The sequence below is a fragment of the Agelaius tricolor genome, unplaced genomic scaffold, assembly GCF_023055355.1.
Source record: "Agelaius tricolor isolate 1412-34295 unplaced genomic scaffold, bAgeTri1.0.p SCAF_35, whole genome shotgun sequence".
NCBI classification, from domain to species: domain Eukaryota; kingdom Metazoa; phylum Chordata; class Aves; order Passeriformes; family Icteridae; genus Agelaius; species Agelaius tricolor.
In genome coordinates, this window is record NW_027269295.1 from 4,548,799 (window position 1) to 4,662,011 (window position 113,213).

The 113,213-nt window shown below is 49.4% G+C and overlaps 3 protein-coding genes across 11 annotated transcripts; 2 read left to right on the plus strand and 1 right to left on the minus strand.

The window, feature by feature from the left end:
• Nucleotides 1–4,983: 4,983 nt before the first annotated feature.
• On the plus strand, nucleotides 4,984–67,341 carry UBE2O (ubiquitin conjugating enzyme E2 O). The gene is made up of 18 exons (XM_071452650.1): nucleotides 4,984–5,407; nucleotides 38,425–38,484; nucleotides 43,535–43,645; nucleotides 44,316–44,413; nucleotides 45,865–45,928; nucleotides 47,622–47,765; nucleotides 48,396–48,505; nucleotides 49,307–49,457; nucleotides 50,190–50,698; nucleotides 53,427–53,581; nucleotides 54,472–54,584; nucleotides 55,649–55,774; nucleotides 56,772–56,861; nucleotides 59,144–59,801; nucleotides 60,655–60,791; nucleotides 61,292–61,495; nucleotides 62,157–62,214; nucleotides 63,614–67,341. The coding sequence occupies exons 1-18, from the start codon at nucleotides 5,033–5,035 to the stop codon at nucleotides 64,333–64,335; spliced, it is 3,885 nt and encodes a 1,294-aa protein (XP_071308751.1). The 5' UTR covers nucleotides 4,984–5,032; the 3' UTR covers nucleotides 64,336–67,341.
• A 1,790-nt stretch (nucleotides 67,342–69,131) lies between these two features.
• SPHK1 (sphingosine kinase 1) lies at nucleotides 69,132–83,456 on the minus strand. 2 transcript variants are annotated; one of them, XM_071452653.1, is made up of 5 exons: nucleotides 83,288–83,456; nucleotides 71,679–71,828; nucleotides 71,150–71,244; nucleotides 70,810–70,925; nucleotides 69,132–70,337 (listed from the first exon to the last, which is right to left on the minus strand). In XM_071452653.1, exons 1-5 carry the CDS (start codon nucleotides 83,454–83,456, stop codon nucleotides 69,563–69,565), a joined length of 1,305 nt encoding a protein of 434 aa, XP_071308754.1. In that variant the 3' UTR covers nucleotides 69,132–69,562. The 2 variants fall into 2 exon arrangements, with proteins under 2 accessions (XP_071308754.1, XP_071308753.1); XM_071452652.1 differs by lacking the exon at nucleotides 83,288–83,456 and adding an exon at nucleotides 75,904–76,393.
• An 8-nt stretch (nucleotides 83,457–83,464) lies between these two features.
• Nucleotides 83,465–112,263, plus strand: PRPSAP1 (phosphoribosyl pyrophosphate synthetase associated protein 1). 8 transcript variants are annotated; one of them, XM_071452658.1, is made up of 13 exons: nucleotides 84,272–84,383; nucleotides 85,760–85,901; nucleotides 86,211–86,319; nucleotides 88,253–88,417; nucleotides 92,121–92,173; nucleotides 93,845–93,911; nucleotides 98,619–98,791; nucleotides 99,202–99,317; nucleotides 100,006–100,061; nucleotides 100,541–100,686; nucleotides 106,607–106,677; nucleotides 107,342–107,488; nucleotides 108,071–112,263. In XM_071452658.1, the coding sequence occupies exons 4-13, from the start codon at nucleotides 88,404–88,406 to the stop codon at nucleotides 108,227–108,229; spliced, it is 1,002 nt and encodes a 333-aa protein (XP_071308759.1). In that variant the 5' UTR covers nucleotides 84,272–84,383; nucleotides 85,760–85,901; nucleotides 86,211–86,319; nucleotides 88,253–88,403; the 3' UTR covers nucleotides 108,230–112,263. The 8 variants fall into 8 exon arrangements, with proteins under 8 accessions (XP_071308758.1, XP_071308757.1, XP_071308756.1 ...); XM_071452660.1 differs by having other exon boundaries at nucleotides 88,342–88,417; XM_071452659.1 differs by lacking the exon at nucleotides 85,760–85,901 and having other exon boundaries at nucleotides 84,253–84,383.
• The last annotated feature ends 950 nt before the right edge of the window (nucleotides 112,264–113,213 follow it).

The window sequence follows — 113,213 nt, forward strand, 5'->3', positions numbered from 1 at the left end:
TTCTGTAGCAGAGCCAGCAGTGTTTGGTCAGGGCAGCACAGCCAGTGGGGGAAGGGCTGGGTAATTACAATTCCTGCAGGATCACGGAATGGCTTGAGGTGGAAGGGATTCCACAGAGCATCTCCTTCCCTGCCCACCCAGCCTCCGGAGGCTCTCTGGGACCACAGAGACAGGATGAAGGATTGCCATATGCTGCATCGCTTGCTCACATTTCTGTTCCCTGATGTTAATGGGGACACAGGGACTCCTGCTGAGCTGTTTGTCTGTGTGATGATGAAGATAAACCCCCAGCTCTCCCTGGGGGAGGGTCTGCATGCATTCCCTGTGACACCAGCTGCTCTGAAAGACCTTTCCTGAAGGCACCAGCTCTTCCCAGCAGGGAAAGGACAGGAACTCTGTGCCTCTACGAAGCAAAAGAGGGAAACACGGGGAGGATTGGCCAAGGAGGGGCTGCAGAGAGGAGCAGAGGGGATGGAGCGTTCACCTGTACCTGAGGGCTGAGCAGGGGGGATGGAGAGCTCACCTGTACCTGAGGGCTGAGCAGGGGGTGTTCTGTGCTCACCTGCACCTGAGCACAGAGCAGGGGGGGTTCAGAGCTCACCTGTACCTGAGGGCTGAGCAGGGGGGTTTCAGAGCTCACCTGCAGCTGAGCACGGAGCAGGGGGGGTTCAGAGCTCACCTGCAGCTGAGCACGGAGCAGGGGGGGTTCAGCGCTCACCTCTACCTGAGGGCTGAGCAGGGGGGGTTCAGAGCTCACCTCTACCTGAGGGCTGAGCAGGGGGGGTTCAGAGCTCACCTCTACCTGAGGGCTGAGCAGGGGGGGTTCAGAGCTCACCTGTACCTGAGCGCGGAGCCCTCAGCCCGGCCGCAGCCGCGGGGCTCCGAGCGGAGCTGCTGCCCCTGGGGAGCCACGGGCCGGTGTCACCGCTCCCCGCGCCGGAGCGGAGCCGCCGGGAGGCGACAGCCCACGAGGTGGCACCAGAGCCCCGCCGGCCGCAGCCCGGCACCGGCACCGAGCGGGCACCGCGGGACCCTGCGGGCGCCTACCGGGCACCTGGCACCCTCCGGGATCCCCAGGGCCCATCCCGGCACCCAGCGGGCATTCCAGGCCCTGGGGACATCCCCGACACCCAGCAGACATCCTGGAACCCTGCTGGCATCCTTGGCGCTGCCACGCCTCCCTGTATCCTGTGGGTACCTCCAGTACCTGGCAGCCCCCCCAGCACCCTGTGGGCACCCCAGCACCTGGCCCTCAAACCCTGAGCAAAGAGACCCTGGGAGAGACCCAAGGAGGAAGGGCAGGGCTTGCTTTTCAGCAGCATCTCTACAGGGAGATAAGGGCTACCCTGGGTACCCCAGCACCTGCTGGGCACCTTGGCACCCTCTGGGCATTCTGGCACCCTCCGGGCATTGTGACACACCCTCTGGGCAGCAGTAGCTCAGCAGGGAGATGCTGGTGATCTAACCTAAGTGCCATAAGGTGGTTAGATCACAGGGACAGCTTGGTTCCAGGGAGGATGTTCTCCTGCAGAGTAAAGGCCATCCCTTCCCAAAACAGCCTTACCAGCAAGAATTGTCCCTAAACTGGGCAGGGAGGCTGCTTGCCATGTGTCACTTTGCACAAGTCCTGTGTGTCTTGCTGGGTGGTGTGGGCTTGCAGAGGTGCCTTGTGAGGACCCAGGACATCCCTCTGGCTGTCCTGAGCAGCCAAGACCCCTGCCAGGGGTCTCAGAGACCCTGGCACAGAACCCAAAAATGCCTGTGGTTTTGATTATGACCCATGGAGCAAATTACCAACCTTAGATGAAGATCTGCAAGCCATGACAAATTAAGTAGAATAATAGTGAATTTATCACAAGGTGAAAAGGTAGATTTGGGGTTTTTAGAATGGGGGATTCAAGGGGATTCCCTCCCTCAAGATGGAGGGAACTGGGTGTGTCCAGCCTTTCTCCTTCTTCTTCTTCTTGGCCTCCATCTTCTGCTGTGATGTTGGCACTTACAGATTGGTTTAGAGTAGAAGCTCACTGTCTAACATAGGTGATAGGTATTGGAAAGTAGTTGTAAATATTGTATATGTAGTTTTTAGTATAAAAAACACCGCCCCAGGGGCAGGCAGAGTGCCTGGACTGTCTTGCTGAATGGACCTCAGCTGGACAGGAGAAAGAATTTTATAGATAAGGTACAATAAACAACCTTGAGACCAAGAAATGAAGAGCCCTGACTCCTTCTTCAAGCACCGGGCTGGGAAAAGAGACTTTCTAACGTATCTTGGGGTCACTGTGACCAGCGAGAGAGAGCCCAACAGTGCCTCAGTGGACATCAGGATAGTGATGTTAAACAGGAGAGGCTCATTTTGACACCCAGGCACTGTAAAATCTGCAGGCCGTCAGTGCTGTGACAGCCAAGGCCCTGGGCTCTTGTGTCCTAAAAAAAGCAATCAGTCCTCCTTCAGTGGCACTTCCTGATGGAAGCATATCAGAGCTCCAGCAGGGATCAGAGTGCAAAAACACACCCAGCTAACGAGCAAACAGCCCTGACTTGTCCCCATTACAGTCCCCCTGCCGTGAGCCCGGTCAGGGGTATAATGTGATTGTTTTCCTGGCTATTTGTGGCTACCTGAAACCCCACCACTGCTCTTCAGCACATAATAGCCCTGAAGAGGGACGGTTTCCATCTCCACACATGATTGTGCCCATTACTGTATCTATATTTTATTAGTGGCTGTTGCAATGTACATTAAGGAGATGATGAGGAGCATTGCTGTGCTGGATAAAGCTCTGCTTTGAAACCTCGAGGAGACATGGCATCGGATTAAATGAAGCCAAAGGGCACCTTCTGCCTTTCCCAAAGGCCTGATTCTGCTTTCACAAAGGCACAATTCTCCCTGGCTACAGAGGGAGAGGGGTTGGAACCTTGTCCACAGCTCCAGGTGGGCTGGATGAATGCCCTGGGGAGATGTGCCATGCTCCCCCCTCCAGCACAGTGATGCTCAGAGGGTGAAATCCTCATGCCAGAGGCACTCCTGCTCTAGAAGTTCTGAATGCTGCCTATCAACCCTACAGCTTGTCCACAGAAGTCAGGGCATGTGGATGCAGGTCTGTATTCCCAGGAGCACATCCCTGGAAACAGCTGCAATTCCACAGTGGCACTGAGTGGATATTTAAACTGCCTTTCCCTGTGGGCCATGCTGCTATTTAGCCACCAATGGTCCCTTTTAGCTCTATTCTGTTTCTTATCCCTGGGGTTGAAGCCAAAACTGCTCCAGCAGGGAATCAGGTTAGCAGAGTGCCTTTCTGATTAACAGGATGCTGTGGGGAGTGATTAAATGCTGGGGTGGAGGCTGGCTTGGCCTGGGAGCAGACAGGGGCTGGAGGGCTTCACTCCCTAATTTGGAGGCAGGACAGTTTGTACCTCTCCATCCCTCTGAGCATCCTGCTGCCCTGCCACCCTCACCCAGGGTAGTGAGGAGCTGGACAGAGCTCCCAGTGCAGCCATCACCCACACTCTGCCTGCCCAGCCTCTTCTCATCTGCTTCCCAGGGCTTTAGGGCCATTTGCAAGATTGGAAATTCCCAATCTTGAGGAGAGGCTTCCAGAATTTAGGAGGTGAGCACAGGCAGACCTTTATCCTGGTTGCTTTTCCTGAAAGGAGAAACCTTGTGGGGTGGACTGAAAGCCAGCTGGCTGATCCAGCCAAGGCAGAGCAGTCTGGGAGGGAGAGGACAAGAGAGAAAACGCTGCTCTGCTGCTCCTGGGGTTTTTTTCTGCAAGAGAACAAATTAGGCTGAGGATTTCAGGCATTTTCTTGATATTCAAGCCAGTGCTGCACAGGCAGGAAGGTCTAGGGAGGGAAGAGGCAGGATGTGCTGTGGTAAAAGATAGCCAGTGAAGGCTATTTTGGATTCCTTTAGTCCTTTGCCTATCAGAGCAGCAGGACCTGCCCAAAAAAACCTTTTCTGTTTACAAAATCTCTGCAGACAGAGGGGAAAAATCCTTAGAGTCAACAAAGCCAAATATTCTGCTCATTTGCACACCCTAATGAGGGCTTCTAGGAGCCATGAAAAGCAAGACCAGGCTTTGATGTCAGCTGGAGAGCAGCTCCCAGCTTCGAGCAGTGCCCAGCGCCAGGATGGACCCTCAGCTGTGCCCAGGCAGAGGGGTCTGTGAACAGGACAGCCCCATCACTGGGAGCAGGGGGTGATGCAGGGCAGCCCCCAGCCACTGAGAACTGGGGGATGGTGCAGTGCAGGGTCCCCCCATTCATGGGGCTCAGGGACAATGCAGTGCAGGGTGCCCCCATCCCTGGGACTCAGGGACAATGCAGTGCAGGGTCCCCCCATCCATGGGGCTCAGGGACAATGCAGTGCAGGTTCCCCCCATCCATGGGGCTCAGGGACAGTGCAGTGCAGGGTCCCCCCATCCATGGGGCTCAGGGACAATGCAGTGCAGGGTGCCTCCCATCCCTGGGGGTCATAGAACGATGCAGTGCAGCCCCCACATCCCTGGGGATCAGAGCCCCCCATCCCCGGGGATCAGAGGGTGATGCAGTGCAGCCCCCCCCCCCCCCCCCCCCCCCCCCCCCCATCCCCGGGGATGATGATGCAGTGCCCCCTAATCCTCGGGGATGATGCAGAGCAGCCCCACACCCCTGGGGGTCAGAGGAGGATGCAGCCCCCCCCCATCCCTGGGGGCGATGATGCAATCCCCATTCCCGGGAACCAGCAGACGATGCAGCCCCCCCGCCCCGGGGCCGGTAACGCAGCGCAGCCCCCCCGGCCCCGCCCTGGCCCTGCCCCTGCCCTGGCCCCGCCCCTGCCCTGGTCCCGCCCCGCCCCTGCCCTGGTCCCGCCCCGCCCCCGCCCCTGCCCTGCCCCGGTCCCGCCCCGCCCCCGGTCCCGCCCTCCCGCCCCTGTGGGCGTGGCCTGTGGTCGCTGTGGGCGTGTTCTCTCGTGACCCCGCCCCTGGGCCGTTACTTGCCGCCCCTCCTCTGCCCTCCCCCTCCTGCCGGCCGCGCGCTCCCGCTCACCGGCGCCATGGCGGAACAGCCCGAGGAGGGGGCACCGGCACCGCCGGCACCGGCACCCCCGGCTCCCCCCGCCGCGCTGCCCCTCTCCGCCCCGCCGGGCGGCTCCCAGCGCCTCCTGTTCTCCCACGACCTGGTGTCGGGCCGCTATCGCGGCTCCGTGCGCTTCGGCCTGGTGCGCCTCATCCACGGCGAGGACTCGGAGGAGGACTCTGAGGAGGGCGGGCGCGGGGCCGCGGCCGGCGGCGCCGCCAGCTCGGGCGGCTCCGAGTCGGGAGGCCCCGGGGCCGGCGGGGAGGAGGGCCGCGCCAGCCCGCTGCGGCGGGGCTACGTGCGGGTGCAGTGGTACCCGGAGGGCATCAAGCAGCACGTCAAGGAGACCAAGGTAACCGGGGCGGGGGGCGGCCCGCGGCCTGCACGGGCACGAGTCCCTTCCGGGGGGCTGGCGCCGGTTGCACGACCGGGGCGCCGCCTTGGAGGCCTCCTGGGGCAGGGCCTGCACGGCCTGCGGGGCTGCGGGGTCGGTGCGTTGGAGGCTCCCGAGGCGGAGGTTGCTGCCCCGGTTCCGCCGTGACGCCCGCCCGTGCGGCGAGCAGCCGGGGCGGGGAGGGGGACGGTGTTCTCCAGAGTGTGAAATCCCCTTCCCTCCCTTCATCACGCTCCCTCTGGCAGCCCAGCATGGATGCTGCCGCTGCCTTGCGCTGATGGCAGAGCACGGCTGCTCTGCTCAGGCACTGGGGCTTGCTGGCATAAGGAGAAGCGGGCCTGTGAAGGTGATTTGAGCGAACTTCCAGTCAGCTCTTACTTCTGGAGTTGTAGGCCAGTGTCTCAGCCTTTATTGAACAGTGTCGTCACCGCCTGTTCTAAGGGAGTCAGCAGTTGAGCAGGGAAACCACCCCTGGATAAAGATTCCAGCAGGAAGCAAACACGGTTTGGATCTGCCCTTGTTTACGTGAGCATTTACCCCTTGCTAATGAGTTGCACGTAAATCTGTGGCATCTTAATTATATCTGACGAGCCACAAGGTGTAGGTCTGCCTTGGAATATTCCCACTTCCCAAAGTTGTTGTGGCCTGGGGTTTTAGCCCAGGCTGACTGACAGTTCAGAGACAAAAGCGGGCGAGGGGGGCACTGTGATAGAGCACAAAGGGGCTGCCAGGGATGGGCGTTGCACTGAGCAGAGCGGGTGCCTGCACTGTCCCCGCAGGCTCCCCCTGCTCCTCTGGGCTGGCAGTGGAAAGCAGGAGGCTTCTGGAGAACCGTCTGCTTTGCTGGCCCAGAAACAGCCCCACACCTGCAGGAGAGAGGGGAGACTGAGAGGAAGAAAGGTGTGTTGCAGTCTTAAAGGCATCGCTAGGATTGCCAGTGCTACAGAATGAGCTAAATTTAGGTGGTAGTGTCATTAGACACGTGACTGCTTGGAGATAAGGAAAACGAAAACAGGTATTCTGAAAAGATACTGCCATGTTATGCATTTCTACCTTAAAAAGAAACCCACCTCTTTTCTCTAGAAAAACTCCATAATTCAGTCACTGCAACCTTCCAGTAAAATCTTCATGTGTTGTTGCAGCAAAAATTTGTCCCAAGTTGAGTTTGGTTTTCAGCATCTAAACAAAGCCACCTTAATTTGGGTGAGTAAACACGGATTTAGTTGGTGCTGTTGGGTTCCTAAATCCAGAAGTGTTAGCTCTGACTTCAGTCACTTGCTAACTGCACCCATTGCAGTGTTAGAAAAAGCTGGACTGAGGAGGATCAGAAATCAAAGACACTTATGTAAATAAACAGTCTGTCTGTTTTCCCTTTTAGTGCTGCTGCCCTGGTGTAGGTGCCTTTACCACTCGGGTAATGGACCCTGGGGAGAAGTTTCCTGAGTGCTAGAGAAATTTAGGTGTACTTCTATTGATTTTTTTTTTTTTCTGGAAAGCTGCCCACTAACCAAATTGAGAGGCATTGTGTACAGTCTGCACTGCAGTTTGGGGTTGCTGAAAACAAACCTGACGCCACTGGAAACATGCAGTGGGACTGATCATGGTTTTGTGGTTATAATTGGGTTTTTTAGCTGTCTGCTGACCCAGCCTCTTTTGGGTTCCACTAATGTGTGAGAACCAGCCAGGTAAGCCTGACAAGCTTGTCATTGTCCCTGCTGGTACAAACCATAGGTGTTATATGGTTATCCTGGGTCTAAAGTTGGCTTTTTGGTGCTGTTGCCTACAGGTACATCTTTTGGCTGTTCCTGACTCTCTAGCATTTTTGGCTGTGAGGGTCTTGTTTGATGTCCCTAAAACATTAACCTGTCCAGGTGACAGCTCTACCCTGGGCTCCAGAGGATGCTTGTTGCACTCTTTTATTTCCCTTAAATCTGAAAAGGGCAGAGGGTAAAGGTGCTCTTGGGGCCAGGGTTTCTGTGCCTATTTAGTGTATCAGATCCTGATTCCACACAGAAGGCTGGCTGCCTGTCTGCCTCCTGTTTGTCCGGTGCTTCAGATCTGGGAATCCTGGTGTGTGTGTTGGATACAGTGAGTGTTGTAACCAAGGGAGAAATAAAGCTGTTGGAAATTTTGACCCAAGTGAAACAGCACCTTTGGCTTCCAGTGCAAAGGTCAAAAAGCAGTGTAAAGGTCAAAAGTACCTAATTAATAATCCTCAAGCTTTCCTGTCTTTTCTTGGACAGTAATTTTCACTGTTGCTTCTGGAAGTTCAACACTTGCTGTTGCTCTTTCAGGTGGCAGAAGATCTTTTAAGTGGCAGAATGCCACTTAAACCCAGGCACACAATTACTGATATTAATCCATAATAGAAACTTTCTCTTGAGATTGAGCTTAGCAGTTGGTGCAAAGCTCCACCAGCTCCTCCAAGAATTGTGCATGTGAGCACATTCCTGCCTTTGGTTCCCCTGTTGATAGTCATTAGCAGCATAAAAATGATGAGAATAAAAAGAGCCAAGATTTCTTTCTCTCTGGCTTCAAGTGCTCCTTTCCTGCTCTCTATGGCCATATCACCCATTTAAGACACTGGGAAATCACTGTTGCTGAGTATTGTAAAACCTAAGCAGACCTGGAAGGAGAAAGCTTCCCTTTCCAAATGTATTTGCCATCCATGTGTTGTCTGACCCAACAAATTTGCAGAGCAGTTCCTCTGGCTGGCTAAAGCCATATCTAGAGGTAATTTGGAAGGCAGGTTTGGAAGTACTATGAACTGCTGTGAACACCTGATGCTTTTATTAATAAATTATCAGGAATTCTTGGGACCCAGGTGAATTTTAATTTCAGGATCTCTCCGCTGTAGTTCAGCATTCCTACTGCACACTTGAGCTGCCTTTGGGAACCTTATGGGAATGCTTGAACATACTAGGTGTTAGTCAGGCTCTGGGGACTTTAAAATGCTGCTGCCCTTCCTCCTGCCTCTCCCCTGAAAGCCTCAGAGCTCTCTGTGACCTTTCATTTCCATAAAGCCTGGGCAAGGCAGATTGGCCTCTTGTGCAGCTGGGGGAAAGTGCAGGTGTTGTGTTTCAGCACCTTATCTGAAGGCCTTCAACCAGCCAGGCCTCCCGAGTTCCCTGTGCCTGCCTCTGGGAGTTAGGGCTTGGTGTGATGCTGTGATACCCTGGCAGTGCTGGGTGATGTGCAGGGACCACTGCAGGACCCCAGGTTTGCTCTAAGAGTCCAGGTGCAATTTATAAAAGTTTTTCACAGCATTTTTTGTAAGGTCCAGAATATGATTTAGTTTGGATGACTCTCTTACCTCAGTCAACTTTGCTTTGGAAACAGATTCAAACTCCTCAGACATAAGCTGGTGGCTGATAAACTCATTATCTGGAAATCATCTGATGTTATCTCCAAAAGGCTCTCCATGAATTCAGCTCTGCTTCATCCCACACAGACCTTCTGTTCTTTTCTACCTTTTGCTCCTGTAATTTCCTGACCTCAGATATTGGGTCATGGATCTAATACAGGGTTACAGGAGGAGTTTCTGAAGATCCTCAAGGCTCTGTTTTCCCTCTGTCCATTCACAGCCACTCTGAGCCCTCACTGCTGGGATCCCATGTGCCCTTCAGATGCTAATCCTGGCTAGTGACTCTGCAACTTATTTACAGCTGAGGCATGAAAACAGCCTTAAAAATCTTCCATCTTCAAACCTGGTGAGGTGTTGGCCATCTGGAAGTGCAGTGATGCAGTGTGGGTACATTGAAGGGGGAGAGCAGGGTCCTTTTTGGGGCTGTGAGGAAATGCTGGCCATAAAGCCAAACTCTGGTTTTGTTGCAGCACACAAATCCCATGCCCAGAAACTATTAACAGTGGGTTTTACTGCGTGAGGAAGCTGTATCTAACCCTCTTCTTGCATCTGACATTTCAGTTAGTCTCCCAGGGGGGTTCTTTGAAACCACCTGATGTTTGTAGCTGTTAGAGACAGAAGAGGAAAGGCTTACTGGAATTTTTGCAGTTCTGCATAATATAGAACCAATTAATGTGTGACCTTTCCATCCTGTGGGTATCCATTGCAAGGTTAGGTACCCTTGGGTCAATTCTCCGTTTTACTTTGATTTGTTTGGCTCTTGTGATATAGACTTGGGGATCATCATTAATATTTTACTGCAAAAGTGGAATCCGGCACAATTCACAGTGTGGAAGTCTCAGGAGTACTAAATATTGTACATTGTTACTGCTTTGTGTACTGTGTGCAGAGTGAATTGGTAATTCAGGAGTTGAAAGTGGCCATCTGGGCTAAGCCATTTATTATAATTATTCCAAATGTAGACAGGAGTGTTATTTTTAAAATGAGCGAAGCCTGTCCTCAAGCAAGCAGTGTTGGTGATGTGCTCTCTTCCAAGGTGTGCTCCCTTTCAGTGTGCTGCTGTAGCTTAAAAAAACCCCAAACTAAATTAGTAATGCTTTTAGGACTAGTAAACAAACTAATGTGCACTAAAAGCTTTAGAAGGAATCAATCGATGCCCGTGACAGGCTCTGAAATACCTGTGTGGGTGAGACATTTTGCTGCAGCTTTCTCATACAAATTTATTTGCTGATGCTATGCAGCTCCAGTGCAGACTTTGGCAAAAAAAAGGGACTTTAGGCAATTTTATCAAGTTTCTTTTTTGGCTGAAGATTCTTTATTGAAGTTAAATAGCAGCAGCTTTGACAAATGGTTTTTGGGACAAGGTCTTGCTTGCCTATGGCAGCTGTTCTTAGCTCCTCTCCTCTCTTCAGAAGAAAGACATTATTTTTAATGTTCAACATCTGTGTTGGTGTGGGAAATAATTGGTGTTTGGAAAGCTAAAAGCCTCTTCTCCTTTGACTGTTTAATTGCTTGGGGGATTTCAAAGGCTCAGAAGGTGATGACACCTTCCTAAATGCTACTTAGGAAAACCCTGCCTCATTTTTTCCATTCTGCTGTTACCTCCCACCCTGTGCAGGGCCTTTGCCCAAAGGGACCTTTGTGTTTAGGTCATCCTGAGTACAGGAGCTGATCATTTGAGCTGAAATCCTTGTGCTTCCTTTTGAGGTTGGCAGTCCTGACTTTCCTGGAACTGAGATGTGAGATGATGGCTCAGCTTCTGTGTTTTACATGGTTCTCCAGAGTACCTGACCTGTAACTCAGCTCAGGCTCTACCTTACGTAGCTGGTGTGTCCCATTCCTGAGACCTTTAGACCTGTGGCAAGGTATGAGAATGCTGACTCCTAGGGGAAAAAAAACAAACCCGGAGGGAAGCTCCATGGTAATGTTTGAGCTTTCTTCCATTTGCTTTTAAGCTGCTAAATAGAAATGTGCATGCTTATGTCTGAATCAAAAATATTCTGCTAACTTGAATTTGTGAAGTTAAGCAAAAGTGAGTTTCTCTTAATGACAATATCCTGGAACTGGGAATAGGGTTTTTTCTTTCTGACTGTTAAATGTTTCTGTGAAAGGAGCAGGAAACTTTGAGGGGTAATGATTGTTAGGGGTGATTAAAAACATAAAATACTATGAACAGCATGTGGTTTTGACAGTAAAGATGCTGGGGATTGCTGGTTACTGTAATAGCTGCAGCACTTTCAGATGTGCTTGAGTTTCAAGTTGACAGGTGTCTTTTTAGCTTTAATGCTGTTTCTGGTCTGTGCTGACTGAATTTCAGAAGATCCTGTGGTGGTACAGAGTACACACAGCCCAGCTTGGTGCAGTTGGAGATGCATTTCTGGACAGCAGGCATCTCTTCCTCTGCATTTCAGGATTGTTGTTACCTCCCATGTGTGTCTGACTGCACATCTGGCCAAAAGAAAGGGCTGGAGTCGTGTCTGCTGTGCTTTCTGCCCCATGCTTGGGAGCACTTGAACCAGGCCATGGAAGAGACACAGGAGGAAATTGTGAGCATTTATTGGGCTCAAATCTTCATGTGTGGTGGTGTAGATGGAAACTAATATGGTGGTGCTGGATGTTGATTTGGTAACTGTTGGATATATGTGTGTGCAGGAGAGGTAAGGGGAATCTTATCTTTGTTTTCTGCCCTTAATTGTATTAGGATTTAGAGCAACTTAAAGGAGAGATCCAATAAGGACCTGCAGATGGAGTTTCTTCCTCTCACAGAATGACCTGTAGGTCGAGGCCAAAACCATGGGTTGAGAGTGGACAGATTTGGAGCTAAGAAACCTGTAGCTCTGTACATGTTTTGGATTGCTTTTTAAAGAAGTGGCATCACTTTTAGGCTTTGTTCAGCCCTCTCCATCAGTCAGGTGCAGGTTGTACCAGAGAAGCTCTGACTGCAGGGAGCTGCAGTTCAGTTCAGGTTACTGGGAAGACTTTAGCTAAATAGCATTGATGCTTCTGTGCTGTGAGATAGGAGTGTGGACCTGCTGACCTGCTGGTCTAAAATTTAACAAATGAATAGTTAATGTGTGGAAGGGGTGTGTTAGACCAGTATCTTGAAGAGCCTCTGTAGTTTTGGTGGATTTTGGGGTTTGCTTGCTGTGTTAGCTGCTGCCATACAGGTTGCTTGGATATACAAGGTGGAAGCCAAGATACAAAATGCTTTTTGTGCACATATGCTGAGATCTTGAAAGTGGGACACATCAAGCTACACCATAAATAATCTGTCCAGTTTTTCAGAGAGTTTGAACAACCAGCTCCCTGATGATGTATGTTGGATGCTCTAGGTAGGTAGGCTTCTTTGAGATTGCAGAGCTGGGTTTTTTCCATGCTTTTGCCATTGTGTTTAAAATCATGAGTTCTGTTTCTTTCCTCAGCAGCTGGTGCTGGTGCTCTCTGTGTGAAAGAATGGGCAGTGTGGAGGCTGTGGGCAGGAGGTGAGACCAAGGACTGGCAGCAGAGCAGGCCAGGAGAGGACAGGAGCCCTTGCTGTCTTACTGTAGCTTCCAGGCCAGGAAAAATTAAATTCACAGGAGTACATTAGGAACAAGGAAAGCATGCTCAGCTTGCATTTGCAGTGGTATCACTTCACAGCCTCTGGTTACAGCCTCTTGAGTTGAAGAGAAGCTGCACAGCCATAGCCTTGGTCCATTAAGCAGGATTGGTTTTGTACAATGAAACTGCAGCAGTGGTACCGTGTGGTTCTGTATTCAGCACACATCAGACACAGTCTCAGTGGTTTGCTCTTATGCTGCCTGTAAAACCTTTAGCTTTTCTGCTTGTGAGGGGTTTGGAGACAGACAACTGAAGAGGGCTATTTAATCACCAGCTGAAAAGATGAGGAGCTTAAGGCTTTTAACTTTTTCTTAGCCTGGAGCTGGGAGTTCTGGTACCTTATTCCTGTGGAAGTGACTGGGTACAGTTGTCATTTGTCAGTGGATGATGACTCTTCTGCTCAGTAAAATACACTAATAGGGTGAGCTGGAATTAGTTCCATCATGACTGATTTATTTTTTACCTACTTTTGAAAGGATAAAACTTCTTTGATAATAAAAGAACTTTGCTATGAATCATTTGGGTGTAAGAAACGGTGCTGCTTTTCTGCTGATAAAGGATACTTAGCAAATAAGTAGCACTTTTCATCTTCAAAGCATTTCCTGGGCTCTGATGTGGCAGTGGGTGTTGGAAAGGTGACAGAATCTCTCCCCTCAGGTGACTCTGGGTAAGACAGGCAGCATTAGTGCTGCCAGGTGGTGTTTTCCTGGTGTGTGCTCAGTGCTTTCTCTATTTGACCATTTCCAGGGCTCAAGAGCATGACCTGGCTGCTCAGTGGAAAAACTTTTTGACATTCCTGAGAGCAGTTACAGCTAGAGATTTGTCTGGGAAAGTTTCTCTCAGGCAGAGCCACAATACATTGGATATTTGGTGTATGGGTGAAATTGGATGCTTGGGAACTCCCCACTTGGCATTGAGTAACTCAAGTTTGATTTGGTTTCACTTATGTGAGGAGCTAAATTGAGTAACCCAGTATTTTAAAAGTTAGTTTAGGTGGAAATCTAGTGAGCTGGGGGTTTTGCAAGGCTGGATGAAAAGTGTAGTCAGTAAGGAACAGCCAAGATTAACTCTTAAGTTAGTTCATAGTGGTGTTTCTAGAATCAAGTGGGTGTTTCAGACCTCTTGGCTCAAGATGTGTTGTTAGAGGACTGGTCCTAGGTCTCAGTCCTTGGTGAAATTGTTGGCAGCAGCTGTACAGAAACAGTTGGAGCTTGAGTAGTACTGATCACCCAGGAGCCTTTGTATTTTCATTTACCCTCATGGCACTAAAATGGCTATTTTGCTTTACCTGCTGCTGGACAGGGGTGTCAGAGTGTGAGGGGCTCTGCCCATCCCAAGTGCCCAGTGCTGCCTCTGCTCTCTGCCCTCACATCTTTGCTTTTCAGTATTTGGAGTGAGTGTGCACAGAGCACTGCTTAATATTTTTGTTGAGAGTTGATGGCATTTCCAGCAAGGCCCTGCTTGTCCTTTGGCTTTGCCCTTCTGTCTGCTTTTGAAGATGAAATTTGGGTTTTTTCCCCTCTTGGAAGGTGGGTTAAGTATCAAATCCAAGTGAATAAATCTCATGACTATTGCAAGTAATATTTATGCTTCCGTTCAGCCTCTGAGTCCAAGTTCCTTGAAACAACATTAGTCTTGAGACAAAATAGCCACATTTTCTAAATTTAGAGTTACTACACAGTTGGATAACTGGCTGGAAATGATAAATCATGAACCTCCTCTTCAGATTTGTTTTGTCCTTAGCACATGTAACTTCTGTCAGAAGTCTTTTCTCTGTCCTCGTGCTGCAGGTTGTTGAAGTTTTTCTGATTTCCCATGCTGTGGTACAGTCTTGTCTTAGTGAACTGTCCATGGGTTCAGTTTAAAGCAGAAAGTGGGAGCAGGGAAGAGGGAGCAATCTCCATCCTTTGTTTAAAACTTGCTTTTGTGTTTTTTCTTAAAGTCTGCAGATGTGGATGATTCATTTGCTTCCTGTAAGGGGTGGTCTGGCCAACATTTCAAGTGCATTTTAAAGAGCTTGGGAAGCTCTTCCTCGTTGTAGTAGCACATAATCAGAGAACTTCCTCAACTGTGCATCTCTGTACATTCCTGAAATACAAGAAAGAAGAGAGCACCCTGTGGAATGCCCCAGCAGGGGAGGTGGCACTGCACAGGAAACACCAGCATTCCTGGCTGCTGAGTTTAGGAAGAAACTTCATGATGGCTTTCTTAATTCATTAACTGATATTTTTATCATCCTGATGTCAATGTTGTGGGATCTCACTTTGTGTTGAATTGGACAAGCAGATCCAGAGTGTGCCATTGACTCAGTAACTACATTTTCAGCCACAACATCTGACTTGCAGAGCTGATTCGGCTTTTTGGTGCTTTTGACTCTGGGGCCAGAAACTTCCTCTGTTTTGTTTTGTGTGGTGATGGGGATTGTGCTGGTACATGATGGAGAAAAATGTCATTTGGTTCACAAATGAAATCTGCCTTGTAATGATAAAGCAAAGTGCAGGGTGACTTTATTGTAACAAAATGTGTGCTGGCCAGGAACTCCCTGTGAGCAGTCTGGGCTGGTGCTGCTGAGGGCATCACTACAGGAGCTGCTTGCTCTGTCTCTCAGAAGAGTTCTATAAAGAGTTAGCTCTTTGCTTTGATTCCTTGCATTAGGAACCTGTGTCAGTCTGGATGAGAAAAGCTGTAATTTCTAGCATAAACATGCAAACAGCTTACACCCATCTCCTCTAGTAAAAAGCAAATGTAACTCCTAAATAGCTGCCTGTCTTTAGAAATGTGCTATTATGTGCTGAAGCACAGTTATTTTCTCCCTTTTTCTCCCTTTTCACCCTCAGACTGTACATCACTAACTCCTTCCCAGAGAGGCTCTTTCCCCACTATTTGTGCAATCCTTGTCCACACTTACTCATGTTCACCGTGCTTTCTTCATCAGAGTTCACTCTGGCTGCCCTGATCAGCCTCAAGTACTTTGTTGAATGCTGTTAATCTTTCTTTCCTGAGCCCAAGTGTTAGATGAAAACAATTCCCGCACCAGGCACTCTTTGCATTTCACAGGAATATAGTGTGATCTGCTCTCCTGTTTCTTGTTCTGTTGTAGAGCCTAGAGAAAATTTAATTTATGGAAAATAAATATTACCATTATGGTGATTGCTCTGGTCACTTCAATGAATGTGTAAACTCTTTAGTTAGAAGAGTCTTCCTGGTTTTTTTCAGTGTTGACACTCTGAACTTTGGAAGAAATCCAGGCTAAATTCCTGGCTTCCTCTTAATTGTGCTGTGTTCTTTTTTCCATTCTCAGTAACATAACTTAGTACCAAATTGCCATCCATAGGTATTGGTTACCATTTGAAATCTATCTGCTTGTGCACAATGGTTAAAATAATTGTGATTCGAATTTGCTCTTGTTTTAGTGTAGTGAATGCAGCCTGAGTGTTTGTGTTGCACTAATTCCTGTACTCTGCTGCTTAATTGGCACTGGGTGCAAACCCAACACGAGAATTCACACCTCATGTCTCCCTCTCAGGGATGCTTTGGTTTCTTTTGTTAGTGCTCCACTGTTGCTTTCTCTTGAGCTCCAGCAGTCTCTGATTAGCATATGTACAGCCAGGCAGGGCAGCTCTGGAGGAAATGCTCTTATCTGAGAGCTCCCAAAGTGAAGCTGCAAAAGCGATTTTTTTCCCTTTTAGTGGTTGTGCCAGATTGGAAACTGGTAGTGCTGGAAACCCAGTCTGTTGGATTTAACAAGCAGTGTTTGTTAATTTGATTTAACAAGCACCATTTGGCCATGGTCAGTTGGTTAGAGAGGTCTCATCACCCTGCCTACCTCTGATAGTAACCATTGAGTGCACTTGACTGTCCTGCTGTCTGAAAGAACCTTAACTTTCTCTTGTGATAATCTCTTCTAATCTGGCAGTGATAAGTGCTTGCTGTCAGGAGAGCTGTGATGAGAAATGAAGGTACTGAAAAATCAGCTTTCAAGGTGGTGTTTCTAGGGCAGAACCCATCTCTGTGCTCCTGTACCTGTGTCTCTGAGTGAGTGTTGTGCTCTGGTGCTGCTGAGAGCAGCAAACTCAGGGTGGAGAGTTCTTTTCCAGAACTGGGATCTTTGTGGCTGCTTGGTACTGTCTGGGTGTTTGGGCTAGCAAGGCATTCTATAAAAGTATTTATGAGCAATCTTAGAACTCTGCTGTGCGTCTCCTTTCTGCTTCTTCTTGGTGCTGGAAGAATTTGTGATAGTGGCAGTAAACTGAACTCCCCAGGAGCTGAGGAGTCCATTATACTTGTTTTGGAAAGCAGCCCAAGGAATTTTTATGAAATGCCAGTTGTTCTTGTTAGTGCTGCTAACTTAGCCCAGCTTTAGCACAGTTCAGTTGCCTGCCTGTGATCTGCAGGGCTGGCAATGATTGAATAAAACCTTAAAACAAAAGATCAAGGATTAGAGACAAAATGATATTCAGAGCATCATTGTCCAACCTGTGTATTCAACTGAGCATGGTGGAAAAAACATCAAATTGTGAACTGTAGCGAGGGATAATGGCAGGACAAAGCTCCCAATCTAAAACACTATTAAATAATTGGTAAGTTGGTTCCAATATTTCATCTATAAGCTTTGTAATTTTTCTCTGAAGCAATAAACTCACCCTAAGCAGAGATAATTAAGGTCATACACAGAATTAGTAGCACATGAGAGATAGGATGGTGATTTAGAACAATGCATCATCAATTCTGAGTACTGTACCATCATCCAGAGTTTGCAACAGCTGGCAACCCTCATTTCACAGTGAGGACCTGGAGAACCACTCCTGGGCAAGGTCTCCAAGTTCACTTCAAAAGGATTCTTTAATATTTGCTAGCTGGGCTCTTGGCTGAGCTGGCTCCTGCTGTGCTGTAAGAGGATCAGGTGCTGCTGCTGTACACAAAAGTTTGTTGTTGTAGCAGGTTGTTTTTTCATAACTGTTTCTTTGATTTTGATACCATTTGACTGCTTCAGAGCTCCTGAAGTATTCCTCCCTTTTATTAGGTTTAGTTTCCTCTCCACACCTGGAGAGACACAAAGACCCTTTCTCTTCACATCTCTTATCTTTGCTATTTTCATTGTTCCCTGAGAATTAAGTTATTCAGGACAATAGCATGTTCATTGCTCTTGAGAGTGGTCCCTACCCTGCTCTGGATGGCTGGCAGGGCATCCATTTGCTCTCTCAATTTTCCAGTTTCATCAGAAAAAGATCCCTAGATATTCTCAAAATGCTTAACTGGTTAATTAAGACCTTCTAGCCTGGGAGTGCTGCATCTGAATTGAGGAGTGATGTTGAGCTGAGCTTTTAGGTTTTCCTGCTGGTGAACCATGTTGGCACATGAGCTAAAATAACATTTCCCCTTCCCCACCCCCCAAATTGCTTTAGGGTGTATAAAATGAAGCAGGATTGTCTGTGTTCTGAAGAAGAATAAAACAAAGGATGTTTCTTCTGTTCTCATGGAAATGAGGCTCTGGGAGGAACATTGCAAGGTTAGTATGTGCTGTGTGCATACCTAGTGCAGCTGCTTAAGCTTAGTCTCATCCAAACAGAGCCTTTATCTCCTGCTTTCAAGAAAACCAGGCACCTGCCACTTGCAGCTCCAGTGTGATTTAGGAAAGTGGCAAATCTTCATTAGAGACCAGGAAGAGCTTTTAATCAGGAATGACAACGTGCAGTCTGTGGTTTACACCCAGGCCTCAAGTGATGGGAGAAATCACCCTTCTCAACACCCACCTTGCTATAAATAGCTGCTTTCACTGGGGGCAGGTGCTACTGAAATGTCACTTGGGTGAAATCTGAGTGACAAGTTGAGTGTGTGTCTGAGCCAAGAGAGGCATTGTCTTTGTTGGATGTATTGAAACGTGCAGTGTCTCTGCCAAGAGATGTTGTAATGGTGAGATAGATATCGATCACAGCTACACTTGAAGTGTTTTGAAACTCTAATACTTCCTTGAATCATCTCAGTGCTCCATTCACAAAAGCTGCTGTTGTTAAAATGTTACACTGTTAGGTTTGTCTTGGTTTTATCCCACCTTACTCTGCTGCCATAGGGAATTTTTTTCAGGAAACTCTATACTTGTTCAGTTCCCTACTTTTGTGCACATCACAAGGGATTATTTTCTCCCCATTGTTATGAAAAGAAGTGTTGTTTGGGTGCCCAGACAGTTGGTAACATCTGGCAGTCTGCTTTTTGGTGGATTGTTAAGTATCTTCACAGTTCTGTTTTTATAATTGTCCTCTGACAGAGTGAGCCATGGTGACTCTCCCAATGGAATATTCATCTGTCACATGCTGTCTCTGCAGTGTTTTGTGGGACTGTACTTCTGACACTGGTGGGTTCTGCAAGAGGAAAATTAGTTTGTCTTGATCGATCAATTCAGCCCTGGAGTGTTTCTTGAACTTTGTGGAAGGGTCTGAGATGGGTACATGTGGTAGAAGAAAAGTAGGATTTGATTGCAAATTGCCATTATTACAATCACTTTTCGAGATGAACTCTACCAGTCATCACTTGGTCTTGAGATGAGAGCAGCAGCTTCTTTTTAAACTTCATTGATGTCTTTTTTTAAAAGCTACTTTATGGAAAACATCTTTGCTAGATGAAATAGATTTGGGACTTTTGAATTACAGACTTTGATTTTAAGCAGACATCAGATTTTCAGGCTGTTCCATTTCAAAAGGTGTGTGACACTTCAGTGCTTTAACACTGAGGCTTCTGAGCACCCATCTGGAGAACTTGGACACCCAAAGCCCATGGAAGTTATCCCTGTTGCCCTGCTTTTGACTGTCAAGGAGGATTTTAGTGCAGAAGCCTGTGGGTATTGGCACTGTGGTGACAGTGTAGTCCTGAAAAGGATCTGGAGCATGGCTGTGCTGGCAGACTCAAGCACTGATGGGCAAGAGTGTACCACACCTCTGTATAAGTGATTTTTAGTAATTCCTGTTTTTGCCTTACCCTCTATCTCAGCCTGGTCTGCTGACCAGACTGGAAGCTATCAAGAGCTCTGAATTTGGGGCTGAAGCAGCATGTATGTTGTACAGAGTGAGGGTGCCTGCTCGCACACAGCTGGGTTTGGGAGATCTGTTTCATTTCTCCAAGGATGGAGAAGTTTGAGTAGATGAGATGCTGAACAGCACCAGGAACCTGAGAAGTGCTGGTGCTCCAGTGAGGGGGTGGATGTCATAGAAATGGTGTCTGTGGTGCTGGGTCCTGCTGCAGAGAGAGACTCGAGTCTGTCCTGCCTTGGGGAGCCTGGATTTGGATGTGCTCTGGCTGCCAGACCTGCCTGACCACTGCCTTAGTGCAAAGTTCTTTTCACTGACATTTCCCATCCAGCATCTCAGAAGAGCTGCCTGAAAAAAAGGAAGGAGTTTATACCATGAAAAAGGAGAGGATGTGCTTGTTTCCTTCCAATTACAAGGAACTTTAAGCCTGATCTTTCCTTAGTTTGTTCTGTTTGGAGTGATAATCCCACGATTTTTCCTCTGGTTTGTTTCTTCATCTGTGATTTTCTTACTCCGCCCCTGGTGATCTCATATCTGTTTAAATCTGAGACCTATTTCTGTGCACCATAATCCTTGTTGTTTTGTGACAGCTTATTGTATGCACATTCTATGTGCATCTGCTGCTCTGAACTGCTTGGTGTGTACCAAAGCAGGAGTTATTTTTACTGCTGTCAGTGGTGTTGAGCTTTGCAGCACTGGGCGTATCCTGCTCTGCATCCATGAAGCAAGCAGCCTTCAGAGGGACCAGGGACTTGTGCTGCTGCTGGTGATGGAGAGGGCAGAAAAATGATGAGGTTCAGCCTGTAAAAACTGCTGGGTTTTTGAATGTCTGAGATGAATATGGGATTGAAAAACATAGCTGAAACAAATTCCAATGGGGAGAATGCACTGCTCAAATGTGTTTTCCAAAGGCTGTGGCAGGGAGATGTGTTATTCTGTCAGTGCTTTTTCTGCCTTTTCGCAGTTCCTCTTGCATTCTGATGGCTTCAGTGTGAGCTGTTGTCCCTGATGCCCTGCTGACAGACTGTGTCCATGTCCCTGGTGTGCCATGGGGAGGCTCTGAGCAGCTCAGGCTGCAGCTCTGAGGGGTTGGCCTGGCTCCCTGGATATGCTGCCCCAGAGCAGCTTTACACAAATTCTCTTTTCTCTTTTTAAATTCTCTTTACACAATTCTCTTTTAATTTCTCTTTTGAACTTTCCATGTTTCATTTTTGGTTTCTTGGGGACTTTCTTAGGGTGAGCTGGGGGTGTGTGTTGTGGGGGGTTTTTGCTAGCTCTGCATTAGTAGAGCTGGATCTTGATAGCAGTTTGAATTTCCCATAACTTTTTGGACACAAGAGTTAGGTATAATACTTACATGTGAGTTGCTTTTAATTTTTCAAAATTTTTTATTCTAATGCAGCCCATGAGTCTGCTATTCTTTGTTGTCTTCACTAATGGCTCACAGTCTCCTTTTCTGTGGAGACAAGGGTTGAGCTTGCTGAGTGCCCCATGGCTGCCTCCTGAATTTGTCTTCCTCCTCAAATGTGATCTTGACTGCAGTTCCTCCAGGAGACAAGCTCTTGTCCAACAAGGTAAAGCAACAGGCCAGGCTCACTGAGGGCATGTGGAGGCTTTGGTGTTGATCCATCCCAGCTGTCTCTGGAGCAGAGGGTGCCCATCAGATCAGTTTGCAAGTACTGCCTGCCATTATTTGAACCTGGTGGCTTTTTTACCACTTTCTTGTGGAGCTTCTGTGAGCTGTGTTGTCTGAAGAGACATAAGGCCACTCCATCCATCCCTGCTGAACCCTGAAAAAATGCTGGAGCTGATGAAAGAGGCACATGCCCTCTGGAGATGGGGCTTCTTTGAGCAAAGGAATGTAGGTCATGGTTAAGTATATAAAATGAAAAGCTACTCCATTGTAGTGGCAGCATTTCACCACAATAATCCATGAGGTCCTTGAACAAATAGAAAACCTGGTCTTATATATGTGCTATTTAATATGACTCATTAAACAAGCCTAATTAAACAGCAGCTTCAGCCTTACTGAATGACATGGCACTTAGAATCCTTAAGGCTTTAGTGTTGGCATCCTGAGCAGTTCATCCTCCTGTGTGCCATGTTTTCCTGTCCAAATCATGGTTCTCTGGTGTCAGAGCCCAAGGCCAGGGTGGAGAGGAGCAGTGAGGTTTGAGGCCCTGTTAAGTGTCAGATAGGATAAAGGTGACAGTGCATCCATGGCAGCCTGAGGCAGACAGGAGCTCTGGGGTAATGAGAGATGAATCCCAATGCAGGAATGATGTGGCTGTGTGGGAGGGAGGAGTTGCTCTGGTCACTGCTTGACTCTGTTGCAAAGGTATGTGTTGTAACATGCAGGGGACCACCTAATGCACACCTGGTAGGGGATGTATCCCCAAAAAATTCTGATAGGAAGATGAGGAATGCCTGTCAGCAGCAAGCCTCCGGCTGGTGGTTGTTATGCAGATGTTCTTGGTTGAGGATTTTTCAGTAAAGATTCTGCTGCATCAGGTGCTTTCTGTGTTTTGTGAGTCATTTCATATTCCTAGCAAAAGTGTCCCTTTTGTGTTTTTTTTTTCTGTATACTCAACACACTTTTTAATCTTGATGGTATCTTGAGTACATGAGTACATACTTGAGTATATGCAGAGTGTTCACCTTTGCAGGGAGAGGTGCCATTTTCTTGGTGTCTTATGGTCCCAGTGTAACTGTGCACCTGGTTTTTCATAGGTACCATTGTTCAACCCCAGTGCTGCTGCATTTCAGTGCCTCATGGCACAGTACCTTGCATATGCCTGCAAAGCTGAGCAACCTTTTAAAGTAAAAATCACTGTTGTAAGCATAGGAGTGTCCTGGCAGTGCCTCGTGTGACTTGGTTGGAATTGCTGCTGGGGGTTACATCTCCTGCTCAGGAGCCTGCCACATCTGAGTAGTGTAGAGTGGCAATTAATGAGCAGGGGCAGTTTTAAGGAGCAACTTAGTTTGTGTGTTTAATTAGGAATGACAGGCCATATAATGCAGCCTAAGGCTTATCAACCCATGGATCCTTCCCAGAACATGGCTGGGGCTCAGCACCTCAGAGCAGTTGTGCTTACTGTTGTGCTGATGCTGTTCAGTTCATACCATGTCACTCTTCAGCAACTCTGAAATCTGCTGTCCAGTCATTCCTTCCTCAGTCACAGGCCTGCAGCTTTGTCCCTGTTTCAAGGCTTTTCAGAACAGTCCTCACTCAGGCATTTTGTCAGTGCTGGGTAAAGGCAGATTCAGTTAATCTCCATTTTTCAGAAGAGAAAGAGGCAGAGCACTCTTCCAGCTCCCAGGGGAGCAGAGCCTTCTCAGTCATCTTGCAAGGGTGTTTTCATAGTGTTTGCAAATCTGCTCTACCTGTGTTTATGGCTCAATGTTTCAGGGTTGTGATGAGCTGAAATCCCTCTCTTATAGCTGAAGTCATTAAAGCAAAGAACTTGTTATGTATGTACAGCACATAACAGAATCTGGTGTTAAAGCAAAATACCCACTTATCTGCTGTATATGTGCATAGCAATATATCCTCAAAAAAGGTAATTTTAGGAAGTAGGCATCAAGTGAATTACAGTTCCAGGAAATATGGGGCTTGCTGTCAAGGGTAACAGGCTTGGCTTAAGAAGGTAAAATTTATTTTGCAGAGGAGACTATTGATTAGTTGTTCACCAGACTGTTTTTTATTGTTTGATGTGTAGATGCAAAGGCATCCAGATGTACAAAGCATGCACTTGGAGTCAAGCCACTGCCAGGACAAGGATCAGTGGCTTTGTAATGGATTAGCTTTATCTTTCATCCTTAGTATTTTTTCTTCTTGGTTAAGATATTTGCTGTTAGGTACAGTGCAAGACTCTGTATTGCAACTGTACTAGGACCTGGTACCTCCCTGCTCTGAAAGATGCTCTGGATGCTTTTTTTAGAGGGGAAAAACAGCCTCTCACTGCCTGGCCATGTGGCAGAACTGCTGACTTTGGGCAAACGGGCTTTTGGTGCTTCTTGCCTGTGCTGTCTGGAGTGAGCACTTACTCCTCTGAGGGCATCTCAGCAGAGCTGCTTACATCCAGTTAGGTTACACCTGAGAGAGTCCTCAGAGGCAGGGAAGGTGCTTGAGATGAAAGACCTTGGCTGATCTCAGGCATTAGGCTGAGCTGGCACATCTGAAGGAGGGGTGGGAAGGACAGGAGGGGAACAAATGCACTTTGTAAATGTGAAACATTTGACAGTTTCCAAGTCAAACATGACATCTCCAATCATGTTTTAGCATCTTCTCTAACCAGCTCTGCACTGAAATACCTTACAGGTGATGTTACTGTGATGTTTGTGACATTGGGCCAAGAAGACACTAAAGAAATTTTCCTGCTAGAAGCAGCTTCCTGCTCTGTATGCAAAGTGAAAGATGCAGCAAAGCATCCCTTAAAGCAGTTATAAACTCCAGTTTGGAAAAGCCTGTGCCCTGTGCCTTTAGTCTTTGACATTTATGGGGAAATAGTCAGTTCTGAGGTGAGTTCTGCTAACAATCAGTCTCACCTTGCTTGCCTGTAAGAGGTGACCTTTCAGAAATGTTTTTAGTGAAGGGGCAGTTCCAGGTCTCTCAGAAACACTCCTCTTGTTAAAAATGGAATATTTCACAGCTTCCTGGTTGGTCTAGAAGTATGTTACTCCCCTGGGGACTCTTCAGATGCTGGGTCTCCTAAACACATAAGGTTTCCTTGAAAACTGGATTGGAGTATCCTGGGAGATATTTTTCCCAGTGATTTGTGATTGCTTTGTAGCTGTTGGGCTGCAGAGCAGAGGAGCATAAAGATGTATTCCTGCAGGAATTTTGTAGCTGTCTGTTTGTTATGTCCAGAGGAAAACAACACTGGCGAGGATTCATGCACATAGAAAGGATTTTGCCTTAAAAGATGTGTAGAGGAGAACTTAATAATCTACCTTGGAGCAGGTTTAGAATGGGAACTGTGTGTACACTGTACAAAACCAGGGAACATCTGGCTTGATTGCTCCTGTGGTTCCTGTGCCACTGCTGTGAGTGTTTACTTACACCAGGGGCTGGGTGAGTTCTGTGAGCCATCTCTAGATGTGCTGCTTGGTTGCTTAGTTCCCAAGGAAGAGATGGGGAGAAAAGAAGATTCCCCGAGCTATAAGCTTGAATTATTGCCACATCAAATATGCTGCTGAATAACTGAACCTGCAGAGTAATGTGGAGAGGAGAGTGGTGTTTCCATGTGGATGTTGAATCTTCTGCTGGGTAAATGCTGTGTTGTCTCAGGGTGCTGGCAGAATCTGGAGAGCTTACAGTAAATGGTTTAGAAGTCAGCCAAGAAAACACCTGAAGGCAAAATAATACAGGAGTGTTGTTATGATGACATTGATGAGTTTTAAATATGGTGTTGAAAGCTTTGTGCTCTGGCTGAGATGGGAAGGAAAAAAAAGTCAGTCCAGTGGACTTAGCTGTGCAAGGGGGGAGAAACAAGGTTTTGCTCCAAGGGTATTAAGTTAAACTCTGCAGGGCTTTTATATTTCTGTCTCTATTGTATCAGAACTGTCACTGGTTCTTGTTGAGATTTTTCTCAGATTTTTTGAAAGGAATTGAAGGTTGGTTGCTTTTGTATTATGGAGTGTATAAACAGAAGGCAGTGAATTAAACTACTATGCCTGGGAGATGTTTTGGTCTTCCCCCAGCCATTCTGCAGGTGGTGGATCCACCCCTCACAGAAAGGGATGTCACAGTGTAGGGGTTGCAGAAATCCAGTCATTAAATAGCTGAGCTTCTGTAGCTCGGTGTATGTATTCAGTAGGGGCTGTTCCTTCTTTTTGTAATGGCCAATACAGCATTTATGTATGTGGGGGATAACTGAAACTCTTTCAGTGAATAGAAAATGCAGCTGAGGTTTTTTGGGCAATGATGCAATTGTGCTGCATTGTCCCAGTAGCATTCACATACTCTTCTGCAGTGTGAGCTGGGGGAGTGGCTTTGCTGTTTATCAGAAATAAATGCATGCATGGGGTACCCACACTGTCACTGAAATTTGGGTGGATTCTCTCTAGCATTCCAGAGGTTGTTTCAGCTGCATGTAAAGGCATTGATTGTTTTTTTTTTTTAAGGAATTTATGACTTAACTGTGGATACAGCTGGCTCAGGAGTGTTATTTAACAGGAAGCCTTTGCTGAATGCTTGCTCTGCCTTGGAGCAAGCATTGGCTATTGTACCTCTAAAGCAGTGTTTGCCTTTGCTCTGTGCCAGGAGGGAGAGAGGTGACCCCAGGCCTCTGCCCTGGCTGTGGCCCCATGAGGGGACAGCAGCACTGGTTTCCTTGTCAGCTAAATTTGAGTGTCCCCAGAGTGTTTTTAATCACTGGCTGTGGAAACTGCCCCCAAAGCCAGCCTGAGCATCCTGTATTTCTTAGCTAAGCCAGCCAGGTCCTGATCTGCCTCTGGAATCCTCCTCTCCTCGGGCTGCAGGCATTCTGTCTGTCCATGCAGTGTTCCTCCTGTGTAACAGAGGCACTGTAGTGTGTTTGGGGAGTGTGTTCTGCATGTGAGATCAACCAGCAATATTTCTCCAGGGGGATGCTCTGATTCCAGAGCAGGCATGAACCTCAGAGAAGGTGCAAGGGAGGCTGGGCAGCTTCGTGCACTCACTGCCTGGGATTGACTTGGGAATGTGGCATGACACAGCATTTGCTGTGCTTTCAGCTACAGCTATTTATACATTGCTTTTCAGGGTTATTTTGTCTCCTCTAGGAGATTCTGTACTTGATAAAATATTCTTGCTCAAGTTTATTAAATTTTCTGAAGTTCTTAGACCTATTTGAGCATTTTAGCTCTGTGGCAATGCTCTAGCTCTGGATCCAAACAGGGCTGAATGTGAGGGAATTTTTTCTTTAAGATATGTCTGGACTCAGTCCCCTAAAGTAATTTGACCTGCAGACTGGACTTGCATTGAGTCTCGTATGTAAACTAAAACAGGCACGCTAGGGATTTAAGGGTAACACACTAATATCTTCCCTAGGAGAGAAAATTGCAGTAATTGTGGGGGGAAGGGACTCCTGTGAGGGTGGTAGTGGAGGCTCTAGGTGAAAGAAAGGGAAAGGAGAGTGGGCTGTATTACACTAACCATCCTGTGTCAACCTCCTACGTTCGGGTGTCGCATGGCTGACATCCTATCAAAGAGCTCTGGCTGTGTCCAGAATTTTAAGCAGCTTTATAAATAGTGTTGCTCAAACTGCCTGTGTGTGCAGAGACTGTGAACGACTGGGGTAGACCAAAATATTATTGGTTTAATTTTTGAACCAGTCCAAAAATGGGAGCAAGAAAGAGTAGAAACCTGAAGTGTAGGAACAGCCGTGGATTATCTCATTCCTCTGCAATGCTAAGTGTACATCTGGGGGGTCTGTGAGAGAGGCAGCATTGCTGGAGATGGCAGGCTGTGAGACTTGCAAGGCATGAATATGTGAATCTTGTCAAGGCATCTGAAACCATTCTTTCTCTCCTACTTGCCTGACGTCTTCCTGCTTGCAGGTTATGCTGTGTCTGAATAATTGTGAACAATTAGAAGCTAATTTAAATGGCTGGTTTGTATTCACAGCAGCAGCAAATGAGCTAACCAGCTGGAAAGCAGACACGGTGATTTTCTGTTGATATGTCTCCCTCTTGTTGTTCCCTGGCAGTTTTTGCAAGGTGGATTTTTTGCCGTGGGCTAATGAGTTTCTCCTGCACGCTGCTGACCTGATTGCAAAGGGGAAGGAGGATGCTTTGTGCCCTAGCACAGAGTTACCACCAACCCAGCAGAGTCCAGTTTAGCTCAGCAAAAGAGCCCACCATGCTTTGCTCCAGGAATGTGGAGCAAAAGAGTATTTTTTATGGATACACTCTTTACTTCTCCTCTCAAAGATGTAGAAAGGTGAGGTACATTGTTGTGCCTCGGGAGTGAATTGGCCAGCAAGAGTCACCCAGATTTCCTCACAGCATCCTTTTGATCCTCTGAAAGGCAGATGGAGATCTAAGCAGCCCCACTCTTTCCTCCAGACCTGGCATGTGCCCCAAATGCAGCTCAGAGTGGCCAGTGACTTATTTCTGTGCTGCTGATGCTGTCCAGATGGCATCCCCATCCATCCAGGTCCAGCAAGAACCTGGAAAACCTGTTGCATATTAACTGCCACCTCCCTCCCAAGGCAACAATTTGAAGAATTCTTTTGCTTCAGGTAAATGAAAGAGCTACTGGACAGGCTATTTTTGCACACAAGGAGAAACACAGCTTAACTGGCAAGTTAAAACAGTGGGCTGTTGGGAATGCTGGGAATCCAGACTGAAATGGGAATCTCTTCTTCCTATCACAGTGGGTGGTGTCAGCATCCATGTGAGCTCCTCAGGGGAGTTTCTTCTAGCAGTGAAATGCATCTCCCTTAGAACTTCTCAGGTGCTGCCAGAAGAGCTGCACAGCCTTTGCTTTCACCTGCATGGTCAGATGTTCACCAGGGTCTCTGCAGCCTTTCCTTAGGTCCTGCTGGAAGCAGGCATCTCTTGACACACTTGGGGCTTTGGGGCTCTGTGGAGCTGCTGGGTTCTCACAGCAGTTTCTTCCTGGGGGCTGCTGCCTCTCTGATTGTACTTTGGGTTTACTGCAGGAGTGTTGAGCAGCCTCTGTGAGCAGTGTTGGCTGATGGAGAGGCAAAATGTTGTCCACTTTGCTGCTTGCTGCTCTCACCAGCTCCTCCTGTGCCTGTAACTCTGGTCTCCTGTGGTTTTCCTCAGGTAACAGTGCCATCTGGTGCTGGAGCACTGCTCTTGGTCAAGCTTTCCTCAAGTACTCAGGCAGAGGTGATAGGAGAGCAGTATTGCTTTTTCTCAGCCACTTTACTGTAAGAAGGTGGGAGGGGGTGTCCTGTAATAATCTGTGCTTTGGGGACATTGCACCTGGACATGATCCTTTTGTCTTTTCTGTTTAACACTTGATGTTCCCAGAACTGCTCTACAGGAAGTCTGAGTACATGAGGCAAGAACTGTAAACACTGAGAAGGGAGGTAATTTTTTACTTAAAACTTCTGCTAAGAACTAAAATCCAACATTTAGATTAAATCCTGTAACTGGGGACATATTTGAAAGATTCCCTGTAGGACTATAAGTGACTTCCTAGTCACTAAATCTTCTCTTGAAAGATCTTTACACATTTTCTAGTCACAGCCATGTGCTTTTAAACTTTACCCTTCTATATCTTCATGCTGAGCATTATTATCTTCACTCTTTCTGAATTATTTTTACTTTATTGTTTTATTATTTTTATTTCCTCTAAAGTTTTGCAAACCTTTTTGCAGACACAGGGTTTGACTGTGTTCCCAGATGAAAGTCCTGGTTATTGGTTGATGGGAGTGAGTATATGGAATGTGCTGTTTGAACAAACAGCACTTGGTGACAAGGTTGGCAAAATTCAAACTCTTGTGTAATTTTTTTCTTTATATACCAGGTTGTCTTTGTTGCCTTACCCCTTTTTCAGATATCCAACCCAGGCTGGCACATGTGAGTGGGTGGTGGTGGTGTTGAGCGTTTACACACCAGTTAGAAAAGTGAGGCTGAGGATACTGAAGAGCTGAGAGTGGCTGTTGTTTATGCAGCTTTGCTTGTCTGCTTCCAGGATCCTCCTCTCTGCCAGCCACATTCTCTCTTCTGGGAAATGCTCCCAACCTACTTATTTTCCTTTAAATAATAACAACCCAGTAATCTTCCTGTTGTCTTATCTTCCTTCCCTTGAACTACCGCCTTGTACTTCTTTTTCAGAATGGTGTGTTCACTGGGCCAGGGAATCTGTGTTGTAGTGTATTCCAAAATGTCATGTAAATATGCAGAACCACAGAAGTGATTTGTTGTCAGTAAAATAAATGTATTTCTTGGACAAGGGAAATCCAAGTAGAAGGTTTACTTTTGCTTAGCAAAGATTTCTGTTAAAGCCAAATTCTTCTGCTCCAAAGCACAGCTTTTACCCACATTATAACTACAGTGAAATTTTGTTTCATCCATTGATTTATTCAGACTTTTTAACTAGTTTCTACCTCTTGGCAAAGGAAAGTAGAATATTTCAGTGTCTTTCTGCCAGGAGGCTCAAAGGTGATATTTGTTGGGAGGAGGGGAAGATCCTGCATTGTTTGGCTGTGTCTGAAAGACCAGAACTTTGCTGTGGAAAGGGTTTTGTACTTTATTACCCAAAAATAATGTGGAAGGCAAAAATAAAAATAGCTTTTGTGGTCAGAAATATGAACAGGAACAAAAGTAGCTACAAGTCCATTGAGGATCAATGTGAAAATAGGGGAGACTCAGGAACCTTCAGCCTGCAGTTGGAAGGGACTCAACTGAGTGACTTCAGGTTTCTGTGTCTCCATAATATATCATAAAGACAAATTACAGAGCTGTCACTTTGTCTTACAAGAGCTGCAGGTCCCCAGGGAGGCTTCACAGCGTTGGGAGATTATCAGAACTAATGACACAGCTGGATTTTGAAGCTGCTGTGTTACAAGGCTCCCTGCACCTCTGGCAGTGTCAAAAGGGAGCAGTGATGTGGAGGCAGTGATCTGGCTCTCATTTTTCAGGTTGCCTGCTCTCCTGTGGGTGTCACAGAGACTTCTCTTCTTTGCTGCCTGCCACGAACTCTCCTCTTGTTTACTCAGTGACTCTGCATGATGGCAGGTGCTGCCTGGCTCTGGCAGCCCTGGGTACAATTTGTGTGTAATTAGATAAAAAATCATGTTCCCTTAGTACAGGGGGCTTGGAGATTTGTAGGCATTCAGCTGGTGACAGACAAGTGTGTTTTAGTTTGTGCTGGCCTGGGGCTGGAAACTGCTGTGTTCATCCCTACCACTGATGGAATCTTCATGAGCTAATTAGGAAATTCTGCTTTAGGCCATGCCTTTTTCTTGTTTCCTGAAAAAAAAAACCGTTCAAACTGTACAATCAATCCACAGTAGTTTGCAGGTAACAGGCACTACTTGGGGTTGGCTTAGTGTGAATCTCAGTTTGTGCTGCTGTGGATGTGCTGAATGTTGGATGATTGGCACATTGAGAGCTGCTGGTTGCATGAACAAAGGAATTGTAATCTGTGATCAGGTGACTGCCTGCAGGTAGAGCTGCTGGGATGCAAAGCTGTCTTGGTTTCATCTTGGCCTCTGTGAAGTGTTCTAAAACATCTATTTCAGATCAGGGGAGCATTTTAGCACCCCCACTGCCTACCCCAGTGCTGTCCTTCTGTACCTGAAGTTAATCATCAACCTGACCTTTCACAGAGGGATGTTTTGCACTGCCCAAAGCAGCCTCATGAGCAAGCTTTTGGACTCCTGTGCAGAATACAGGAAACAAAGATCCTGCTCACTGTCCTTCCCCAGCTTGACCAAACCAAAGGAACTGTGTGTTCCTGAGTCACTCAAGGCTCTTCAGAGTTAGTTCAGTTGTTCATATTTGAACACATTTTTAATCTCCTGATGCAATTCCTAAGTAACTTAATATTTTCTCCTTTTGTGATTCTTTGAGTGCTTTCAGATGACAAGCACTATCATGATATAATAATGCAGACTGATGCTAAAGTGAAATGGGTGAAAACCTCCATGTGTCTACAGGTTGCCCAGAGAAGCTGTGGCTGCTCCATCCCTGGAAGTGTTTATGGTCAGGTTGGATAGGGCTTGGAGCAACCTGGGATAGTGGAAGGTGTCCCTGCCCATGACAGGGCTGGAATGAGATGGTTTTCAAGTCCCTTCAACCATCCTATGAATTACAGGTGTGAGTTATGTGGCAGAGCAGTGACCAGCTCAGTTCTCTGCTGGTGTAGGAAGCCACAAACTACTTTGACATGTAATACTTGTGCAGGTGAAGGTTTAGACCTTCCCCACAAGGGTATAGTTCTTCTGTAAGTAATGCAGGAGTCTCCACAGCCTCCTGAGACTTTGAATTTTTTGTCTGGAAGAGCCACAGACTACTTGTGCTTGCCATGTAGGAGTAGCCAGGAGGTGTCACAGGCAGAACTTTTGTACCAATCAGTGCAAAAGATTTATTTTCATATTTTTGCAGCTGCATCCCTCAAGGGTTGTTTTTAAAACCCTCTGTATTGTGTAGCTCATTGTTCAGCTGTTCTGGGTAGTTGAATTTTAGTTCTCAGGAGTATAAAGTTTCTGTTAGTCTGTCTTCTGTCCTATTTGCCCATCTTTCTTTCCCATAAAAATGCAATGTGGCTGGAAAACTCCAGTTAGAAGTGAAACAACATGTGCCACTTTAAATGTCACAGTGTGAATCAACTCTGAGCTTCCAGGGAATTCTCTGCTGTTGCTTTTTCTTCTCTCCTTGTTTTTCACAACTGCTCATGTGCAATGCAATCTGATCAATGTAACACAAGGCTTTCACTGGAGGTGAACTTTGGATATGAAACATATTTTTCCAACAGTAGTATGTGATGCCATTGGTAATGTGTTGATACTGAAAAGATATTAAAATATCTTGGCTTCAGATCTTCTGGGTCATTGAATTTCTGAACCTTTGTCATCTAACTTGGTGTATCCATGCTATATTTGGACAGCTGACTTGCTTTTTTAGACACCTCATGTAGATTTAAAATAAAAACAGCTTGTGTTGAATTCATTGCTACACTTCTGTTTTAGCTGTTTGGGTGTGTAATAAGACCTTAGAGTTAAAAAACAAGAGCTGGGGGATGCTGAGTTGGGCTGGCTGCTGCCAGTTGTGCTCCCTCCTGCCCGTTTCCACGAGCACCCGTCCCACAGCCCTTCCAGTGCCAAGGCAGTTCTGGAGCTGCTCTGTTTTCTCCTGGTGTCTGGGGCTGGAGCTGCTGGTGGCCAGGAACTGCTTCATGTAGTCAGGAAGTTTCCTCTTAACCTCCAGTAAGAGCCTGGCAGTGGTTCCAGTCACAAACCAGTGCATCTGGTGGAGGTTTCCAAGCCACAGCTTCAGGATTGGAGGAGAAAAGGATCTGTTTGCTTTTGGGTTTAGAAACCAGGCATGGGAACTGTGGTACCTCATGTCCTGTTTCAGGTGCTGAGAGGCTCTCCAGGTCTTTCAAAATACCTCCAAGGAGTCTGTCTGTCAGTTCAGTGAATCAAGGTTTTACCTTTTCCCAGCACCAGGCATTTGGGTTTAGCTTTAACTGGTTATGAATGTGGTACTGAGTTTGGAGGGGTCTGGCATGCCTTGTTACCTGTTGCTGCAGTAGCTGCTTTCCCTGTGGTTTGCTCTTAACCTGTGGGGTTTCTTGTCTTCTGAGTGTTGCTGTTACAAGTTTCCATGGCAACTTCCAAGCGCTCAAGTCGGTGCTGTCCATTCAAAACAGAATGCAAATGTGGTGATTGTAGGACAGTGACAGTCCTGGTGACCCTGGAGGAATGTCCCAGGGAGTGGATTAATTTTTAACTCCAGAACATTTCAGATATTGACTTGCCAGGAGAACTCTCCAGCACAGCTTAAAAAAACCCCTCCATCTGTGTGAGTCTAAAGTTCTAGCTGTGGATGCTGGACAGAAATCAGGTACCTAGTTCATGTCTCCTCCATCACAATGTTTGTCCATTGTCACAAAAAGACAAGTGTGACATGCTTTCTATGGCTAAAACCTTGGCTTGACTAAAAAGGAGACCAGAAAATAATAATACATCTAAAAAAAGGAATTATTATTTTTTCCCCTCACACTTTCTTTCTTAGTCCCATTGAGAGAATTCGAAATAGACTTCACAAAATTGCAAGTAATTTCTTCTTTTTTTACTTTTTTTGTTTACAGTTGTAGGTGCAGAGCCTGGGATGAGAGCAGTGCTTGAAAAGAGATCAGTTACACAAGATGTGCAAGGGGAGGGTTGGGACCTGTGAGATGGGCAAGGAGCCCAGACTGAGCTGAAGTGACAGGTCTGTGCAGGTCACAGCCTGGCCTCTGCCCTTGTGGTGGCCACAAGTCCTTGTTTAAGTCAAGAGGCAGAAGCAGCTTTCATAACAGAAAATTCACTTCTGAGTCAGCTGGATGAACATCTCAACCATCAGCAGCAGTTCAGGTTAACATACAGAGTTTCACATCCAGCATTGTGCTTTCCTCCATTTTTTGTGGTGCCTTGTATTTTCATTTTTATAAGCAGATACCAATGTGTGTGTGCTGCTTTTTCTCCTCCATCTGTGGAGTTTATTTCCAGAGCTCTTGTTTTGGAGGATGAAATTCAGGATGTGTCTGGAATAGAAAGTGATGTTGTCACCACAGTGATTGCGTTGGAGGTAGAGGCTGTGGGATCACACTGTCACCCTTGAGCAAATGTTATTCTTTATTGGTCAGTCACTGCAGTTCTTCAGGTTGGCCAAGACCTTTGAGTTCAACCATTAATTCAGCATTGCCAAACCCACCACTAAATGATGTCCCCAGGTGTTACAGCTGCACATCTTTTAAATCCCTCCAGGGATGGTGACTCTGCCACTTCCCTGTGCCAGTGCTTGACAGCCCTTTTGATGAAGAAATTTTTCCTAATATCCAGTCTGAAGCTCTCATGGCACAATGTGAGGTTGCTTCCTCTTGTCTTGTTACCTGGGAGAAGAGCCTGACCCCCACCTGGCTACAGCTTCTGTCAGGAGTTGTAGAGTAGGAGCAGATCCCCCCCCGAGCCTGCTTTGCTCAAGGCTGAGCCCCCCAGTTCCCTCAACTGCTCCAGAATCTGAGACAGCACTGGCCAAGCATGAACCTTAACAGGGAGAGTTGGCATTGGCAGGCATTACACTGCATCAGGTGCCCTCTCCCACAGCCAGGGTGCTCTCTGTTGCTGGGCAGCTGAGCAGAAATGCAGCTGTAAAGCCATGACTGATCCAGGTGGAAGCTGTGCCCCCACATCTGAGTGTGGAGTCTCAGTGCCAGGGTCTCCCATCCTTCCTGGTGTCCCAGTGTGGCTGAACCTGCAATGCAGCTCAGCAGTCAGCCCCTCTGAAGGAAGGAATGTCCTGGCATGTTTGAGACTGAGCAACCAAGGACTGTGCGTTGATGCATTCAGGCTCCTGTCTGGGTTTAAACTTGTCCCCAGTTTCTGTTCTTGGGATGTTTGGAGCAGGGGACAGTTTTTTCATCCCTGTCTCCTGTGACAGTTTTGTTTACCTGCAGTGCAATGTGGCAGTAGCAAACCAAAATGCTGTTTGCAGGCAGAATTACCACCCTCTGTTTCTCCTAAAGTGAAACACCAGCACTCCTGCCCCATGCAGAAAAGAAACTGTGGGAATAGGAAAGGAAGGGATGTGCTGGCAGTAAGTGTGAATGTACTTTCTCCTTTGTTGGATAAAACATTCTGAGGGATGGTGACACTGGTGTGGGAGTGGTTTTGTCCACTGCTGGGTACCAATGATGTTATAAACAAACCTAAATTGCTAATTAATTAATTTAAGATCTGCTTTAGTTATGCAGGGATTTAAGCCACTACTGAGTATCTCCAGTACTCAGTTTGTTTGGATTCACACCACCCAGGGCTGCTTGTCCCTATATCAATCCCAGCAACTCCCATATTATTTGCCACTGAACTTCAGAAGTGATTGTTGCTTATTTACCTGCCACAATATTTGGCATTTGTGGCTAGTCCAGATCATCAAAGTAAATTGCTCTGGTTTTGAGCTCTTGTCAGCAGGGAGCTGTTGGAGAGGAAAATTGGCACCATATCTTGCGTTTGTTCAAGGGAGTTGAGAGATTAAACCCAGAGAGTTACAGTGGGAGTTTAGCCCACCCCTGCCTGGGGATGTTTATACCTCGCTGCCAAATTGTTTGCTAAAGTGGGAATTCAGTTTTCTGTCACAGACATCTCTCTTAACCTCTGCTGTTAAACAAACAAAACCCAAACCACAAAGATTTTGTTTCAAATGACAAGTTTGTAATAAAAAAATTAAGCCAGTGGATGAAAGCAGAAAGCTCCCAAGGCTTAATGAGCTAATGTTCAGTGAAGTGTCTGTCCTTTCCCAGTCTGCCCAGTTCCAGGTGTGAGCCCTGATGGCTCCCTTATTTTGTTTGAGGTGAGATGACTCAGCTGAGAAGGGGAATGTGGTCCTGTTGGTGCTTGTTCTTTATGCAGAAAATCAGAATTTGTGTACTCCTCCTGCTGTGTGTGGTTTGAGAGCATCATCAGCCCTGCTAAAGTATCAGGTGTTCTCCAGATTGCAGCTGCTGCCTTTTGATGAGTAAATTTGCTGTGGTGCTCAGGCACTGATTCAGTGCTGAGCACCAAGAGCACCTGAATAGCAAAGGAAATAAATGGGGGCCAGAGCTGTTCTGCCACTTTTTTGCAGTCAAGGCCCTAAGGAACATAACTGACCCCAAGCTGGGTGTGTCACCCTCTTCACCAGGGTAAAATGTGTCTGTAGTGATGGGTGTATTTGGTTTGCCTTATTTAACATTTGTAATAGTGAATTTATTTTTTAAAAAGCAACACAAAACACATCTTGAGGAGGGAGCTCAGCTTGGCAAACAGGAGCATAGGATTCCTCAGAGCATCTCTGGAAACTGCTGTTTGTCATTCTTGGGACTATTACTGAGGCACATGGCTAAAACATAAACCCAGCCATGTTAATACTGACTTTCATAGAGGTAAATATAGCAACTGTGAGGACCTATTTTAAAAGTGCTTCAGCAACAGAATTCCCTCAGTGCTGAGGGAGGAGGCTGTCCATCAATTGATGGTCACATTGCTCTGGGTGTGACAGAGGACAGGAAGAATCTCTGAACTGTTGTGTTCATCAGCAGCCATCCCAGCTCACTCTGGTTGGGTTTCTTGTGGGTTTTGAGTCTTTTGTGACACGACAGACCTGTGAAGTATTTATTGTTGATGCTGGCTTTCTGCCTCCTCCTTGGCTTGCTTTTTCTTGCCACTGAGACAGGTGGGTCTGGCACATGAAGCTGAAAATAGTGCTGCCTTTAAAAGCCAAGAGACCTGAAAATAGGTTAAATATAGTCCCCCTGTAGAGGAAGCTTTATGCTTTGCTTTGGGAAGAATTTGTATGATTATATTCTTGAGAAAGGATCACAAAATGGGAATGCTGCTGATTGACAGCTTCTGGGATTTACCAGCATTGAGTAACCCAAAGATAATGCTGCTGCTGCTGCTGGGTAACATCAAATCATCCTCATGTTCTGGGTTCTTCAGAGGCTGCATCATAGGGAGCAGTGTGGCTGAGTGATGTGTTGAAACATAATGCATCAATTTAAGCCCTAATGCATTTTGAAATGAAAGTATCATCATACACTTGGAGCTGTGCAGTGAGAATACTTCAGTTACAGTACCCAAACTGCTGCTCATGCTTGAGTACTTACTGGAATGTAAATGTTGCAGCCTGATTCTGGATTTTAAAAGGCTGCCTATACAGTACTTACTTTAACAAATAATTTTAGAAAGCTGTACAAAAATTGATGTCTATCTATATACTACAGTGGGATGTGGGAGGCAGTGAAAACACTTCTACAATCTGGAAATGTGCTGTGGGCTTCAGGTTTGCCACTCCAGTGAGGTTCTGACTCCAGAAGTTGGGTCTAAAAGCCTGCCTGGCTGGGTCTCTTCCCCTCTTACTGAAACACACAGTCAAGAAGATGATAAATACTCAGGTCCTTTGATTTGATTCCAGATCCTGTTCTTGGATTATAGATTTGTCTAATTTAGTAAAGCAGGCTGTAAGCCAGGGAGTGGGTTAGGATGAAATGCTGACAGAGCACAGTGGAGTTCAGGCTGGGCTGAACAAGGAGAGGCCAGGAATGCAGCAGCAGTGGCACGGCTGGTTCTGAAAGTGACACGTGAGAGAGGCTCTGTCCCTGATGGTGCACTCATGTGGCACTTCCCAGAGCACAGGGTGTGTAATGAGTGTGTTTGCAAGGCTCAGTGATGTACCAATGCAAATAACTTCTGGACCACTGAAATGCAAATGAGGCTTCTCCCTGCTAAGTAGAGGGAGATTTTAGCTGAGTTACTGGGAGGCTGAGCAAGCCTGAAATTGAAGTTCAGTCTTGTGGCCTCAGTAGGCCATCATCCCTCATGTAGCATTCCAGTGTGTTCAATGGCAGCTGCATTTTGTAGTTTGAAGCTTGTTGAAAACACTTAATGAAATAGCCTGCAAGTAGTCTTGAGGTCACTGAAACAGCTGAATGAAGGGCCACTTTTGGAAGGACATCACTGGGAGATCCATCAAGTGATCCATTCCCTTTCCAAGAACACTCCTGGTGCCCACAGTCTGTGAGAGCTGCTGTAGGGTACATAAGGATGTTCCAAGCACATCCTTTGTTCCCAGAATGAGCTCTTTGCCAGCAAGTGCTTTAGCAGGAGCTGGAGTCAGCAGTGCTTTGACTTTATCCATCTTATTAACAAAACATCTTATTGATGTCTTGTTACCTGCTGTGTATCTGAGAGTTTCTAAGTACAGAAACAGCCATTTCTTTTCCTTTTTTTTCCAAGACAAGTTCTTGCTGCAGTGGATTTGTCACCTATTCCCTGCCAGCCAAGACTTTTACTGTACAGGACCTTGCTTTGTGTCCCAAGCCAAACAGGCTTTCCACAGATATTTGGGAATATCTTGGGTGAAAAATGTGCAGGATGAGACACAGAGCTGTGGTGTGATGTGCTGCTTTGTGTGTCTTCTGTCTTCTCTACTACATAAACTGGATGTGGGTAGGAAATAATGCGTGGTGCAGGCAGAGGGAGAGGAGAGGGAGACTTGAGGGGATGAATGAGTCAATGTCTGCACCCTTTTTGATGTGTCTGCTGACTTAGAGCACAGTCATGGATGGATCCCCTGGTTGCTGATGTCAGATCTGTCAAGTGGATTTTGCAACTGTGCCAAGGGGATTAACTCTGTGTGTATGGAAGTGCCTCAACATCCTCCACTGCAATCCTCCTCAGTCTGGAGGATTGGGATACTGTGCATTTGTATTTGTCATGTTATTTCTGACTGAGTATCATCTGGGGTCAGCACTAAAGCCAATCTCTCTCTCTCTCTCCCCTTAGCTGAAACTTGAAGATCGCTCAGTGGTCCCTCGAGATGTGGTCAGACACATGAGCTCCAGTGTAAGTGCTTTTCTTCCTTTGTCCTTTTTGATTGTGATACTGCTGCATGGATTTCTAGGACTTGCCAAATTGCCTGAATGGAGCTGGACAGTAATGCTTGGAGCATGTTCTATATTTAGAGTGTTGGATAGACTTAGCTGCCTCCAGTGAAAGTGGAATTCTGCTAAGGCTGCCTCTCTACAGTTGCATATCTGCAAAGGTCTCCTGAGCAAGCAATCCTGGGCAGGAGACAAGAAGCCTATCTACCCTGCCATTATTAAAGTTTTACATTTATCCATTGTGGGTTGTGGGGACTGTGGACCTGCTCTCCCAGTAAGAGGGAGATTGGAGTGGGGGCAGGTCCCAGTTCCACTGCTTGCCTTTGCCTCTTTGTGTGCCCTGGTAGAGAATTTGGGGGGAATATTTTCAGACATATCTCTCAATCTACAGTAAGCAGCATCTTTTCCAGCTTCTCCCAGAAATTCAGCAAACCCAACACTGCTGGAACATCCAACACAGCTAGGTTGACAGAAAGCAAGCTGGTTCCTGAACAGCAGCTGATAATTGTTCCCTTTGCTCTTTCTGGATGCTGTTCTATGTCCCAGCCCCTCTGTTCTAGTTGTATGGCACTTGTGCCTATCAGAGATGTGTGGATTTGGGTTTTGTGTAGGGAATACTGGGGAGATTGTTGAGTATTGATGATCAAATGGGATTTGCACTCTTTAGGAGCTCAGCAAGGTTGGCAATTTCTTGCTGTGTCTCAGAGCTAACCTCTAACCCTGAGCCATATGGCCCTGCCATGTGCTTGCCTCTTCTTCTCTTGACTTGCTTCCAGCAATGTGGCTACCAAGGCTGTGCTGAAGGAAGCAGCTGGCCACTAACTGCTGCAGTTGCACCACATGGTGTGCAGCCTGGTACAGGGACAGAGAAGGCTATTCTCTGACCTCTCTGCCTTGTTTGGGTTTTTGTTATTTTTAGATAAAGCTTTTTTTGTCAATTAATAAAAGTAAACCCACCCCCTTTTTCACAGAATATTACAAAAAAAAAAAAAAAGGAATGAGAACCTTGAAGAATAATTTGAAAATTGCTGAAGCAAAGTATTTCCTTAAGAAATTTAATGGTTGTTTGAAGTGGAAATTTGAAGTCAATGTATTTTTCTAAAACTGCAGCTTTATGGAAGAGTTCTCATCCAAAACAATGAACAGGTAGAAACTGGAATTATAGGCTGTTATTAACACTGTTGTACCTGGCACAGCTGGAGCTGTCAGAATGTTCTTCTCACTCGGGGGGATGCTTTGAGTACTGTCTCTCAGCTGTTTGTTATCCAATGCTTCTTAAAGTCATTTTAAGCTTTCAGGACAGCAGGTTGTTCTCCTCTTGGCAAACATGGATGTGCTGCTTTTGTTTGCAATTTCCATTCTCATTTGAGCAGAAATTGGCTCCCCTGGCTTGCTGCACATGCTTTGGTAGATATATACCCAGCAGTTGTCTTGCATGTTCATTTTTGTTGGTTTGCATGTTTAAATAATGGTATTTGCTTGACCCTTGTGCCCAGTAACTTCAATTTTATAATTGATGGAATGGTGAGATTATAACTCAATTTCTTCTCTTTGTTGAAAAGTGTAACAAATCTGAGGACGACTTACATGTCCTCACTCTCAAATGTTTCTAAATGTTAGTGGGGGTAAATTAAACAATAAGCCCCCTTTATTCCAAAGAAAACCTTCACTTGCTAACAGATCTATTCCAAAAATTACAGGAGCATTTAAAATAGAAAACCTGCAAGTGTCAGCCTGCCAAATTCAGGATGTGGGATGGTTGCCCTGCGCCAGTTGGCCTGGCAAGTGGAGAATGTGGAACTTATTCTGTATTCAACACACTCTCTTAGGGCTTGTTTTTAACCTTGAGCCAGAAGGACTCAAAATCCTCTGTTCCTCAAGAGAGGAGAGCTGACTCAAAATCCATGTGCTTCTCATTGAGCACTGAGTGTGGGAAAAGACTGCTTCAGGGGGAAATGCATAAAATGAGATCATTTTCACTGAATGCAGTTGGGCCTGAAAGTCTAATCCAGCTGGATGAGAAGCAGGAGAAGTGGCTGAGGTAATTTTTCCAGGTGATATGCTAATTTGGGGAAAAGGTAAGAAGTAGGTCTGTAATCTGTCAGACACCTGGGTTTTGTTGTTTCAAAGGATTCTGGGCTATGCTGTTCCTTTGAAACAAAAGAATTAAGGTGGTGTAAAGATCCTCTCATTAGAAAAGAGAGTGATGAGAGAAAGAGTAGAAGGATGGGAGGTGGAAGATGTGGGATTGATGGCTGTGTTTGCAGAGCTGCTGAGCTCTTGGATGGGAGGTTGCTGGTCTGCCCTAAAGCCTCGTCTCTGGTGGGGAATGGATCAATTCACTGTTATCTCCAGTGTGGTGCATGATGTCAGGGTACCAGAAGAAGCAGGAACAAGGTCTAGGGAGTGGACTCAGTTGTGGAGTGAGTGAGGCTTGAACCCATCAGCTCTCCTCACTCAGTTCAGTCACTTCCCTTTTCCAGTTCTGCTGTTGGAATTGATGGAAATGGATTTTTGTAACAGAGCTGTGAAATGTCAGCTCGTTCCATTTGGCCCCTCCTTTAATGGGATCAGCTAATGAAAGGATGGGTGTGTTTGAGCTGTGTCCAGCTGAGGACCTGCCCTGGAAGATGAGACAAGTTGGCAATGTCTCTTTCTGGGACTGCACTGCTGAGCACTGCTATAAACTCAGAGTGATTCAGCAGAACCCCTCAGCCTGCAAATCTGCATCTTCTGTCACAGGCTGATGTTTCATGTGACAGGGAAATAAGTGAACTCATAATAAAGGAAGGTTCAGTGGCAGATGAGGGAGGAGAACTTTGATTTGACAGCCCTGTAGGTCCTGGGGCTGCTCACAACATTGATCTCTGCTTTCTTAACCACAGACAGGGCTCTGCACTTGCTCAAGCATTTTATAAATGGAAGGAGAAGCAAGGGCTGAGCGAAACCTGTTGCTCTTGGCCATGACTAATAGCACCCAGCTGTGTTAGGTGGGAGGCACCTTTAGGGTGGTGCAGGTGCCTTCTCCATGGGGAAACTCTTTTAGAGAATAGGCAGAAGGGTGCTGGAGCACATTAGTCACTCCAGTCCTGGTTTTATTGCTTGCTGTACTTTCACCATCCATTAAAGGGATTTTAGACCAGGAGACAATATGATCCACAGAAATCACAGGTGGTGGATTGTATCATGTCTCAGAACTGCTGTCATGTTGGCTGCTGATAAAGGAAAAAAAATTAATTTTGAAATGCACAATGTAGGGCAAGGAATTTGTTTCTGGAAGGCTTTTTGGTTCTGACTAACAAATAGTCTAAAACACAGGGCCTGAACTGCAAAGCACAGCCAGAGGATGGTGTGGGTATACTTGTTTTAGCTGACTCTGGAGGAAAAGCAGGGCAGGTGGCTGTGCTGCAGCCTGCAGAAGCTGTGGGTTTGTTGAGCAGGTGCCACTTCTGAGCAGGCCTCACTCATCCCACAGCTCAAATCGTGCTGGCAGTTGCTGCTGTGAAGCCAAAGTCATTCTGGCCAACCCTTTTCAGGTGAGAGTGATGGTAGAGCTCTGCTGGGCTCTTTGCTGACAGCCTGTGCAGGCAGCAAGCTTAGCTGCAGTCTGTTGTGATGGAGCTGGAGCTGGGAAAGGCTCCCTTTGCTCTGCAGCCCTTCTGGAAAGGCATGGCAGTGATATGTGGAGCAGCTGGAGGCAATGAGCCCCTGCTGCTTTGGGCTCTGCCAGCCTGGCTCCCCCAGCCCTCCTGGCCATGCTGGCACAGCTCTGCCTGGGGCTGGCCCCACTCTCCTGATCCCATTGCCTTGGGAGCCTCAGGGCTGCAGGGCACTGGTGTGGGGTGAGGAGAGAGCCAGCAGCAGGCAGGTGGAAAGCAAACCAGCCAGAAGGGCTGAGCAGTCTGTCCAGGAATTACCTTGGACTGTCTTTGCTCCAACTGCCAGTCCTCAACATGAAATGAATGGGTTGAGCACCAGCAAACTCCTGAACTCCCACAAGGGCTGCCCGGGGCTCTGAGTGAAAGCCTTGACTAAACATTTCCCTTGGTTGAAAGAACAGAACTGAGCAAACAAATCCACTTCTCACAGGGTATAAGCCCTTTGAGTGCTGTGCTCAAGTCCTGCTGGAGCAGAGACCTTGATGTTTGAGATAAGGACAGCTCATACCAGGGCATTTGTCATGCTGGCCCTCAGTCAGCTTTGATAATGGACTTGTGGTCTTTAATAAATAAAACTATCGATTGTCCCAGCTGTCAGGAGGCCAGGGCAGCTGCTGCCTTTGACTGTTTGGGTTAGCAGCCCTTCCTTGCAGGCCTCCACCATATGTGTGAGCAACATGCACAATGTGTGTTCCCTGCCAAGCTGCCCCCAGAAGGCTCCTGACAGCATGCCTTCTTTTCTTGGGGACAAAAAAGATTAAAACTTCGTTTAAAAGTGAGGGAGATAATGACAGACCATCTTATAATTAGACCAACTGTGAATTATCTGGCTGCAAACCTTGAAATTTGACCACAGGTGCCAGTTTGTTGTTTTTTTTTTTTTCAGTATGACACAAAATAAAGATTATTTGTAATGTCCTTCAGAATTATGACTTAAAGTCACAACAGCTTTAAAGAATTTCTGTTTTGTTGCTGTTCTGCCCCTGCCTTTGCTGACTCAAGGCAATACCTGCACGATGGTCCTGTAGAGCTGTGAGGCAGGCAGATTTTAAAGCAAGTCTCTAATCACCTGATACAGTATGGTCTTATTTGACCAGGTGTGGGAGTCTCTGCTTTAGCATCTATTTCATATTCTAACTGGGAAGAAAACACTATAGGTCTGTAATAGTGATCTCACCTTCTGAGCTCTCATGTGTTGTATGAAATGCCCCTGCAGAGCAAGGACCTGAAGGGTAAGAGGGGGTTGGTGTTGAGGTTTATTTGTCTCTGAACTTATGACTTGTACAAAACACATAGGTCTGTATGTAGGACCTTCCCTAGGTAACAAAACCTTTTTCCCTTTTGTGTTTTCAGGACAGTCAGTGTGGAACCGTAATTGACGTCAACATCGAGTGTGCTGTGAAGCTGGTGGGAACCAACTGCATCCTTTACCCTGTCAACAGCAAAGACCTGCAGCATATCTGGGTGAGAACACAGCCAAAATACACTGGGAGCCAGGGCCTGGTGGCGTGCAGGGATGCTGCTGCACTTCAAGTCTCTCTTGAAGGCAAAGCATCCATGTTGTGCAAGATGCATCTGCAGTTTGGTTTTATTTTAAAAACCTCCCTAGCAGAAGATGATGCAGCATCTCCTCATCTCCCCATCTGTTCTGTGTTTCTCATCACATTGCTGAGACCAAATTTTCTTGAAGAGCTAGACTGACATGAAATTATGTGAGAACTCCTGCACTGCATGTGGAAAGCTGGTGTGGCAGCATGACCAGGGCAGCCATGGCCATGGCCCAGAGCTGCTGAGCTGTGACACCACTGCTGTTTAAACAGGCTATAAAAATGCTGAGATGAGTCAAGAATGTTTCTGTTGAGCTGGAACAGTCTCAAATATATCTGTTTCTCTCTTTGAGTGGATAGTTGGTTTCCAGAGACCAGGTGGGGTGGGATTTCGTTACTGTTTTTCCTCTGAGATAAAAATAATTTGGGAGTGAAGAGCAGGAGTGTCATAACTCATCCCAAGTCACAGCCTTCAGGAAGACAGTTGGATATGAGCTCCTCTGGGATGAAAAATTAGTCTTAGTGATAAAAATTGGCTCCAGCTGCAACAATTACTTAAAAAGTTTTGTTTCTTGTTTTTATCATAGCCTTTCATGTATGGTGACTACATAGCCTATGACTGCTGGCTGGGCAAGGTCTATGACTTGAAGAACCAGGTCATCCTCAAGCTCTCCAATGGAGCCAGGTACTTCTCTCCTTCCTCTGGAAGACTGTCCCCCCTGGTTTTCACAATCCTGATCTGTTTTATGAGAACAAGAAACAGTTTGGGCTTCATTTTTACATAGTGATAAGTTATCTGCTTGCATGATCTTCAGATGTCAGCAAGAGAATACTTCTTTGTCTGAAAACATTGAGATTCATTGACAACCCTCTGGAAAAACTGTAGTCTGAAAGGTGGCAATATTTTTCAATCCCAGCAGATCAGTGCTCCAGAACTAAAGCTCACTTTAAACTGTGCTTCTCCTCTGCAAAAGTAGCTGTTAAGAAGGGTGGTTGTTCCAGACTATTTCTCAGTAGGAGAGCATTACGTCACCAAGATGCAGGGAGAATTCTTACCTTAAAAAAGGCTCTGTGAAATGATGGAAATTTGCAGGCTTGTGGTTTTTATCAAAGATGAAAAAGCAACCCAGTATAGAAGAGCTTTCTTTTTCACTGATGTTTTTATAAATGAAAACACAATCCAAAGTCTAGAGAAAGATTTAACGAGAGATATTGAAAGAAATATGTGGTGAAATTTCTGCAAAGCCAGCAGAAGGATCTGAATTCTGTTTCTCTTGCATGTGAGACAGTGACTTGTGTGCTAACCCTTATGGATTCACAGCATTCTCTGTTACTGAGGCCTGTCTTATCCAACAAACTCTTGATGCAAGGGAAGGAAGGAACCAGTGGAGGGCCAAGAGGAGTATGGGCCTGGCAGCTGGGGAATAACCCATCTGTCTTGTAAATTGAGTGTTGACATTGATGTTTAAAACACAACAGCCAAATCCCCAATTCTGCAGCCAGTTCTGAGTCTAAGAGGAGTGAGTAATGTGGGAGCTGTAGCAGATGATTGATGGATGCATCTGAGAGTTTTGACTGTGTTACTGTGCAGTTAACCCAGGCTGGAAGGTTCTTAGATCTGTATTAAACGAGGAGTGAAAAATAGCCACACATCTGTCTGTAATGCCTGCAGTTATTGGTGCAATTTAAAACTTTGCTTGGAATCTTGTACCAGCTCCTGCACAGCTGTGTAAAGTGAGGTACTGCTTGCAAAACCTCTTCCTAATGAGTCATTGGAAATGCCACCAGAACATACTCTGGAAATATCTGAAGATATTACTGAAGGAAATATGCCCAAATTGCCTTTAAGTCCCAGCATGGTGTGAGTAACAGATGGGACCTCTGCAGCAGGGAGGTCTTGTCCAGCACCCAGCCTGTTACTTAGCTTGCTTTTTTACATGTTGAATGGGACGTTTAGATACCTTTAATGCTTTTACAGCTTGTCTATCTATAACCAGTTTTTCCCTGCCCCATAAAAGCTCAGGGATACACTGCTGGGTGCATGGCCAGATGTGCTCAGGCTGTTCCTTGGCTGCTGTTTGCTTTTGGGGTAGATGACTTTGGAAGTGTGACCCTGTGTCTCCTGTCTGTTTCCAGGTGTTCCATGAGCACAGAAGATGGAGCCAAGCTGTATGATGTTTGTCCCCATGTCAGTGACTCGGTGAGCTGCTGGTTCTCCTGAGAGTCCTTTTGATCAACTTTGTCTTGGAAGCTTTTTGAGCAGGAGGGAGGGAGAAGGCAAAATTCATAGGAATTTATTAATCCTAAGAATGTATCACTTACAGTAACAGTTTAAAGGTGATGTTAGTCACGAGCAGGATTTGAGGAGGTATTGCAAATTGATACATCCAACTGGTTTCTTTGTAAACAACTTGAGTAACACACTGTCAGATGGCTGGTGTCAAGGCAGTTCACTCACTGCTCCTTATATCTGCACATGCTTCTAAAGGCTCTAACTCTATTTACTGCTTTTAAAAACTGTTCCCCTTCTGGAAAAAGGGTTTTTGTTTAACAGGTGTTCTGCTAGATGCAGGTTTTCAGGTCATGTAATGTAATGTCTCTTGTTACTGCAGTCCACGGCGTTTTTTGAACAGAGACCTGCCACCACACTGGCATTTTCCAAATCACATGGCAGGGAAGGTTTTGCTTGCTTTTGGGTAAAACAGTTTGCTGTGTGATGGGATCTAACCTCTCTCACCTTCAAAGGTTGATGACAGCTTGCTTGTTCTTCCAAAGGGCCTTGCTGCACTCCTGGCAGCAGTGTTGGGAGATGACAGAGGATGACGTGTGATGCTTAGGAACTAGCAAAGCACTGAGCTCTTATCCTTCCCAGCCTTGAAAGCAAAGGTCCCTTTGATCTAAAACTGCACTTCTGCTAAAACTCGATGCCAGCTTGTTGAAGAGTAAATGGAATATCAGTTCAATAGGATGTGCTGCTGTGGTTTCCTGGTTCTGTACAGGAAAGGAGTGGTCTGTCACTCGATATTCTCCAATACCTCAGTCTCTGCTACTTTAGGTTGTGCAGTGTGTTTTCTGCTCACTAAATGGATGTTGTAGCAACATTTAGCTTCTGGTTACCTAATTTTGAGATGGCTTGTTTTGAGTCAGGCTGCCTTTAAAGTGTACACAGTCCCCTGGGGAATCACAGTTTGGGCTGAATCAGCTGTCTCCAGTGTTACTCTTGATCCTGTGCTCAGAATTGCTGTGTGTTAGATGGTTACCTGACTTAGATCTTGTCACACTGCTCTTATCCCTTCTGACAAATTACAAGACTTGATGCAGTTTTGTGCTCAGTATTTTATCTACCCTAAACTGCTCTGTCCGCCCCCACACTCTGAATCTCAGTATCAGTGGGAAGGAGCTCTAGGAAAGCAATTGTTGTGTTTACTGTCCTGTTTTTGTTTTCAAAGAACTGTAATATTAACTAATCCACCTGAGACAGGATTAGTACTTACACACTAAATTTGACAAGCAAGGGAGTGAAGGCACACATCCTTTGCCTGTGAAAGATATAAGTGCTTGAATGAGAGCATGGAAAAGAGATGTCCTTGCCCTGCTGACCTTGGCTACCTTGTTACTGGAACCTCTGTGTGGAAATTTGCATCTTTAGTTTCTTGCGAGTACCTTTGCTTCTCCTGCACCAAGTCCTGGTCCTGTTGGGCTGTGTGACAGAGCAGGTTGCTATAGGAACTGTTGGGTTGCCTTCAGGAGAGGATGAGATACTGGAGATGGGCATCTTGCAGACTTTACCTTTATAGTTAATTTTACTGATCACAAAAGGTGGAAGGGAAATGCTGGAATATTAAATCTTAGAGTCCTTTATGCTGTTTTTCTCCCCTGTATTTCTCCCACAGGGTCTCTTCTTTGATGATTCATATGGCTTTTATCCTGGACAAGTCCTCATTGGGCCATCTAAAGTGTTCTCCAGTGTGCAGTGGCTCTCGGGTGTGAAGCCTGTTCTGAGCACAAAGAGCAAGTTCAGAGTGGTGGTGGAGGAGGTAAGGACTGACACCCTGACACATGGCCTCCTTCTGCCCTGCATGGTCCCTGGCTGGCTGTTTGGAGCAAAGTCAGCTTGCCATGGTAACCTCCCAAGAGCAAATGTGCTGTGGCTGTGCTGTTCTGAGGTGACAAATTTCTCACTGGGGACTGGCAGGACTTTGGAGCATCCTAGCAAGGGTCCCTGCTGGCACCCTGTAAAGTGATCATGTGTCAGCACACTCAGAGGGCAGTACTGCTGATCATTAGGGCAGTAGGAGCACATCTTCTATTGAAACTTAATGTTGCATGCTGTCCAAAAAGGAGAAATATTGCTGATTCTTTGCTTAAAGAAGGAGCAGCTCCAAGTCCATTAGCATATCTCTTTGTGACATTGGACTGCTGATTTACATGTACCATAGCTTCCTTCCCAAGCCACTTGTCTTTCCTTGAAGTTAAAAGCTGTAGAATCTCTGTTATCAGGCTATGGGGGCACTGTAATTGTCCTGGATGGGGTGAAACTTCACTTGCCCGTATTAAATGATAAAAGCAGGTGTGCCACTTTGCTGTGTGTAAACTTTGACATCTGAGATATGGGTCTGGGAAAGTCTCTAAAATGTGTAATTGCCTTTTCTATCACTACATTGTAGGTACAGGTGGTAGAACTAAAGGTTACTTGGATCACTAAAAGCTTCTGTCCTGGAGGTACTGACAGTGTGAGCCCTCCTCCCTCAATAATCAGCCAGGATAAGCTGTCCAGGTGAGATCCCTTGGAAAGCCCTTTTCACTCCCAGCACTCAGGCTCTGCAGACTGTGGGTGACAGGCCTACCAGCTTAAGGGACACAATGCTTCTGTTTTCAGCAGGATTTTTTTTTCCATGTTGCATGCCTGCATATCCCAGAGCTTCAAAAATACGAGAGCAACTTCCAAATTAGTTTAGCAGACCCTTGAGTTACCAGCACGAGGGCAAACATCCTGCTAATGCCAAGTTCTCTCCAGCTGACAGGTGCACGGAGTGGTGTCTGGCAGCAGCTTCCTTCTTCCCTTGTCCTTTGGCTCCTGCCTGGAGCAGGCTGCAGCTCCGTGTGTGTCGGGGTGGGGCTCAGGGGTGCGGCTGCAGCCCGGGCTGGTGCTGAGGCAGTAACTGGTGCCCTCTGCAGGCTGCAGCTGCTGGAATGGGCTGGGAAAGCTCAAAAGACGAGTCAGATGAGCAGCAGCACTGTCAGTGTGGGTCCTGCCTGGAGCTCCTGCACTGGAGGGAGCAACTCTCAAATTACAGCAAAAAGCCCCAAATGTCTCTTGGCAGCTCTCTCTGGGAGGAGGAGGGGAGCTACAGGGAGAGTAGTGATTTGTGTCCCACCCAAACCCTTTGTATCCCCAACCAGTCCCTGGTGAAATTCCCACTTCTCCTTTAGAATTGTGTGCCTGGGAATGATTTAGTGTGGTGCTGTGCCAGCCCTGCAGCAGCACTGTTGGTGTGAGGCTGTGCCAGCCTTGTCAAGGCTCTGGGATTCTGGGTTCTGTTTCTGTTCTGTGCTCATGGCTCTCCTGTTCTGCCAGGGTAAAGCGTCTGGGCTGCTTTGACCATGCCCAAAGGCAGCTGGGGGAAAGGTGCCTCTACGTGTTCCCAGACAAAGTGGAACCTGCAAAAATCACCTGTGAATGTCCAGAGAGGAATTGTGTCCTGGGTGAAGGATCAGTTGCCAAAAAGGTGAGTTGAGGGGTCGAGGGAGGTGTTGACTTCTCTAAGCATTTGTGGTCACTGTGGCTTTTAAAGCAGAGATCTTCCTGGTAGTCATGTGGTCTGAAATGTGACTCCTGAAGTGGTTGTGAAGAGTAATGGCTTGTTGTTGCCAGCAGGGAAGTCACCTTGTGGAGCACTCTGACTGCTCTGGGTGAAGCATGCAGCTACACCTTGAGAGAACATGAACAGGGCCTCAGCACAGAAATGTCACCTTGCAGGGGTCAAGTGTGCCCTGACAGCTGGGATTTATAAACATGTTGTTTTCCTTAGTATTCTCATGGAGCTGAAATGTTTCAGTTGCTAGTGAAACGACGAAGTTGGTTTTGCTTCCTAGGCCACATGAATCATGCTGTGGTCTGTACCTGCTGGCTGTAGAGCCATGGTGTTCCTAGAATAACAGGATGTCATCAGTGTGTAGATGGTGACCTCTGTGCATGTTACATGGATCTACTTGTGACCTTCCATGATAAAAAAGTTCAAAACATGCCTAAAATAAGCTGAAGGAGCAAAGCTCACTTTACTTGGGCTAGTGCAGTGCTGCTCCTGAGCAGAGCACTGTGAGCTGCTGGTTTGCAGAGTAGTCTGGTGCAGGTGAAATTTGCAGAGCCCCATGGGTGCTGTTTTTCCTGCACAAAGCTGAGCATTTCCCAGCCTGCTGAGTGCCCAGGCACAGGTCTGACCCACGTCTGCTCTCTCCAGGTGAGACGGCTGCTGAAGAAGCAGATTGTGAAGATCATGTCGTGCTCCCCAGAGTCTCAGGGCACAGGTGAAGCCCCTGACAAAGAGTCTGCTGCAGCTGCTGACCAAAAATCAGAAGAGCTTAAGCCTGAATCCAAGTGTGAGCTGGATGACTCTTCCAACAGTGCACCCAGTCCTGGGGAGAAAAAGGAGGAGCAGCCTGAAGAAACAGGGAAGGAGAAGGAGGGAGCAGCAGCACGGCAGCAGCAGCAGCAGCCCCCGTTTCTCCTGAAGGATGAAGGGCTGCCTGACTACAGGCTGCAGTCCATGGAGCAGGATGCTGATGATGAGGCAGCTGATGACACTGATGACACCAGTTCGGTCACCTCTTCTGCCAGCTCCACTGCCTCGTCCCAGAGTGGCAGTGGCACCTGCCGCAAGAAGAGCATCCCTCTTTCCATCAAAAACTTGAAGAGGAAGCACAAGAAGAAGAAGACCAAGGTTTCAAGAGAGTTTAAGCCAGGAGACAGGTGAGCTAGATTTCCACACCCATGTGTAATTGCCAAAATCTCCCTTCCCCAAGTGCTCAGCTGTAAAGCAGCACCTGAACTCGGGTGCAAGATGATGGGGAGTTTGGGCTCTGCTTGGTAGTAACTGACAGCAGTTACCTTGTGATGATTGTGCAGTGGCCTGTGTGGAATCAGCTTGGTCTCAGTCCAGCTTCTGATGAAACTGGGGCCATGTGACCTGACACTGATGCTATTCCATTTCAGCTGTGCCTTAGGGCATCTACAGCATATCTGTGCTGGATTCTGTGTGCAGGGAAAGAGGTGAATAAAGATCACACAGCTTAAACGTGACACTAATTGGTTACCTTATTGGCAGCTTCTGCACAGAGGCTGAGGACAGACCATGCTAGGAATGGACAGCTTATCCTGGAGAGCTGTCTCCAGAGCAGCACAGAGCTCTGAGCTGGCAGGTGGTAGTGCTGCTGTGGTCTCTGTTATCCTGGCCCTGCTCTGCAGAGATCTGTGATTTTTGCCAGCAGTATACATCTTAATATTAGAATTTTTTTTTAATTAATAAATTGCACTCACTCCTTGAGAGCCTTGGAGGAATTTATTTCAGTAACTTGAGGGAGGGAGCACTGCATGTATCTGCCCATTTCTAGATAAAACTGGATGTCAGCAGCTTTTGCCTTTAACTTAGGAACGTTTAAACTGTTTTCATGGGATGGAAGGACATCTGACAAGTGGCCTGCCTGTCTGCAGGCTTCCCTGGGCTGCTTAGTTGTGTACAGATTCTGCACCAACTGATGCAAGAGAACATGTGAGAATTCTCCCAGGAAAGTGACATTATCAGAGGTTATTCAAGAGATTCACTAGTTTGAGAATGTCACGAACTTCATTGGCATTTTTTGTAGGTATTTAGCCTCGCCTGTGAGTGATTCTTGTAGTCCTTGTAAGTTCTGGAGAAATTAGCTTTGAAGGTCACAAAGCCCAGCAGAGCAGCATCCAAGTGTGAGAAAAAAATGGGAGTGTGTGAGAGTTCCTGGGAATGGATTCTCAGTTCACTCTTCATGTCGCACTCCCCCGCTGAGTGTCTCTGTTTTACTGAAGGTTTTGCTAAGGAGAGCATAGCTAGGGCACCTGGTGGCTCCCTGTACCATCCAGGCAGAGGAGAGAAATCCCTGTGTCAGCCCCAAGAAATTCCAGTGCTGGATCAGGACAGCTCAATACAAGGAGATAAAGAGATAACCATGACACAGAGTAGGAGTTAGAGGCTTTTTCAGCACAGACTGAGAGCCCCCAGCTGGTGCTCTGAAGGGTACATGGGGCAGCTGGGCACAGCTCAGTGTGAGGGGCCAGTGCTGTGGAATATTCCTCTGGGGTGCTGAGGAATCAGAGATGTTTCTCTGGTGATCAGAGATGTTCTGCCAGGCACTGCTGAGAAATGCCAAGTGCCAGAGCTGCCTGCACTCGGTGATGCACATGTGGTGTGTCAGCTCCTGGGCAGTCTGGCTGCAGGGGCCAGCTCAGCATGTGGCTTTGCCATCAGTGGGTGACCTGCTGCAGCTCTCTGTGCAGCACACAGACAGCTGGATATCTTTTAGTGAGGTTATACAAGGATTTTTATTAACATCACGTCTTGATTTTTGTTTAAAGCCACCATTGCAGACAAGAGTGCCTCATTTCCTTGCACAGCCTTTCCACTGCCATCCTCAGCTGCACATGTCCCCCAGACATGTCCTTTGTGCCCCAGAAACCATCTTGTTGTGTATCACACACACACTTGGCCTGTTACAGACCCTTCTCTGATAATTTCTGCTGTTGAGTACTGGCCCTGCTAAAAACTTCATCTTGTTTCCACTTAAAAATATTTCTCTGACATTCATAAAAACAAGGCTGGGGACAAACAGCTGGGGACAAACAGTATTTGCCTATTGTATCTTCATTCTGATTGGGTTCTGAAACCAACATAAATCCAGCACTTGTGTTACTCTGGAAGACCTGGCCAGCAAAGTAAAGGGAAGATTTAAAGCCAGTGTGGGGTTTGGTTTGTTCTGTACTGTAGGAGAGATGAAATTAGTGGAGGGCTCATTAGAAGAGTGTCCAGCTAGGCTGCCCCTCCTACCCCAAGCACTTTGCCTCCTCAAGCATCCCTGTCAAGCCCCTCAGCAGAGAACCAGCATGTGGTCCATTGTGGTGTGTTTGGGTTTAATTTCTGAGCTGCAAAGACACATGTGTGTTTGAACAGCTGGGGAGGACATTTTTCTCTTTTAAACAAAATCCTTTTCCTTTACTCACATTCAATGTGTAGCCTCTTTCCTTTGTTTTGGTGTTTTTTTTCTCTCTGGAAGGGCTGTGATGATTTATCTTTCCACTCATGTGTTCTTCTAGTTTCAAAGACTCCTCAGAGCTGGAAGGTGCTCCAGTGGAGAAGATCTCAAGCTTCAAACTATTTGAAGCTCCTGTCAGGGGCAGAAAGTGGTGCTAGTAGATGTTAATTCACCTCCATAGGAATAAAAGTGAACTCAGCAGGAGCCCCCTGGAAAGTCAGTGCTCCTTCAGCAATGTAACTCCTGCAGGGGTTGAGAGCCCATCAAAACAACGCTGCTGTGTAGCTGTGTCCATGTGCTCCACATGGGGTTTCCTGACTTGCTTCCCAGCCTGCTGATCCGTGTATCTTTGTGTTGCTGAGATCCATCTTGATCCTTGATGTTCCCTTTGGTGACTCATTGCCTTTTTGTGCTGCCAGGGTTGCTGTGGAAGTGGTGACCACAATGACTTCAGCTGATGTGATGTGGCAGGATGGCACCGTGGAGACAAACATCCGCTCCAACGAGCTGATCCCCGTCCATCACCTGGACAACAATGAGTTCTGCCCTGGAGATTTTGTGGTGGACAAAAGAGGTATTGGGTGTCAGAGCAATGCTCTTAATTGCAAAGTATTGTTCAGTTTGGATCCCCTAATTTCCTCTGTAGCTGTTGGTGCTCACTAGAGGTGGGCACCTGACAGAGACAGCAGTGACTCAGCTGACTTGGTGGGAATGGCAGCAGAGAATCATTATTTACATACCAAAGTTGAACTATGACAACAGGAGAGATGTGGAAAGAATAAATACCAAGGATACAAACTAAGATTTCCAGTATTTCTGCAAAGCAGGAGTTGCCCACCTTGAAAGGCCCAGCAGCTCTGAGCTCTGTCCCAGAGTGAGGGGAGAAACAAACAGCTCACCTCAGGCTATTTTCTCTGTACAGCTGATCTAGCATGACCCTCACGTTTTTTTCATGGAGAGTTTTGGGATCCAGAGGCCTCTTTTTCAATCCCTTTTCTTCACCAAACCAATTGGTGATGCTAGTGAGGGCCACAGGACAAGTTCAAGGAGACTTACAGCTTTTGGATATGAAATATTGATGAAGCCATCTGGCTCTCAGCTCCTTCTCTAGCAAGGGTAGGCCCTCAGCAGTGGGGACCAGAAGACACTCAGGTTGGGAAGCAGGAAAGTGGCTTAGCATAAATAGAGGCTATTTTATGTGGCCATTTGTGATGAGTAATGTCTGACTGGTCTTCTGGGTAACACGTAGTCTGTGGAAACTAAAGTTACCCGTCAGTTCCAGCTCTACCATTCTAGTTTGGCAACAATTCTCACTGTGTAGGAAGAAGTGTTTTTCCTCATGCCATTCACAAGTGGAAGGCTTTAGCCATGAGAGCCCAGGAGCTGACAGCCTCAGTCACTGAGCAAAGTCTCTGCTCCTTTGCCTGATTTGTCTGTTTTCTTCCCTACCATTGTGACCAAAAGCCCAGAGCTCCCAGGACCCTGGGTTGTATGGAGTGGTGCAGTCTGGGGACCACATCGGCCGTACCTGTGTGGTGAAGTGGTTCAAGCTGAAACCCAGTGGAGATGATGTGGAGGTAAGTGCAGGAGCCAGGGCCTGCCACAATCAGCTAAGAGAAAGCAGCCACAAAATAACACAAGCCTAACAGATAAACACAGATAAGCCTGGAAATCAGCTCTGCATTGATTGTGTGTCCTTGAGGAAGGGAACAATGCTTATGGGCCTGGGAGACTTAGCTAGAGGTGATATCACTTCATATTTGTAGATGCCTGTGAGGTGGCAAAGATCAGGCAGATAATTTACATCCCATGGCATCATCAGGTTCTGGTATGGATAAAGATTTTTGCTAAAGTTGTCACAGACAATTGATTTCTTGAGTTCACTATAAGAATTTTTCCTCCCCATGTCTTTGCATGGTTCCTAGAAATAGGATCAATGTATTGCATGTTGTTGTTTGCCTCTGCCAGGTAGTATTGCCCATAGTTAACCTTTTTCTTGGGATTTGTAGGAATGCTGTATTTTCCAGTCTTGATACACTGTAGTCTATCACGATGCAGAAGGGGGCATCTTGGAGATGAGAGGGGGCCTCGACACTCCTTTGTCTTGGCCTGCCAGAGCACATTGTCATAACTGAGCAGGGCTCTTCACATGCAGAAGCAGAACATGTCTGGCCAAGGGTTGTGCTTCACTTATTTCTCATAATTCATGAGATCCTAGCTCTCTTTCTCCAGGAGAAATCAAAGGAAAGATGTTTCCCATTAAATTACAGGGTTTTTTTGTCATATACTTCCTGTTGCATTGGATAATTTCAAAAGTAAGTTCTTGCCCTTTGGGCCCCAGTGAACTGCTTTGAGAAATCTGGGTGTTCAGAAGGGAATAAAACACTGTGGCTGCACATCTCCTCGTCATGGTGATGTGAACCCTGAGGTACAAGTGAGGCTGAGCAGATGAGACAGAATATCTGCTTCCTTTCATTGTTGTGCCTTGATCCACTGGATGAGGCGACAAGAGGGACAGCAGCAGCCCCTTGCAGGCTGAAAAGGGATCAAACAAAACACCAAGTGCTTTGGAGGGCTGAAGGTGTGTTCTGGGGGTCAGTGCAGCCTGGTGGGGCTGACGTGTGGCTGTGTCTGGCTGCAGCTGATCGGGGAGGAGGAGGACGTGAGCGTCTACGACATCGCCGACCACCCCGACTTCCGCTTCCGCACCACCGACATCGTCATCCGCATCGGCAACTCCGACGGAGCCGCGGCCAAGGAGGACGAGGTGGGTCCTGGCCACTGCGGCCACGGTGTCTCCAGGTGTTGGTGGAGGCACTTGGAAAGGTTGATAGGAAGATGTTAGACCCTGCATTGGCATCCTAAATAAACTCCCTAGCTTCCTGATTTTGTATTGGTGTCCCCTGCTGTCATGAGTAACACATCAGAGCTCTGTCTGGTGGAGATGCAACCTTGAAATGCTTTGACCTTGATGACAGTCTGCAGCAGAGCAAGAGTGAAGCTGAGACAAGGACTGAACATATGCCTGAGGGCTTTACATAGAACTCTTGCTTAGGATTTCAGACTAACTTGTAATAAAAGGATATTCTGTGGGCTCCTGAGCAACCATGAGGTGGATTTGTCATGTTCCACTTGGCAACAGAAGACTGGGGTTCACCTCTGGTGACTGAGCTATGTTCATGTAAATTTTGTTGAGCTGATTGATTTCCTTGGGGGAGGAAGGAACAATTTATATTGTAGACAAAACACCTCTGGAGAGACCTCCAGCTTTTGAGCCTGCTGCCCTAAAAAAGTGTTAAAAGGTGTAGTGTGGCTCTTACAGCACAAAACACATCCCAGCCTGCTCAGCTGACCTAAATAACCTGCTGCAGGGCGAGGTGCTCCTTGCCTGCACACCCTGCAAGACTGTGGCTTGTTTATTCATGCCTGTGCTCTCTGAGGAGCCCCTGGTGCTGGGTGTTGGGGGAGCTGAGGGCACCCCACTAGAGGGCACCCCCATTCCATGGAGGACCTGTCCCTTGCTGGCACTGAAAGGCTGCTGGTCCTGTCAAAGATCAGGATCTCCTGCCAGACCAGCACTCCTGCTCCTTGTGGAGAAGAGTTCTCCCCCCTCCATGGCAGAGTTGTGTGGTTTCTGTATGTAGGATGCAGGTGTTGCTCTAGGTGGTTCTCCAGCTGGGGAATGTGTTTCTCAAATCCTTCCTGCTCTGCACTGAAGTGCCTGGGGAAGAAAAGGGACTGACAAACCACTCTTGTCTCCACAGCCCTCGGTCGGACAGGTGGCTCGCGTGGATGTCAGCAGCAAGGTGGAAGTGGTGTGGGCTGACAATTCCAAGACTATCATTCTGCCTCAGGTGAGGTCCTGTTCCAGCTCCCAATATCACCATAATTCTTAGCTGAGTGACAAGATGTGGATTTAAGTCCTGTGTGTAGAGAGATTCACTGGGTAAGGGACTCTTGCTCTGTTGATTGGTGCAGTCCTATATGCAAGGGTGACTTCCCAATTCTGTTATCACAGGAAAATCCTTTTGTCAGGAGGCAACTAGTTGGTCATAACTGCTCTCTAATCTGGTGATTAGGAAAGCCTGGACAGGCTCTTTTTGCCTTCACAAGTGCCTCCCAGCTCTGCCCACAGCCCTGCTCCTGGCCTCAGGCACCTGGAGCTTGGCAGAGCTCAGGGATCATTGGTTCTGACTGGAGCCCAGGTTAGTGCATTGCCCAACCAGGGCACTGCCAAAAGACTATTGCATGTTCTGTCTCTCTTGTGAAATGCCACCATAGTGGGGTTTTCACTAAAGAAACTCCTCCAGAAGCTGGGCCAGAGCCACAAATTGTCACCTTAGCTAACCTAGAGATCAGACTCAAATCTTAGTCCAGGCAGGGAGGGAAAGGGTTGAATGCAAGCTGAAAAATACAGATACAGCCACGCTGCTAATCCACTGCACTCTGCTGATTTGTCTGGGATTCTTTTAAGGCTTTTGTTGTAATGTCTTGTACTCATACTTGCTACTCCCCATACAGTTTCATCCCATGTCTTCTCTCCTTGTTGCCTGGAATGAAGGCAGACAGCCTAAAGATACAAGACAACCTACATCTGTAGAGTCCATTCTGTCACTGACAGAGCAGCCACTGCCTCCACTGCAGAGATGCCTTAGCAAGTACAATGTACTTGAGCAAGATCTCTTTTTAAACCAAGCAGCTCTGCATTAATTACAGTAGAATAGTCAATGCCTGCACTGTGGCAGTGGACTGGGGCGTACAAAGCAGACTGCTGTCTCCCTTCCCCGTTGTCACATGTGCTTGGATCACAGGCACAATCAGAGGTCTGATGCCTGCTCCACAAAGGGCTGTTCTCACACTGCAGTGCTGGGGCTCTGCAGCAGCTCCTGCTGTGTCACGCCAGTCCCTTCGATTCTGCTCCTCTGCGTAATTATGGGAGTTAGGGAAATGTCAGGAGCATGAATTATCAGTTGGTAAAACCATGATTTATCAATGCCTGACCATGTGCCCAGAGATGAGCTGTCTGGGTGCTTTTTCACAGCTCTAAAAATAAAGATGGCATAACAGGCTAATTAACTTTCCAACTCAGATTTGGATTAGCTTTGAGGGCAGTGAGTTTTGATGGCTTTTCGTGCCTGCAGTCACTTGTGTTGAACCCAGCTAACCTCTGCTGGCTGCCTGTCTCTGGGTGGCACAGGACTGGCTCAACAGTGCTGGTTCAGTTAAAGGCTTTGACAAGATGACTGAGGGTCCCTGTGCTTTAGCCTCTGGGGTTGTATCCTGCAAGATTAAGAGGATTCTTGGGCTGTCACTCAAATATCAGAAGATGTGGATAAAATGCTCCCATCTTGTCACTGCAAACACAACCCTGAAAAGGTGTTCTTGCTCCCCTGATTCAGTGTTGGTGCTTAAAGCTGGAGGAGCTCTGTAAACCTCTGCAGAGAGACCTCCTGAGACGTAGCATGTGCAAAAGCAAGTGGTAGGAGGTGAGGCTGGATGAAGTGGGGATGTGTTCAGCTTCCAGTAGTGAGAGGGAAGAGAGCATTTTATATAAGAGCTTATTCAGCAACTTGGGTGAGGCTCCATTGTCCCAGCTGAATTTTAAGCAGTAGCCACATATAACAGCTAAAGCAGTCTAGCAAGGCTCTCTTGGCAAATATTGTGTGCCACAGGAGAGGAGAGCTGCTACAGGAATGTGTTCCTGGTTCCAGCATTGTCTCTGTGGAAGGACAGAGTGTGGAGGCAGCCAAACCAGGGCTCTGTGCCAACACAGTTGCTGGTGCAGAAGCAGGACCAGAAATACCAACTCCTCACATGATACCAAATACCTTCTGAGCTCTGTGCTCTGAAACCCTGGGGCATCCAGGGAGCTGTGGGGCACCTGCCTGCTCTCCAGGGCTGGATCCCAGACAGTGGGAGGACTGCAGCCCATCTAGAACTTGCCCTAGTTTTACCCCCAGTGCCACAGTTGGAAAAGTGGAGGATGGGACTGTGTGGTTTCATAATCTGTGCCAGTATAGATGGAATGGGTTTAAACAGCCCAAACAAATCCAAATGGAAACTCCTTTTACTTACTATTAAAAACAACTAAAACTGTGCTTCAGCCTAAGTGTCATGTAACTCTGTTCTCCTTTAGCACTTGTACAATATTGAATCAGAAATTGAGGAGTCAGACTATGATTCTGTTGATGGCAGCACCAGTGGGGCATCCTCAGAGTGGGAGGATGAAAGTGACAGCTGGGAGACAGATAATGGCCTCATGGAAGATGACCACCCAAAAATTGAGGACTTTGAGCCTGAGGAACCAGCAGCAGAGGAGGTGAAAAAAGTAGAAGAACAAGTCCAAGGAGCTGTGGCTATGGCAGTTGCAGATCTTGCTACAGAAAAAGCTGGCAAGGATGGAGCCCCAAAGAGCTTCCGGGAACTAAAGGAGGCCATCAAGATCTTGGAAAGCCTGAAAAATATGACTGTGGAGCAGCTGCTGACTGGCTCTCCCACCTCCCCAACTGTGGAACTGGAAAAACCCACTCGAGAAAAGAAGTTCTTGGACGATATTAAAAAGCTGCAGGAAAATCTAAAGAAGACCTTGGATAATGTGGCTATTGCTGAGGAGGAAAAGATGGAAGCCATGGTAGAGACAGAGAAGAAGGAAGAAAAAGCAGAGGCACAGACACCAGTGAGGTCAGAGTGGCCCAGTGAGACACCAGTGCTCTGCCAGCAGAGTGGAGGGAAGCCTGGAGTCACCTTCACCAGTGCCAAGGGAGAAGTGTTCTCTGTGTTGGAATATGCTCCAGGTGAGTGTGGGATACCTGGTCCTTCATTGCTCTCCTGCAGTGTTTCTTTATCCAAAACCTTTGCCTCAAACCTTTTGGATTCTGTATCCTCTCATCTTCTTAGTCCTTTTCATAGCTCATTAACTAGAGAAGAGAAATTAAGCCAACTTCTGTAGCACAGTGTGTTCTGGGACCTAAACATGGCTTTTAGATAGCAACTCTAGGCACTCTTGCACCTTCCCAAACCTCAGAAGTGTGCTTCCCTCTTTCCCAGGGTGGTGACTAACATTGGAGGGCTGCAGACATCAGTTGCTTTCCATTGCAGACATTTCCTTGCAAGTTGCAGGGTTTGTTCAGGCTTTTTTTTCAAGGCTGAATTGGTTGAGAAGCAAAACAAAACCAGCTGGTGTTCTTGTGCTGGGTCTCCTTGGTGAGTGGCTGTCTTTATTCACTGGCGCCAGTGTTAGTGGCCAGGAATAAAAAAGCATCTGGCTGTGGGGAACATTGGTGACAGTGGAGCCCAAGGTGCTCCAGCCTGGGCGGGAAAGGTGGCCAGACTGTTGTGAAGCTGCAGGTGTGGGCAAGGGGAAGTGGGGAGCTGTGTTGGTTTTGGCAGGGCCATTGTTCTGTGGGACAAGTTTCCTCGCTGGGCCACAGAGGACAGCGTTGTGTGGGACAGTGAGAACAGGAGATGCAGGTTGTGGTTGCTGCACTGTGTGGGAAATCATCTCTCCTGCCTCCTGGCTCAGCACCAAAGCAAGTTAACTCCTCTCTTCCACTTGATGCATATTACACATGGGTAGATTTGCCTTCATGAGGAACCTGTGGCAGTTTCTAAAGGCAGGCTGTAATTGTTGTCTTCTTTGTCCCACAGATTCCCATGCCTTCAAGAAAATGGAGTTCCAGCCCCCAGAAGCCAAGAAGTTCTTCAGCACCGTGCGGAAGGAGATGGCTCTGCTGGCCACCTCCCTGCCCGATGGCATCATGGTGAAAACCTTCGAGGATCGAATGGCAAGTGCCTGCTCTCAGATGCCTCTGTGCTGGTGCTGGGCTCAGCATCCAGATCCCTGTCTTTGCAATTCCCTGCTTAGCCCTAATCCTTTGCATTAGAGCCACAGGAATGTGTGCATCATGTGAAACAGGGCTGTAATTACCCAAAATGGCTGCTTTTGCTGCTTTTGCATTCACTGAGTCAAGGTGGCAAAAAAAGAGCTGCTGATTGCAGGGAGCCTGTTCTGGGTGCTGAGTGGGAAGACAGCCAGCAAGGGGCTGTGTCAGCAGGGAGTAAATTTGGGATTTTTGGCCTTCCTCGAAGCCCTGCTTCAGTTGCAAATGTTCACTTTGCTCTCAGGGTGCAACTTCTGGCAGGGGAAGGTGCCATGAGATGTGTTGCTTGACCTGACACTTGAAAGGGCCAAGTCAATCACATCCCCACTCTCCCTCTGTGTAAATACAGCTCTGCCAGGGTAAGAGGGTGTTTCCCAGTCCTGACCTCCTGCCTCTCTCCACAGGATCTCTTCTCAGCACTTATCAAAGGGCCCACACGCACACCCTATGAAGATGGCCTCTTCCTCTTCGATATCCAGCTCCCCAACATCTACCCCGCTGTCCCGCCTCTCTTCCGCTACCTCTCCCAGTGCAGTGGGAGGCTGAATCCCAACCTCTACGACAATGGCAAAGTGTGTGTCAGCCTCCTGGGGACCTGGATAGGCAAGGTAATGCTGTCCTCCACCTGGCTCTGGGGAGCAGGGCTTGTGCTGGGCTGCTTTTGGAACAAGTCACTTCCTACCAGACCTGGGTGATTCTCTCTGGGTGGTGTTTGAGCTGGAGTGGCTTGGGCTTTGGGCATCTGGAGCAGATAGCTGGTGTAGTTTGGCTTTTTCTGGGGCTGTATTTGGCTCAACTGTCTCTCCTCAATGAGAAGTCTGTGGTCAGTCCAGCCATAGCAGAGATGCCAACACCAGCAGGGGGTGTGCCTGTGGGTTAGGGCTCTGTCTTCCATACTGTGGACAAATCATGTGGTACAAAGTCCAGATGGAGACTTGGAATAAGCAGAGCCAGGGAAATAGGTTTTGAGCAGGACAGGGCAGCTGGGAAGGGTTTGGAACTGATGGCTGGTGTGTAAGTTTACACAGTTCCAGACGGAACTGGCCTGAGGGGGTGTGGTGCTGGTAAAAAAATAACGGAGAGATGTGTTGTTGAGATGGGACACCAGCACATCATGTGCTCGTGGAGTCAGTTCCTTGTTCCTGCCGTGAGCCACAGGATGTCAGCAACAGGAATGCAGAGCAGCTGGGGCCTCACTTCATCTGACAGTAGTCACAGAGCAAACTGATGGTGCTCCAGCCCTTTAGCATATTTGTGTTTGCATTTCAGGGGACAGAAAGGTGGACCAGTAAATCCAGTCTCCTTCAAGTACTCATCTCCATCCAAGGTAAATGCTCCTGCCAAGCCTGTGGGACAGGAAAAGGCAGAGGGAGGAAGGGATGTTGATTTATGGGGGGCACACAATTGGGATCTGCCACCCCATTTGGGTTAGTGCTGCCTTTTGGTCTCACCTTGCTGGACAAAGCAGTGTCCTTATCTCTCTGCTTGAGCAGTGGAAACAGGTGCCAGCTCTTCCCATGCCCAGAGTTCTGGCTGCATCCCAGGGCTCTGACACAATGCTTTCCCTTTTCTCACTGCAGCAGCCAAGCACAGAGTTGTCTGCTTGTTACTGTGAGCTGACAGAGGTGAACCACCGTGTCCTCAGCCTGTTACCAAAGTTAGTTGAAGTTGCCAAACTGGGCCTCGTTTGCAGGACTTTTTTTTATCCCCACTGAGTCACCCGCCCATTCTACTTGGGACATGTTTTGCACATGATGCTGGTGTTTATGCTCCTACCAAAGCAGAGAATAATCAGGGGTGTGCCTAGACGAGCCCCAGGGCTTCCTGCCATGGGGCTTTGCTCTGCCCCATCCAGTTTGGGAGCAGACACACTAAATCACATAAATTCCTCCTGGGTGACTTTCTGTGCAGGGAGCTCAGGCATGTGATGAGAAACCTTTGACACAGAGCAAGGGTTCCTGCTGGCTGGAGGCAGCTCCTGCTCCTCTGAACTCCCACAGTCCACCTGTATCCTCCTGTGGGGGAAGGACACCACAATAAAAGCTTTTTCTCGTTTCCAAAGCCAAGGATCCAAATTTAGAAAATTAAATACTAAATGTTTTACTGGAGCAACTTGGTGTTAGGGGAAAATCTCCTCTCGTGCTGCCCAGGGTTTGAGGGACACATGATCTCCCCAGCTCTAATGCAACTTGTGGCAGGCTGCCAGCAGCCTGGCAGTGCTGGGGCTATTGCTACATACCTGTAATTTCATTAGACCAGAAGTAAGCAGGAGAAATCTTGGTAAAGGTGACTTGTCACAGTCTTCTGTGTCTCAGAACTGTAATGGCTGGTGGGACTCTGCTGGATAGAGCAGAACCTGGCCAGCTCAAATCCTGTTGATGCAGTCTGGCCTTTGTTCTGATTTAGAGGAGGAGGAAAATAAAAGCTTTTGTTGTGTTTGTGGGGTTTTCTGCAGGAGGGAAGTGAAAGGAGCTGTGAAACCTCTCCCTTCCTGCCCTTTTGAACTCCTCTGCTGTTGTGTGCCCTCTGCATTGTGCTGGCAGAGGGCTGTTCTTGCCAGCCAAGGAACGTGGATGCCACTCCCTACCACATCACACCAGACCTTTGCATCCTTCAGCTTCTGGGGGTTCAGCCTGGCCTGTGCCCGACCCTCTTGGCAGGAGCAGACTGGCAGGGGAGGGCGATGATGTTCCTGCTTTAACCCCTCGCTGCCCGCTCTCCCGCAGGTCTCATCCTGGTGAACGAGCCCTACTACAACGAGGCTGGCTTCGACAGCGACCGGGGGCTGCAGGAGGGCTACGAGAACAGCCGCTGCTACAACGAGATGACGCTGATCCGCGTGGTGCAGTCCATGATGCAGCTGCTGCGCCGGCCCGTCGAGGTCTTCGAGCACGAGATCCGGGAGCATTTCCGCTGCCACGGCTGGCGCCTGGTGTCCCGCATCGAGTCCTGGCTGGAGACCAACGAGCTGGTGGAGCGCAGCCACGAACAGGCCAACGGGGCGGATTCTGCCGCCCTCCTGTGCGCAGAGAGCCCCGGGGACACGGCGGGGGCGCTGGCCGAGGGCAGCTCGGAGCAGGGCGGGGGTGCTGAACTGTCCGACTCGGCGCTGGACGCGAAGGAGGAGCCGGACGAGACGCCCGACGCCGGCGACCTCCAACAGTACTCAGACTCGGAGAGCACGGGCCAAGCCAGGGGGGACCTGGCCAGAGACCGAACGGACGAGGGGAAGGCTGCCCAGGACTCTGCCTCGCAGCCCAGCGTGAAACCAAAGAAAAGGAGAAAGAGCTACAGGAGTTTCCTGCCGGAGAAGAGCGGTTACCCTGATATCGGGTTTCCCCTCTTCCCTTTGTCCAAGGGGTTCATTAAAAGCATCCGCGGTGTCTTGCAGCAGTACCGGGCTGCCTTAGCAGGGGCCAACATCCCAGAGTGGACAGAGGACAAATAAACCATCAGGTTAGGGACAGGCAGGTGCAGGGGAGAAGGGAAAGCAGCAGAAAGTAAATTGGCAAATGCTGTTATCAATCAACTGGCTTCTCCTTCCAGCTTTTCTTCCTCAGCTTGATTTGTTCCAAAGAAGGTGGTAGGCCTGACTGCTCCTCTGAGGAAAGGTTGTTTAAGCATGAATAACTCTTTTCCCCCAACCCCTCTTCCTTCCCCCTGTCCCATGTACGTGCTCTTCTTGCAAGTTTGACCCTGCAATGGTAAGATTTGAGACCTGCACAGAAGCAGTCTTGCAGCCACGTTCCCTCTGCACTTTCATCTTGGGGCACCTTTCCACGCAAGGACTCTTCCCACCCAGCGCTACACCCAGCAGTTTGTTCTGGTGGGGTTCCAGCCAGGAGAAGGGATTGCTGTAGTTTCTGGAAATGAAGGGCAATGCCCTCCCAGTCTTTTCTTTTTCTCAGCGTTCCCATGGGTTCTATGAAGTCTACCCCAGCTTATCTGTACTTAGACATTGGATTGTGTTTGCATTGGAGTTGTCTACACCATACGGAGTTGCTCTAGTCTTAGTTGTTCACCCATAGCTACAAGGTTCTTCCAGTCAGGATTGGTAGGCAGGGCCAGAGCTCTGCACTGGCACTTGTGCTGCCCTGGGAGTGCTGCAAACTTTCCATGCAGTTCTGCAACTTCCAGGTCAGTCTCCTGGAGGCAAGTCTAGCCATCCCCACTTCTTTTTCTCCAGAGTGAGGCAAACTTCCCTTTCCCCACCATGCATGCCTGTCTTCTAGAAATACATGGGATTCAGGGTTCTGCCCTTGTTACTTGCTTAGGTATCTTTTGTTCCAGCCATCGTGGCTGTCACACAGCACTACACCCAGCCTGGATCCCGGCCTCACCCGGGCAGGCAGCAGCGGGTGACCCTGGGGGCTGTTGTAGGTCTGGATGAGCCTGGTGTGGCTGCTGCTCCCTCCTCCAGCTGCACACGAGTGCTCAGGAGCCGTGGGAGCCAGGGTCACCCCAGGGGAGCCATGTCATGGCCAGGCCCTGTTGTGGCAGCACCAGTTTGTGCTGGTTCCTGTGCTGTTACAGCAGCTGTTTTGGGCTGTTATCAGCTTCTTCCCTTGCCAGCTGCTTCCCATGGTGGCCTGGTTGTGGCCAGCAGCACTATGGGCACAGCACCTCCCATCCCTGCTCCCAGCCACGGTGCTGCTGGACACTCAGGGAAACACCTGCTGGGGGCAGCCTGTGTTTCACAGCCCACGCTGGTGACCATGAGCACTTTGAGACAGTGTTTTGCCAGTCCCCTGGTCAAGTCCCCTTCCTGAGGCCTCTGGTCCAGCCTGCACACACCCTCACTTGGAGCTGGGCAGTCACACTCCAGCCCTGCTGCCTTTGCCCAGTGCTCAGGCACTGGAGAGGCACCCACGTGGCACCATGGGGAGCATGGTCTGGCAGGGAGAGTCCTTCCAGCTGCACAGCGGTGCCAGGCTGCCCAGGGAGGAGTCAGGCTGAGCAGGTGGCTCTGCCAGAGGTAAGGATGGAGCCAAAGCTCTCCTTTGTTTTTGCTCTTGCTCACTGTGGCTGCAGTTATAAATGGAGAACAGCAGGAGAATCCAAATGTGTTGTTGCTCCAGAAACACCAAGGGCTGCACCCAACAGCCCAAATCCACCCCCCTTGCCCCCAGCCTCAGCTCCCTGTGCTTTCCTGCTGCCCCCATGATGCTCCTGAGCCAGGGGCTGGCTGCACAAAGCCCTTCTCATGTCCCCATCTACCACTGGGGTTTTGGAAGACAAATCCTTCTCCTGGTGCTCCAGAGGATGCAGGGTTTGGCTGTGATGAAGACCTGGGCTGCAGAGCTCTCCAGCCACTGCTCTGTGGGTGCATCATCTGCAGCAGCTCCAGCCCTGCTCCAGGAGCCCTCCCTGGCAGGTGAGGAAGTTGGGCAGGTGCCGATTTGGGGAGCAGAAAGGTGCTGGGAGCCGTGGGCAGGGCAGGCTGGAGCTGTAACCACGGCCAGATCAGGAGTGAATGGATCCCTTTGAGCAGAGCACTGAGTGTCTCGGAGGGCTGGGGACAAGAGGGGAGGCCACTGCTCCAGGGCAGGGGAAGAACAGGCAGAGGCTGATTCCAGGCACAAGCACAGTTTGTGATGCAGACACTTGACACCCTCTGTCCCCAGAGCCAGGCTGTGGCTGCCCCATGACCCACAGCACCAGGGATAGAGGGAGGGAGGGAGAAACCCACTGGGGATGGAGGAGCTGTTGACTTCCCCTTTTCCCCTCCTTTACTTTGCAGCTCTCATCTCACAGGGCAGGCACCACGTCCTCCCCTTTGCCCAAAAAGTCTCTGATCCTACACAAGAGCTTTTGCACAGGCTGGGCTCCCTCTGAGGAGGTGGATGTTGGCCTTCTGGAAGGGGACACTGCTTCCCCCAGCACCGCTCGCTCTCTGCAGCTGTCCCAAACCCAAGCGTGCACAGAGGTTTACAAATTTTCTAAAGCTTTTGATAATGTGAAGCTCCTGGGTGATGAGGTTGGTGGTGAGCACACTGCAGCTATGTAATTTTTTGTGTATGTATGTAATATTTAAGGGTAACAAAATTTAAAAGGCTAAAACCTTAAAAAAAAATTAAAAACACACAAAAAAAGCCAAAGCATGATGCATATTGTTAGCCTTAAAACTGGCTACACGACTGTGTGATGTACAAATGAGAGCAGCCTGTAACTGTTTTAAGTGCTGGGGAGGGGGAAGAAGCATTACAAAATCAGTTTGTAGCCTTGATTCTGTACAGTATTTAATGAATAAAAAAAACAAACCTGACTATTGAGGCCATGCTTAGAGGTGTGTCGTTCACGTGCAGATGTGGATGCTTGGTTGCTTATGATATATGTATAAAGTGCTGTGTGACCATTAAAACTTTTTTTACCTGCAGATTTTTTTTTGTTTGGCTAACCAAGGTGTAATAAAGGAGGGAAGATGACTTGCCATTAAATTTTGCCTCTGTGAGTAGACCTGTGAGTTGTCTCTTTCTTTCCCCCATCACCTCCTGTCACTCTCCTGGCACTTGCCCCTCTCCAGCTCATCCCTGTGCCAGCCTCATCCCGCTGGCAGAAGCCAAGGCTGGTGAGTCCAGAGGGATCCAGGCAGGTCTGGCAGGGAGGGGCTGCTCTGTGGCTCTCCATAAACTCTTCCCCAAGACCCTGATGTACAGAGGGCATCTCTCAGGCTGGGGTTTTTCGTTTTCTGTGCTCCTTGCTGGTGCCTGGTGCTTGCTCAGTGCGTGCCCCAGCACGGCTCTGGTGGCCCCACTGCTCATGGCCAGACTCAGGCAAAAGAAAACCTTTTGTAGGCCCCTGGGAGCTCTGCCCTGCCCCTCACCTCAGCACACAGGTGAGGGTGTGATGGACGGGGCTGGACACAGCACTGCTGGGTGCTGCCGGAATCCGGAGCAGTGATGTGGAGTTCGGGAGTCCTGACTTCGGTTTTGTCCCCCTGGGGGCCCTCCCTGCAGGATTCACTCGAGTTGCCAGTGCCCGACCCGGGCAGTGTCCCGGGGTGCTGGGTTGTTCTCAGCACCCTCTGCTCCCTCCCTCGGTGCGGGAGCGAGGGGCTGTGCGGGAGGAGGGCCGGGGGCTCTCCACCAGGAGCAGGTTTTGGAAGCAGATGGGTGATGGCAGAGCTGCGAAGTGAAACCCGGGAAAGGGAGGGCGAGGGCGATCCTGGCCAACCTGCAGCTGAGAGGCGCACGGGATCCCGGGAGGAGCCTGCGGGGAGCCTTTCAGGGGCTGTGAGCCTGAACGGCTCCGCTCCGCTGCTCCGTGCGCGGTGACAGAGACAGCGAGAGCTCTGAGCGCACCCCCTGCCATGGGCTCTGCCTCCAGCAGCGCAGCAGGGTTAGAGAGTTATTGCTCAGCCTGTTTCCACACCTGGCCCGATGCCACGGGGGAAATAACTTTATTTTGGGAGGTGGTTCCCAGCTGCCGCCTGCCCTGCTGGCTCAGGAACAGGGCTCCTCTCCATGAGCAAGTGAGGCCATGGGGGGAAGACAATCGTGCTCTTCTTTCCCGGATCTGCCATCCTAATTGCATAGTTTGCAGTTGAATAAATGCAAACAGCCACCACTGTTTACTCTTCTGCTTTGTACTTGAGCGCTGAAAATGAGGTTTAATTACTGCAATTTTATATCAAAGAGGTTGAGTAATCCCCCCCAGGCAAGCCCCACGGCAGGGACCTGTAGCAGGGCTCCAGCTGGCCCCGGGCAGCCAGAACAAAGGATGTGAGGGTCCCCCAAAAGGCCCCTGCTGCAGGCAGAAAGCCAAAAGACCCTTCCTTGAACCTCTTCCATGAGTCCTTCCCTGCTGTCACTCAGAGGCACCGAACTTTCCCCAGCATGTCCCCAAGAGTCTGCAGGGCTGAGCTCCCTGGATACGATCAGCCCCAGCATGAGGCTGAGCAGGGAGGCATCACTGCACCCCAGAAATGGGGGTGGGTGGTGGCAGCACTGCCCTGTCCTGCATCCGCAGCATCTCCCATGGGAACGCCTCCGGGGCCCTCGCTCCGTGCTGCTCCTGTCAGGATGTCAGGGAGCAAAGGCTGCGGTGCTGAGCTAAACCTGTCCTGCGGTCCCTGTGCCGCGGGTGAGCCCAACCCCTGAGAGCGGCCGTGAGCTCCGATTCAAAACCCAGGAAGGATTTTTTTTTTTTTTTTTTTTTTTTTTTTTTTTTTTTTTTTTTTTTTTGCAAACGCTAGATATTTATTTTGCATTTCTGACAAGAATAAACTCCGCTTCTACAGGAAGCTTTGGGTAGAAACATTCTTTAAAAAGTCGGTTTATTGTATTAGATCTATTGGTCCTGACCCTCCCTGGGGGGTGGCACTGGCTCCAGGGTGGGGACACAGCAATGCCACCGTGTGCGTCCGAGCCGGGGAGGGGACGGGGCTGTGCCGGCGCAGCCGCCTGGGGGCCGGGACCTCGTACCAGGATAAAACACGCTGGCGTCTCGCCGGCACCGAGTACCTGATGGGGCTTGTGGCTCATTTTTGGAACAGCACTAGTGGCCGTCCCGAGGGGGTAAAGCTAAGCGTGGGGAAAAGCGAGGGGATGAGCCCCACGCCCCCCCAAGACCTATTGCTATGGAAGGAGGGGGTTCCTGAGTGGGAGGAAGGCTCTGCCACCCTCGCGCCGGGCCGTGCCGGCAGCTCAGCGCTGCAGGGAGGGCGAACGGGGAGCTCAGGAGCCGCTGAGGACGCGGCAGAGGCGGGCATGGACCTGGCCCTGCACGGGCTCGCAGGCCAGCGCCTCCCCATCCACTGTCATGACGCCCGCGGCCACCCGCGGCTCGAGGCGGAACGCGCGGACGGGGACGTAGGACAGGTGGGGACAGTTCAAGTCCAGGTGGGTCCCCCTGGACATGGCCAGGAAGAGCTTGAGCAGCGTCACGCGGCTGATGCCGGCCTTCATATAGAAAAGGTGGATGCAGCCGTCGTGCAGCCGCGCCGCCGGTGCCATCAGCAGGTTGGTGCCCAGGTGGGACTGGTAGATGGCGTAGACCAGGACAAACTCCTCCTCGGGGACCACGGTCCAGTGCGCCGGCACGGGCTGGCCCAGCGGCGCCAGCAGCGAGTCGGGGGGCAGCGAGCCGGGCGCTCCCGTCCCCGCCGGCTGCGGGATGTGGCCGTTGGTGACGGGCGCGGGGGCGTCCCGGGGGGCCGGGGAGCTGCTCTGCTCCGCGGCCATGGGCAGGTAGGACAGGCGGCCCTGGTACACCCTGAGCTTGGCCAGGCACTGCAGCGTGCCCAGGGTGAAGCGGGCGCTGCCCAGCCAGCGGTACTTCTCGCTGTCGATGTCCACGTCCGAGATGAAGCCCCAGCCAAAGCCCAGGAAGGAGAAGAAGCGTTTGCCCGAGGCCGTGCTCAGCGACACCAGGTCCATCTGCGTGTACAGCCCCTTGCACAGGATGAAGGTGCAGTTTGTCAGCAGCTTTTTCTTGGCAACATGGTCGTAGCTGTGAGGGATGGAGAGGGTGAGTTTGGAGTTCAGGAACTCTCCTGCTGCCCCAGCATCCACCTGCAGACCTCACCCTTTTGCCGTGGCTGCGACATGTCCCTGCTGGGTGACAGTGTCCCTCAGGGACAGCTGCTGGGAGTCGTTTTGCTGGGGTAGGGAGGGATAAACCAGTTCCTGAAAGAGGGAACCGAGCCAGGGCAATGCTGGTCCCCCACACCTTGGGATTGGCTGTGCCTGGGTGGGTCCTTTGGGTTAAAGCTTTACCAGTCCCTGAGCCCAGAGAAAGGGAGTGGGGGGATACACAGGGATTAATCCCTTGCTCACAGCTGGGGCGGTGCTGCACCAGCCTGTGGGGAGTGAGGACCCTGCCGGGCAGCCCTGGGCACCCCAGCACCCTTCCCTGGGCTGCAGCCCCACACAGCCTTTCTCTTCCCGCAGGGGGCAGTGGGTGCCGTGGGGCTGGGACTCACCCTGCATAGTAGTTGATAGAGGCAGCCAGGGCGTTCCCAGAGCCTCCTGGCAGGATGCACAGCGGCTTCTTCATGGCCTCCCTCCAGTCTGGACGCTCCATCAGCCCGTTCACCACCTGTGGGGATGAAGGACCCGTGGTACCCAAGGAACCCAGCAGCCCCTGCCAGCCTGGGGGAGCAGAGCCCACGGTGCCCCTGTCCAGGGCAGGACAGGGGTGATGGCTGCTTTGCTCCAAGCCTGGTGCCATCTCTCCTTTGCCATTCCCAGCCTGACTTTGTGACTCAGAGCTTGGCTCCTGCCCCAGGCACCCCAGCTCTGCCCAGCCCCAGGTGCTCTCACCTCAAAGAGCAGCCCGTCCCCAGACATGACCACCAAGGTGTCCCACTGCGACAGGTCCTCATCTCGCACCTTCTCATGGGCATGGTGGGCTCTTTCTGTTGGGGAGAGTGGAGAGATTTGGAGCATTCACCCTCCATCCCTCTGCCCTTCCTGCTGCCACCGCCCAGATAGTGACCCCAGCCCCAGACAGTGACCCCAGCCCCAGAGGGTGACCCCAGCCCCAGACAGTGACCCCAGCCCCAGATGGTGACCCCAATCCCACACAGTGACCCCAGCCCCAGAGGGTGACCCCAGCCCCAGACAGTGACCCCAGCCCCAGATGGTCACCCCAGCCCCAGATGGTGACCCCAACCCCAGATGGTGAGCCCAGCCAGGGATGCAGGAGGCAAGGCAGTCACTGCTCCTCTGCAGGACCCAGAGCAGTGCTGATGCAGAGTTAGAGGCCCTTGGAGGAACCTGTCCCCATGTGGCAGGGCCCAGGCAGGATCCCAGGGAAGGGAGGAGGAGGAGGAGCTGCTCATGGACTCACCGGTGACAAAGACAGTGGTGGCAATGTCAGCCTCAGCCAGCATGGGCTGCACCACGGCCTGGAAGTCATCAAGGGCTCGGCCGGAGCCGCTCTGTGGGTTCAGCAGCACCAGCGCGTGGCAGGGCCGGGGCAGCACCCCATAGCTGTCACCTGGGGGGGACAGGGGGCTCAGGCTGCTGGGCCATGGCACTGCCCTGGGAGGGCTTTGCCAGCCAGGGCAGCATTTGCCAAAACCAAAAGGGGAAGGGGAACTGGCCCTCCCCCATCCTCACAAGCATCTCTACCCAGAGGGCACGGGGGCGAGCAGGGATGGAGGGTCCCTGCTGGGAATGCTGGGGAGGCAGCACAGACAGGACACAGGGGCCTGCAGGGACTCATTTGAGCTCCCCCAGAATCAGCAGAGATGTTCACACCCTGCAGCACTCCAGCCATACCAGAGTGGGGGGATGAGAACTCCAGGTCCCAGTTCCCCGCATCCACCCAGATGGAGCGGGGCCAGGACAGACAGTTGTGCTGGCAGACGGACGCTCCTCTCCCTGCTCCCCACGGGGCTCAGGTTTCGCCTGCGAGGGCCTCGGCCGGGCTGTAATTACAAGCCTGGCAGGGGTCCCATCCCTCTGCCTCCCCAGTTGTTTCCAGTCTCTCCTTCCCCAAGCCCAGTGGTGCCCATGCAGGGGGACAGGGGGAGGCCACTGAGCTGCCCTGTGAGGGAGGCAGGGGAGGAGGGGGAGGGCAGGAACCCCGGGTGCTGCTGGGCACCCCAAGCCCTGGAGTGAGGAAGGGCAGCAGCCTCAGGCTCCCCCAGTGCCTCTGGAGATCCCTGGCTCTGCAGTGAGGAGCCAGATTTGGGGTTGTTGGGGATGTCCCCACCAGCTCTGCACCCCCTGGGCCCGGGGGGGTGGGTGCCCACCCCAGCACACAGACCCAGGCTGCACCTGCTGACTCAGCAGGAAGAGCTGCTGAGTCAGGAGAGCAGAGGCCTTTCCCAGCACCATCCTGGGCTGGGAATCCCCTCTCAGCCCCCCTGGCACTGGGGGTGCCCCCACCTCATCTGCACACGTGCAGTGATTTGAGCTGTTTGAACACACGAGCTGGGGTTTTACAGCTAAATCCTCTCCGCACCCACAGTGGGGACAGTGGTGGGGAGAGGTGAGCATGGGGCCATGGATGACACCACATGTGTCACCTCCCCTGGGTGACATCCAGCACCACACCAGCTATGGTCATGAGCTCCACAAGCTGCCTGGAGGGAGGTGGGACTGGAGCATCCCATCTCCATGCCCATCCCAGCCCTGGGAGCACACAGAGCTCTGCTGACTTCATCACCACCAGGATTATTTCCTGGCCCCATGGATCACCCAGCGGTGCTATCACCTCCAGGGAACCTCCTGAGCCCCTTGCCAGCTGCTTGGGACCTGCCACCAAATCCACAACAAAGATCTGACTGTGAGAGCCCCAGGGCTGAGCCTGGCTCTGGGCATTGGCTCCAGGCTGGCCCTGGGTTCCAGCTCTGGGCATTGGCTCCAGGCTGGCCCTGGGTGCTGGCTCCAGGCACTGGCTCCAAGCTGGTTCTCCCCACTGCTGCCCAGGGCCAGTGGCTCCCCCACCCCCCTCCCCAGCCCCTTATCAGGGGGTTCCAGACACAAAGGGAGCAGCTGCCCTCGGGGAAAGCAGTGAAGCACCCAGAGCAGAGGCCACTCCAGTCTGGGTCAGGGATAACAAAAAGCAGCCCAGGGCTGGGCTGACCCTGCTCAGAGCCCTTTGGAGCTTCCCTGGTCCCCACAGGCATTAAATCCCCTGCAAGCAAATGCAGACAAGGCCCACACAGGCTTTGAACCCAAGCCCAGCTGCTTTCTCTCTGGGGGGCTTTCTCTCTCTTTCCTCCCGCAAGGCCTGGATATTGAAAAGCAAAAGCCAAAGGCACTTCAAAAGCCTAAATGAAGTTTTCAACCCTGCAGTGCTAACCAAGCACATTGTTTCTCACACAAACATGGATCTGCAGCTGAGTCTTGCCTAAAAATCCTGGCTGGACCTGTGAGTGCTGCCCTGGACCTGTGAGTCCCTCCTCTGGGCAGCAGGGAAAGGCTGGGACCCCAAGGATCAGCTCCTTGGCTGGAGGGGGAAAACAAACCCTGCTCAGGGCACAGAGGGATGCCATGACTCCCTCCCTGGGGACAGATTGTTGGTACCAGGCTGTGAGTAGTGATCCTAGTGTGGGACTGGTGACACCAGCAGCACCAGGCTCAGCCCGGTGGTGGAACTGGAGGGTGCTGGATCAGAGCTGGAGCCCAGCAATGGTGATGCACAGGGAGACAGATTTCAGCAGCATCCTGACCCATCCAACCCTTCCTGTTGCACAACACCGGCCAGTCCCTGGCATCCCAGCAAGATTCCACTTCCCAGCACAGTGTGGTCGCTTTCAGCCTCAAATGCTGAGTGGAGCAGAATCTGAGTCAGCAGGAGGAAGGGGCTCCAGCTGCTGCCACAAACTCTGCTCCACTCCCTCTGCCCACATCCTCCTGTGTGATGTGCCCTGGCTGTGCTCAGGCCGGGACCACACTGCCACAGCTCTGCTGTCTGCAGCCCAAGCCACTCCACTGCATCCCTGCATCCTTCTGGAAACTCTCAGCACAAGGAGCAGCCATGCCAGGTGGAATAAGGCTGGGGCTGAGCTTCCTAATCTGGATTTCCCTGTTGGGACACAAGCCTGGGGGCAGTTTGTTCCCTCCTGGATGGCTGCAGTTTGGGACACACTGCAGGCAGCCCCAGCTTTGGGGTTAGCAGCTGCTGAGGAACTTTCTGTTTATCCCTTGGGATGAAATGAGGGGGAATCATCCCTTCACCCCTGTGACAGCACCAGGATGGGATCGCTGGTGGCTCTCCAGGTCCCCTCCCCATGGGGACAGGGTGACAGGACTCTCTGCACGGACTCACCCGCAGCTTCCCAGCACGGCCTTATCAGTCCCGCACAGGCCTCTCTGCCGGCACGTGCAAGCACTGGGTGTGGACGAGGGGCATTTTTAGCTCTGTCCCAAACTGAGGGAGGAGGATTGCAAATCCTGATGGCCTTCAGTGAGGAAAGTGAGTGCAAAATTCTGCACTGCCTTCTCCCATCCTCCTTCCCCCCGCTGGCCTGAGGGCCCTGCATGCAATGAGCTGCTCCTGCCCCAGCACCCTCGCACCGCCTGCTCACAGGGCGAGGGTTGGAAAGCGCTTGGAGACTTCCAGCTGCTGAGTTCAGGCTGGAAATAGAGCTGGAGAACTGGTTCTGCCCTCACCCCATTCCACTGGATTTTTTTGTAATTCCTTAGGAAGAGAGACAGAAAGTTGTTTTGTAGCTGCAGGTCATATAAAAAAAAGAGCTGCATTTTAAAATCCAAGCAAGGAAGAGCTGGGCTAAATGTGATTTGACAGGATCCCTCTAACCGCATGCCTCTTAATTTCCAAGTCTGATCAGAGCGACTGGACAGCCAAATAAATGAAGTAGTGCATATAATTGAATCTCTGCTCAGATGTTCAACTATCTGCCAGCACACCCTGCCCTGCCTGCGGGAGCTGGGGGATGCGGCCCCCGAGCAGGACCCTCCCCTTCCAGACACCGACAGCTCCCGAGGGGAGCAGGATCGGAAACACAGCCCCCGCCAGGCTGCCCTGAGATCCCGCTGGACCGCGGGGGTCCTGGGGGGATCTGCCTGTCCCCAAATCCCAAGTGATGGATGGGACCTGCTGGGGACAGTGCCTGGCTCCCGTCCTGCCTGCGTCAGCAATGATTACTTTTTTTCCTTGGATCATGCTGCCCTTTGGAGCTTTGGAGTTATCGAACGGGAGCAATGGGGATGGGGGGTGCAAAGGGCCCCCATAGTGTGGCCACGTCCCTGCTGCCCCTTCAAATTAAAGGTAAAAGGAAAGCGAAACAACCAAGCCCTGCGTGGGGCTGAGAGCAGAGATGTCTCTGTCCCCCCAGACTCGGCGAAAGTGGGGGGAGGGGGTGTCCGAGTGACCCCACGGTGGCGCGGGTCACACCCGGTCTGTGTCGTCCCCCCCCCCCCGTGTCCCCGGAACGCGACACCGCGCAGCGCCCGCGGCTCGGCCACAGCCATCCCGCGTGGGGCCCGGCGGCGGAGCGACCCCGGCCGCGACCCCGACCCCGACCCCCGCCCGGCCCCGGCGGATCGAGCCCCGCGGGCAGCGGCGCCGGGGGCCGCGGGGGGGGCTCGGCACTCACCGTCCTGCGCGGGCACGGCGGGCACGGCGAGCTCGCGGATGCGGCGGCTCCAGGCCTGGGCGATGCGCAGGTTGCCCTCGGCGTCGGGACCCCGGGAGACGCGGAAGGTCCGCTCCAGGCGCTGGCGGGAGGGCGGCCCCCAGCGCGGCCCCCGCAGCGGGTAACACACCAGCGAGAAGCAGGCGGCGGCCGCGGCCGCGGGGAAAGCGGCCGAGCCCACGCAGTCGGCCAGGCGGAGCGCGGCGTCGGGACCGGCCGAGCCGCCCGAGCAGCCGCCGGCACGCCGCACCTGCAGCTCCCGGGCCGTCAGGGACAGCGAGCAGGCGGCGGCACCGGGGGCCGGCCCCGCGCCGAAGATGCCTTGAAGTAGCACCGGGCCCCCGCCGGGCTCCGGGGGAGCGCGGCGGCCGGCGGCCATCGGCGGAGCGGGCGCGGAGCGGAGCGGGAGGCACCGGGGAGCGCCGCCCGCCGCCGCTCGCTGCTGACGCCCGGCGATGGCAGGCGGGGCGGCCCCATTCATAAAAATTTAACCCACCCACCCCCCCAGCCACCTCTTCCCCCGCCGAGGGGGGCCCGTCCCGGGGCTGGTCCGGTACCCCCCACACCCCCCGCCAGCTGCCTCAGTTTCCCCAAGCGCCGCCCCGCGCTCCGGGCAGTGCTCCGCGGGGGAACCGGCTCTGCAGACGGGCGGGGGCAAAGGGACGCCGTGGGTTTGCCGCGGGTGGTTCTGCGCTGCTGGGGTGGGTGTCTGGCGTGGGTGCAAAGAACAGACCCACGGCGCTGCCGGCAGAGGGGAGGCAGAGCACCCGGCAGCCACCCCCGCCCCAGCTCCTGCACATCATTCCCAGCAAGGCACGCATGGGCGCTGGCAGGTGTGCCCGGAGCCCCCACCTCGGACTGAACAGAATTTTAATATCATTTCTGCATCTCTCCAAGCACGAAAGGAGTGAGGCGGGGGCCTGGAGAAATCGAGGCACGGTGAGGGGTGAGGACAGTGGGCAGACGGCGGGGGAGGAGGACGGAGAGGGGTGATGTCCCACCCATTACCGGTGGCTCGCCATCAGGTATCCCTCGGGATTCGAGGTTGCCATGGGCGTGAAGCCCCGTGGAGGGAGGTGGGCTGTGCTGTGAACCCCACCTTGGGGCACAGAGCTCTGGGGACAGAGCCCAGGGGACTTGTCTGAAGGGTGCCAGCAAGGCTGGGAGTTGCTTTGTGTTCACGGCAGCTGGCAAAAATCACTGACAGCAGTTTTTGCTGGCAACAGGACTGACCTCACCCTCCCAAGGGACTGCTGGGCTCCAAGGGGTCTGGCCCAGCCCAACAAGGACTTTTTTTTTTTTTTGCCAACCAATTCCCCATGGATGTAATTCCGTCCTAACCTTGAGCTCACACCTCAGGGAGGCATCACTCCTCACACTTAGGGCAGTTTAATTAGCAGCGAGCCCTCTGTCCCTGCTGAAACCTTCTGGAACTGGCCAAGAAATTGCAGGGAGGACACAGGATCACCAACTGGGCAGAAAACATGGTTGAGTCTTGTTTTCCCTTAGCAGACCTATGAGGAGAGCCGAGATGCTGTGATTTGGAGCATTGTGCTTTCCAGAAAGACTTCCCTGGGCGCTGTGGGCACAATGGGATGCTCTGAGGGGCCAAACCTGCTCCCAGCCCTGATGCTTTTGGCTTGGGAACTGCGGCAGTCGCAGCTGATTCTGGGTGAGATTCGGGCTCAGCCGCTTCCCCGCCGCTGCCATGACACAGTCCAGCGTTTGTAAACAGCTCTGAGGTTCCTCAGCAAGGTGTCATGGGAGGAAATGGCTGGATGCCGGGGAGTGCAGCGTCCTGACCTGCCCCTCACCCTTCTCGGTGACTAACCCGCTCCCAATTTCCGTTCAGGAAGGCATGAGTCGTGTTGGGAGGATGTGAGAGCAGCTGTCCCATTGCTCCTGGCAGGTGCCATGGGACGATGAGGCTGCTTTGGGCTCTGTCCTCACCATGTTACATCCGTCCAAGGCCCCATGCCCTGGGGCTGCAGGGATCCCCCCTTGTCCTGCCAGCCTGTGCTTTAAATAGGAGTGGAATGCCCGTCCAGGCTCTGCTGGCCATCCTCCCTGCTCATGGAGAAAGGAGCTGAGAGTGGCTTCATCACGAGGTGTCAGGGCTGGAGGTGGGTTGCAGGAAGGGCTGGGGAAGGGCTGTGCACGGTCGGGATGCCAAGGGCTGGGGGCTGCAGCCAGGTTTGTCTCAGATGGGGAATGGGACTGGCACAGGCTCGGCCTCTGTGACGGCAAGCTGACACAGACAGGGCTTTTCCATCTCAGTTCTGGTCTGTGGGGACTTCCCAGAAGACTGACCTGGTGCTGTACCACCCTTGGATGCCCACTCCCTGCTGTGACCAGCGCCATGGCCACCACCAGCCCCAGGCAGGTCCCTTTGCTCTCCACAACCACAGGCTGATCCAACCCGGTCCCACATGGACACCGCTGGTTTGCCTCCAGATGTGATGTCCAAGGTGGAAGTGGGATCACTTCCTTCCCCATGCTGATAACCACTCGTTTGGGGCTATCTTAATTAGGAGAGCCTTACCGAGGCCCCTCGACCCCAAGGGCAGCCTGAAGGGTGCTCAGCAGCTCCCAGGCTGTGGGCAGGTGACTGCCGGTCGGGTTTGTCCTGATCGGCTCCATTCCCGCCCGCGTGGCGCTGCTCGGGCCGTGTGGGTGGGAGGGAAGTGCCAGGATAGGACGTGGGGATGTGGCACAGAGCTGGTGTGATGGGGGACAGCTCCTGGAGAATCCCCCCCACTTCCTTCCTCACTGCAAAGGGAACTCGCCCATGGAGCAGAGGGTCCAGTCCAGCCATGAGCACCAGTCTCCCTTCAAGAGCAAACATCCCTTCAGCTCCTGTCCCGGGAGGAGCCCTGGGGGATCCCAGACTCTGCAGACATCATTTGGTGGAGAAGGTTTGTACATTTGAAGCCTGGGTTCGCTGGGCAAGATGATGTGTGCCCTGAGTGTGGGGAAACTGAGGCAGAAACACCAGATAAGGTTTGTCTTGAGTTGTGCAAGAAGCCAAGGGTTAAATTTACCAACCTCCCTCAGCTCCCTCCGGGCAGGGGCTTCTCCTGCTCCTGCCCCCAGCTGCTGAAGGAGTTGATCTGCACTGGGAGTTACCCTGGGGAAAGAAAAGCACAGAGCCTGGGGGCTTCCCACGCAGGCCCGGATTTCAGGGCCCCACTGCCACATCACAGCCCCGGAGGAGGCGTGCAGAGGACGAGCCTCTGCTGCGAGATGAACTGCAGCGTTTCCCTTGGAGGCACAGAGCTCCTCCACATCCCTGCCCGCTCTGCCGCGTCCGCCGGCAGCCACCGGGGGACGGGAACGGGAGGGGGAGGCACTCCTCCCGAATCCATCTCTTTTAGCATCGTTCCCACTGATGAAGGTACACGTCTCAAGGTGGAGCCAGAAATAGCGCGGCTGGCGCTGCATCGGGGCTGGCAGGGCTGCAGGCTTGGCAGGGGGACAGGCACCGACTGCAGCAGTGGGAACTTTCCAGGCAGCTCCTGCGGGAGCGGCCGGCGCAGAGATGGAGCCATTTCCATGCAGACCCAGCCCGCGACTGCGGATCAGCCCCGCTCAGCGGTGGGGTTGGGGCTGACACGGGGGACCAGCAAGAGCAGGACGGGACAGAGCTAACAGAGATATCTCCTGGAGGAGAGTGACTGGGAACACATCCCACCTGAGCTAGGACACAGGGCTGGGCTCTGGAAAGTGGCTGCACTTTCTACCTGCCCCCATGACCCAGGAGGGGCAGATTTTCCCCAAAATTCATCTTCTCTCAGCCTCCAAGGAGCTCAGGCTTTTTGTGGCAGCTCCTAAATCATAGCCAGGCTCTGCAACTTGTTGGGGGCTGCTCCCCTACACTGACCCTCCAGTGAGCTTCCCGCAGCAGCAGGCACAGCCCGGGACTGCAGGGCTCACCGGGAGGCCCTGCACAATGCCGACGAGCTGAGCTCATTCCTCCCAGCTGATAATTTGCTTAAAAATATTTCTGAGCTCAGGCCTCCTCAGGGAAAACACTCCCAAATGCCAGGCAAAAAGCTGCTGAGTCTGGAGGAACCACACACCCACCACTCGCTGGCCGAGACGTCCCCCCGATGACAAGCCCTGGCGTCAGAGGGACTGAGGCCAAAGGCTGCCGTTTGATCTCCCCCTTCGCTGGGGGAAGCCGAATTTCAGGCCGTCCAGGGGTTTTACCACTTCCCGGTAGCGGTTTCCTGCGATGATGTGAGCGCAGGAATTTTTGGGAGGTGAGTCAGAGGCTGCAATGAGAACCACCTGGCTGGGGCTAGGCTTGGAGGCTCGATCCCGATCCAGGGCTGATCCCTGCTGCAATGCTCGATGCCGGCAGGCAGCACTCCCAGAGTGGAATTACTTACAGGGGACAAAAACATCCCACCACAGACCCCGTTTCTGGCCTGGAAGAAGAAAGGGATTTTGCTGCCTCGGTTCCCACGGCTCCTCCTCCCTTGCCGGGCTGGGATCGGTACCTCCGGCCACCCCACCCGGGCTCCAGGGAGAAACTTGGGTAAGAATAAAGAGCAAAACCTCGTCCAGCTCTGCAGGAAGCTGCCTGGAATGGCTGTCCCGCCCCAGCACCGCGTTGTTCCGAGAACAGAAGTGCCCCAAAGCAGCACCGAGGCTTGGTTTTCCCTGGGGAGCAATGCAGGAGCTGGGGAGCTGAGAAACTGCCCTCCCTGGTCTCTGAAATTCAACATATAACATGAGTCCCTGCTAAAGGAACCTCCCAGATTTTGCCTGCTGGGCCCTTAAAGCTCCATGACCCCATGGCCACTCTCTCCCCAGCACTACTCAAACCCCTCCACGTAGAGAATAAGTGAATCAAGTCCAGAGAGTGAGACTGAGCCAGGATAAGCCTTTGGAAAGGAGCTAAACCTGCTCAAAGCCGGCACTGTTCCCTGACCCGCCCTCCTAATCCTGCCTGCCTGATAATGGAATAATAAAGGGCTGCACAGCCTCACTCTCTGCTGCTCTGTGGGGGAGGTTCCTGCTGCCTCGGTACATGCCAGCAGCTGGGATATTAATGATTCCCTAAGTAAACAAAATTGCTCCTTTCTTCTCCTTTGCGTGGCTGTAAAACCGAGCGTGACCTTCAGCCCGCAGAGAAATCAGAGTTGCTCCCCTTTCCAGGAGAAAGGCTGCTTGTGGCAGTGATAACACCGTGATCTCTGCCTGCCACCCTTGCCAGGGCTGATCCCAACCCTGCAGCTTCAACAACGATCCCAGTAGGACTCACGGGGCCACCCTCTCGAGGCTTTGGCCTCTCCCCACAGGGATGAGGCCGGTGATTCACTGAGGGGGAATCTCAGGAGCACAGAACGGGGTGGGGGGTTTGGGACACCCAGCCCCTCCAAGGTGTGCACACCTTGTCTGCCCTGCAGCAGAACCTACAAACTTGCTGCATCTCAGCCTCAGCAGGTGGGAAAAGGGCCAGGGAAGTGACAATGGCGATGAGATCCATTCCCTATGGCTGGAATGGCTCTGAGCACCTCACGGGACAGCAGGAATGGTGACAGGAGGAGGGTGCTGGGGGACCCAGAGGGCAAAGCAGAGGCTGAGGGCACTCAGATGCCACAGCACCATCCCTGGGCTGCTGTGCTGAGTGAGGAGCCAGCTGGGAGAGGATAAACAGTCCTTCCTTCTCCACATGCCTGATTCCAGGCACAGAAGGGCTTTATAGAGGAGGGCTGAGTGCTCTGCAGAGGGAAGTGCCATGCCTCCTGCAGTGGCACGATTCCCTCCCCACCCTTTGGGCATGCCCCCCCTGCAGCAAGATTTCCCTGGCTCCCCTAGGAACTGCCATTTCTCTGGTGGGTGCAGGAGGGGCCTCAGGAAGCAGCCAGCTTCCTATGTCACAAAAAGTCTGGCTCCCATAAAATTTTTTGAAGGACAAAGGCAGCAACCTGTGAGGAGTGACTGCCTGTACCATGGGTGCTGTGACTGCTCTCAGCCTGGGGTTGGGGTGCCCAGGAGGGGTGTCTGGGCTCTCTGGCTCATGGATGTTGTGGGTTCATCCCAGGGTGATGCCAGCCTGGAGGGCTGATCAGAGTTCCACACCTGGCTGTGCTGCCTCCTCAGAGTGAACTCGGGCAGCTGATGCTGTCAGCTCTTGCCTTGCCTTGGGGGAATGAGCTGGAATGTGGGAGTTGAGCTGGAATAGTCTCTACAGCTGAGCTGGAATAGCCCCTGCTCTGACAAGGCACGAATTCAGGACCTGCAGGAGTCACAGCAGGAGGGAGATGTAGGGCTCGAACTGCAGGGACAGGCAAGGTGTCACCAGGTGTGGTGGAGGGAGACAGAACTCTCCATCCCAGTCCTTGGGCAGTGCTGGCATACAGAGGGGACATGGACAATTCTGTCTCGCTTGCATTGAGGATGTCTGAGAGAGACAACCTTTAATGAAGTGTCAGCTAAGGGGGCTGATGGCAGTGCTGTGCAGCTGAGGATGTGACAGGGACTCACTGCTGGAGGCACCTTGGCTGTCACACACCAGAGCAGCTGCAAAGCCACTGGGTCATGGAGGGGAACCTCACCCATGTCCTGAACGAAGCCCACCAGGCCTCCTCCTCCTCCTCCCTCACTCCCAGCTGAGAGGACACAGGCAACTTAGAGAACTGCCAGGAAAAACCTCTCATTCCAGGGTGAACCAACTGATATGGGGTGATGTTGGTAGTTAAATTAATGCAGTTTGCCTTCCCTGCAACACTTAACTTCTGTCATGTACCCTCATTTCTGCTGCACTGTGGGGTGCTCTGATCCATCCTGACCACAGGGGATGGATCCTGACAGTGTTGTCACCTCCTGTCATTTTCCAACTGCCAAGGCTGAGATGCATATTGTACATATATTAAAATTTTTAAACAAAGTGTAAATACCTATATATATATATATATTTATATATATATATATAATATACATATTTGTTCAGCCAAGGTTCACCTCCTCCTGATATATATATATATGCATGTATTCCATGCATATAACATATATAGCATATAATATATATTTTATACATAATTACTAATTATACACATTTATGTAGTATTTCATATATAATATAATGTATATTATGCATATTATATGTAATATGCACACTATATATTATGTTATATATTTAATATTTTATATACGCTATGTATTTTAGCTATAAAAGTGTATATTATTTATAATATACGCGTTAATATATTTCATTTATAGGTTTTATAGATGTTATATATAAGCACACTTAGTGCATGGAAAGGTCAGCCCAGCGCTCTGCCAGATGGGCTGGAGCTGACCTTTCCTATTTAACTAAGCCATTGAGTGCCTGTACCCGTGAGGATTCCAGAGCGGACAGCGGAGCGCCGGGCACGGAGGGTTCCCTCGGGCAGAAGGTGCGAGAGGTGCGGGAGCCGCGGGCCGGGCGGATCCTCCCGCCGCCCCCGCCACAGAGCGGGGCCCGAGCGCCGCCGCCGCCGCGCTTCCGTTTCCCCCGCCGCCATCTTCGGCACGGGCACTTCAGCCACCGCCTACACCCCGTGCCTCTCACCGCCGGGCACAAGCGGGAGGCAGCCGCGCTGCGAGCTGCCCTCAGGCAGCGGGAAGTGTACTTATCCCCCGAGGAGGGACGTTTCTGCCGCTGTCCTCCTGAGGTACCGGCGCAGTTGGGACAGGCGGTGAGGGGACGCCGTGACGGGGAGAGCGGCGGCGGTGCCCTCACCTAAGATGGCGGCGGGGGCGGGCTTTTCCCACCGAGAAGATGGCGGCGGAGGGAGCGGCGCTCTGGCCGGGTGGCGGGACGTGCTCGGCTGGGTGAGGGGAGCGGGATGGGACCGTCCCCCCCCCAGAGACCTCCCCCTTCACAGGGACTTCCTACCCCGCCACGGAGACCTCGGTCCAGCCCTGCTGCATCACAAAGAACCCCCAGCCTTTCTCCCTCAGCTCACCCGCACCTTCTCCAGCCAAGGCAGCCCCTCTCCGCCTTGCTCCCGCCCTCATTTTGGGGTCATCCCTCCCCTGTTGCATGAGGGGCCACTGGGTGGGCATGGGGTGGGGTTACCCGTTGCCTGTCTATCCTTCTACTCCCTGAGGCAGCCGCTGCTCTATTTTATTGCATTAATCATAATTTCCATCCTCGCGTTCATACTTTGCCGCAGGAATGGACCAGCAAGTCCATAGGTAGCGGAAGGGTCCCCACCCTCCTCTTCCCCCTCCTCCTCCCCACCCCTTAAGGGGCGGTGATCGCGGCGGAGAGGAAAGAAAAGGATGCCACGGAAGCTGTTGTTGCCTTATAAATCTGTTTTTTCTCACTTTCGAGCTCCCCGGGGGTTGCATGACTCTTTGGCGATGAACGCGGCCAGAAGTGGCTACCGGGTCTTCTCGGCCAACTCCACCGCAGCCTCCACCGAGCTGGCGAAGAAGATCACGGAGTAAGTTGCCTTCTCTTTCAAGTTTCTTTCTCCCCTATCGCTCCCCTGCGCGGGCAGGAGCCCTCCCGAGCGGCTGGAGAAGCTTCTGGCATCCCCCCGCCTTCCCAAGGCGTCTCCTGCGAACACCTTTGTGGAGATTTTGCACTGGGAATCTTCACCAGCTCTGCCTGAGCCAGCGATGGAAATGGACCCGCCGCTTTCTGCCTTCTTTGACGTCCATTTCACTGCTGGAGAGGCTGGGCTGCAGCAAAAGCTGTTACTTTTGGGGAGGGAGGAGGTGAAGCTTGGCTGGACAAACCTCAGAAAAGCGTTTTCAGCAGGTTTGGGAGATGCTTAAAACTTTCTCCGAGTCCTGACCTTGTTTTCCCAACAGCTTCGGTGCCTGGGGCAAGGGGAGTGTCCATGTGCACATCGGTACAGCACCTTGCACTGACCAGAGCGGCTCTGGGAGAGCTGGGCAGCCTGTGCTGTTTGGTTCGGGGTAAAAGTCTTCCCCATTTTCTTCAGCCCATCAGTTTAGGCAGAGTTTGACCTTGTCTTATCCGGGATGGATGCCCTGCTGAGTGAAGGGTGTCACAGCTGCCTCCAAAATGGGGCTCTTGGTGCACAGAGCTCTGAGTTTCCCCCAGCACTTGAACTTTGGGGTTCAGTGAGTTGAGTTCAAATTGGAGCAGTCCCAGCTGAAGGGACTATTCTGAGAAGGGCATCTGTGTATTGGGCTGTCAGCTTAGAACAGGATCTGGATTTTCTTTATGCTGTTTCTCAGCTACAGTTCATAGGCAGCTGATCCCAAATCGAGGGGTCTCAGTGCTTGTTTCCCTGCTGCAGGTTACAGCATCCCAATTATCCTTTCTAGGCATCTGCTGTCCCATTCCCATCTCCAAGGCTGTGCTTAAATTGGAAGTAGGACTTAAATACAGGTGTGTTGCCACCTTAAACTATGAAAACACTTTGCTGTTTGTCCTGCTTACTTAATAAATAGTGTTCAATCCTTAGCACAGATTATCTCCACGGAGCTGACTTGGCTGTTTGGCTGGGAGGTGTGTTGGATAATAGTGATGAACTTCTTTAAGTGTGAGGCTAAGAGGAAAATCCTTGTATTTGGGAGTGGAAAGCTTTTTTCTTTTTTTGGCTCGTGTATTCTTGCTATCTTTGGTCAGTTCTTTCACTGAACTCTGAATTTAATATATCTCTCTATAAAAGTAAGTATTGCTGCAGCAGATGGGACAGAGTTCTGGAGGGCTTGTTCTGTTGCATCAACATAGCACAACAGAATTCCCCTGGGGATGAACTCCCAGTTCTCAGGAGTGGAGGAGCAAACAGGCAATCCTTCTTCCTTGCTCTTTGTCTTAAAAATAACTCCCTTCTTTTTAAAGATGAAATGAGAAGAGACATGCAGAGGCTTCCCCAGGCTGTGGTGCCGATGTGCTGATGTTATCCCAGGGATGCTCTGAGGGGGAAAGAAGCAGGATCTGGATCCAGAATGACCTCCCTGTTGCCTCCTTGATCTCTCACCAAGTAAATTTCCAATGGGAGCAATGTGGGGTTTTTGCCTTGGCTCTGCCATCAGTGGGATGTTGGATGCTCTGGTGGTGGCACGAGCATAGCCCTGTGACACACAGCTGCTGCTTAGCTGAGGCTTAGGGACATTTATCTTTGTTGTGGGTGCAAAATCTGGAACTGTGTGCAGTACAGATTTGCCCACAGTAAAAGGTCTCCCAAAATTAAAGGTATTTTCAGCATCTAGTGCAGTGGTTTTGCACTGCCTTCCCTTGGGAGCTTGAGGGCTGTTTCAGCTGACCTGTAACACATCCCTTGTTCTTTCAGGTTGCAAAAGATGCGTGGCTGCTGCCTTTCCCCCATCTCACATCTCAGCCTGTTCTTTGCTGGGGAGGTCAGTTGCACCTTTAAATAGAGTTGGAGCAATCTTACAAGGGTGAGTCTGTCCTCTAATATTGTGCGTTCTTTTTAAAGTTTTTTTAAGACCTTGAGTAAAAGTACTAAAAGAACTTTAAAACAACACGCAATATTAGGAGGGCCCCTTGAGACACCTGTCCCTCTGGGCTCTGTCCTTTAACTCTAGGTGTGAGCTTAAGATCTCTACTTGAGTGGTTCTGACTTATCCTTTTTAAAATCTCAGGCTTGGAGAGGAGTGTGACACTGCCCAGCTTTCAGACACCTGATTTATCTCCTTGCTTTGTTTACTGCAAAACTTCCAGAGCTGCTTTCGTTTCAGGCTCTGAGCATCATGTTCTGGCACAGTTCTGATCTTCTTCATTCCCCTTGAGCATTCTCTAGTTATGGGACAGAGATTAATGGTCAGTCTTGCTTTCACTTTAGGTTTTCAGAGCTTGGTGGTAGTGACTGCCAGGGAGAGGAGATGGTTCTGGATTATGAGGACCTTGTGAAACTTGAAATAGTGAAGATGTTCCTTAGCTTCAGCACCACTGAAACAGAAATAAACCCATATATTTACTTTTCCGTTATAAATGGAGAGTGATGATTATTTTATTTTAAATTCTTTCCATGATGGAAAGAAAACTCTTGCTGTAATTAGAAGACTTGAGACCTGATTACAAACTGCATTTTCAGGGGAGAAAGATAATTTCTGTGACCTAATGGGTCCTAATTCTGGTCCCTAATGGGCCTGTGTGCTGCTGAGGGGAGGGAGATCTGCGAAGTCTTTTTGACCTTTAATCCAACAGATGCATTTAGATCTCCCTCTGACTGCAGTGCTTGCCTCAGCAGGCACAAATATTAGATTCTACTCACTGCTTATGTGTTTGGCTTGGAGGGGGGTGGTGATTGAATCTTGCTAATGCCTCCCCAGTGCTCCTGCAGCTCTGTGGTGTGGGATGTGATACTGTCTCACTGCCAACTGTGGATGTGAGTATTCCAGAGATTCACTCAGTTTGCAGCGTGGAAAATGCTGGTGATCTGAAGATAAAGCATTTCCATGAGCCTAAACAATATGGAGTTAGGAAAACACGGGGATTTGTGTTTTGACCTGTGGCTACAGGGAGCTGGGTCACAGCACTAAACCCAGGGTGGTGTTTTCTGTGACTGGGTGGGAGGGGAGCCCTGCTTTGGGGGGAGACAGTACCTTCAGAGGACTTGCAGCAGCTTCCCTCAGCTGAAGGAGAATTTCTGGTAGGAAATGTATTCTTTAGGTCATCTTTCCAGCACATAAAAGGGTGGCAGAGGGGAGTCAGAGTATCTCTGTGCTGCTTAGGTGGAGCACAGAATGTGGATGAGCAGGCTGGGCTCATGTGGAGCTTTCTGTGCTGGCCAGCACAGCTTTAGGGGAAGTTCCTTCACCAGGAGTGGGCTGGTGGGAGCAGAGGAAATCTGCCTGGTGTTTGCCAGTAGTTGGGCTGCATGGCTTTGGCATGGCTGGAACAAGTGATTCTAGTGGCAAATGAGCAGTAGGAACTTTCTTCAAATATCCAATTGTGCTGGGTGGATGGAGAGAGGCAAAGGAGAGCTCAGATAGTTTTAAGGATATCTAAATAGATTGTATCCAGGAAGCTGCCATTCCCTTTCCTTTCCTGGCTGTTCTTATACTGGGGGATTAGGAAGTGCACAGCAGAGCTGCCATTGTGCTGGCTGGACCATGACTGATCTTTATTTAAAGATTTGTTCAAGTTTGAAAAGCAATTCAGAGTCAGGCTGTGGCTTGATCTGGCCACAGTCAGGCACAGCACAGACCCTCTGTCCTCTGCTCCAGCTCCTTCTGAGTCTGCACCAGTTCCTGGAGTCTGTAGATGTGGGGAGAGTTGGGATTTTGCAGAGCTGAGACCAGGGAAATTGTTTATAATGAAGAGGATATTGCCAAAATAAAATATCATAATTAAGAGCTTTGTGTGCAGATTTCTCTTCAAATGGAATGTTTGTGCTGTGAGCTGGCTGGAAGCTCCTTTGGAGATAGCCTGACAAATGTCTTGGATTCTGGTCACAGAGGGGGAGAAGGAAACACAGCCTTGCTGAGGGCACTTCTCAGTGGCACTGAAACGGGCTCTGATGGCACAAAAACTGTGAGTACACCTGCCCCTTGAAATTGATTCAGCTGAACGTGGAGTGTCTTTGGCTGCCCTTTGTCTCAAGAGCCTGGTACAGTGGTTTTTGACAGTCTTCAGTGGAGGATTTTAAAGTACAATCTGATACAATGTTTCCTGAAATGCTGCAGTGTGTCACTTCCTCATTAAACCGTAGGTGACTCCTGAGCTGTTTGCATTCAGATGTGGATTTGAGACAAGTTTTATAAACACTTTTGTATTCACAGCTTCATATCCTCTTGGCATGTTTTGAGACTGCAGAAAGTTAGATCATCCTTCCTGGGCAGTGTTTACAGAGATTCCAGATCAATAGGAATTTTTACTGGCCAATTGCTCTGAGTAGGATTTTTAAAGCCATAAAGAGTTGGGTTTTTTTTCTCTTAGATGCTGTCATGCCCCAGAGGAATTGGTTTAGTGATGGAGCTAGTGTGAGGATAGCAGCTTATTTTGCTTGGAGATGTGATTTATCTGCAGGAGTTAAAATGTTATTTTTTTCCAGAAGCAGCTTTGTCTCTGCTGGGTGTGTGGTCTGGGTTACCTGCAGTGGCACTTTCTCTGTCCTAGGGCAGGTCTGCCTGTGTCTGCAGAGGAGTGATCAGTAACTGTGGTAGTCCAGGTTCATGTGTTTATGCTGTTAGTCCTGGAGCTGGATGAAAACAGTTCTTGCTGTCAATTCAATTCCTCTATCCTCTAAAGCAATTGGGAGCTTCAGGAGAGGATTTTGAGTGAAAAGATTTGGGATGGAAGAGAATACAAGGGAGAGGTAATAGAAGGGGAAATTTATCTTTGAACTCTGGCTGCTGCCAGGCTGTGTGGTTGATAAGGTTGTGCCCTGCCCTTGACTTCCATGCAAATATCCCCTTTGATAAAAGTTCTCTGGAATTTGGTGCTTCACAGCAGGAGTTGCACCAACAGTCCCCCCTTTATTGTTCTTGACTCAGTCAGGGTTTATCAGACTCCTTCCCTGGCTGATACCTTGTCTAACTGAAGCCTGGAGGAGGGCATTTGGTGCCAGGTGTGCCCCTGGGGTGCACATACCTCAGCTGCTCTGGGGGAGCTGCCTCTGGATCTTGCTGTGCCTGTGGCTCCTCTGGAGTGCTGCAGGCTGGGCTGGTCTGGGACTTCCATGGGCAGTTTTATCTCATATCCACTGCTCTTGTTCACTTGTAGTCAACAGTTGGACCAGAGCTGGGATTTATTGTCTGACTAGAGCTGCTCATTCCCCTAAGCTGGCATCTGTCTTGTGTCTTCTGCTCCCTCCACCCAGGTTTGACAACTGAGCTGTTTTAGTGCCCCAAGCCAAGCTGTTTTAGTTCCTCTTGCCATGGGAGCAAACTTGCACTTCTGATTTCTTGTTTCAGCAGCACACAAATTGCATTGCTGCTCTGTGCCGAGTAGGAGAGCACTGGGCTCTGGTTTCTGCTGGCTACACAATGAATCATGAAGTTGGAAAAGACCTTTAAGACTGAGCACAGCTGTTAACCCAGCTCTGCCAAAGCCACCACTAAATCACATCCCCAGGTGTCATATCTACATGTCTTAAACCCCTCCACCACTTCCCTGGGCAGTGTGTTCTAAGGCTTGACAGCCCTTTCAGGGAAGAATTGTTTCCTAATATCCATTCTAAACCTCCCCTAGTACAATCTGAGAGCATTTCCCCTAGAGCACCACAAATATGGTTTTGTTTGCCAGCACTTAGCACTGAAAGTGCCACCTTCCAAGGGGTGTTTTGCTGAGATGAGTCTGGCTGGACTGGTTTTGAAGCTTTCCTTCCTGCCATTAGATTCAGGGCTGACTAAGAGCACTTGCACAGTCTCTCCAATGGATTTCTTTTCCCCAGTTCTGAGGTAGGATTGTGCTGTCTGCAGTGAAGTCAGGGCACACGTGCCTCCAAGGGGAGCTTGCAAGACTTGCCATGCAGTTGTGGAGGAACAAGTGTGAGTCATTAAACATTTCCCACCACACACTGCTCTGGGTTGGGGGGTGTGTGTGTGTGTGTATGTTTCTGAGCTTGTTTGGACTCAGATGCCTTAGCAGTGATTAGGACTAAGCTTGGTGCTTGCAAATGCCAGACTATCCTCATCAGGACAGCAAGATCCCACCTGCAAAACTCACCTCTGGTGTCAGTCTATCCCTGAGGTGCCCAGGCTTGCTTGTACTTGACCAGCTGCCAGCTCTTTTTGAAGGTGCTGAGGATGCCTTTGCATTGCAGCTGCAAGTTTTAACCCAGCTGAGCTGGGAGGAGCCCAGCCAGAGATCTGTGAGACTTCTGTGGCCCAGGCTGCAGGGGATGCTGCAGTTGGTACCTGAGCAGGGCTGGTGACAGTCTGGCACGTCCAGCTCTCGTGGTGGCAGTTTAGTCACCAGCCCAGCCATTGCAAAATGTGCTGCCAGACACTCAGTGGGCAGGGTGTGTGTGCCAGGGACGTGCTCTGGAGCCAGCTAAGCAAACATATCCCGTGGCATCCGAGTGTCTGTTATCTCAGCTGTCCCAGGCACACTCTCCAGGCCAGCTTCTAGCTGGGACCTCCAGCTTTGGCTCACAGCTGGGCCCAGCAGTTGCTGATGGCACAGAAGCATGCCAGGGCCAGGCTGTGTTGTTTTCACTTCTGACAGCACAGATCTTTGTGACAATTGAAGTGCAAGGCCGAGTTACTGGGTAAGGAGATGAAGTGAGCTGAAGGCTGTAGACCAGAAAAATAAACCAGAGAAGAAAACTCTTCTATTTAGAGTTAGTCCTGATCTGCAGAATTTTGGCACATATCCAGGTAAATACAGTACAAGTGCAGGCAGGAAGCTGCTGCCATAGTCAGCGTGGTGAACAAAGGTCTTTTTCAGGCATAAACTGTTTCCTAATTCATTGTGTGGCCATGGCCACAGAGCAGATCCTGGGAAAGGAGGGAATTGCCCCACTCCATCTCACTTGGCCGAAGCATCTCCTCTGCTGCAGGGTCTCTGAGGCTCTGGGTTAAAGCACAAAAGCCTTTAAGTACTTACTAATGGATTACTTGTCAGTGCAGTTAAATACTGAAGTGTCACCTGAGGGAAATGTCTGCATTTTGGAGCCTTTTAAAATGCTCTTCAAAGTCAGTCTTTGTTTTGTAAGAAAGAAATTAAAAAGAGAAGGAGGGTGACTAATCTTTGTTGCGATGAGTGTTGTAGATTTGATATTTAAGAAAAGGAAGGAGTAATTTGATAAAATAAAAAAAACTGAAGTTAAAATCTCATTAATCATTTGAGTTATTTCAGAAAGAAGGTTCAAGGAGAAAATAAAAAGAAAAATATGTGGGAGGCAAAAAAAGTGACTCGGGTGCCATTAATTGAGTCTGAGTAAATCATTTAACTCTAGTTGCACATCAGACCTGCCCGAGGGGGCATTGCAGAGGCTGGCAAGGTGTCCTTTGCCATCAGGATCACAGCCTGTGGTCACTCATACAGCTTTGGGTACAGCAGTGACCTGCTGCAGAGCTGTGTGTCCCAGGGCCCCCTCAGGGACATCAGAAGGAAGGAGACCCCCAGGAAGGGGAGGATGATGTAGTTCTGCAGCCTGGCTGGCTCACTCAGCTCCCTCTTGGGCAGTGCTGTGTTTTGGTGGTGTGTGACCTGGTCCAGTCCTGCTTGGCAGCACAAACTGCTGGGTTCCCCCATTTCTCCATTTCTAATGTCCTTTTCTTCTTTCCAGGCGTCTCGGCGCTGAGCTGGGGAAATCTGTGGTGTACCAGGAAACCAATGGAGGTAAGAGAAATCTCTGCTATTTGCAACTGTTTTGAGGTAATCTTAGAAATGCTGGGTAACTCCATTGGCCAGACCTGTCTAAGAAGTGCAGTGATTCAGCTGAGATGTTACTGCTGCTCCTGGCACTGCTAAACCTCCATGGCTGACCTTGGACAAGGCAATTAAACATGTTTCTTGTTTTCACTGGTTATCTTGTTTGTCTGCCCATCTGCAAACTCTCCTCTAGAGTTCTGCCTCAGGTTTTAGCTGCTGCCAAATCTTTTATGCTCCTATGCTGAGCAAAACATCTCCAGATTTAAAAGTAATGCCCTGCTTTTTCAGTGTCTGCCTTGTGAGCTTTTAAATTATCCCTTTCTTTCATCCCTTCCCTGCTACACAGAATTTACAGCTGCCCTTGCTTTTAAAAGTGCAAATTCATGGCTGTGCTGGGGAAAATACCTCTTGGAGGTTGCTTTTGTTTTTAAGGAAGTTAACACTCTGCAAGTGTCCATTTTCAGAATCTGGGCTAAAAAGGGTATTGGCCAGCAGAGTTCTATGCCCAAGAGTCATTTACTGTTTCAAGACCTCTGGTACCTTGTTTGCAAGAGAGAGGAGAACCAGAGAGCTGCTACAGGCTGGAGGAAGGGGTGGAGGATTTGTGTGAGTGCTGCTGCTGTTGCAGCCAGAATGGGCCTCACAGTGGGAGAGCTGCTGTGGTTATGGTTGGGCTGGCTGGCGCATTCCTGCCTGGGAGAGCTCGCTGCCCTTTGGGCTTGGTTTTAAATCAGGTTGCTTGCTCTGAGGTCTGAAGTCGTTTTTCATCACTGCACAGCCAATGAGTCTGCTCTCAGCAGAGTCCTGTAGGGTTACAGCCAGGCCAAGGCAATTGCACTTGGAATTCCATAGCTGAGGAGCTGTGTCTCTCCTTTTCCTTACCCCCTGCCCTCTAGCTCATGACTGTGTGGGAAATGAATGGCTAAGGCAGGCACCTTGGGGAACCTGGGGTCATTGTTTGGCTTTGCAGAGCTGCTCCAGGCTCAGCTTCTGCATTTGAGTCAGGGACTGTAGGAGTGATGCTCAGCAGAGACCCAGACCTCCAGCCTGTGTCAGTGTTGGAATATCTTCACCTTGACAGTGAGATTGGGAAGTTCTTGCTCTGAACTTGGTGCTGCTGGTGTTGCCTTGAGCTCTCCAGCCAGCATGGAGCTGATCTCATGGTAAGCTGAAAGAGCAAAGTGCAAAAAGTGCTGAGTTACCTTCTGAAGGAAGTACTGAAGGTTGTTCTGCCTTGGGTGGTTAATTGCTCACAAATGAATGTGCTGTTTACAGCTCTCAGCACTCCATGGAAGTGTGAAAAGGATTTCTCATTGAGAGTTAGGTAAATTGTCTTCTAAATTTTAAAATTCTAATTTCTAAATTCTAAAATTCTAAATTCTGTAAAAAATAAACATCTATTCAGCCTGCTTTTGCTTTGTAAATACAGCTAACTCACTGGTATGTTATGCCAGCTGTACCCAGGTCCAGCCTTTGGAAAATCCACTTGGCTCATCTGTGTATGTGTATGCAAAGGGCAGAGGAGCGAGTCCTCATCTGCCTTGACCAGGGGGCAAGGTTCCTGCTACAGCATGGTGTGTTGTCACTGTCAACCTGATGTTTGGAAGCAAAACTGACTCTGTTTTCCATCCTTTTCAGAAACAAGAGTTGAAATAAAAGAGTCTGTCCGTGGACAGGATATCTTCATCATACAGACAATCCCCAGGTGAGGCACTTGTGGCTCAGTTTTGTACCTGGGATGTGCTTTGAATACCTGGATTAGCAGATGGTTCAGTGGTTTGCTCACTGTAAACCAGCACAATGAGCAGTGGAACTCGAGCAGTGCTGTCATTGCTCTGACTGAGATGAAGGCCTCACATAGTGCTAAGCTGTTAACATTCCCAGGGGATTGATTGCAGCTTCCCATCAAATAGCTGGATTGTGTCACTTGAGGCAGGACCAGGAGTGACTGATGCTTTCCACTGAAGCATCCCTGCTCTGTGGCCTTTCAGGCTCAGCTGTTGGGTGATTTCTGACTGGCATTTCCATCTCAGGATGGGTGATTTCCTCTGCCTCCCAACCACCAAGCAGCAGAGCCACCATCAAACAGCAGCTGCTGCTTTCATTGCAGGCTGCATTACTCTTGTCCTTCTGCTGTAGTGGTGTGAAACTGACCTCAGGTGGAATTCCATAGCCTCCCTCCTGTGCTTTTACAGTTTGTGATGATGGTGGGCCTTTTTGGGTTTTATTTTGGGCTGTTCTAGGCTTGGAGTAAGAGAAGTGCTGCAAGTAAGCAGGGGGCTAGAAAACCATGTGTAACCTCAGGAACTTGCTGCCTGCTGCCTCAGGAACAGCACTAGGGTGATGGGAAGGGAGCCTACAAATAAATCATAACTTCAAATTGACCTACTGTGAATAGGAGAGGTGCTGTTTTCAGGGATGAGGTATTGATATTAACAAAACAAGGACATTCCTGCTGTGATAGCTTTTTCCAAGTTACCAAATTCTGCTCAGATTTTGGAGATCACAAGGAGTAATAAGTTAGCAGAGCTTAATTTTAGCTCAAAAGTAGCAGGGAGCAGAATTGCCTGGATACAGGATTTTTCCTTGCTTGCCAAAGAAATAGAGCCCACTGAGAATTCAAGTTCATTTCCTCTGTGAAATGCTTGGCCTGTTGCAAAGAAGTCAGTAGGACTCCTAGACCAGCTTACTCACTTCTGGAATTCCTCTTGCAGGCAGAAACATGTTCCTAGGGCTCATCTCTCTCCAGAGAGATGCCCCAAGTGTTTCCTCCCTCAGGGAGCAGCTAAATCTCTGCAAGATGAAAATGCCCTGCTGCAGGATTATGTTTTGGGTGAATGGTGCCATTCTGTTGTCCCTTGTGAGGGAGTTCTCTGGAATAACCTGTAACTGAGAGCTGTGTAAACATGAAACAGATCAAGTGTTCAGAGAGCTAACTCAGGGCATTAGGGACAGGAACAGTTTTGGGAGGGGAAAACCTCCCCTTTGGTTTTAACTTGTTGATCCCCTTGTTTTTCCATTAACTGAATTCAGTGATTTGGGCCAAGAAATGGATCTTTTTTAGACAGAATGTTCAAGGCCCTCCAGGTGAGGAGCCAGTGTTGTGCAGCCAAGTCATCTTTCATTCCTAAACTGCAGCTGTGCCTTGCTGCATTGCTAGAGAGGACAGGTTCAAGGACATCTCAATTTTGCAGTGGGTTTCAGGGAGCTTTTCAGGAGAGTCAAAACAACAACTGTGTGGAATAATCTAAGAATAGGACTTCTACACTCAGTAGTGGTTTGAAAAGAAAATATTAAGACTTATTAGTAGAGAGGGAAACAGCCTTGTTATGCTGCAGTGTGAATTCACAGTCTGCATCTTAAATGCACAGAGATCACAGAAAGACCTGAATATTTGATACAGGCTCTCTGTCATAAAAGCTGTAGCACAACCAAAAAAAAAAGGTGACAAGAACAGTTACCATCCAAAACTGGTGTGTGGACTGGCATTTTTGTGAGGGAAAAATCAAATAGCTCATGTTTCTATTCAGGGAGTAGAAAAATGAAGGGGTTGCAAAGTCCATGCACAGTGTCACATTAGGTGTTTGCTCAGCCTCCAGAGCAGGGGTGTCAGGGGTGGCCCAGGCAGAGATCAGGAGCAGCAAGGGAGGCTCTGGTGTGGCAAGCAGGGTGTGGGGGGTAGCTGAGCTGCCTCTGAGTGTCCTGGTAATGAGCTGCCAGCCCCTGGGTGAGGTCTTGGCTCAGCCCTCCCTGCAGTAACTGGCTGAGCATGGCTTCAGGGCTGGGGATGGGGAGGGCAGCAAGGAGCCTGGGGTGCAGCAAGGAGCCTGGGGTGCTCCCTTGGGGTGCAGCAAAGAGCCTGGGGTGCAGCAAGGAGCCTGGGGTGCTCCCTTGGGATGCAACAAGGAGCCTGCGGTGCAGCAAGGAGCCTGGGGTGCTCCCTTGGGATGCAACAAGGAGCCTGGGGTGCAGCAAGGAGCCTGGGGTGCTCCCTTGGGGTGCAGCAAGGAGCCTGGGGTGCTCCCTTGGGGTGCAGCAAGGAGCCTGGGGTGCTCCCTTGGGGTGCAGCAGGGAGCCTGGGGTGCTCCTTTAGGGTGCAGCAAGGTGAATGGGGTGCTCCTTTAGGGTGCAGCAAGGAGCCTGGGGTGCTCCCTTGGGGTGCAGCAAGGAGCCTGGGGTGCTCCCTTGGGGTGCAGCAAGGTGCCTGGGGTGCTCCCTTGGGGTGCAGCAAGGTGCCTGGGGTGCTCCCTTGGGTACCTTTGGGAGATGCTGGGGCTGGCCTTCCTCCACCAATGTCATTTTTCCCAGCTGGTGCCCCTGGCTGGGGTCAGTGCCCCTTGCAGAGGAGCAGGTCAGTGGTGGCTCAGCATGAAACCATCTCAGCCCACCCACCCTGGGCCCTGCTGGAGGGACAGATGGACACATCCAGCTCTGCCCAGTGCCTGTGCCTGCTGCTCTGCAGGAGCTTCCCAGAGTCCAGCTTGGGATCCTGCTTGAATACTGGGAAAAGTCCCCTCCTTGAATAACTTCTCCATCAATTTGGCTACTGGTGTCCTGCAGCAGCACCAGGACTGCTGATGCCTTTTGAAGCCCCAGTCTTGTTCTCTACCTGCTTTCCATGTGAATATGTATGGATTTTAAAAGAATAAGTTGAAAAATAATGATGAAAAATACTAAGTTTCTCAGATGAACTTTAAATAGGCTTCAGTTTGACCACTTTGTTTTTGTATGACACTGATAGTAGCATCTTTTTCTTCTCTCACAGCCCCACTGGCACAGCTAAATCACCAAAGGGAAGAAACAGGTCTTTGTTGTCCTGTGTGGCAGGGGGCTGTGTTTTATGTAATTCTTGGCTGGGTGCTCCAGAGCCAACAAAGCTTTCCTGTGTGTAAATGGCATTGTGTGCACGGGCTGCTGGGGCCAGCAGGACAACAGAGACCCAGAGCCTCACAAAAGAAGAGGCACAAGTGGAGGTTAATTTCCAAAGGAGGAGAGAGCAGTGGGGAAATGGAAATGGTCAGAGGTTTGTCATGGGTCATGTCTCTGGGCATTTGGAGAAGCTGTGTCAGGAGGAAAACAGGGCCTGAGCAGTGTCTGGGTAATGTCCAGAAAGCTCTGCAGAGCTCTAGGCTGCTCTGTGTGGGAAGATGGCCCAGTCAGCCCCTGCCCTGTCACTGTGGGCAGAGCTGAGCCACTCCAGCAGTGCCCTCCTGGCTGGGCTGGGGACACGTGTGTCACCTGGAGCTGGCCCTGCTGGAAACCCCCAGGCAAAGAGGGCTCTGTGTTGCAGGAGTGCCTGTCCTGCCATCTGCAGCATGTGCTCTGCAGTTCCCAAAAGTTCCTGAGTCATCTGTGCTGATGCAGACAGTGTCTCTTGGTGCTGGCCTTAAGAAATAAAGGGTAACTAAAGGGAACTTAACTTTTTTTCCCCATCCCAAAATTAATTAAAATACAGATTAATACACTCCTACTGGGCCACTCCAGTCATTGTGGGAGAGCAAACTGTAAATGGGACATTTCAGTCTCATGACCAATGACAGGACTCGAGGAAACAGCATGAAGCTGAGTCAGGGGAGGTTTAGGCTGATATCAGGAAAAGGTTTTTCACCCAGAGAGATGCTGAGCACAGGAACAGGGAAGTGGTCACAGCACCAAACCTGTCTGAGCTCAAGAAGCATTTGAGCAGCACTCAGGGGCAGGGTGGGATTGTTGGGGTGTCCTGTGCAGGACTAGGAGTTGTACTCATGCATACTCAAACTCAGCATCTTCTGTGATTCCTCTGCCTGGGTTACTTTTTTGTTTGGTTGTTTTTTCTTTCAGGAAACAGTCCTTTAGCATTTCCTGTGCTGTTCCTTCCATCTCTAGATCAGAGTGTGGAGATGCTGATGTCCACCAAAGTGCTGTGTCTGGAGTTTGAACTGCTCCAATTGCAATAGTTCTTAAGGCAGGAAAAATAACCTGCCTTACACTGTTAAGGAGGAAAATACTCTAAGAAATCCAGTGTGGATGAAGTTATGTTGGCTGCATGTGTGCTGCTTCTTTAAAAGACTATTTTATTTCAAATTACACTGTATCAAGTGACATTTGTTCCAAAGTAAATTCTATAAAAAGCCTTTTTTGTCAGATTATGGAGGGAAATCATCATTCACCTTATGTTAGAATATAAAATCAAATTCCAGTCCACAGCTCTTGAGTACTGGTGTCATGTTCTGTATGTGTAAGTGTTGATGGTAATTTGTTGTGGCGTGGTGGAAGGAGCTGTATGGCTGCAATCTGGGTCTGGCATACATTAGCCTGAGATGCAGCATTATTTGTTTGGAGTTTTGGTGAGGGGTAATCTGGGTATAAATGGAAAAGGAGTTGCATTGAAAAAACACCTGCTAATATTTGGAATTGTGTTCAAATCTCCTAGAGATGTGAATACTGCTGTCATGGAGCTGCTGATCATGGCCTATGCACTGAAGACTTCCTGTGCCAGGAACATCATTGGGGTCATCCCCTACTTCCCCTACAGCAAACAGAGCAAAATGAGGAAGAGGGGCTCCATAGTCTGCAAGCTGCTGGCTTCAATGCTTGCCAAGGCAGGTGAGTGTCCCAGGGAGCAGCAGCACAGCAGGCTTGGTGCTGCTGGGCATTCCAGAGCTCATCTGTCCTTCCATTCTCCTGTTTGATGTGGGGATGTGTTGCTGAGATCTTGAGCCAAATTAAGGGAGTTAATTTTCTTCAGCTTTCTTGTGTTTCTTTGTAACTTGCACCTGGGGAAGTGGCCTAGAAATGTTACAGTGAAATACAGTGTCAGCCCAGGGCTGTGGCATCACATGCCTGTTTCTCATTATGTCTGTGGAACTTTCTGTGTTAATCTGTTCATGATTATTTTATGACATGGCATAATAGTCTGAGTAATAGCTAAAACAGACTGGAAAATGGAGGTGTTGAAGGAACTCCAGCCACGTGGGAATATTTTTCAATAAATTGTTGTCTTTTTTCCCCCTTAGGTTTAACACACATTATCACTATGGACCTTCATCAAAAGGAAATCCAAGGCTTCTTCAGCTTTCCAGTAGACAACCTGAGAGCATCCCCTTTCCTGCTTCAGTATATACAGGAAGAAGTGAGGTTACTCTAGTTCTGTGTATATCAACTTGTCTGAACTCATTTTAATGTGATGGCAGCACAGGGCCTCTGCTTAAGTAGAGGAACTGGTGTCAGTCTAGGTCAATCCTTCTGTTAATGAATTCTTTCTCAGGGGGTACCTATTGCATGTGGAAAGATGTTACACTTCTCTGACTGGATAGAAACTGAACTGCAGCACAAGCAGGAGAGGAGCTTGCTCTCTGTGGAGTTAGTGCCATTTGAGAGATGCTACTTGTGCCTCTGCCTCTAATCACCTCTGAAATCCTGTTAAACTGCTCCCCTTCTCCCTTTGTGCTGTGCTGGATTTCTGCCTGCTCTGAATTATTGATAGACTTTGTCTTGGGCTGAGTGTAGGAGTGCTGAGCACAGCAGGGCTGGGAGCAGGGCACAGAGGTTTTGTTCTCCATGTGCAAAAGATGATGATTTATTCCCACATGGTGAGAGCAAGGCTTCCGCATATGGGGAGGGTTAAACATAGTGAACAGTCCCACCTTTGCAGAACACACAAATTGGAAGCAAGTGCAGTTGCCTCTCTAGTTTCTTGTCACAGAGTGAAGATTTGGTTCTGGGGAGGAGGATGGGTGAAATTATTCAGCCATGTATGAAACCAGTTACTCCCTAGGAAGAAGATTTTTTTTAATTAATTAACTTTTTATCACATCCAGATTCCAGATTACAGAAACGCAGTTATTGTAGCCAAATCTCCTGGTGCTGCTAAAAGGTAAATGAATGCTTTGCTAGCTGGTTAAAAGTTACTTGGAAAATACCTGAGCTGGTGGAAGATATACCAGGGAAAGTATGGGAGGGTGGGAGATGGATTGAGAATCTGGTCATAATTCTTTTGTGGCTGGAAATGGGATGGATGTGGTGCAGATAGACAGCTGAACTTTGTATTCCCACCCCTATGGGCATAAACTCTGAAATGGTTCACGTTGCTGCTGGAGTTTGAGCAGTGCCTGAGCATCTCAGAAAGCATTTCCAATGTGGAGGAACACAGGAGAGCCTGTGGTGGAGCCAAGGGGTAGAGTGGGCTTTGGGATATTAATGAGAAATTAAGAGTCACATCCAGTGAGGTTTCTTGCAGAGAAACAGCCACAGAGGTGCAGCCTCTGCTTGCTGTAGTGGCAGAGAACTTGCTGTGGTGGGCTGTGAAGCTGCCTCAGCCCAGCAGGCCCATGAGGGGCTGGTTTTGTCTTGCAGGGCTCAGTCCTACGCCGAGAGGCTGCGCCTGGGGCTGGCTGTGATCCATGGGGAGGCTCAGTGCACGGAGCAGGACATGGATGACGGGCGGCACTCCCCTCCCATGCTCAAAAATGCAACTGTGCATCCTGGCCTGGAGCTGCCATGTAAGATCAAGCTTCTCTGCTTACCTTTTGGGGGAAAAAAAAGGAAAGTTTGGTGGGAAATTTCTGTTGGTTTATCTGTGTGGGTGTAACCAGCCTAAAGGCAGTTAGACCAGTGGGATTTTTTTCATAGAAAGGTTGATATCAGTGAGTTGTGGGAGAAGTCACAGGGGAAGGTTTTTATTTAATTCCTTCTGGCCATGCAGAGCATCAGTATTTTCTCCATGGCTGTGCCTGCTCCATAGTGTTAGACTGACAAACCTCTGATAAAGGTGGTGCTTTTACAGTGTTCAGCAACAGAATTCATTGAGCTGATGAAACATGGGGGATGTAAAAGTGTAAGTAACGAGATAACGACCACTGAGACAGGCTGTTGGCTCCATTGGGGAGGGGAGGGCTGGTCTTTGTCTTCCCTTCTCTGCAGCCATTGTTACTGCTGGAAATCTTCTTCACCTTGGCAGCCAGATGATCATATTCCAAAGTCTGTTTTGACAAGGTTTTGAGCTTTATGTGGCTGGGGTGAATAGGTTCTCCAAGAGCATTGTTGACCTGCTTCTGGAGCTCTTGCCATTGATTTGGGAGCTGAGAGCAAAAGAAAAAGAGGAATCTTGTGTTCTGGGAAATGCCATCCTCAGGATTGCTTGTATTCCTGCAGCAGTCAAATAACAACACTACAATCAAAATCCAGCTCCCTTTTGGGAGGATTTCAGCTTTCTAGGCAGGTGGTGGCAGGATAGAAATTGGGAGCAGGAAGGTGGCTGAGAAGTGCCCGTGGGAAAGGCTGTGTGCTGCTGTGTGTGGCAACACCAGCAGTGGTTTGGGCTACTGATAATCATCTAATCTTTGGAAATTTAGGGACAACATCCAACCAGTCAGTGGGCAGCTTGTGGAGGGGAGGCAAGTAGGACTGCAGGCATTTTACATCACTCCAGCTGTGTCTCACTGCAATACAATCAGTTAAACAGTGCTTTTGATGCTGGTGAAACTCCTCTTGGGCCTTGAGGGGCAGGTGGGGCTTGGCAATGAAGTTTGGGGCTTTATTGTTCTGCTTCTGACAAGGGGATTTTTTTCATGCCTGTCCAAGAAAGCAGGAATTTGCATGGTTATTCTTCACTTTCTCCCTCCTCTCCTATTCTGGAGGATGCTGTCCTCCAGAAAATCAGTAGCTGACATTTGTCTGCTATGGAGGCATTGATGTGATTGTAATTTTATTTCCAGCCATGTCACTTCAGAGAAGCTCAGCTGTGGAAGGTTGTGCTGCTGGAGAACCCTGTAAATGGTTGTTGATACAGAAATGTGCCCTTGTCCAGTTTAATTATGAATCCAATGGAAAATTGTTTTCAGTCCTCAGCTATCCAAACACAGACTAATTTGCTGTGTATCACCACTTTCTTATTTTATCTCCTGCTGCACAGACTCAGCACTTGACCAATGACCTTACATCCCAGCATGCCTAAGCACAGTGTAAAACAGTTGAGCTGTGGCTTGGCAGCTCTGTCATGGGGTGGATTGTGAGGCAGACTTGTCCCAAACTCTCAGTACAAGTTTCTTTTCTCTGCAGTTTTCTAACGTGAGAGATGCCTGATTTTGAGTGAGCTGGGTTCTGGAGGTGCAGAATTGAGGTTATCCCTATCTAAAAGCAGTCTGTGCATTCTGGTTGTGTCACAGTCTCTGCCAGGCAGAGGTAAAAGTGCAGCTGGGATGGCAATGCTGTGAGTGTCTGTGCTGACCCTCTCTGCTGTGCCTCATTTCTTGTCCAATTCAGTCATTTGAAAAGTATCTTCCCACCTCAAATGTCACATGATTCCAAACCCTCATTCAGCTCTCCCTTCCTGGTGCTGAAAGCTTTGAGGGCAGAGTGTAGCAGGGTTCAGCTGTGTGGTTGGTTGTGAAAGGTCAGACATGTGCTGCTGCTCAGAACTGGATATTCCTTACACCAAAACTGTCCCCAAACCCTCCAATTGTCAAAACAAAAGTGATCTGTGAGTCTGCCTGGCTTAGCAACTAAACCTGGGCCTGGCAGGAAGGAGCTTGGGGATGTTCCTAGGGAGTGACTGAGACTTCTTGTGGAGCATCCCACCCTGGGCTACAACCAGATCAGTGTGGAGCATCCCAGACTTGGCAACTGGAGCTCCAGACAGTTGTGTTAGAGGCAGGAGAGAGGTGAAACCTGTGTTGGGGAGCAGCCCCAGAGCCCCACAGCCTTGTGCTCTGTGCCATTCTCCATGGGCTTCCTGCTGAACTGGCTGGGCTCCTGTGTCCTGGCATGCACCTTCTCCCCCTGTTCTAGCAGGGATCATGTGCCTCTAATTAATGAGTGCTAGGCAGTGTAATGGCTTAGTTATTGTCCTCTGAGTGTGGCCTGATGTGATATTCTGATTCGTAGGGAGCCACAACAGAAAAATGCCAGAGGTGCTTCTAATTGCACTTAAAATGCTTCACTAGAGCAGCAGCAAGAGCCCCCAGCAGTGCAGCCCCTGAAATCAGAGCCTTGGAGACAGGATGGCACTCCAAGGTTATTCCCTTTGATTGTGTGCTTTTGTGTCTCTGGGCTTGCAGCTGGCTCAGGGCTGTGCCTTAACAAATGCACGGGGACTCTTTGCCTGTTTCCTGGAGAAAAAGAGTGGAGCACCATCTGTTAAATCATTTCAGTGGCTTTGGAATTCAGTGCTTTGTACAGAGAGCTAATGGTCTGCTTGAATCCCAGAGCCCAGCAAACTGCCACAAAGGGAGTTTGGGGGAGAAACTGCACTGACCATGGCTCTGTTCCTACTTCCCTGCCCCCATCTTGCCTGTGTTTAGGCTGGGCACAGAGGTGTTTTCCGTCCTTCCAAGGTTATCTCTACACAAAACAGTTCATTCTTGAGCAGCCTTTTGCTCCCAGGCTCTGTTGTAAATGCAGCATTATATTTCTTGGTGATTGTCACTTTAATTTGCACTGTCAGCTCCAAACAGAATTTATTTTAGTATTTCTTAACCTGTTTTTGACCACTTAATTAAAGCAACATGTTTACACACCTGGGAATGTTCTTTCTTAGTGCCAGTGATCCTGCCTTTAACATGTGGTACTTTGGTGTATGTTATGCACATCTGAATGAAAGTGTTCTTTGATATTCTTGTTTTATAAAGAAATGGTGGTTGGTCTAGTTTTTTCTCCTTTATTTTTCCCCCTCAGAAGCTACAGATACCACAAGCATCTTTTCTTACTCTCCAGAAAAAGTCAGCAACTCTTTAAACCAAACTTGTACATGATCCAAGGGGTTACACCATGCAAAAGTACCAGCATGGCTTATTTCTGTTCTCTTCTGTCTACAAAGATAGAGGGTTTGTGTCTGGGAGGAAAATATTCTTTTATTATTTGAATCATTTTTCAAGGCACCTCCTCGTAGCAGTTCTGACTTGCACATCTTGATATGTTCAAAGATTCTGAAGAAGAAGCTGGCTGCACTAACCCTTGTGTAGACTCTCATCACCTTGGAGCAGTTGAGATTTGATGTGGTTGTGGGTAGATCCTTGGCTTGCAATTTTTTTTTCTTTTTTTTGCAGAGAAAATTGAACAAGGAAAAGGGAGAACATCTCTTTAAGATCCGGGTAGGTCGACACGTTGCCTACCATTCTTTAAAAATAAACCAAAATTGAAATACAGCTTTTAAAAAACAGACAGAGATGCAAAGCACTGCTAATGTTGCTGGTTGCCATGTTAGCCTTTAAGCATAGCAAGGAATGTGTCTGCTTCCTTCATGGAGTAGAAGGATACTGATTTGCTGAAACTCCATATCTCTGTGAGTAAAACAGTGCTGAATTTCAGCTCCCCAGGCCTGTTCACCATTTGTGTAGAAAAGTTTCCCCTGACCTGGCTGCTGTAAACAGAGATGGCACTCATCACTGGATACACACAGAGGCTGGGATGGCAGCCAGGTGAATCCTTTTGATACTTCACAGCTCCCACCAGGAGCTCTATTACTGTCCAGACTAGATAGTAAACTCATAACTAATCTGAGCAGGTCAGTAGTGCCTGTAACTGGAATTTATGATCTGCTTCTCGCTGGTGGTGCTTAATCTTCATTTATTATAAATAATCTTCCATCTCATAAGAATATTTTTCCTTCAGGATTTAGACAAGACTTTGCATTTGGTAGGAGACTCAGAAATAACCATGCAAGGGAGGCTGAGGAATCTGTGCCATGAAGAGCTGTTGATTAACTCTTCAGTCCAAGGTAGCTGTGACTTTAACTGCAAAACCTGGCAATGAGTGATGGGGACTTCAGGCAAAACAGACTTACTGGACACCTTTTGTACAGTTTTGGTAGGTTTATGGAAAACCAGCCTGTGGAGTAGGTCATGGATGTGAAGGACAGCTCTACACAAGAATCTTCAAAGTTGTGGTGCTTATAATTGCTTTTATTATATGCCTCAGTGTGAGTCATTCACCCAGCTGTGCTTGCACTCTAAGCATTCCCAGGCACTGATGAGATATGGGAATGGTACTGGATCATCCTGCTGTGCAGGATGGGGAGTTTGATGTAAGACTTTTTTGGTGAGGAGAGCAGAGATCAATATTTAGACAGGCTTTTTGCTGGGCAATGGCTTGTGTTCTCCTGCTGCTCAGGTATTACATTGAAGTGGATTACCCTAAAAGAGAAAAATCTTGCTTTGTCTGAACTCCTTGAGGCACTTGAGAAGCCTCTGTGGCCAGAATCCTGGCAAGACCTGAGCTTACAAAAGGAGGGGCACCAAGTGCCTTGGTAGGACACTTTGCACTCACTGTGGAGAGCATAAAATAGGGCTGTGGGGTGTGGAGGTGGGCCAGGTAAGTGTTACAAAATGCTGGAGGTGCCTCTTGGCTTCAGTGGTTAGATCAGCCCAGATTGTCACCTACTGACACACAAGTGCCCACTGCAGTGTCCTGTCCATGCTGGAGGTTTTTGTACCAGCACCCCATGGCAAGTGAGAGGTTTGGCAGATGGACAGCAAGGCCCTGGCCTGTGCTGGAGGTTGGTTGCTGTTTGGTGTAAGTCTGAAGGCTGTGTTACATCTGGACACTCTCAGTGCATCTCAGTTCAGATCTCTGGTATTTTCATGATGCTGCTGGAATTTTAGCAGGGTGTGGTTTTGCATGGACCCTGTCAGTGCAATAGTGTCAGGAGGGAATGGAACCTTATTTCCCAGTACATCTCTTCACTGTGTGCCAGGTAGCACAGCTTGTCAGTGTCTGCTTTGATCCAATTGCTGGTTGCACTGAGCTTATTGAACTGAGTTTCAACTGGATTTTGTCCTACTCTTTCCATTAATCCACTTAAAAAATAATCAGCAAAATTGCTTCTGCAAACTTCCTTAAGCTTTCTTTGCCTGAGCAGGTGGTATTAAGGTTCTTACACCCTCTCAAAGACCCCTCTGTGTTTGGTGATGTGAGAAAGCAAATGAGCTGCAGTGCAAGTCTCTGGTCCTACAGATGATTTACTGAGTCCAAGAGGTGAAAAGTTGCACCTTGTAAAGCACCTGCCCTTTGAGAGGTGCTGCTTGGAAAAACCCATTTGTTGTTCCCAGTCATGGAATGGACCCTTTTTCAAGTCCTGGAGCACAGAGAAGGTCACTGATATTGCCCATAAACCAGGTGCTGCTTTGTAACTCTCCTTGCACAGGGGTCTGTTAGAGAGTTGGAATTGCTTTCTGTTTCTGAGATCAGTACAAAATCCCCACAGAAACAGAATTTCCTCTTTATGCAGCAGTGCTGTTCATTTGAGGAGAAAAATGATGGTTAAATGAGAGTTTCTCACTTAGGTGGGTGTCAGGATCATGTAAAGCACATCTGTGTCTGCATCAGTGTAAGGTGTTTAATGGTTCAGCCTCTTGTCTGGTGGAACTGGGGGTGTTTGACTCAAGCCTGAGTCACCTGGACTCTTTTTTTTCCCTTCTTCTTTAGTGATGATGGCCAAGGAGAAACCGCCAATAACTGTGGTTGGAGACGTTGGAGGAAGGATTGCCATCATTGTGGTATGAGTGTGAGGGGAACAGGTGGGGGGTGGCTTCCTCACAGCATCTTTGCTTCAGTTGTTCCATCCCTGAGGGTCAGAAGGATGCCTGGTATAGGAGTGGGAACGTGGTTTTTAGACACTCTTTTCTCCAGTAGTGCTGGTGGCTTTGGTTATTTCAACTTTCTCTTGAAAACCATTTGCACTTCAGCTCTTTAAGCCCTAAAATGTCCTTGCTGCCTTGATTCTAAGTGTTAGATGTCTGCAAGTAATGAATAAATCCAGGGCACACAGAGAAAACTCCTGAAGTGCTAAAAAACCCCAAACAAAAAACTTGCCAAGCCTCTCTTACTTGCTATGCCATGCTGCAGTGTAAGTAATCAACATGCAGCTCCTGCCCCATGGAAAAATACTCCTTGCTGATGATAAACTGTGAGTGCATGTGCAAGGACTGATTTGTTTCCAAGACACATTTGTTCTCCACACTAGCAAAAGGGTCATTAAACCAGGGAAATAGCATTCACAGATTAGTCATGCACGTGGCTGTCCTCAGCAGCAGCTGGAGTAGACAGGGATTCTATTTTTCATCTGTGTGCATGGCCAAAGCTGCAGTAGCCTGCAGATCCACTCCTGCCCTGCAGGCTTTGAAAACTGCTGGTTTTGATGTTATTTCTGTTTCTGCTTAGGATGACATCATTGATGACGTGGAAAGCTTTGTAGCTGCTGCAGAGATCCTGAAAGAGCGTGGAGCCTACAAGATTTTTGTGATGGCCACTCATGGGCTCCTGTCAGCAGATGCCCCTCGTCTCATAGAGGAATCCTCCATTGATGAGGTGAGTCTGCTCTCCAGGCTGCAGAGTGGGGGTGGCACCAAAACTCACAAATTGATGTCCTTCCCAAGGCACATAGCTCATGTCTGGAATTACTCATTTAATCAGGTGCTTTCAGTTAGCTGATTCTTCACTGGAACACACAAAAAAATAAAAGTCTGTGTGATTAATACTTGCTCAGATCAGATCTGCTTCCTAGTGTATTTTCTCCCTAACAGAAATATTAGTCATCCCTGCGTGGACATTTCCCTCCCTGCAGCTGGGGCTGTGTGGCTGCCATCTCACTGTGAGCCCCTCTCCCCCAGCTGATCAGGGGCTGCTGGTACATGAGGAGGACAGGATTTCAAACTTAATAATAGATATTGTGATCTGAGTGGACCCATCAGCCTGTTGGAGAGTGCTGCTTATGCTGGTCCCCTCAACAGATTGTAAGAGGGGAGACCATTTATTTTAATCTTTTTTCCTAATATGCAAGGGTTTCTCTTCCTGAACTGTGGAACAGCAGTACACACCCCTCGGGGTGGCTGCTCAGGGAGGGTGAACATTCCTGCAGCACAATTTCCTTTCCTTTCTGGCCCTCCATAGGTGGTGGTGACCAACACTGTTCCTCACGAGGTGCAGAAGCTGCAGTGCCCCAAGATAAAGACTGTGGATATCAGTTTGATCCTCTCAGAGGCCATCAGGCGCATCCACAACGGCGAGTCCATGGCTTATCTCTTCCGCAACATCACCGTCGATGACTAGACCTGAGCCTGCCCCTGTCCTGGATTCCACAAGAGAAGGAAATCTGCATGGAAAGGCAATACCATAAAACATAGGCATAACACAGCTGTTTATTTTTGTAGGAGTGTCGAGGTTTTCAGGGTCTTGAGCCGTGAGATCTAATAGAAAAGAAATCAACCTGACCAGCACTTTACAAGTCAATAGAAGGGGCCACTGGCAGTGGGGGGAATTACACCTTAATTGAGAGAGATGGAGAAATGAGATGGTGTTGAATTTTTAAGTTCCTTTAATGATTTTTTTTTTTTTAGTGTGTTTTCTCTTGCCCTGTAGGGGCAGAAAGAAAAGCTAAACAGAAGTAGCTGTCAGCTTGTGAGAAGGGAACAGGGACTGCTCATTGCTGTGTGGGCAGCAAGAGCAGCCTTTGGGGTTGTTTCTGCCTGTGTCTCACCCCAGAGCACAGAAGGGAATGTTCAGGCTGTGCTGCTGGCAGAGCTGAGCCAACAGCAGCTCTGTGCCAGCTCAGTGGCCTCTCCTCTCCTGCACAGCAGAGCAGGGACTTTCATCAAAACTCAGTTAGCGGAACATCCCAAAGGACAGCTTAGGGCAACCCATTGGCAGGGCTGCTCCCATCCCTGGGTCAGGGAGCTGGGAACAGGCTCATGTGTGTGTCCCAGCAGAGCAGGGAATGCTAGATAATGTGTTGGCCTTTTCATTTGGCGAGCTTTGGATCATTATTGCTCTTCAGTGATGATTCACATGAGGGTCTTGCTCCTCTCTGGGACACTCGTCTGCACTGCAAAACCAGGCACGATTTTTGGAGTTGCCTGGGGCTGAGTTTGTGGCAGAGTCTTATGGGAAAGGGAAGTTGGAACAATATCTGCTTCTAATGCAGCTGTGCTTTCCAAAACACTAACACTGAACCTGCAATAAAAAGTGTAAGATTTTTCAGCTTTGGTGCTTCCTATGAATCCTGTGCCCTCTGAGGAGCTGCTGTGTTCAGGTGGGGCTGTTGCTGTAACAAGGCTCACTTGGCAGCTTGCAACTTCTTCCACAGGGAAGTAGGACTGGCTGATCACTCCTTTCTTGAGTGATACTAATTTTTGGGTGGAGGGGACACTTGAGGAAGCAGCACAAGATGCATGTGGAAGGCTTTGTCTCCAGGATGGTATAAGGATAAACTCCCAAACTGATTTTTCCCCTTGATGAGACAACCACACTCCAGAAAAAACCTACACCACTAGTCTGCTGATGTGAGGAACAAATAAAAGCTGCTGGAAGCAGTTGCTTCAACAGCACAGGAAATGTTTAGTTGTTCAATTTTGGTTATCTTTATTTCTATTCCACTCCAACATATAAAATGTGCCAAGGTGCAAGCAGTCACCAGGCAGGACAAACCTTGAATACCAGGCAAACAAATGGACCTTGGCATGGAGTGCTTGGACCACTTTCAGTATCCAGCATGGATTAAACCTCCATGCCAAATTCCATGAGGGATGTGCAGAACTGGATGAGGTATCAAAGCTGTTGATGGGCTTTCCTGCATTTTCAAAGTACCACAAACAAATCTCAGCTGTACTCTGTGACCACAGCCTGGCTCCTTGGCCTGGAGGGGTAATAATGCTGCACTGCAAGTATTGAACAGATCACCTGGAGCTGTGGAGTCCTTGGAGATGGCTGTGCCCCCTTTCTTCTGAGCCACTGCTGCACAATGTTCTTCATCCTGGAAGGCAGTGTTAAAAGTGGGAGCAGTATTGCTGTTCTCTCCCCTTCAAAGTGCTTGTCAGACCTGCCAGGAGCAAGGTTGGGGCTCATTGAGGATTCTTGCCCCATTCAGGCTTGCTTTTGCTGGGCTGTATTTGGGTGGAACCCATGGAATCATAGCACCACTGAGCAGAGGGTTGTGCCTGTGTGCCCTGGGCCTTTGTCATGAGTGAATGTTTTATGGTTGCTTAAAGAATCACCAGCTGAGGTATCAGCAAAAGCAGGTTTAGTATAGAAGTGAAAGTTCCTCAAAGTTGTTTGCAAGGTTCACTCTACTATTTACTACATGGTAAAAGCAAACTAAAATCTAAAAGAAATCAATCTAAACCCAAAATCAATCCAAAAATCTACATTGAGACTGGGGAAGGGGGAAAGGCAAGGATGAAAAGGAAACACAGGCTGAGTCACAAGGTTCAGAATAGACCCCCTTGCAAAACTGAACCCCAGACTTGACCAACAGTTTTGGCCCAAAGGTTTAACAGCATTGAACTGCATAAGCTGTTAAGCAATAGCTTATGCTGAAGTTAAACAATTTAACAATTTCATATAGCATTTACTTTAAAATCTAAAATACTTAAGAATCTAGGAGAGCAATGTCCACAGTGTATTTGCTGTAGTGCATTCCCACTCACACACAGACCTGAAGGAACCTGTACAAGGAACCTCTGAAGAATTCCCCTCGAGCTCCTGGAAATGCATCAGATATCTTTGCATCTTCTCAACAGGCAGAGTTGAGCCTCAAGGAATGGTCATAATTCCTCTCCATCCTGGGCACAATTCAGGTCAGCAGCTTTCTTTGAAAGCTCGATAACAAAAATGTTGTTCTGCTTGGGTTGTTGTTCAGGCAAGAAAAATAGTTTTCCAAGGCTGTTTGTTAAGAATTAGGAGTTTGTTAGACAGCACAAGTTCCTGGGAGCAGACAGTGTTTCTGATAACATTGAGAGTTGCTCAGCCCAGGTGCTGTTCTCAAGGCCAAGGCCTAGCAAGCATTTCTGAGATCATAGTGCAGCTCAAGAGCTGGGGGAAGGCGCCACCAGAATCCACCCTGTGACTAAAAACAACTTGTCTTGCTCCACAGAGTGGCCATGTGGTCACCTCTTGCCTCTGTGCCTATAAACAGGGATTTATTATGTCCAACTTAAAAATTGTGAGAAATTTTTGATCAGGTTAGCTAAATACTGTGATTTTTGAGACTGTTGAATGTGAGAGAACAATATTATGTATGCAAGGACATCTGTGGGACAGTGCTACCTGTCCAGCTAATATAAACACTTCAGCATATAAAATACTACAGTACATTAATACAGTACATTAAGCATAAAATGACAGAAATCAGCAAAATTATAACAGGATGCAGTGTTAGATCTGGAATTCCTGTTGCAGTGGGTGACCACCCAAACACAGTCCCACCAGTGATGTTCTCCATTTCTCATCACTTGATTTATCTATTCTGTATTTGATGAATAGTGGTGAGCTCTGTGTCCATTGCTTCAGACACCTTCCACCAGTGAACACAGCTCTTTGTGCTGCAGTAATGTTTCCATCAGTGCAAGCTTCATTCCAGTGGGGGTGAGCAGGAAATCTTGCTGGAATGTGTAGGTAGATTGTAGCAATCCATGGGTTGTGACAGAACTGAATAGTTGAGGTCACATCCTCTAATTTTGGAGAAAACTACAAACCCAAATATTTGAGTGATGGCTTATTTCTATAGTGGTGTGGTCTCTATGGAATCACCAATAGTTCTTACTCTTCCCAATGTATATAAGTACAGTTACAAGCAGGATTTCAGCAGGATGTATTTCAAAATGACAAGCATTTTGTTCAGTGCCAAGACAAATGTCTTGGGCATTAGCATTGGTGTTACTTTCACAAATAAATCCCTGTTGTTCCTGTACAACACACACATCAACAGTGACAGCTTGCCATTTGTTCCCATTTTGTTGGCCCGTGCTCTGTGTTGTGTTGGAAATAATTCCATGGTGATTTAACCCCAGTGCAGTGGTTGGGTAAATGGGGTTTATCAAAGCACTGTGTATTGTTAAAGCAAAAGCTGTGGCTTTACTGTTGGTAGGGTTGTGGTGGTGTTCACAGGGGTCCCAGGATGAGGGAAGAGATGATAATCTTGACTCCATTTCAGAAGGCTGATTTATTATTTTATGATATATATTATGTTTAAAGAAAATGATATGTTAAAACTATACTGAAGAATAGAAGAAAGGATTTCATCAGAAGGCTTGAAAGGAATAGAAAGGAATGATAATAAAATCTTGTGACTGACCAGAGAGTCCGAGACAGCTGACTGAGATTGGCCATTAATTAAAAACAACCACATGAGACCAATCAAAGATGCACCTGGTGCATTCCACAGCAGCAGATAATTATTGTTTACATTTCAATTCTGAGACCTCAGCTTCTCAGGAGGAAAGATCCTAGTGAAAGGATTTTTCATAAAAGATGTCTGTGACATAGGGTCAGAAGTGAAGTTAACTAGATGCCACCAAGGTTGAAATTCTCATTAAAATTTGTTTGCATTATCCTGATTACCTTTTACATTTCAGTGGTCAGGGTACCTCCTTAGTTCCCTTACAGTTGCTGCTGCAGTGAATTGTGTCCAGCACTGAGCTCGGATGCAGCAGTTGGCAGGGAGGACATGCAGGCTCCAGAATGAGGAGGAGAGTGAAGAGGAAGGAGTCTGCTGGCTGTGCCCACCTTGCTCTATCTCCTGTCACCACCTCCCAGGTGGGATGGGATGGGATCTGCCTGCCCAGGAGAGCAGGGAACCACTGCAGGGAATTGTGAGAGGCCCCTGTGGTTCCCAGCCCCTCAGACATGGAGAAGATAAGGAAGAAAGTGGAAGCCATTGAAAGAGACATCACCAAGGCAGAAGCTCTTCCCAGCCCCTCTGGGTGCTCCCCCTGAGCCACCCCCTCCTTTGGGGTCTGCATCCCTCGTGCTTTTGGGGAGTTGCTGCCCCTTCTTGGCTGCTGAGGATGTGCTGAAGGCCAAGCCCTGCCCCAGTGCCCTGTGCCACCCTGGCCAGGCCCTGCACTGCCCCTGGCTCTGTGCAGACCATGGTGGGGACAAGGGACCCAGGCCTAGGGACCCTGCCCTTGGGGTTTATCCTGCCCTGGGGCTCACCCTGCCCTGGGGTTCACCCTGCTCTGGGGTTTATCCTGCCTTGGGGCTCACCCTGCCCTGGGCTCATCCTGCCCTTGGGCTCACCCTGCCCTGGGCTCACCCTGCC

Coding starts and splice junctions, on each gene's coding strand:
- PRPSAP1 (XM_071452654.1), top strand. CDS start 84,220: ATGCCACGGAAGCTGTTGTTGCCTTATAAATCTGTTTTTTCTCACTTT. Junction 93,912..98,618: donor ATCATACAGACAATCCCCAG/GTGAGGCACTTG, acceptor CAAATCTCCTAG/AGATGTGAATACTGCTGTCA. Junction 99,318..100,005: donor TTCAGTATATACAGGAAGAA/GTGAGGTTACTC, acceptor TATCACATCCAG/ATTCCAGATTACAGAAACGC.
- UBE2O (XM_071452650.1), top strand. CDS start 5,033: ATGGCGGAACAGCCCGAGGAGGGGGCACCGGCACCGCCGGCACCGGCA. Junction 5,408..38,424: donor AGCACGTCAAGGAGACCAAG/GTAACCGGGGCG, acceptor CTCTCCCCTTAG/CTGAAACTTGAAGATCGCTC. Junction 50,699..53,426: donor GAGTTTAAGCCAGGAGACAG/GTGAGCTAGATT, acceptor TTGTGCTGCCAG/GGTTGCTGTGGAAGTGGTGA.
- SPHK1 (XM_071452652.1), bottom strand. CDS start 76,321: ATGGCCGCCGGCCGCCGCGCTCCCCCGGAGCCCGGCGGGGGCCCGGTG. Junction 71,829..75,903: donor CGCCGTGCCCGCGCAGGACG/GTGAGTGCCGAG, acceptor TGTCCCCCCCAG/GTGACAGCTATGGGGTGCTG. Junction 71,245..71,678: donor CACCACTGTCTTTGTCACCG/GTGAGTCCATGA, acceptor TCTCCCCAACAG/AAAGAGCCCACCATGCCCAT.